This window comes from Coregonus clupeaformis, chromosome 9 (genome assembly GCF_020615455.1).
Source record: "Coregonus clupeaformis isolate EN_2021a chromosome 9, ASM2061545v1, whole genome shotgun sequence".
In the NCBI taxonomy this organism is placed as follows: Eukaryota; Metazoa; Chordata; class Actinopteri; order Salmoniformes; family Salmonidae; genus Coregonus; species Coregonus clupeaformis.
In genome coordinates, this window is record NC_059200.1 from 27,634,624 (window position 1) to 27,749,623 (window position 115,000).

Here is a 115,000-nt window from a genome sequence, read left to right on the forward strand (position 1 = left end):
CTGGGACAGAGAGGGCTGTCATTTACACATAGATGAGCAGATGAGTCCCTACAGCGAGGAGCAGAGGGAGGAGGTCTGGAGAGGAGAGCAAATCAGACCTGATTTAACCTTCCTGTTCAGAATCAGAGTAGCCTGGCTAGGAAAGAGCTAGAGAGAAGTAACATGAAGGAGGGGGTGGGGGGGAGTCACTGCTAAAGGAGAATGTTTCAGTCATTCGGATGTGGGAGGAGCTTATGAGATGTATGTGAAGTCATTTGTTCTCGTACCATATTTGTTCCTTACCATTATTACATCTGTATCCTAGTCACATATGTGGGTGGTTCCTTTTCCTGATTGATTAGACAGGGCCACCGCCCTGGTGGCCAGTGTGTGACAGACCTGTCATACGTGTGAAGGATAGCCAAGGATGAGGCTCTTTGAGATTGGGAGTGTGAGAGAGAGAAAGATAATTCAGGGGATATTTGCTCAGTGAATAAAAAATGAAGGGTCCCCCACACTCAGTCACTAACACACCCCATGCTCACACCACAGCCTCTACATACAGTCTCAACGTTATACTCTCTCTATGATCGTGTGAGCGTTTGTTTATTTGTCCATATCTGAAGGTGTGTGTTTTGAGTGGGCTGGATGATGATGATGTTGTATGCTGCTGTGAATAAGGATTCTCCAGTGTGGTTGATCAGTGAACATGCAGTTTAGTAGTGAGTCACCCATTTTAAATCCCTCTCTTCTCCTCCTTCACTGGCTAAGTTTATCCCCTCATTGGGTGGAGTGATTTTACACAACTCACTGCACTGGCTGGATGACTGAGGGTTTCCACTGAGAGAGAGAGAGAGCTCTAAACCTGACTCATATCTTGGTACATATGGGTCATGGTAGGCTGCAAAAAGGGCTAGAAGAAGGGGCCCAGCGACTATACTTTAATAAGAGATGAGAGCAAAATGAAATTGAAAAGAAATCCAAAATATACATTTTATTGGAATTTTAAGTGTTCCGATTTGTCATTCCAAATGTCACATTAGCAGTAGACGGTGACTTGCTGTTCTCTGCACTGTTAGTGTCCCTTGGTTCTTATGATATTATGATTGGCTGTGTTTAGGACAGGCTGTCCTCTGCCCCTGCTCTGGTTGGCTGAATGTGCTCTGTTTCCGTGTAGATTTCGCTGGATGTCCTGGCTGATATGGGCCACGAGGAGCTGAAGGAGATTGGGATCAACGCCTACGGTCACCGCCACAAACTCGTCAAAGGCGTGGAGAGACTCCTGGGAGGACAGCAAGGTCAGAGAGCCAGAGCTCAGCCAAGATACTGCCTGCTGGATCATATCCATATTACATTCATCTTATCCCTTATTGATTTCTTATAAAACGGCCTTATTGGCCACACTGGCTTATTGACAAGAGTTCAATGTTATTCAGGAGGACTGTTTAACCTCTTATGAAACAACAGATGACACTGCTGCTAACCCATACCTGATGTCTCTCAGTACAACCTCCTACTTATAGAACATCGCCTATAGCGCTGTTACTGTGGTTTCTCATTTGTTGTTGTTGTTGTGTTATTATCCCACTGCTCCAGGTGCTAACCCGTACCTGACGTTCCACTGTGCCAGTCAGGGTACGGTGCTCATAGACCTGGCCACTGACGATAAGGAGTTCCAGTCTGTAGAAGAGGAAGTATGTACTCTACATCATTATCTGGAATGGAAACATTGTTGATTCACTGATGGGGCCAGTAGATCTGTCTTCAGACTGATGATAGGTGCCCTGTGCAGTACTCTCCCCTTTCTGACCCTAGCTGTGTGTATCTGCTTGCAGTTGCAAAGTACGATCCGAGAGCACCGGGACGGAGGCAACGCAGGTGGGGTCTTCAGCAGGTACAACATTCTAAAGGTGAGTCGTAGGCACCTGGAGAGGAGACAACCTCCCCAAATCCCTTTTTTGTCCTCAATAAACACCTCTTTGTGGAAGATTTTAGCATGTGGGTAGTTCTGTTGTCTCTGTAGCTGTGTATGAGTCTGACTGTGTGTGCTCTGTCTGTCTGTAGATCCAGAAGGTGGTGAATAAGAAGTTGAGGGAGAGGTACTCACACAGACAGAAAGAGATTGCTGATGAAAACCACAACCATCACAACGAACGCATGCTTTTCCACGGTAAGTTACCAGTACCTCTGCAGGCTTTCCTGTCATTTCTGGTGAAGAAACACAATGGGTTCTCTGTTATAACGTCTATGCTGAATTAGTTGATTTTGACATCGATCTTTCCTCTCCTTCTCTTCCTCTCCTCTGTCAGGTTCTCCATTCATCAACGCTATCATACATAAGGGTTTTGACGAGCGGCATGCCTACATCGGAGGCATGTTCGGAGCGGGCATCTATTTTGCAGAGAACTCCTCCAAGAGTAACCAGTACGTGTATGGGATAGGAGGGGGCACGGGCTGCCCCACACACAAAGACCGCTCCTGCTACATCTGCCACAGGTCAGACTCACTCCAGACAATCCTTAATAATATGTGTGATGTGTAGTCTGTGTACTGCAGGCAGAGGCTGTTGTGTGTATGCTGGTATTATAATCCGTATGGTCTGTGTGGTGACGTGTATTGCAAGCCGTTGTATGTGGTGTTCTGATGTGTGTGTGTGTGTGTGTGTGTGTGTGTGTTATGAATGAATTCAAGTTGTGTGTAGTATTCTGATGTGTGTTAGGTTGTTTATTACAGGTGTTTGTGTGTTGGGTTGTTGTGTGTTGCAGGCAGATGTTGTTCTGCAGAGTGACCCTGGGCAAGTCCTTCCTCCAGTTCAGTGCCATGAAGATGGCCCATGCCCCCCCTGGACACCACTCGGTAATCGGCCGGCCAAGCGTCAACGGACTGGCATACGCAGAGTATGTCATCTACAGAGGAGAACAGGTCAGTCTAAAGGTGTCAGCATGCTTCAGTTCGGCTGGCGCTTAACCGAACTCAGCTAGGCGAACCGAACGAGTGTGCTTGCATACTCCCTTAAAATACTTTTGCTTGTAATACGAGAAAAAAAGCGGCAATAGAACTGTTTGTCCATATTGAGACGCTGTAGAATAGAATAGTCCGAATTAATCTAAAATAACTCAAGAAATCTGTCATTAATTATGTTTTTGCCGAGGAGATCTTAGTCACGCAATTTTACATCTAACTAAGATGTTTGGTGCAGTATTTCTCAAGTGAAAAAATGTGCATGAAAACGATTAGTTGAAGAATCCCTACTGTTGACCAATCACTGACGAAGGGGTGTAATAATAATAATCATAATTAGTGTAGACTTCGGCTTGCCTCAATCATTTTTTGGGTGTGCACGAACAGCTGGAAAAACCCTTGCCAAAGACCAAAACGAACAAAAACATCACAAAATGTCATCATAATATATACACAAACTGTTCCAAACTGTTTGGAATGGGAAGCATGTGGACGCCTACACACACCCATGACAATAACTTGTCTGTCCTGTCCCACTGTATTCCTCAGGCATACCCAGAGTACCTCATCACGTATCAGATCCTGAAGCCAGAGAGCACACCCTCCCCCACAGCCGGAGCAGAACAGAAGACCTAGTCCAGACTCAACCAGACCAACTCACACCCATCTTTACTGGGAGAGAACCAACCACAGAGACTGTTACCCAAAACACTACTTCGCACATTCTGGGCAGAGCCGGGACGAACTTCAGCCCCTTAAATTAACTCCACACCCCTGGAAAGATGTCTTTCCTCCTCTTTTTTTTTCTATTTCACTCACTATAAATGACTAGTTCCTCACAACCACAACCATTTATTTTCCCAAATGTTTTGTTTTGATTTTTTCCCTCGTCCTTCTTTAGTGTTTACTTGAAAATGTTGCCTTCACTGGGAATCGTCTCTAGAGTCATGTTGTCGCCTCCCTAGTGCCCATGCTCCCAGGTCTCTCTCATGGTTTCCCTTGGTGATTGTTGTCACTGGTTACGGCCAAATAGAGAGAACCAAGTGGATAAGGTTTATGTTAGGACAGACATGGGGACTCAAAGCTCATTGGTTAGTGGTTAAGGTTAGAGGTGGGGACTCAAAGCTTATTGGTTAGTGGTTATGGTTAGAAATAGGGGACTCAAAGCTCATTGGTTAGCGGTAAGGCTCAGAGATAAGGACTCTTGCCAGTCTGCCTTTACCTGAGTGATAGCTACCCCAGTGAAACATGGCAGAGACTCCTCTACCTATCCCTCAGACAGGGATTTGTAGGTAAAGATCAGGGTGGATGTACTAGTATGCAGTATACTAGCCTCAGTCCCAGTCCTGTGTCTTCAACAAGCCTGGCAAGGGAAGCTGCTGTACACAGACCCCAGACCCAGGTCATGTGACTGAAAAAACAACCAATAACCTCTCCCTTTCCGTTCCAGCACACACTTTTTTTTTTTTAGCTCATCAAAGCATTACACTTCATTTATCCTATTAGCTCTGTATTATTTTGTGATATTTCCATGATTGTTTTACTTAATTGTTTGGACTTTGTTTTTAAAGATGATGTGTAAAGTGTATAATGGGACCATGTCACAATGGGGACCAGACCTAGAGGTTTTTGACCCCTTTGTTTTTTAAAGTTGAGATGATATATGATATTCCTCTCTGGGACCATTAGGGGATTCCTCTCTGTTACTGGAATTGGGATATCCTCAGAAAGGTTTCAGATTGGGACAGAAATTGAGTTAAGTGAGAAAGTAAAGAAAGCTATGAGACATTTATTACTATTATTATAACATTACTTTGCACAAGAAAACACTGAACATCTGACTTTTCATGACCATTTCCCATCCAGTCAAACTCATCTTTTAATGGATTTGCACTTTTAAACGGGAATGATTTTTAAGTTATTGAAAATAACGTTGAAAAAAAGATGTCCGGTATTGTAGAGTGTGTAGCAGATGATGCCTTTGTTATAGCTCACCATGTTGTTAACAGATGAAGAGTGGGCTGTATTAGTACTGTAAATTAAGTGGGGGTTTTGTGGAACTTCTATGCTTAAAAAAAAAATGTGTGGGGATGTAAGGGATTTTTCAGTTGAGTAAGTTGCTCTTAAGACTAACTGTTTGCAGCTGTTTTTCCGATCTCTTTCTTGGTCAGTCTGCCACATTCATCCCTCTGCTCGGTGTCCTCTTTGAGAAGTAAACAATAACTTTTCTTTCTTCCTACTGGATTTGTTAACCATCCTCTGGGAAATAACAGTTTGAAGCGACAGAAGAAGCAATGGCTGGTTTGAATGCCACATCCTGTAGTCTGTATTGGAGGACAGTGTCTCTGTCCTTACTCTCACTAGCTGGGCTCTCTCTGCATCTTGCCGGTGTGGTGCTGTGCTTTCCCTGCTGTTTCAGATACCACCTCCAGAACTGCCTGCGCTTTGACCTGGATGTTAACCCATCCATTTCTTACAACCTGGAGTGATTCCCAAATGGCACCCTATTCCCTATATAGTGCACTACTTTTGACCAGTGCCCTACTTTTGACGAGTGCCCTACTGGCCCTGGTCAAAAGTAATTAACTATATAGGGAATAGGGTGCTATTTGGGACTGAACCCTGGTCTTAAAGGAAAATACCAGTCAAAAACTATATTTTGGTATTTGTTTCATTATTCTACTGTTGATAGTTCCTAAATGTTTTGCATGTCAGCAATCAAGTTTTCAAGATATAGAACTTTCAAAATACAGAACGTGGCCCAGTATGAAGCGTTTCGCAACAGTGGACTAAAGAAGCAAATACCAAAAGATAGTTTGACTGGAATTTTCCTTTAATCTCCACTCTTTTCTTCAGACCAACACCTGGAGAGAGCCTCGCTGCCTCTTACTTACTTCCTACTACAGTTCTTATCGTATTTTTTTCACAATTGTATTTTGTTTTCCTGGTGCTGAAAAGATCCTTCACTGACTATCATGTACCACAGCTGATCTGGAGACTAATGTAATACTCCACAGTGTTGTAAAGAAGTATTAATAAAGTACATAACTGTTCACATCCAACCAATGCCTCTTCCTTGCTACTTTTCTTACAATTAAAGTAGTTCACTGAAGATTGTTTTGTCAGAATTTTAGACTGAATGGCTTTTGTTGAAGTTGAATGTTCCGCTAGAGGAGTATGGCCTTGTATTGACTACAGCTTATTTTTCTTTAAACCCAACACTACATACTGATACTGTACAGGACATTAATGGAAATGTCCAGAGGAAAAATGTACTGCCACTGTGAAACAGTACTGGCTGTGCTATGCATTCCTATAGACAGGAATTTGTTTTCAGTGAAGTGTGGGAGATGAATAGCTGTGAGGACAGAGTTGACCATTACCTCAGCGATCACCTGCAGGAAAAGATGTCAAGCTTCTCATTCAGGAGGCCGATTAGAAATCAGTCGATCAAAACAAGCAATCTATCCATTCAAAACAAGCAATCTATCATTGTCAAACAGAGCTAAATTGTGTTCTCTGCTAGATGATGTGGATGGCACTAGAGCAGGGCTCGGTTTCCCGATAGCGATGGAATTTAGGCTTACGACTGTTTTAACGACAGATCTTTCCTACAATGGCCGAAGATGTAACATGCGTTTCCCAAAACAACGCGCTGGCAGCAGAGAAAATGGTCACTAAGTGTGTCGTTGGAGCATGTGTAGCTACTGATAGGATCGAAATAAAGTGAGCGCTGCTTTTAGATCAGCACTATCCATTCAAATCTTATATTAACATTCTAATTATGTCACAATACTGATGACGGATAAGCTCCTAGAGAGATACACCACATGACCGAAAGTATGTGGACACCTGCTTGTCGAACATCTCATTCCTAAATCATGGGCATTAATATGGGGTTGAGGTCAGGGCTCTGTGCAGGCCAGTCAAGTTCTTCCACACCGATCTCGACAAACCATTTCTGTATGGACCTCGCTTTGTGCACAGGGGCATTGTCATGCTGAAACAAGAAAGGGCCTTCCCCAAACTGTTGCCACAAAGTTGGAAGCACAGAATCATCTAGAATGTCATTGTATGCTGTAACGTTAAGATTTCCCTTCACTGGAACCAAGGGGCCTAGCCTGAACCATGAAAAAACAGCCCTAGACCATTATTCCTCCTCCACCAAACTTTACAGTTGGCACTATGCATTGGGGCAGGTAGCGTTCTCCTAGCATCCGCCAAATCCAGATTTGTCCGTCGGACTGCCAGATGGTGAAGAGTGATTCATCACTCCAGATAATGCGTTTCCACTGCTCCAGAGTCCAATGGCGGCAAGCTTTACACCACTCCAGCCGACGCTTGGCATTGCGCATGGTGATCTTAGGCTTGTGTGCTGCTGCTCAGTCATGGAAACCCATTTCATGAAGCTCCTGACGAACAGTTATTGTGCTGATGTTGCTTCCAGAGGCAGTTTGGAACTCTGTAGTGAGTGTTGCAACCGAGGCCAGACAATTTTTTTCTGTCGTTAGTTCGTAGCCTAAGCTTTACGTCCTAACTGTAGCCCTTCAGCACTCGGTGGTCCTGTTCTTTGAGCTTGTGTGGCCTACCACTTCGCGGCTGAGCCGTTGTTGCTCCTAGACATTTCCACTTCACAATAACAGTACTTACAGTTGACCGGGGCAGCTCTAGCAGGGCAGAAATTTGACGAACTGACTTGTTGGAAAGGTGGCATTCTATGACGGTGCCACGTTGAAAGTCACCAAGCGCTTCAGTAAGGCCATTCTACTGCCAATGTTTGTCTATGGAGATTGCATGGCTGTGTGCTCGATTTTATACACCTGTCAGCAAGGGGTGTGGCTGAAATGGCCTAATCCACTAATTTGAAGGGGTATCCACATACTTTTGTATATATAGTGTATTACCACCTACGCCTGCAAATATTGAGGCGGTTTATTCTAATGCTTATCCAATTTAAAATGCACTAAAAGTTTGGAGATTTAACGATATGCTCCTACGAAGGTTCTAATGATGAATTTAGCCTTAAAATGCTTTTGGAAAAACCGGTCCCTGGGCTGTTTAGCACAGATTATCCATTATATTGAACAGGGCCCGGTTTCCCAATAGTGATGGAATTTAGGTTTATGAGTGTTTTAGTCCAAAGATGTCACACATTTCCCAAAACACCCTGCAGTGCACTTGTTACAAAGTGAAACTTAACTGTGTCGTTACAGGAGCTGTCCCATGCTGAAAATTATTCCAGATTATAAACTGGGGGTTCGAGCCCTAAATGCTGATTGGCTGACAGCCGTGGTATATCAGACCGTATACCAGGGGTATGACAAAACATGTATTTTTACTGCTCTAATAACTTTGGTAACCAGTTTATAATAGCCGTGGTATATTGGCCATATACCACACCCCCTCGTGCCTTATTTCTTAAATATAAACTAGAGCTCACTGTAGCTCTTAAATGATTTATGACTATTCAAAGTAATATTTTTTTTTCAGATACAGTTTTCCCATAAAGAGATAAAAAATATTCTGTAGCCTTGTATGCATGTAAGTGTTTGTATTAAATGTTTGTCATTTGGTATGCTAACTGTTCTCGTGCTATTTTGAATGCAATGTTTGATTATGTAAATTCTGAATTTCTTCAGTTTGTAAACTGTGAGCAATAATAAATCATGCAAAAGTCAAAGTTGCTCGTTCTTTCGTTAGATATAGAAAATATCAATGTGACCTAAAAATAGGATATGATGACAATGGTTTTCGTAATTGCTCAACAAATCATTGTAGCCTAAAGGCTGGCAGGAATTGAGCTTCAAATAGGCCTACAGATATTCTGCAATTAAACAAATAAAATAGGCTAATTAACCATGAAGTAGCAAGTTAAGCGACGTTGCCATAGACCTAATATGTTGACCTTTAGATTATTGGTTCGGCTACAGTGAAATGCTTAAGCTTTTAGATAATATGGCCTGTAGGCCTAATAGATACGAATATTGAAGCGGCTCCGACATAATGATCTAACGGCTTAATAATACTAGGTAGGTCTATCGATTGCACATAAATCTAAGTAATGTTAATATTTTTGCCTAAATCTAGTTTTTTTTAAATGTATTCTTGCTTCACTTGTTTATAATAACATTGCAAACTTTATATTAAACTATGACGTTTTCGGCGGTCACAGAGAGACAGATAAACATCTTAATTCTATGTTTAGTGGATATTTTATGTGTGTAAAGTGACGCTGGAGGGCAAACGGTGATCTAACCACGTACTTAACTGTTCTTACTAGTGGTCTGAGGCTGGCGTTAGATTTAAAGTGCAACGTTAATAAAGTCGGTTTTGGGAAACGGCTCGGAAATGTCAAGATGCTCTTAGGTCCTCTTATGAGGTTCTAACGATTAATTTAGGATGATTTTGGAAAACCGGCCACAAATACTCCAGTGGCTGCCCTAACAATGAAAATAAATGTCTTCAAAAAATGGAAGGCAGTTGGGAGAAGGCAAGATCAGCTGGGACCATTATAGCCAATGAGAGGGCATATACGCGTGTGAAGAACAGGCACAACGGTTTCCACTAGTTACCACAAACACAGTCAAAATTGTCTTTATCTTAAAAATTCATGAAAACAAAATTTGGTTTTTGGTTTTAATTTAAGGTTAGTATTAGGCATAAGGTTAGCAGTGTGGTTAAGGTTGGGGTTAGGTTTAAAATCACATTTTAAGAAAATCAATAGTAGAAATAGGCGGGGTTTATGACTTTGTTGCTATGGTAACTAGTGACGACCAGGCGCAACTCCGATACAAATAGTTTTTTTCTCAAAGTTGCCGGTGTGTCACGTGTCACTTATAACAACCTAATAATTACGAAACTTCTATTTGATCAAATAAGCCACACGTAGCAAATAATCCATTACATTTTTTGTTATCCAAATTCAACACTTTCTCATTGACCTCCATACAAAAACACCTCGCCTGGCACCTTCTGGGGAAGATAGATTTTGGGACCAGTTATCACCTTTGCTTCGCGTCTTTCTCTCTGGCATTAGTCCCTTATTAGGAGGAGAGGATGAGAACCAGAAGTGTTTCGTCCCTCCAGGACCAACATGAACAGCCCTGCACTAGAGCTTGTTAGATGTGTGTATATTATGCATAGTGTATAGGCCTATATACTTATAGGGAGGGGATTTGCTCACGTCTGTGAAGTAGCATTTGATTAATACTTATAATCTGACAGAATGGAAAACAATAATGAAATCGATGTATTATAGCGTGTGTTTTTGTCATCTAAATGGCTAGGCTCCAGGTATAATCCCCATGGTATCATCATTATACCCAACACCTACAATGTGACTTCTATGGAGACATTTATGAGGATGTAGAATATTAAGATCGCCCACTAGGGGGTGCTATAACCCTACACTTATGTTAGGAAATGCAACACAGCTCCTCGAACGATTTTTACAGACAGGACCGGACCTAGACCAGGTGATGAACAGACCATCACAATCCATTACGCTTTGCCGCAAAGATTGCTGTATTGTCTAAGGCTGGCTAAATCTAAACACCAGCCTTTTATCTTTGTGAGATCGCTTAGTAGTAGGCCTTTGATTATTTTGACATCATTACCTGTGCTTGCATTTATGATCTTGTGATTAGAACAAACACATTTTTTAAAAACTCAAGGTTGTATTTAAATATGAGTCATCAGCCTGCTTGGTGTAATAAGATGTAGGCCTATTTAAATATAAAGAATAACCCCACTATGTACATTGTGTTGTGTTACAGCCTGAATTCAAAATGAAAAAATAAAAATACACCCATCTAAACACAATAACCCATAATGACAAAGTGAAAAAATGTTTTAGACATGTATTGGAAATGAAATAAAGAAATATCTCATTTACATAAGTATTAACACCCCTGAGTCAATACATATTAAGAATCACCTTTGGCAGCGATTACAGCTGTGAGTCTTTCTGGGTACATCTCTAAGAGCTTTGCACACCTGGATTGTACAGTATTTGCACAATATTATTTTTTAAATTCTTCAAGCTCTATCAAGTTGGTTATTGATCATTGCTAAACAGCCATGTTCATGTCTTGCCATAGATTTTCATGCCGCTTTAAGTAAAAGCTGTAATTAGGCCACTCAGGAACATTCAATGTCGTCTTGGTAAGCAACTCCAATGTAGATTTGGCCTTGTGTTTTAGGTTATTGTCCTGCTGGAAGGTGAATTTGTCTCCCAGTGTCGGATGGAAAATAGACTGAACCAGGTTTTCCTCTAGGATTTTGCCTGTGCTTAGATCTATTCAGTTTCTTTTTATCAAAAAAAAAAACTCCCTAGTCTTTAACGATGACAAGCATACCGATGACATGATGCAGCCACCACCATACTTGAAAATATGTTAGAGTGGTACTCCGTGATGTATTGGGTTAGCCCCAAACATAGCACTTTGTATTCAGGAATAAAGTTGATTTCTTTGCCACATTTTTTTGCAGTTTTACTTTTTTTATTTTATTTTATTTCACCTTTATTTAACCAGGTAAGCCAGTTGAGAACAAGTTCTCATTTACAACTGTGACCTGGCCAAGATTGTCAAGGTTGAGTGTAGATGTGGTGTGGAATCAAGCGCAGGACACACAGAGGCTTTGTACTAGCGTCTTTAGTGAAGACAAAAAAGAACAAGCCAAACACGGCTAAATACAACCTGGCAGGCAAGCGAACTTTACGCACACCGGTAAAGTACAAACAAAAGGCACACACTGTGCGGAACTCTCTTCAAAAACAACACAGAGAGAATAAACGAACTAGCATCCCAAAATGACACGAACAATTACACACAACACATGACAAAACCCAAGAGAACTTATAGGACGCATAATTAACACTAACAAGGAACAGGTGTAACAAAACAGACAAAACCAAACAAACATCGAAACATAGAACGGTGGCAGCTAGTACTCCGGAGACGACGACCGCCGAAGCCTGCCCGAACAAGGAGAAGGAGCAGCCTCGGCCGAAACCGTGACAAAGATAAAGCAAAGCAGTGCGATAAAAACAACAACACAGAGTTACATATGGGGTAAACAAAACATAAAGTCAAAAATACAACAGAAAATATATATACAGTGTGTGCGAATGTAGTAAGTTATGGAGGTAAGGCAATAAATAGGCCATAGTGCAAAAATAGTTACAATTTCGTAATTAACACTGGAATGATAGATGTACAAAAGATGATGTGCAAATAGAGATACTGGGGTGCAAATTAGCAAAATAAATAACAATATGGGGATGAGGTAGTTGGGTGGGCTAATTTCAGAATGGCTGTGTACAGGTGCAGTGATCGGTAAGCTGCTCTGACAACTGACGCTTAAAGTTAGTGAGGGAGATAAGAGTCTCCAGCTTCAGAGATTTTTGCAGTTCGTTCCAGTCATTGGCAGCAGAGAACTGGAAGGAATGGCGGCCAAAGGAGGTGTTGGCTTTGGAGATGACCAGTGAGATATACCTGCTGGAGCGCAGACTACGGGTGGGTGTTGCTATGGTGACCAGTGAGCTAAGATAAGAAGGGGATTTGCCTAGCAGTGATTTATAGATGACCTGGAGCCAGTGGGTTTGGCGACGAATATGTAGTGAGGGCCAGCCAACAAGAGCGTACAGGTCACAATGGTGGGTAGTATATGGGGCTTTGGTGACAAAACGGATGGCACTGTGATAGACTACATCCAATTTGCTGAGTAGAGTGTTGGAGGCTATTTTGTAAATGACATCGCCGAAGTCAAGGATTGGTAGGATAGTCAGTTTTACGAGGGCATGTTTGGCAGCATGAGTGAAGGAGGCTTTGTTGCGAAATAGGAAGCCGATTCTAGATCTAACTTTGGATTGGAGATGCTTAATGTGAGTCTGGAAGGAGAATTTACAGTCTAACCTGACACCTAGGTATTTGTAGTTGTCCACATACTCTAGGTCAGACCCGCCGAGAGTAGTGATTCTAGTCTGGTGGGCGTGTGCAAGCAGCGTTCGGTTGAAGAGCATGCATTTAGTTTTACTAGTGTTTAAGAGCAGTTGGAGGCTACGGAAGGAGTGTTGTATGGTGTTGAAGCTCGTTTGGAGGTTTGTTAACACAGTGTCCAATGAAGGGCCAGATGTATACAAAATGGTGTCGTCCGCATAGAGGTGGATCCGAGCATCACCAGCAGCAAGAGCGACATCATTGATATACACAGAGAATAGAGTCGGCTCGAGAATTGAACCCTGTGGCACCCCCATAGAGACGGCCAGAGATCCAGACAACAGGCCCTCCGATTTGACACATTGAACTCTATCTGAGAAGTAGTTGGTGAACCAGGCGAGGCAGTCATTAGAGAAACCAAGGCTATTTAGTCTGCCAATAAGAATGCGGTGGTTGACAGAGTCGAAAGCCTTGGCCAGGTCGATGAAGATGGCTGCGCAGTACTGTCTTTTATCGATCGCGGTTATAATATCGTTTAGGACCTTGAGCGTGGCTGAGGTGCACCCATGACCAGCTCGGAAACTGGATTGCATAGCGGAGAAGGTACGGTGGTATTCGAAATGGTCGGTGATCTGTTGGTTAACTTGGCTTTCAAATACTTTCGAAAGGCAGGGCAGGATGGATATAGGTCTGTAACAGTTTGGATCTAGAGTGTCACCCCCTTTGAAGAGGGGGATGACCGTGGCAGCTTTCCAATCTCTGGGGATCTCAGACGTTACGAAAGAGAGGTTGAACAGGCTAGTAATAGGGGTTGCGACAATTTCGCCGGCTAATTTTAGAAAGAAAGGGTACAGGTTGTCTAGCCCAGCTGATTTGTAGGGGTCCAGATTTTTCAGCTCTTTCAGAACATCAGCTGTCTGAATTTGTGTGAAGGAGAAGCAGGGGGGGTGGGGGTGCATGGGCATGTTGCAGCGGAGGGTGCAGAGCTGGTGGCCGGGGTAGTGGTAGCCAGGTGGAAAGCATGGCCAGCCGTAGCAAAATGCTTGTTGAAATTCTCGATTATTGGTGGTGACAGTGTTTCCTAGCCTCAGTGCAGTGGGCAGTTGGGAGGAGGTGCTCTTATTTTCCATGGACTTTACAGTGTCCCAAAACGTTTTGGAGTTAGTGCTACAGGATGCAAATTTCTGTTTGAAAAAGCTAGCCTTTGCTTTCCTATCTGATTGTGTATATTGGTTCCTGACTTCCCTGAAAAGTTGCATATCGCGGGGGCTGTTCGATGCTAATTCAGTACACCACAGGATGTTTTTGTGCTGGTCAAGGGCAGTCAAGTCTGAGGAGAACCAGGGGCTATATCTGTTCTTAGTTCTGAATTTTTTGAATGGGGCATGCTTATTTAAGATTGAGAGGAAAGCACTTTTAAAGAACAACCAGGCATCCTCTACTGACTGAATGAGGTCAATATCCATCCAGGATACCCAGGCCAGGTCAATTAGAAAGGCCTGCTCGCTAAAGTGTTTTAGGTAGCGTTTGACAGTGATGAGGGGTGGTCGTTTGACCGCGGACCCATTACGGACGCAGGCAGTGATCGCTGAGATCCTGGTTGAAGACAGCGGAGGTGTATTTAGAGGGTAAATTTGTCAGGATGATATCTATGAGGGTGCCCATGTTTACAGATTTAGGGTTGTACCTGGTAGGTTCGTTGATAATTATCTACAGTAGATTGCAACCCCACCCCCTTTGGCAGTTCTATCGAGATGGAAAATGTTGTAGTTGGGGATAGACATTTCTGAATTTTTGGTGGCCTTCCTAAGCCAGGATTCAGACACTGCTAGAACATCAGGGTTGGCGGAGTGTGCTAACGCAGTGAATAACTCAAACTTAGGGAGGAGGCTTCGGATGTTAACGTGCAAGAAACCAAGGCTTTTACGGTTACAGAAGTCAACAAATGATAACGCCTGGGGAGTAGGAGTGATACTGGGGGCTACAGGGCCTGGGTTAACCTCCACATAACCAGAGGAACAGAGGAGGAGTAGAATAAGGATACGGCTAAAGGCTTTAATTACTGGTCTTCTAGTGCATTGGGTACAGAGAAAAAAAGGGCCGATTTCCAGGCGTTGTAGAATAGATTCAGGGCATTATGTACAGACAAGGATATGGAAGGATATGAGTACAGTGGAGGTGCCTTATTGCAAACAGGATGCATGTTTTGGAATATTTTTATTCTGTATAGGGTTACTTATTTTCCCTCTGTCATTTTGGTTAGTATTGTGGAGTAACTACAATGTTGTTGATCCATCCTCAGTTTTCTCCTATCATAGCCATTAATCTCTGTAACTGTTTTAGTCACCATTGGCCTCATGGGGAAATCCCTGAGCGGTTTCCTTCCTCTCTGGCAACTGAGTTAGGAAGGACGCCTGTATCTGTAGTGACTGGGTGTACAGATCTACCATCTACCCTTCTTTGCGAGGCATTGGAAAACCTCCCTGGTCTTTGTGGTTGAATTTGTTTTTGAAATTCACTGCTTGATTGAGGAACCATACAGAGAATTGTATGTGTGGGGTACAGAGATGAGGTAGTCATCATTTAATGTTAAACACTATTATTGCACACAGAGTGGGTCCATGCAACCTATTATGTGACTTGTTAAGCAAATGTTTACTCCTGAACTTATTTAGGTTTGCCATAACAAAAGGGTTTAAATGCTTATTGACTCAAGACATTTCAGCTTTTCATTTTTAATTAATTTGTAAAACTTTCGAAAAACATAATTCCACTTTGACAGTGGCACAAAATCTCAGTTTAATCCATTTTAAATTCAGGCAGTAATACAACAAAATGTGGAAAAAATCTAAGGGTGGGAATCCTTTCTGAAGGCACTGTAGTCCCTCCCAGATACCATGTATGATATTTCATGCAAGTAAGACAGAGAGATTTCCTTTTTTTAAGAACATTGTTGTATTTCACAATGGAATTTTAGGAATAAATAAAGCATATACAATTCAACAAAAACATAGGGAAAAGTTTTTTAAAATGTCAACTGATATTGCCATGATGAGACAACAGCATTTCACTTGACACAGGTAGAAAGTATTGCATTGTTCAATGATTGTGGACCAGCGAACGCCTCTCATCTTCATATAATTTACATACATACCCTCGTTCAAGAACAAAAGCACATTATAGGTGTCATCAGTTACCACCTGGTCTCATAGTAATAATAATGTGCAAATTAATTCAAAGTTATAATACGATATTGCATCACTTAAAAGTGCTCTATAAAAGGTGCCAACATTCTTCAAAAAGAGGAGGGGAGTTAAATCCTGTTTTCCCAAAAGCCTTTGCTCTGGCTCTGATCATCGCCTGTGCCAGTGCTTCCAGGCAATATTTTCACTCAGAGAACGACATGAAAAGAAAAACAATGAACCATTTCACGAGTCAGTCCAGTGGCGGCACACACTAGCACTTTTCTCCCATCTCATGTATATTTTTTCCCAGTGATGTCGGATATTCCAGTGTGTCTGTTTTCTTAGGGGTGTTTGTGCGTGGCCGGGAAATTGTCCCTGTTGGTTATTGTGCATTTGGACAAGTTTAGAAAATAGACTGGATCTACTAGACATTGGTGGAGTAACAGTGATAAGACAAAGAAACAAGCCATAGGTCTGTTCCCAACTAACTCCCTCCTCCAACAAGCATTAAACCAATCAACATCCATGGTCTGAACAGAAATAGTACCTATGTAACAGACAACAATATGCCTCCATGCAGGAATGAAAAATGACAACATTCTTATCTTGAGAATTTGAAAAAAAACATTATTGGTAAGGCAAACAGCACTTCTCAAAGATCCGGTCTTTATCGATGAGCGAATACACACATATGAAGCTAAAAACATGATCAGAACTACACAATGTAGTACTTTGGTGGTAACTGGGAAGAGAGAGAAATGCATTATTGCTCTACTTGGGGGAGAGGAACAGATAGGATTACATTGTCTGTATTGCAGTGCTGACTTGAAATGGTTTGTTGTTGCCGTTTAGAGATTTGCCAGTTTATCTGCCTCAGTCTGTTTGAAAAGAAAAGGGGCACATCCAAAAGCGCTGGAAAGAAATATCCTATACCTTCTCTGAACAAGGCACTGAACAAAAAACTGAAAAAAATGACTAGACCCCCTTTCCCCTCAAAAGCATATCTGTCCTTCCGACCGAGCTTATTACATGGAACACCAAGGGCTATGTAGCAGGGGCTCAGACGTTCATTTGGCACTGTCTCAGAAAGCTAGTCTCTCCATCTCAGCGGCTTCTCCTCCTCCGCAGGGGGGACTCTTTTATTCAGTCATTCATCAGCAGTCCAGCTCCAGGAGAGGAGGGGGTGTGTGGGAGAGAGGATGGGGATGTCAGGGACAGGAAGCCGGACAGGACGCTAGCAGAGCACCTGTCACAACTGAAGAGCCTCCTGCGCTCCATCAGGAAGCCACTACATGACTGAGCACTCTCTTTCTCCCCCCTCCCCTCTTTGCTCTTTCATTTTCTCTGCATCTCTGCTCACGGCCATTCATCCCTCTCAACAGGACCGGAGAGGCTTTGGAAAACTCCACAGGAAATGAAAAAGATGGACTTCAACTTTAGAATTCTGCCACCCCGTCCTTCCTGTGTCCACCTTCACACTAAAACACAGGAACTGCATCTCTTCTTTAGCCTGTTTTACGAAAAAGTGTATTTATTAGTCACCATATAGTGATGAAGGTGTATGCGTGAGTGCCATATTCTATACAGTTTTTTGTGTCAGGCAGCAGGATAGGCACCCTCAGTTTTTGTTTGTCAATGGACTTTTGAGCTTATATCAGGTAGGAGAAGAGAACCTCTCTCTCTTTGCTCTGGATAGTGAGAGGAATGGGGCAGTGAGACTTTGTAGGGGCGGGGCATCAGCAGCTGGGCGAGGTTGTGATTGGACTCTGCAGGTAGGCCAGGCTGCTGGGCTGGCCATGTGCTACCACGGAGACGGGAAAGCTGAAGATGAAGGGCGACGTAGGGCTGGAGGAAGACTTGGGGCCCAGGCTGGTTGCAGAGGGGCTGGCAGCCTCCACCGCGCATGACGTGGCCAGCACCTGGGACTCGAACTGCAGCAGCTGACCCATAAAGCTGAAATTGGGGGAGATGATACTGCGGCGCTGCTTGACGAACTCAAAGGCTTCGTCCAGCCGAACACGCTTCTTCTTCATCAGGTACGCCAGGCAGATGGTGGCAGAGCGAGAGATGCCCGCCTGGCAGTGTACCAGCACACGCCCATTAGAGTCTTTCACAGAGTCTGAAGAGAGAGACACAGAGAGATAGGGGGGACAGAATTGACTCAGGACATACTGTAGATATGCACAGGATAGGTAATACATAGTGCTCAGGGTCATCTGTTGTCATGGTCTGTTGTCATGGTCTGTAAGCTTTGTTGATAGACACATATCACTTCACTGATTTGTTTTTCCTCATGGTTCTCATCCACACAGACGACCACAAAGGCACACGCCAGGCTCTTACACCTCAGTGTCTCATAAGCAATATATTAGTCTGTAGCCCTATAAAATAACAAACAGCAACACTATGCACCCCAGAACAAAGACATGCAAATGTAGATCCTGCACCCAAGACACCTACAGCCCTTACCATACATAAGCATTTCTCACCATGAGAAATAGCAACCACAGGGGAGTTGCCCTCATCACAGGGAGGCCATTATGAGTAGAGTCCACACAACAAAATGTGTGTCCTAATGCCCAAATATTTATATGTGAGTAGAATGTCATAAATACTAATTAAAACACAGAAATTGTGTGCAGTCGTGTTCTCTCGCGTGGACATACACAGATATTAAGGTAACTCCAACTAACGCGGCACCACACCCAAGAACAGTGGATGAGTCATACTCTGGTCCCTAAGCAGCTAACTCTGATGCATTCAAGCCCATAGACGCTTACAAACACACACACACCTCCAAACCTACTGAGGTCTCCACACACCAGTGCAGCAGGCTTCCATGTGGAGTATGACGCTAGGCCCTCCTATTCTCCCTCATGGTAATCTCTAACCATGGTAATCTCTAACCATGGTAATTACTATAATTCAGCTCTCCTCTACCTCCGTCATCCATATCAACTAAGCACACTGAGCATTGGTAAAACTCATACTGAGATTCTGCATAAGCACACTATTTATTGTCTATTTAATACCAATTATTTATTCTAAAATGTTCTCCTTTCACTTAGGCTAGTACCTGGCCGGGAATTAAAATGTTATCTTAAATACATTTTGCCACCGTGGTTTGAAAAATACTGCCACCCATTACTCATACACTAGGAGTAATTATCAAAGGAGCCATCTGTTTGAAATGTTCTTGAAGAGACATCAATTGAAGTGACACTCTTCCCTGCAAAATGAAGACCTTCAATCACATGACCAAATGAACATTGTACTGAGCTATGCTGCAGCTACAGGGACCATCATAGACCATGTCATTCTCCTCCTGCTCATGATGATGATGAAGATGTATTAGTCTAAGTCCCAAATGGCACCCTATTCCCTTTATAGTGCACTACAAGGTATAATTTGGGACAGATCCCATGTATTCTTCTAAGAAAATTAAACTTACCGATAAACTCAATGGCTTCTATGAACCAGGAGCTGATGTCCTCTTTGTGGTTGTCCTCCACAGGAATGCACTTGTACTGGTAGACCCCCTCGAAGTGGTTGGGACAGTTAGAGGACACGTTGAGTAAGGCAGAGATGCCCATGCCGTCCAGCATGTCCTTTTTGGAGGCATGGAAGGCACTGCCAAGGTACAGGAAGGGAAGAATCTCCACTGGACCAGCCTGGAACATAGAGAAGACAAAGTTGACATTAATACAGAGCCAAGAGAGAATAGAGGCACATTTACAGTCAGAATGTCTCTTTCAAACATTACAAAGTAACAAAATTAAGAAGACTGGAGAAAGGGCCTAATTACAATCGACAATCAATAAATAAAAAAAGGTTCTGATAAATAAAATTTACAGTATGCACTTTATTTGAATTATTTTAATATTAAGGTTGCAGCAATATGGTCTGAAATTGGGTCCTAAAATATAGGCCAATGACAACTCAAGAAGTTGATATACTGTATTTTCAGCCAGTTTATTGATTTGGGCCCTGTTATGGCATTGCTTCTATGGGCCCCGGCTTCAAACGGCAGAAATTATCGATAAGGCCTGCTTAAAACAGATAGTGAAGGAAGGCAGGGGCAATGTTGGTCACACATGCCTACCCTACCACCCCCTCCAGCAGTGAAAGAGATAAAAAAAAAAGGAGGCACAGCTGGTGCTCTTATCGAGACGAAAAAGCAACGTTAGGCCTAAACCTAGATGACTCCCGAGTGGCGCAGTGGTCTAAGGCACTGCATCGCAGTGCTAGCTGTGCCACTAGAGATCCTGGTTTGAATCCAGGCTCTGTCGTAGCGGCCGCGACCGGGAGACCCATGGGGCGGCGTGCAATTGGCCCAGCGTCGTCCAGGGTAGGGGAGGGAATGGCCGGCAGGGATGTAGCTCAGTTGATAGAGCATGGCGTTTGCAACGCCAGGGTTGTGGGTTCGATTCCCACAGGGGGTATGAAAAATAATAATGTATGCACTAACTGTAAGTCGCTCTGGATAAGAGCGTCTGCTAAATTACTAAAATGTAAATGTAATGACTGGAATTTACGAGTCCCCTGGTATTTCACTCAATGTCACACATTCCGTCAAACTCGGTCACCGATATAAACAGGTCCCCTTCTTTACCTGGTCATGGTGCGACGTCTGTGGAGTTCCACAGGAAGAACATGAGTCCAAACTGGACTGGGTAGAGAACGAGGATAACGTTTTGGTCTTCAAACAGAACTCGGGATACTCCGTGAAAAATCTGTCGTAGCCCCCTGTGAAAAAAATATGAACGTTAGACATCAGGATATTTTAATCAAAGGCCCTTCTCAAGTCAAAATAGCCTAATAGCTCACCTTGTGCGTATATAATTTACAAATTAGCCTACCTAGCATAATACATATAGGTCATTTTTCTCTATAAAAGCCTAATTAAATATCTCTGAATATGTACATAAAACATTATAGAACAGCAATTATAATTGGGATTTCCATTGAATAAAAAAGGCTTATAATTTGGGTATGCCTAGTGGTTTTCACCTAAATTAAATGTGAAAATGGAAAAACCTAGTCGAATTTATGAGAAAAAATTGCATTTCCCCATATACTTACAATAATTTATTGAGAAATAGGGTATACTCTTGGGATTATCTGGCAACACTTCATGTTTCAATGTTCAATGCGTGTTCGTCATTTTGATCTCATAATGAGCAATTTGCAACAATAACCATTCTAAAATATATATATTTTTTAATTAATACATTTGCTGATGTGAAATCTTGAAGATTATCCAATTTTTGGGGCTCACAAGACACTCGCTGCAGCACATCCTCGTGCACCCAGACTTGGCTCTCTTCGCATTACCTCATTGTTAGCGCCTAGTGCCTGCTTGTGGGTTGAATTGTGCAGCAATACAAAATGGCACTAGATGTACCATTTTAAGCTGGTTAAAAAATAATTTTAATAATTCTAATAATAACATTGTAATAACACATTTGTCAGATATAATGAAAATTCTGTGCTATTGAAGGATTATTTATGCTTTTTATGTTATTTATGCTTGTAAACAATGTCATTGGGCATGTTTTTATTCTGATAACCTATTAAGTGCATTGTGATCATTTACCTTTTAGTATAAATATTTCAGTTCCAAATGTGTCTCTGTACACTGCATTTAGCACCAGAGTGATTGTGCTATCGTCTTTAACCGTGTCTATGTCGGGCGTCCTCTCGTCGTAGAGGATCACAGCGGAGTACAGTCCTGATTTCAGCCGGGATTTGACCTCTTCATCACCCGATAGAATCTGGTCTAAACTCACCGAGCCCTTCGCTCGCCTTCTCACAATGGTGTTACAGCGGATATTCACAGCGCTCCGAATGTGTCCAGCACTAAACGCCAAGAATGATCTGCAGTCCAGCACCAGGCATTTCGCACTGTCGTCCTTCAACAACCTTTTCAAAACGTTGCAATCCATTTCGCAAAGTTCATCCATAATAACCATATTTTCCTCCATAATGAAGATAATTCTGTTTTTCGTGTTGAAGAACACGAAGAGAGTGCAGGATGTGTCTTAATGCTGAGCAGTTCCTGCGCAATGTTGTGCTCTTATTCTCCTGAGAGCATTACTATCACGAGCAGTCACCTCTTTCCGTTTTATGAATGGGGCCTCTGCCGCCAGCCCCCATAAAAAGGGTGGTGGCGTCACGCTGGAGGTGACGTCACCCGCTAGTAAAATTCTCTCCTCTCTTTTCATTCATAAAAAGTCAACGATCGATGCCAACAGAATAGGAGGTTGCCGCTGCCAAAGCTCGAAAATGATGTTGACTCTCTTCTTAATGACAAAGTCAAATGCAAAATGCCATATTTATTTTCCCAAGGCAAATCTTCTGTAACGATATTAGTAGGCTACCTTTTTAGTAGGCTACTATTTTATATTCCTCCATAGGAAGATCAATTTGTCAAATGTTATGAATGTGTCATATGCCTATGTCATTCTTGATTGTAGATTCTGAGTAATAAACCTTTGTGAATATGGTATGCTCCCCCTCCCCCACTCCCTTTCTCTCAATTGGGTGCCAGAGGGCCAGGATACCTCTCTTGTTTGCTCACATAGCCTTTACAGGATCCTGCAGGATATGGCCAATGATATTCCCTCCATACTGTCTTCATCCCATCAAACATCACAAACAAGCTATTTAATACCAGCAATTGATGGAATCATTTAAGCTTGGACAACTGTAGGCTACTGTTACTGTCCTCTGAGAATGTTTTAAAGAAATATAGGTGGCTTTATCCTTTCTTAGAATTTCTTAGAAAACTTGCATTATAGGCTTGCATCACTTATATGGATAAATTAACACATTTATTGTAGCCCACTGTAGAATAATATATTGCAGAGAATTTCTGAAACGTGTTTTTATCAACAGGATCAGAGTGTTGAAAGCAGGATATGCAGATTTCCCCAGTTTCAGGCAATCACTCGTTTCACTTTGCTGTTCCACGTCAGGCTTAACTGTCTTCTAGAACATTCACACATCATCAGTAGGCTATCCCTCACTTCCACTGTGAATTGTTAAGGTAATGCCAAGCTCCACAGAATGTTTTGAGATAATACAATGGTACCAATGTTTCACAGTTTATTTTTAGCTACAGTGGTTCATCATTGTTCATAACCTAAAACCCATTCTATATGAAGACCCTGCAATATGTAGGCTAATAATTCTAGTTCTTCGTAGACTGCTCCAGAGCCCACAAAATTGCAGCAAGCAAGTGTAGAGGATGTGCCTCAGTAATGGAGTGTTGTGCCAGAAACCCCATTGAGTGTTTTCAATTGGTTTTGTTTTGATAGCTTGCAGCATTGTTGCCCTCCCTATCAGTGAAAATCTCATTATAATCCAGCCAGATTTTTTTTTTTTACTGACACCATTATTAATGATGTTTCAGTTTATTGTCATGGTGGAAAATTGAATCCCTCTTTTCTCTCTTTTCTCTAAAAGTTATTTTTCTGTCAAACATCTACAGAGGTAGGATCTTAATTTGAGCCAGTTTGCTACAGCAGGACAATAATCCTGCAGCAACAGGACATTTTAATTATGGCGGATGTGGTGGATTGAGACACAGCCCATGCAAAAAAAACATATATCTATCTTAAACAGACAGATTTTGATGTGGATTTTTTTATTTGGTCATTCGATTTCTGCGGCAGCGCGGACATTGACTCTAGGGGGTTAATGGACATTTTTGTATTGGTTGATATATTTTCCATAAGGGAAAATCAAGTCTAAAATGTTAATGTGGAAATTACAAACTTCAGAAGCCTTTTTAAACCTCAATACACTACAAGTTTCACATGTCCTGCATTGCAGGAAAGTTCTCCTGCAACAGGATGGTCAAATTAAGATTCTACATCTGTATTGGAGATCTGTCCTCCATGTCCACTCTACTGTCTCTCTCGGAGTGATTTTGATCAAGCTTTAGTAGCCAAGGTATTCACAGAGGAAGTCACGACTTTAGAAGAAGGAATCATTTTAGATTTCCTCAGATATAGCTGAAGTAATAGATGAAGGAACCACATTGAGTATCAACAGAGTGATTTCCTGATTGTTTGTTGTGGTGTCATTGTCAATAAAGTCTGATTAATGTTCAATGTCTCTGGAGAGTTTCAGTTCCTAATGCCCCAATCTCACTCAACAGTGTCATCATTACTGAGTCCTCAAATATGTCCAAGGCCACAATAACACTTCCAATTCAGGGAACATGTCATGTCATTCATCTTACAGAGGTTAGTGGTTCTCTCTCTATATATAGTATCCTGTAAAGTGTCATTTTCCCTTATAGACCGTGAGCTGCATAGCTATGAATGAACCAGGGGGCATCTCTTTCTCTCTCTCTCTCTCTGCATCATTTGCATAGTATGACATAAGGCCATTCAGAGCGCTTAGTTATTTGCATGCTGATTTAATCTCCATGGCTTCGGCTAGGTAGGGAGGAGATAGGGGCGGATGTGTTCATATAAACACTGACAGATAGACAGACAGAGGGACGTCCTGGGTTGCAGGGCACATAGGAGACGGCCAGACTGACGGCACTCTGCTACTATACAAAAGTCTAGATGTAGGATCTTAATTTGATCACTCTTTAGTTGAAGATAATTTTCCAGATGAGCTTCATGATTTAAATAAATTCACTGAAAACCCGCACTAACACAGGGTTACATTAACAGAATTGCACTTTTCATGTAGCCTACTTTTGGCCAGCTAATACCCTAACCACCGATCAAGCTACATTGGGACTAAACGCTGCAGTATTATTTTGCTGTGACAATTTAGGTCAAATTAAGATTGTAGGTACAGTATCAGAAACGATGTCCATGTTACAGTAAGACAGCATACCTGAAGACAAATAGTAAATAAGAATGAATTCTGATAGCTTCAACATTATTCTGTGAATTTCCTGTGAGTATCCTGAAGTATTTCATTCAAAGGGACTTTTAATGTAGTGTGAAGGGAAAGTGTCAGGCGGACTGGCAGTGTTGCATTGCGGTACCAGTTGAATAATGGATGGGAGGCCTTGAATGTTTCAGAGCAGAGAGGAAGAGAGAGAAAGGTGACAGGTGTTATGTGTGAGTGTGTGTATGTGTGTGTGTAGTAAGATGACATTCAGTGACTGAACACCCAGACCAGTGTGACAGCATGTGCACAGTGGACAGCAGTGTCGGAATGGAATGACATGTGTCCTGCTGTCACCATGGCTCCCAGTGCCACCCATGCATGCAGCAAGACAAAGCTTCAGCTCGCAGGGAGCTGCAATGAATCTCAGCCGCCATGACAACAAGGGAGTGGTGTATGAGGAGGGTGTAGCGAGAGCACTGCATGCGGCTGTCATTGGATGTGTGTGTGTGGCCCTATTCTGTACTGAGTGCTTGACGTCATTATACCCCCCCAACCCGCCAGTCCCCATCACATCACACCCCTGGGGAGGCCGCCCAGGCAGGCACACAACATTGGCTGGGATCCCTCCCTCCACATCCTCCACATCCTCCCAAACACACACTACTCCCAAGTCAACCTTAATTTTACTCTTTCTCACACTCCTCGCTCCATCCCTCCCTCATTGGCATGATAAACATTCAGCCGTTTGCATGCCGGGTATGAGTCACTGGTTGAAGCCATGGGAATACATCCCACTCCGTTGCTCTCCTCTCCTCTCCTCTCCTCTCCTCTCCTCTCCTCTCCTCTCCTCTCCTCTCCTCTCCTCTCCTCTCCTCTCCTCTCCTCTCCTCTCCTCTCCTCTCCTCTCCTCTCCTCTCCTCTCCTCTCCTCTCCTCTCCTCTCCTCTCCTCTCTCCTCTGCTCTGCTCTCAGGGCAGCTGAATGTGTCTCCCTCCCTGACTCCTCCAGTATGTTTGTCTGCCTCAGTTCCTCCACTATCTCTCCTTCTCTCCCTCTCTCTTTTCTCTCTCTTTACCTCCTCCCTCTCTCAGGTTCATGGAATCCACCCTCATTTCCATTGCACAAATCTCACTTTACCCTGCACTCTAAATATTTTCTCCATAAACCCTTTTAATCCAGTATTTAAACTGAGAATGGTGTGTTTTTATGAATGCGTATGTGGTGTTTTGGTTTGTGTGTTTCTATATATCTCTATAGGACAGAAATAGAGATGGGTGGGCAGGTTGCAGACAGATGTCATTTGATCACCCTGTTGCAGGAGAACTTTCCTCTAATGCAGAAAATGTAAAACTTGTAGTGTGTTTGAGGTTTAAAAAGGCTTCTAAAGTTTGTAATTTCCACTTAGAAAGTTTAGACTCTATGTCCATTAAGCCCATAGAGTCGATGTCCGTGCTTCCGCATAAATCTAATTAGCATAATACAAAAATCCCCATCAAAATCCATCTGTTTAAATTAGAGATATGTTTTTTTTGCATGGGCTGTGTCTCAATCTACCGCATCCACCATCATTCACATTTCCTGTTGCTGCAGGATTATTGTCCTGCTGTAGCAAACTCCACTTTTCAATTTCAGACTTGATTTTCCCTTACGAAAAATGTATCAACCCCGAACAAAAATGTCCATTAATTATAATCCACATAATAATTCAAATTTCCTGTTGCTGCAGGATTATGTACCTGTTGTAGCAAACAGATCCTACATCTGTATGTGTACTGTATGTTTTTGTCACACAGTTTGCCATTTGTCCCAGGCTTTAGATTAGATTGAAACGCCAGACAGCCTAATTTCTCCTGGGATTGCTGCACTGGGCTGAGGGAGCAGGGAGGCAGGGGTTGACTCTATGTTTGGATCGAGAACCATTCAAAAAGGGCAGACGGTCAATTCAACTAATCATCCTCAAGTGGAAATACCCCAGGGTTTTGTTTGGGTCATAGAGGGTTGCCCTCTCATCATGGCCAGATCTGTATTAGCCAGGGTTTTGAATTAACATTATTCACTACATGAGGTTATGGGAAAGGAGATACCTAGTCAGTTGCACAACTGAATGCATTCAACCGAAATGTGTCCTCCGCATTTAACCCAACCCCTCTGAATCAGAGAGGTGCCAGGGGCTTCCTTAATCGACATCCACATCATAAGCGCCCAGGGAGCAGTTGTTGTTTGGGGTTAACTGCCTTGCTCAAGGGTAGAACAGCAGATTTTTCCACCTTGCCGACTCAGGTTTCAAATTAGCAACCTTTTAGTTACTGGCCCAATGCTCTTAACCGCTAGGCTACCTACTGCTATGAGATACATATGGTGTACCATAAGGAATTAGATTCCAATAAAGCTCAACATTTGGGAACATTGTACACATCTAGTGTATGACCTTTAACATCAATACACCACAGAGCAGCAAAATACTGTGTGTTTTTGTAAAGTCTGTGAGTTAATCAATGACAGTTACTGTGTCAATAACCCCAACCCGTCTGTTGACTTCTCATCCATTTGCTGGTGCTGGATCTGTAAAAGATCATATTGGTTGGGCAGCAGGCTTCAGTCCGGGCATGGAAAGTTCACTCTAGCCCCTGTGTTTGTTGACTTATTGAGGTTGTGACTTTGGAATCTACAGCTCCAGCTCCATTGTGGATGTTATGTGACTTGACAATTTCCATCTCTTTATGTACCATGCATTCGTACAGGTTTTGAATTGTTGAGGCACGTTCAATGCACAATAACAAGCAAAAATGGAATCTGCAACTCGCTGGTTTGAAAGAACATACTTTATGTGACTGAGACCTTGAGATGAGTGTAAGAACAGGATAGGAAGGCAGGCATTGTGCTTCTACATCCTGTAAAGGCAAGCCAGAGAACTCTCACTCTGGATGGAACCAGTTGTCACGACTTCCACCGAGGCTGCCTCCCCTCCTTGTTCGGGCAGGTTTCGGCGTTCGTCGTCACCGGCTTACTAGCCACTGCCGCTCCATATATCATCATTCCATTTGTCTTGTCTTGTCAATTACACACACCTGGTTCTTATCCCCTCATTAGTCCGTGTATAAGTGTTCCCTCTGCCCCCTTGTCCTTGTGGGTGATTGTAATTTGTGAAGCTCGGTTGAGCTACCAGTACCTTGTATTTCCGGGGATATTGTTCCCCGTGTGCCTGTATTTTGTTGACGCTATCCAGCGTAACTGTGTCCTACAGATTAAACTCTGTATTCAGTGATTTACCCTCCTGCGCCTGACTCCTTCAAATCACATTCTCACACCAGCGCAGACTCAGAGCAGAGGTCATTTCATTAGAATAGTGTATAAAGGGGGATCGGAGCCTGACAATTGAAGAGCTCATGCATTCACTACTCTGCTCAATGCAGAAAAAATGTTGAGTCCTCTAGTCTAGGGAGTCGGGACTATAGTCTTGTAAAGCTTTCCCCTATAGCCGTATTGCTCAGCCTCAGACATGCCAGTTGTGTTCTGCCCACAGATGCCAGGCAGTGTGGTAGAGACACAATGAGAAACCGCAGGCTCAGTTAAGGCTGAGTAATTTTTTCCTAATTAGTCATCTAGTCCTGAGGAACAGTCTCTCTTGTTCCCTTCTATCCTCTTCAGTTATTCCTGATGGCCTGCATGTTTCTGCTGGCTGTTACAACGGTTACTGACAACACAGATCATTTGTGCTCAGGCTATTTATTCAAACTGATGGTTTGAATAAATAAAACAGCCAATGCCTGTGTCCAGCCTTTGTCCCTAGCTTTCTCCCCACAGCCAAAGCCCGTGTCCAGCTTCTGTCCCTAGCTTTCTCCCCACAGCCAAAGCCCGTGTCCAGCTTCTGTCCCTAGCTTTCTCCCTACAGCCAAAGCCCATGTCCAGCTTCTGTCCCTAGCTTTCTCCCTACAGGCAAAGCCCGTGTCCAGCCTCTGTCCCTAGCTTTCTCCCTACAGGCAAAGCCTGTGTCCAGCCTCTGTCCCTAGCTTTCTCCCCACAGACAAAGACGTTCTGATAAATTAATCCTGGAATCGTTGCCATGTGCCTGCATTCATTGATAATGTCCAGACATGGTAAATATAAATGTTTTCACAATGTTGCATTGTATGATGGACCACAAAAAGTTCAAGCTCATCTAGGTAGAATAGGGAAGCTGGTGGTTTATGATGTGGTAGGTCACAGAACCACAGCCTCGCTGTATCCTCATTCAAACTCCCTGTTTTGAATAGTCAAATCTGTCAGAGCAGATGGGAGGACCTGTTCAGGTCAGGCCACTGACAACATATAATTGGATGATATTCTTGATAAAGCTCTTGGATAAAACACAAACCAATTCATTCTTCAGTGATCTGTAGCCATGGGAAATTGGAATGTTCACAGAGTGGATTGCAGAACCTCATACTTTAACCAACCAGTCTATACAGGGGCCATTTGAATGATGTATTAAAATAGACTCCAATCCCCAACAGAAATAGTGCTGTGTAGTTCAGGCAACTTTTCAAGACAGCCAAAGACTGTGTCCAGCCTCTGTCCCTAACTTTCTCCCCACAGCCAAAGCCTCTGTCCAGCCTCTGTCCCTAGCTTTCTCCCCACAGCCAAAGCCTCTGTCCAGCCTCTGACCCTAGCTTTCTACCCACAGCCAAAGCATGTGTCCAGCATCTGTCCCTTACTTTCTCCCCACAGCTAAAGCCTTTGTCCAGCCTCTGTCTCTAGCTTTCTCCCTACAGCCAAAGCTCCTGTCTAGGCTGAGCCTATCTCCCCTCCATCCCCAGTCTGTCCAGATTCAGGCTGTCTGCTCTGTTGTGCTGTGGGGGGGATGAACAGGGATTATCCCCGGCCCCGGCCAGCCCACCAGGTCAGCCAGAGTGGGAGGCATGGAGAGAAGCAGTGCTAAAGATTGGCTGTGGCACATGGCAGGCGAGCGAGGCGAACACTCAGGGATTAGGGAGTGAAAAAATACTTATATCAAACAGCATGTGTGAGAGCTGACCCCCCTGGATCCAGGAAGCTGTAGAGAGGCCCAGCACACGTGGGCTCCTCTGTCCCACACTGCTGCTGCTGCTCAGGTTTCTCCAAACGCCTATTGACTCACTCCTGTACAGAGTAGGGCTAAGCTATATCTGTCTCTCTCTTCATGCTTATCACATACCCCAACCTCGGGGCAAAAGGATGGTTGGATCAAGATGGTTATTTCAACTTGTTATGACCGCTATCATGTTGCATCAACATGGCCAGTTGGTTGAATTAGGTTTGGTTGGTTTTGTCTTATGGCTCTCTCAACTAACATGTGTTTCCATGGTTACCCTGCAATTGCGTTTACATACGTAGGCTACTAATGTATTGCTGACTTTTTGATACCTCTTTAATATAACATTTGACAAAATTATGCAGATTTCCTTTGAACAGTGGAGGCTGGTGGGAGTAGCTATAGGAGGACGGGCTCATTGTAATGGCTGGAATGGAATTATTGCAACTGAGTCAAACATGTGGTTTGATACCGTTCCATTTATTCCATTCCAGCCATTACAATGAGCCTGTCCTCCTATAGCTCCACCCACCAGCCTCCACTGCCTTTGAAGCAGGGAAAATTTGAGTGTGTGAGTATGTGTATGCAGTGTGCTTGTGTGCATGTACTGTGTGTCTCTCTTCAGATGTTTAGACTCATGTAGGCTATTTTACATCACCCAACAGCGATTTACGTTGATTTGTTTTGATGAGAAATAATTGCAGGTTTATCTTTATACTGTGAGGGATGGGATATTTCTAAGTACACGCAGTAAGCATAAGAGTATTTTCAATCCTGTCCTCCTGGAAGTAGTACACCTAATGTTGCATTTCCTGGGTAGAAGCTCTTAAGGGTGCTTAGCAACAATCTTTTATTCATACAGATATTTATTTTCATAGCCAGTGTATCTTAACAGGAAAGCAGGAAACTGACAATCGCAAATGAAATCAGCAGGAAGTGGGTTCTAACTAACGGCTCAGTACCTTGACCTTGTTTTCTCTCTCTCTCTCTCTCTCTCTCTCTCTCTCTCTCTCTCTCTCTCTCTCTCTCTCTCTCTCTCTCTCTCTCTCTCTCTCTCTCTCTCTCTCTCTCTCAGTGGATAAGGAGGTTACAGCGCAGCACCCCTTTCAGCCACGCTACAACCATTTTCTCCATAATAAGCAGGATATTGGAAACGAAGAAGTTTGATTTGTTGCTAAGCAACTGGAGATCTATGCACCAGACTCACCTATCTCTTATGGTAAGTCTCTTTAGAAGGGTGAGTCGTGAGTGGCGAAGTTGCAAAATGGCTCCAGCATCTCTACGGAAAAAATTAATCATACACGATAAATACTGATTCTGCTACAATACAATCTTTGGACGTGTCAAAAGATGTCCTTCCAAATACAGGAAATGGTATGTTTGGGACCCAAAGCCTCATAAAATTAGGTGGAATGTTTTGGACAGATGCAAATAGAAATGAAATCTCCACCCTTTAATGCTCTGGCTTGAATGTGTAGTACAGACACACACAGAACCAGCACCCAGAGATGTGTCATGAATCATATGCATTATACTGTCTGGCTGTTTTCTAACATTGACGCCCTTGCCTTCACCATGACCATGGACAGGATTCTATACGGCTTCTGGGAGGGGTTAAGACATCACAGCACCTGTCATGTTTTTTGTCTTTGTGTTTGAGACAGACTGAGAAATAGCTAGGAACACAGTAACCAAGGCGAAGCAGCCTGTCTGATGATGACACATCCACTCCTACAGAAAATATGGGCCTGTAGGATGTAGGATCTTAATTTAAGTCGGTTTTCCTGCTGTGTAGGAAAATTCTGAGTGACAAAAGAGTGATCAAATTAAGATCCTACATCTGTAGCTGGCATGCCTGCTGGCAAGGTTGGTGGACTTTAGAAAAGCAAGCAATAACTAAATATACTGACTAAGACTCACATTCCTTTCAATCTTTTACCCAGATTTTAGGAGAGATGCAGAGAAGCATATTTCATTTCTAGAACCACCATTCAGGAAGATACAGACAGCTCAAGAGGTATGCTTAGATAAAACATAGAATTAAGCTTAATGATTATGGCTAAAGATTGCAGGAAAAAGCAGGTACAGGTGTTTGAAAAATGCAAAATTCTCCAACAACCACCCCCCAGCCATTCTCACCTACTTTGTGCCCCCTCAGATTTTTGGGGTGCATGACGCCCCTGCTCAAGATCTTGGCACCTTCAGCACTACAGCACTAAGTCTTCATCTTTTTGAATTATGTCAAAGACAGATTATGCTCAGTATTCCCTTGTACTGATATGCACTAAGGTGTCCTCCCTTTTATGCTTTGCTAGACTACAAAGTGACAAAGGCCAGACACAGGAAGCCTCCCTCTCATGTCAGTGAACGTTAGAAGGGAGGAGGCAGACTTCAACGTGCAGTCTTTTGGCACCTGGTCCCCTTCCCCAGCAGGCACCTGGTCCCCTCACTAGCAAGCTGGGGGTGAGAAAGTGGACAGGAGGGGTGATAGAGAGGGAGGAAGCAAAGTCATCTTGCTAATGTGACAGTGGTACTTCCAAGTGATTCAATTTCCTTTCCTGACTGTTAATTGATATGTGGTCTACTTTCTTCCTAGACGGGCCAAGACATCTAAACACTTTGGAATGAATAATCAAACACCTGGGTGTGTACTATTGGCCAATAATCAAATTACTCTTCTACAGTCAGCTGACAGACATCAAAATATGTTGTAATGGATTCCAAGGGAATTAATTATCATTCAACACATTCTACAACGTGTATTTCTGCCCATATTAGCTCAGATACACCGGTAGGATTGTCAAACGTTTGCCTGCCGACAGTACTTAGCACCACTGAACAGTGTCGGCAGTCAATCTCTTTTGTGTTCACACAGCAAAGACCTTGAAGTCGTCAGCCACTCAGCCTTGTTAAAATACTCCAAACCAGAAGGTGGCAGCAGCGTTGTTTGGCAATGCATGTCTGTGTGTGTTGCTTAGTTTATGGTCTAGATTCCAATGTAAGCTAGCTAGCTGCACTAATGTTGCTATTTTGTAGAAAGCCCTTGTTGATATTATCCAAATGGCCACAGCTAGATAACTACCTAGCAAGATGACGGAGAAACAATTTAATTCACTCTCCATAATCCCATACTGCCAGTTAGCATATTCGCTAGCTAGCACAACATAGCTAGCTAGCTAGCTAAGGACACTGCACTAACTCTACAGCTAACAAAGGCAGCTGATTTACGATTTAATTATAATGTCAATACTAGCTACAGTGGTTAGCTAGCTTGGAGGAAGTATTTTGTTTTGTGCATTGTCTGTGCGCTTAGCTAACTACCATCCCATAGCCTACATTGCATATGAAGTGTGACTGGCTCATGACATTCAACCATGAATGTACGAGGAAAATGCCCTCTTTTTTTATTTTTAATTGTCACTCATGTTGGCTCTCCACGTGGGGGTTCGTGCTCTCTGATTGGCTCAAAGTCAAGTTGTTGGCCACTGACATGATTTGCGAATCTACAAGTAGAAATGTCAGGTTCGTTGCCATCGGGTCAGCATGCAGCAGGTGCCGCTTTTTTTTAGCAAGAGATGGAATGGCCTCCCACTGTGATAAGTACCTATTGGCAGTCAATGAAATGTATTTATAAAAACCTGTTCCATCCAGCCAACACCAAAATGGGGCTGAGCACAAAAGCTGGTAGCTGTGTGAGAGTGAGAAAAAAATTATGGTATTCTTTCTTATTTGTGAGCTATATTCCTCATTCTTGGGTTGTATCCACATAGCTGTGAATAGGGTGAATCATTCTCTGACCTTGTCGAGGTTTGACTTAACTAGCTAGGCCTGCAAATTTCCCACAGAGGGGATAATTTCATGGCTTATATTTACCATGTCGGGATGATCCCCACTCACCTAGAATGAGTCAGGCAACTGACGACTGAGGAGTAATGAAAATGGAAGGAGACGTGCATGTAAGGTGTGTGTGTGCGTGTGTGTGTGAGTGCGTGCGTGTCAGTGTGTATCTGTGAAGGGACTAGCTGTGACCTTGAGTGGCACTCTGTCTCACATGGGAAACGATAAGCTGCTAAAGCAAACACATCTGGCTCTGTTGGTCTAACTGCCACAGTGGGCTGATCCCGCTGTAAAAACGTGTGACAACTCTCTGACAACCATCTGACAACTCTCTGACAACCATCTGACAACCATCTGAGAACCTGGGAGTTGTTGTAGCAGGAAGGGAGGGCAGGGCTTCTGGCGGACTGACAGTGAGGCAGTAGGTATAGGTACGATGCGATGCGTGATGCAAACCCACTCACACAGGGGCAAGGTGATCATATAGACCAGGGATCATCAACTAGATTCAGCCGCGGGCCGTTTTTTCTTGAGCGGATGGTCGGGGGGCTGGAACATAATTACAAATAATTTGACTGCTAAATGACCGCAAGAATCCCAAACAGATATAATGTTAGATATAATTTCAAACCTTGCTTACATTTGTATACGATCACGTGTCTCTCTATTATGCGTGGGAATACTTGGGAACAGATTTTGCAAATGTAAATCACTTGGAGCTGATCTCCTGGTGTTTTTACAGTCTTTTATGTCAAAAAATAAATAAATACAAAAGTATTTTTTGGCTCAGAATACTTGGGGGACCAAATAAAACCACCCGCGGGCCAAATTTGGCTTCGGGCCGCCAGTTGGGGAACCCTGATATAGACACTTCCTCTACTGATGTGTGTATTGGGAAATAAAACTAAATTAAAACAAAAAGTAAAAGCAGCAAACCTTGGTGGTGGTGCCAATGTTCCTGTTCAAGCCCTATCTAGTCAGTACCATTCACTGCCTCTTATTCATATCAATTTTAGGCTGTACGCCCATGGTTGAATCCATTGACTGTTCGAAAGAAATTGAAATCTGTACAGACAAGTAGGCCCATAGGACAGTGGTGTGGGTTGGAGGGATTTTAGAGAGAAAAGAGAGGTGATGCATCAAAGATATGCATCAAAGAAGTCCGTTCCTGACAGGAAGACGAGTTGCTGTGGTAACGCCTCAGTGGAAATGTGAATGCCCTGGTAATATGCTTATAGGATAGACAAAATAAAGAATAAAAGGACAAGTGACGACAACAAATTCAGGTTACAATGTAGCCTTCAGAAGAGAGGTTATCTTCATGCTGTATAATGAAATTTTATTACTGTACATACCTGTAATCACAGTGAGAAACTGCCCCTGAATTAATGAGGACTTCTGTACAGAATCACCTTAATTCAGCCCTTTCATTTTCAGAAACTATTCCTGTCCAGCTTGTCTGAAAGATTATGATAGTTTGCAATATAATGTTTTTAGACTAATCTGGTTGGAATGAAGGGTAATCTGGAAGGAAATATGCAGAACAAGTGCAGTGATAATTTCAAGTGAAGAATAGTGAAGTTGTTTGAGTGGGCTGTTCATGACCACATGACCATCTCTGTGTGGATCTAGGCTATAATGGTACCCTGAGGGGAAATGACAGTTACTCACAGTTTTCCATGTAATATGCTTCCTGTTTATACTGTTGAGGAAGGAAGAATAGGCAATTGCCTAACAACGCCCCCAATATGTCTTCTACTCAGGTATCATCACCCACAAACTTCCCAGGAAAGGCTTAATTATGCAAACAGCTCAACGTGAATTCCTAATTCGCCCACACTACCAACTACTCGGATCGTACCATCAGGAAGCAAAATCCAAAATTCCCTGGTACTTTTTCAAACTCCTACTCGGCTATACTTCAATAAACATTGTAGGCCTATTGCAACAAGCTTTGGATAAAAGCGTCTGCTAAATGGCATATTATTATTATTATTAACAAACTGCCCTTGACATTACAAGGAAAATATGAATATCCAAGGAACCATGTGAATGTTGTACCACACAGTGTGAGTGGTATAGTCATGTTTGTAACAAGGCAACCAATAACATTAATAGTCAAAATAATCACAATTATTATTTTTGTTCATCTAACCTTATCACAAACGGATTTTATAAGAAGGAAAAATACTAGCTTGGCAGCTGACCTCCTTGATGTGAAACAAACATCAGAAACGTGTCCGACCCGTTGAACCGTGCCCTGGTCTGGTCTGGTCTGGTCTGCTGCAACGATAAAAGCAAGGCCACCAAAACAAGTGGCCTTTTGTTGGGTCTTTCTCAGTGAGTGTTTGTATACCCTGTTTCACAACCAGGATAAAGATGCTTATTTCCTGGGCCCTCTGACCCAATTAAAAGGTCATAATGAAGCTTTGGTCTAAATGCAGCAGAACACACAGTAGAACACACAGTAGAACACACAGCAGAACACACAGTAGAACACACAGCAGAACACATAGCAGAACACACAGTAGAACACACAGTAGAACACACAGCAGAACACACAGTAGAACACACAGCAGAACACATAGCAGAACACACAGTAGAACACACAGTAGAACACACAGCAGAACACACAGCAGAACACACAGTAGAACACACCTCCCGAGTGGCACAGTGTTCTAAGGCACTGCATCGCAGTGCTAGCTGTGCCACTAGAGATCCTGGTTCGAATCCAGGCTCTGCTGTAGCCGGCCGCAACCGGGAGACCAATGGGGCGGCGCACAATTGGTCCAGGGTAGGGGAGGGAATGGCCGGCAGGGAGGTAGCTCATTTGGTAGAGCATGGCGTTTGCAACGCCAGGGTTGTGGGTTTGATTCCCACGGGGGGCCAGTATGAAAATAAAAAAGAATAATGTATGCACTAACTGTAAGTCGCTCTGGATAAGAGCGTCTGCTAAATGACGTAAATGTAAAACACACAGTAGAACACACAGTAGAACGAACACACAGCAGAACACACAGCAGATCGCAGAACGAACACACGGCAGAACACACAGCAGAACCCACAGTAGTCTTCACCCTGATTATGAATGAGGCCAGCCATACGCTTTCTATTCTTGATTGGATAAGGCTGACGACTGTATAGTCAGCTCCAATTCAGATGAGGATGACCATTGTAATAGACTAGGCTTATGTTTGAAGTAGTACTATAATATATAATAATATACACTACCAGTCAAAAGTTTGGACACACCTACTCATTCAAGGGTTTTTCTTTATTGCTACTATTTTCTACATTGTAGAATAATAGTGAAGATATCAAAACTATGAAATAACACATATGGAATCATGTAGTAACCAAAAAAGTGTTAAACAAATCAAAATATATTTTATATTTGAGATTCTTCAAATAGCCACCCTTTGCCTTGATGACAGCTTTGCAACTCTTGGCATTCTCTCAACCAGCTTCATGAGGAATGCTTTTCCAACAGTCTTGAAGGAGTTCCCACATATGCTGAGCACTTGTTGGCTGCTTTTCCTTCACTCTGGGGTCAAACTCATCCCAAACCATCTCAATTGGGTTGAGGTCGGGTGATTGTGGAGGCCAGGTCATCTGATGTAGCACTCCATCACTCTCCTTGGTCAAATAGCCCTTACACAGCCTGGAGGTGTGTTTTGGGTAATTGTCCTGTTGAAAAACAAATGATAGTTCCACTAAGCCCAAACCAGATGGGATGGCGTATCGCTGCAGAATGCTGTGGTAGCCATGCTGGTTAAGTGTGCCTTGAATTCTAAATAAGTCACAGACAGTGTCACCCCCACACCATCACACCTCCTCCTCCATGCTTCACGTGGGAACCACACATGCAGAGATCATCCATTCACCTACTCTGCGTCTCACAAAGACACGGCGGTTGGAACCAAAAATCTCTCATTTGGACTTATCAGACCAAAGGTCAGCTTTCCACCGGTCTAATGTCCATTGTTCGTGTTTCTTGGCCCAAGCAAGTCTCTTCTTATTATTGGTGTCCTTTAGTAGTGGTTTCTTTGCAGCAATTCGACCATGAAGGCCTGATTCACGCAGTCTCCTCTGAAGAGTTGATGTTGAGATGTGTCAGTTACTGTAAAAATAAAGAAAAACCCTGGAATGAGTAGGTGTGTCCAAACCTTTGACTGGTACTGTATATATATTTTATTTTATTTTTTATATTGACTGAAAACCAACTGTAACCTTCAAAGAGCCCCCTACTGGATAAGAGTTATCACTTTTATATGCCATTTAGCAAATAAAGCTATTGGTAAACATAATGTGGACTACAGTAATACCATAGTAAATGAGTAGTATAAACATTGTGATGCAGATTTTCCAAAGACGGAAATGAAGGACATATTAGTATAAGCTGGAAGTAGAGGCCTAACAATTGTTGTTCACTAGTTTACTCCAATTAGGGAAGGGGTGGTGGGGTTGGAAAGTAATAAAAGGAAATATATATTTAAAAAAAAAGGATATGTATATATATGTATTTCTATGTATTTCTATGTATGTATGTATGTATGTATGTATGTATGTATGTATGTATGTATGTATGTATGTATGTATGTATGTATGTGTATGTATGTATGTATATATATATATATTTGCGAGAGAAAAAAACATATGGGGATGGAAGTTACAATCTATCTGCAATATTAAAGCTGATCTACCCCCTAAAAAAAACACCAAAAAACAACAACACCAATTACAATAAAAACAAATAGAGGACATTTTGTCCCTGTTAGATATAATCAGTTCAAACTGCATTTATCATAGGAGGAAGAAGATGAGTATCTCTGTCAACATCACATGGTCAGAGGCCAGTCATCCAGGTGTGTCTTGGCTCCTGCGAAAGGATGACGTGTTCTGTTTGATATGCTGCAGGGCTGTGGCCTGTCAGCTCACCAGTAGTGAGTCACCACAGTGACATAGTCTGCTCCTCACCGCCTGGTCGGCTGCCTGCCTGCCACCGGAGATAGAGCTGATCAAATCATTGGAGCAGAGGAGAGGCATGTGTCATGTAGATGTTGACACACTGCTCCTTACTTTAAAAAGCTGCTTTGAAAAGTTATCCAGGTTTTTGCTCTTTTTTGATAATACCCTCTAGTATATCGGCCATTTTTTTCCAAAAATATTTGCAGGTTTGAGTATGAATTGTCTCTTCAGGAAGTGTTTGTAACCTTGGTTCACCTTACCTACTTGTTTTCCTCTTTCAAGACATAGCTCAAGTGTTGTTCCATGGTGTTGCAATTAACGACTAGTGTTGATTGAGGAGACGAGAGAGCTGTGGCTCTTGGGATGAAAAATGACACACTTAAAGAGACCCCAGTGAGTAATAGCCCGTCTTCCTGCCAGCTCTGGAGGTCCATGCAGGCAAACACACAAAGCAGGGAGACAGGAGGTGTGTGTGTTTGTGTGTATGTGTGTGCGTCTGTACGTGCGTGCATGTGTGCGTGTGTACTTGAGCTGAGCTTGCCGGTGCAGAGAGAAACAGAGGATGTCAGTGCTGAGGGTCAATCAAGAGCAATCAGTAGAAGGAACTGAGCGAGCAGGTGGGTATGTATAGGTGTGTGTTTACTGGTCTTGAGTTTACATGGCATAGGAGAGGTGCTGGGTATGGAAATAGTAGTGTATCTCTCCATCTCCTCCTTACCTGCCTCTGTAATACAACACAGTTCATGTTTGCTTGAAGGCTTGAATAGATTATTGGTATGAATGCACTTGTGGGTGTCACACTTGGCCCTGAGTCTCTGTGAATCCTAATGTTCTGCTTTATCACCCTTCCCTTCCTGCCTAATGGAATGTGACAATAAAGCCAAGAAAATAAAACCAAATTATCTCATGTGTTCACTGAGGTGACAGTGAAAAATGTGTTGTTTCAGGCCGGTAATTGGTTTATTGCAGTTTCTGCCATAACATTAGTAGGCATGTAGTGCGCAAAACGATACATGGCCTCTGCATGAGCCTCCTAGTGGCTGTAAATAGAGTACATGACTCAGCTGTGGTGGTGAATGGACTTCTTGCAGTATTCATTACTGTTAGCATGAACAGTCCTATGGAAGGGTAGAGATGGTCCCAGCTACAGTATGAGGAGAGAGAGCATTTTACCCATTCCCAATATTTCAGCAAATGCACACAGACCGGATCAGCAATTTAACATGTGATTGCTTAAGTTATTGTAGCCATTTATCGCATGTTCAGACAGAGGAAGTAAGCCTATACTGCTTATTTGCTGGTTATATGACTATAAGATAGGAGCATACAATAATTAGGCCTAAGCATGCACACTTAAATCATCACAATGGCCCTGTTGTTTATGCTTCTCTTACAGTCTAAAGAGCCTTCCTTGTCTCAGACTCAGTCTCCCCACACCCTCCAGCCATTCCATTCCCTTACTCAAGGTTGTGATTCAGCTTGGAGCTGTGTGTGTGTGTGTGTGTATGTGTGTGTGTACGTGTGTGCGCTTTTGACTGCTATTACATCCCTTAGCCTCACAGGAAGCTGGGTGCGATGGTTATTACAGTCCCAGAGCTGCACAGGAAGCCAATTCAATCTGTGATAATGGAATTGACCTGACCCTGGGGGCTGTGCTCTGACATGGTTCCTCCTGGGCCCAGCCTCTCTGAGGGAGAAAGGGAGCAATGGAAGGAGAGTTGGACAGAAGGATGGCAGGGATGGACTTCTTCTCCCAGCGCACAGAGGGAGGTTACTTAATTTATTAAGTGCAACTGGAGCAGGTGAGTAAATAGAACATGGAATGGTGTGGCTAAGTAACCCCCCTCGTAGAAATCTACACGCTCACCACCCCTGATAAACAACATCCTGCACAATACAACAACATGAGGCCAGCTCAGGTCACTCTATGAATGTAAAACAAAAATAATATTTTCCCAATTTGGGATCAATAAAGGACTACTCTACTCTACTCTCTGAATGTAACCTGATTAATTTTGTATTGAAGTAATACAGTGTATTGACCATTGTTGTTATGTCCTATAAGGTTTATTGAACCGTTTAAATTACCTATATCTTCATCTAACAGCTCCATGTCAGGAGCACTATGCAGGACAGGACATGCTCAACATGTTAAAGTAAAATAAGGACAAAGCAGATCAATTAGAGCGCAGTGTCCGTCCGTATACTACCCAGTTCCAGACCATGCAGGGGCGTATCCTGTGGCCTCTTCCTCCTCTGATTACCATGTGAAAGGTCGTCCTGTGAGGCTGAATGGCACAGGGCTCCTTGTAGCCGCCATGCTCTAATTAGGCATGGTAATTAAAAGACGGTCTGTCTCTTTGTAGTGACATCTGGTTCCCCGTCCACCTCCTGTATCAGGGGTGGAGAAACAGGCCAAACAAAACCAGGGAGTGGGCTATGACTTCCTCCCCACCATGACAAGGCACGGGGTGAGAGGTCAGGGACAGGAAGAGCTACCACTGGATCTCGAGGTGCTAAAATGTGTGTGTGTGTGTGTGGTGTGGTGGTATGTGTGTGTTTTTCTCTCCAGTGTCCAGAAGTCTGTACATATGTAAACTGATCTTGAAGGGGTCCTCTGTATGTTTTCCGTTACAGACGGAAATGTGTATTTCTAGCCTAAGTGATATTATGTACGCATTCAAAGTCATCTTAGAACTCACATGCATGTGTTCTTTCTTTCTGTTGACAGTGCGGAGTGCTAATACATTACATGGGCCTTGGGCTCTTAGGCAGAATGTTTTGAGCTATGTGCCCTTACTGGAGGCAGACGGCCTGCTTTTGTGTTTCCTCTGTGTAGGAGTTAGAGAAGGAGATAGAAGCCTGCCCTACAGTGTGCATTGAAATACAGATGCTACATTAATGCAACAGGATCAATACAGCAGTCTGTGAGAAGGTAAATGGAATGGGTTTAATTATTCTGCACAAAACAGGGAAGAATACAGAACACACACAGACCAGAATGTCGATACTACAGATGTAGGATCTTAATTTGAGCCAGTTTGCTACAGCAGGACAATAATCCTGTATCAACAGGAAATGTGAATTATTATGTGGATTATAATTAATGGACATTTCTTTTAGGGATTAATACTTTTTTTGTTAGGGAAAATCAAGTCTGACATATTAAAGTGAATATTACGGACTTTAGAAGCCTTTTCAACATCGAATACACTACAAGTTCTCCTGCTGTGCAGGAAAATTCTCAGCAACAAAAGAGTGATCAAATTAAGATCCTATATCTATATTCCACATGAAATTCAAATGGAAAAAACAAGAGTGACTCATGCATTACTCCTATTGACACAAATCAGCTATTATTTACCTTTTGTCTCCAGCCTGTCTGTAATAGTGCAAGCAATGTCTAAAGTGTGTTCATGTGTGCTGACAACAGGTTTATGCAGTGTGCACATGGGATCTTAATTACATTTACATTTTAGTCATTTAGCAGACGCTCTTATCCAGAGCGACTTACAGTTAGTGAATACATATTTTTTTTATACTGGCCCCCCGTGGGAATCGAACCCACAACCCTGTGGTTGCAAACGCCATGCTCTATCAACTGAGCTACATCCCTGCCGGCCATTCCCTCCTCTACCCTGGACGACGCTGGGCCAATTGTGCGCCGCCCATGAGTCTCCCGGTCGCGGCCGGCGGCGACAGAGCCTGGATTCGAACCAGGATCTCTAGTGGCACAGTTAGCACTGCGATGCAGTGCCTTAGACCACTGCGCCACTCAGGAGTACATCACCCTGTTCCAGCAGAAATTTTCTGAAATGCAGGAAATGTAAAACTTGTAGTGTATTTGACGTTTAAAAAGGATTCTGATATGCATAATTTCCACTTAGAAATCTCAGACTAGATTTTCCCTTACTAAAAATGTATCAACCCCTACAAAAAATGACATTAATTATAATCCACAAAATAATAACATTTTCCTGCTGTAGCAAACTGGCTCAAATTAAGATCCTACATCTGTAGCAACGCTGGACAATAGTATTCTGTAGAATTTATAGGAACATTATCCAGGATAAGCAGCATATCTTACCGTTAATAGATTTGTTCACTAACTAGGACTGAGCTACTGTTGTGCTTGTGTTTTTCATAAGAAAGTGAGAGTTTCTACATTCAAATATCTTGCATTATCAGGGATTTACTACTTGTGATTGACAGAAAAACTGAGTGGAAACATTATTACCTACAAAATCATCAGTACATAGTAAATGCATAATAATATTTGACATAACTTTTTAAATGAACATTACATTTAAAAAATAAAGTATGACATCTGATGGAATTGTGTTTCCAGGTAATACAGAGTACATTACATGATATGGAGAAATAAGTAATGATTTATATAATCACAATCTGTCTACTGAAAAAATAGCTCAATTACTATCCTAATGATCAGATACATTATCATATTTTCAGTCTATCATAATCTTTAATAAATATGGATGAAAATATATTATACAGTACTAATAATTAACCTTTAAGAGTGCTCTAGCATTGCTATAATTTTAGAGTAAATATTGAACATATAAAAACATTTAAATAACATTTACATTATGAGATATCCATCGACATATTCACATTCACCTAAAACAGCTTGCACTTCATTGCCATTCATAAGATATATTTGTTCCCTCCACTATAATAAACAAAAGGTTTAATGTGAAGATGTCTGTCTGTGTGAGGGTGAGAGCTTCATGATAACAAGCAGCCAGACAATGGGCTAGGTACCTTTGAGTAGCTAGGACGAACCGTTGCTAAGCACTTCTGGTTGCTAAGTGAGAGTGAGAGGGGGAACATTTGAGGAGCCCTTGGTGCAATGCTGAAATCTGAGGGCATTCCTTGATGTCTGGTGCTGCTGCAGAACTGTTTCAACCCCCTGTCATATGACAGGCTAACGGTGCAGCAATAGAGACAGTCCTAAAGCATCCATCGGTTTTTTTCAAGGTTAAATAAACACACATATAAAACAACAACAACAATCTTAAAATAGGGCAACAATCTAATGTAGGCTGCAGTATGTAACTATATTGCAATCATTGACAGCAAATTGACAATAAAAAATCAGCAATTTATAATCAGCATAATAATGTATTTTATATAGTGCTTTTCATTACAAAGACAATCTCAAAGAATATGTAAAAACAAACAAAACAAATGTAGAGATCTGGCAGGTCTTGGGCGATGTTCTTCCACAGCTTCAGATGATAAGGTGTTGTTCAGCCAGGTAGTTCAGAAAGGCTGGGCAGTAGATTTAGCGGAGAAAGCTTCGGTGACACAGAGAGAGAGCAGCGTCAGTTACTTAGACAGGCCCGGAGCTCTTCATCAGGTAGGTAGGGCAGGATAGTCCACTACTGAAGTGTAGCACACACCTGGGTACAGGGACAGCTCTAGCCTTTTTTGGGGCCCTAAGCGAGATTAATCATGCAATTCTACTTATTTAGCCATGGGGCAGAGATACATTTTTGCAGTTTTAAAGCTAATATCATGCAATTCTACCCATTTTGCCATAGGGTGGAGAGACATTTTTGCAGTTTTTAAGCTACTTTCCTGCAATTCTACGCATTTTATCATGACTTAAGCAATGTTAACGGTATCAGAGTGAGAGTGACTAACAAAATCAATAGGGGCCCCCTGGAAGTCAGGGCCCCTGGGCACGTGCCCTGCGTTCCCAGTCGGTATTCGGCCATGATTAGCCTACTACTAGTTTAGATAACTGGCTAGACTAACTTACCAATGTAAAAATTGTTAGCTGACATAGCTAATTGAGGTTGAGGGCCCCCTAGTGGCCCTGCCTTGGTGATGTTTAGGCAGCTATAAGCGCCAGAAAGACCACCACACCTCGGCAGTAGTCAGGAAACAGTTCCCTTCGAGGCGGACTCAAGAACAGAGATATGACACGGTCACTGTTTTCAGTCCTGTTCTGGACAATATACAGTATCAAGATGTGAATATCAACATCATCTTTAAAAATCAGTACAGGAAGATCGAGTGACTGGTAATAACTAAGACCAGCACATACTGGGGTCCTCGAGGAACGTTAAGGGCCACTGCTACAGCAGGGCCTCTCCTGGTCCTATCCACTTGCCTCTCAGTGTCCATGCTTTGGTCTTTAGGGTGGACCATCAGGCAGGTCTGAGGCACTGCTCTCCAGCTCCAGCCCAGTGAAGCTCACCATTGGGGGGACAGTGGGCCGGGACACAGGCAGCCATTTGTACTGGAGGTCCTGTGAGTAGGGGCTCAAGTCCCAGTCATAGTGCGGGAGTAAGTACCCACACGCTGCCTGAAACACAAATACAGATGTCCTTCTGGTGGCAATAGAGATGTACCATTATGTCCCTTTAAGACGCAACACATTAGGCTACATATACAATAGAGATGTCCCTTTAAGACACAACACATTATGTCCCTTTAAGACACAACACATTATGTCCCTTTAAGACACAACACATGAAGTCCCTTTAAGACGCAACACATTAGGCTACATGTACAATAGAGATGTCCCTTTAAGACACAACACATTATGTCCCTTTAAGACGCAACACATTATGTCCCTTTAAGACGCAACACATTATGTCCCTTTAAGACGCAACACATTATGTCCCTTTAAGACGCAACACATTAGGCTACATGAATAATCACTCTGGCTATTCTGGCTAATGAGCGCCAAATAACAGCGCTGCTTGTGTCATAGTGTCCTGTTCGTCCACTGCAGAGTGGCCTTTTGGCAGGATCTCTGAAGTGACCAGTTTGATGCTAACAGTACATGAGTGACAGATCATCCTTGCCTCTCCTCTCTCTCCCGAGTGAGTGCCTTTGCCAGGGGCGGTAAGGGGAAGGGCATAAGGGGGAGGGAAGGGGATAAGGGAGAGGGAAGGGGAGGGAAGGGGGTAAGGGAGAGGGAAGGGGAGGGAAGAGGGTAAGGGGGAGAGAAGGGGGTAAGGGGGAGGGAAGGGAGGGGAGGGAAGAGGGTAAGGGGGAGAGAAGGGGGTAAGGGGGAGGGAAGGGGAGGGAGGGAAGAGGGTAAGGGGGAGGGAAGGGAATAAGGGGAGGGAAGGGGGTAAGGGGGAGGGAAGGAAGGGAAGGGAAGGGAAGGGGGTAAGGGGGAGAGAAGGGGGTTAGGGGGAGCGAAGGGAAGGGGGGAAGGGGGAGGGAAGGGGGTAAGGGGGAGGGAAGGTGGTGGGAAGGGGTCTCCTCTCTGGTCTCTGGTCACACCCATCCCATTCACTAGTCTGGCCAAGACTGCCAGCCACCTCTCTAGTGATGGTGCCTCAGTAATGACCACACTGCTGCAGTTGGGATGGGCCAGGTAATAAATCACAAGGATAAGGAGAGAGCATGTTTAGGACGGATTCCATCAGGCTATTATTCCAAAGCATGCGATTTAAAAAGCTAAAAAAAGGTTTTCGAAGCATGACACTAATTTACTGCTTTTGAAGGAAACCCCATTTCTCTTCTCTTAATATATTATTTTATGCTTAAATGGAAATATATGATTGGCTTTACTTAGATATAATATATATCAACCCTTAGAGTATATCCATGACTCTGAAACTCACATCTTGTCACCTCTCATACCACTCTTATACAGTAGTAGTGTTCTTGGTTTTGCTGTAGAGAGAACCCACTGGGCACAGACGTCAGTTCAAAACATGTCACCATCTCATTGGATTTAGGTTAAAAGTTGAAAAATACGAAATTCCCTTAGGTTGATGACCATTTGCAAATCCAATCAGTTTTCCACATTGACTCAACGTCATCACAAAATGACGTGGAAACAATGACGTGGAAACAACGCTGATTCAACCCGTTTTTGCCCAGAGAGAAAGCCCTGCTGATGTGTGTGGGTGTGGAGGCTGCCATGTGTAAAGGAGGATGACAAATGGACTGTCCCCTCAGGGATGGCCTGGGTTTGGGGGGCTGGCCACGCTGGATTTCACTAAGACAAACAGTGATGCCTCATCTCTTCCATGACATGAGCCCGCCCCCCGCCCCCCAGAATTGGTATGTCTGGGTGAAATATTAACGTCACTGCCCACTGCAGCTTGTTAGCAGCCTTGACATGACAAGACAGCATATCACTTTACAATGCAACATCACCTAGGATCTGAACTTAAGAGTTGTGAATGTGTCTCAAGTACCACAATGGACACTTAGGGGCCTATCCAGTATATACCATCAAAACCTGTTACTGGGTGTCTGTACACAACAGGGAGGAATTCCAGTCTAGTCAACATATGAGAGTAATGTGTTATTACTTTTAGAAAAACATCAACATTGCTTTTATGGCGTTGAGGTTTTGACCTGAGCTAGGTAAAGTGGCTGTTTTGATACAACAGACTCAGTACAGCTCATCCTCTCAAACCACCTTCTGTCTGTTGTCATGGTAACTGTCTCAAAGATATGCTTTCTGCTCTGGCTCTGTCATCAGTTATCAGTTACTCAGAGAGACACAATATCTCATATATGAGTTTGAGACCTATACAGTATTTTCACTATAGGCCTACTTACACCATAATTAAGTAATGGCACGATGGAGTGCATTCCATTGCTACAAACAAAACACCTAAGCCAGCTAACCAGTTCTTATAGCAGCCATATGGCAGCCTTTGTCAGTCAGCTCATCTGTATGGAGGAGGCAGTGTAAGTATACTTCAGCATCAGCTCTCCCATGATCAGATGATCAGGGTTGAGTCATCCCTCACAACAGCCCTGTCTGTCTGCATGCACTAAATCATTGAATAGGATAAGGGAGGGTGATTATTTTCTCTGAGAAAAAAAAAAGATCTAGGCCCCGTGTAGCTCAGTTGGTAGAGCATGGCGCTTGCAACGCCAGGGTTGTGGGTTTGATTCCCACGGGGGGCCAGTATGAAAAATGTATGCACTCACTAACTGTAGGTCGCTCTGGATAAGAGCGTCCGCTAAATGACTAAAATGTCAATGTAAAATGTATGGAAGTTGATGACGTCTGTAAGCACACACCAGCTCCTCCTGTTAAAATGCTGTGCCTTGGGAGTCTCTTACTACTGCATAGTTCTGAAGATCTGCAATTCCCAGGGTGAATGATGGGATGGATGAAGTACTGTGGTGGTACCTACCGTCTATATGACTGACAGTATCTGGTTCTCTTGGATGAAAAGCAATAGAGAGTGAGTCATACTCCCTGCTGAGTGGATGGTAATCTCCCAGAGCCTTGTCTATCAGTGGGCATTAGAGAGCTCAGCTCAGTACGTCAGAGGAAGCAGGCTGATCTGGCAGGATAAGGCGCCTCCCAAATGGCACCTTATTCCCTATATAGTGCACTACTTTTGACCAGAGCCCTAAAAGGGAATATGGTGCCATTTGGGACACAGCCAAGGTAGTAGGAACCCAGCCTCCCTCACCGCCCCACAGAGGTCTGATATGATCTGCCCGCCAGGCCAGGAGGACGTAGTGTGGTGTGTATGTGGGGGCTTAAGCAGCTGCTGTTGATAAAACAATCGTTGCTGTGTTGGTTTTCAGAGTGCAATTACTGGACATCACGTGTCACCACCACTGGCCGACCCTGACTGCGAACAGCAAACATGGGACATCAATATCCCTGTCAACAGGGCCTGTCTCTCTGTGCCATAGACAGATAAGCAGAGAGCGCTCTGGTGACCAGACGCTATGACTCCTGCCCATCTAAGCCACCGGATATAGACTACCAGTACACACCCATGCCCACCACGTTATCATAGCAACCGGCAACAGGAAGTGGATCCCCGCCCATCTTCCTGTCGTCATGGCCGCAGCACACCTGTCCCCTTTCTCACCTGCCTCCCACTGAGTGTTCCGGGTCTGGACAGACAGAAGTGTCTGCAACCCAAATGGCACCCTATTCCCTTTGTAGTGCACTACGTTTGACCAGGGCCCATATGGCTCTGATCAAACGTAGTGCACTATATAGGGAATAGGGTGCCATTTGGGACGCATTCAGACAGGTTCAGTCAGCGGTTGCTAGCCTGGTAATGACGCCACAGAGGGCCCTGCACAGCTGGCCTTTTCTTACAAGCAGCCAATAGAATATCCACAGCAACACTTACCACCGTAACAACATTACCCCTTTAGCCAAGAGGAATCCCTACTGAACATCCCAGTCTTTGTCTCCTGAGTGGTGCTCTACTTACTGGAGAAACTGGCTGTAGACTTCAGGCACTGCAGACAGACCATTCCTATCTAAATGGTTGGTAATGTTGGACTTTTTTATTAATTCTTTACATAGACCTAATAGTATTTACTAAAGGACATTGGTAGCGTCATCTTTAATCCATACTTGATGCAGTAAAAAATATAAACGATAACTTTGGTCGAGAAAAATAAAATAATAGCAGCGATGAGCGGAGAGAAAAGAGATTAGAGTAGAAAGATGAGGGAGGAGAGGGAAGAGAGATGAGGGAGGAGAGGGAAGAGAGATGAGGGAGGAGAGGGAAGAGAGATGAGGGAGGAGAGGGAAGAGAGATGAGGGAGGAGAGGGAAGAGAGATGAGGGAGGAGAGGGAAGAGAGATGAGGGAGGAGAGGGAAGAGAGATGAGGGAGGAGAGGGAAGAGAGATGAGGGAGGATATGGAAGAGAGATGAGGGAGGAGATGGAAGAGAGATGAGGGAGGAGAGGGAAGAGAGATGAGGGAGGAGAGGGAAGAGAGATGAGGGAGGAGATGGAAGAGAGATGAGGGAGGAGAGGGAAGAGAGATGAGGGAGGAGATGGAAGAGAGATGAGGGAGGAGATAGAAGAGAGATGAGGGAGGAGAGGAAAGAGAGATGAGGGAGGAGATGGAAGAGAGATGAGGGAGGAGAGGGAAGAGAGATGAGGGAGGAGAGGGAAGAGGGATGAGGGAGGAGATGGAAGAAAGATGAGGGAGGCAAGGGAAGAGAGATGAGGGAGGAGAGGGAAGAGAGATGAGGGAGGAGATGGAAGAGAGATGAGGGAGGAGAGGGAAGAGAGATGAGGGAGGAGATGGAAGAGAGATGAGGGAGGAGATGGAAGAACGATGAGGGAGGAGAGGGAAGAGAGATGAGGGAGGAGATGGAAGAGAGATGAGGGAGGAGATGGAAGAAAGATGAGGGAGGAGAGGGAAGAGAGATGAGGGAGGATAGGGAAGAGAGATGAGGGAGGAGATGGAAGAGAGATGAGGGAGGAGAGGGAAGAGAGATGAGGGAGGAGAGGGAAGAGAGATGAGGGAGGAGAGGGAAGAGAGATGAGGGAGGAGAGGGAAGAAAGATGAGGGAGGAGAGGGAAGAGAGATGAGGGAGGAGAGGGAAGAGAGATGAGGGAGGAGAGGGAAGAGAGATGAGGGAGGAGAGGGAAGAAAGATGAGGGAGGAGAGGGAAGAGAGATGAGGGAGGAGAGGGAAGAGAGATGATGGAGGAGAGGAGAGGGAAGAGAGATGAGAGAGGAGAGGGAAGAGAGATGAGGGAGGAGAGGGAAGAGAGATGAGGGATGAGAGGGAAGAAAGATGAGGGAGGAGAGGGAAGAGAGATGAGGGAGGAGAGGGAAGAGAGATGAGGGAGGAGAGGGAAGAGAGATGAGAGAGGAGAGGGAAGAGAGATGAGAGAGGAGAGGGAAGAGAGATGAGAGAGGAGAGGGAAGAGAGATGAGGGAGGAGAGGAAAGAGAGATGAGGGAGGAGAGGGAAGAGAGATGAGGGAGGAGAGGAAAGAGAGATGAGGGAGGAGAGGGAAGAGAGATGAGGGAGGAGAGGGAAGAGAGATGAGGGAGGAGAGGGAAGAGAGATGAGGGAGGAGAGGGAAGAGAGATGAGGGAGGAGAGGGAAGAGAGATGAGGGAGGAGAGGGAAGAGAGATGAGGGAGGAGATGGAAGAGAGATGAGGGAGGAGAGGGAAGAGAGATGAGGGAGGAGAGGGAAGAGAGATGAGGGAGGAGAGGGAAGGGAGATGAGAGAGGAGAGGGAAGAGAGATGATGGAGGAGAGGGAAGAGAGATGAGGGAGGAGAGGGAAGAGAGATGAGGGAGGAGAGGGAAGAGAGATGAGGGAGGAGATGGAAGAGAGATGAGGGAGGAGAGGGAAGAGAGATGAGGGAGGAGATGGAAGAGAGATGAGGGAGGAGATGGAAGAGAGATGAGGGAGGAGAGGAAAGAGAGATGAGGGAGGAGATGGAAGAGAGATGAGGGAGGAGAGGGAAGAGAGATGAGGGAGGAGAGGGAAGAGAGATGAGGGAGGAGAGGGAAGAAAGATGAGGGAGGAGAGGGAAGAGAGATGAGGGAGGAGAGGGAAGAGAGATGAGGGACGAGATGGAAGAGAGATGAGGGAGGAGAGGGAAGAGAGATGAGGGAGGAGATGGAAGAGAGATGAGGGAGGATATGGAAGAACGATGAGGGAGGAGAGGGAAGAGAGATGAGGGAGGAGATGGAAGAGAGATGAGGGAGGAGATGGAAGAAAGATGAGGGAGGAGAGGGAAGAGAGATGAGGGAGGATAGGGAAGAGAGATGAGGGAGGAAATGGAAGAGAGATGAGGGAGGAGAGGGAAGAGAGATGAGGGAGGAGAGGGAAGAGAGATGAGGGAGGAGAGGGAAGAGAGATGAGGGAGGAGAGGGAAGAAAGATGAGGGAGGAGAGGGAAGAGAGATGAGGGAGGAGAGGGAAGAGAGATGAGGGAGGAGAGGGAAGAGAGATGAGGGAGGAGAGGGAAGAAAGATGAGGGAGGAGAGGGAAGAGAGATGAGGGAGGAGAGGGAAGAGAGATGAGGGAGGAGAGGGAAGAGAGATGAGGGAGGAGAGGAGAGGGAAGAGAGATGAGAGAGGAGAGGGAAGAGAGATGAGGGAGGAGAGGGAAGAGAGATGAGGGCTGAGAGGGAAGAAAGATGAGGGAGGAGAGGGAAGAGAGATGAGGGAGGAGAGGGAAGAGAGATGAGGGAGGAGAGGGAAGAGAGATGAGAGAGGAGAGGGAAGAGAGATGAGAGAGGAGAGGGACGAGAGATGAGAGAGGAGAGGGAAGAGAGATGAGGGAGGAGAGGAAAGAGAGATGGGGGAGGAGAGGGAAGAGAGATTAGGGAGGAGAGAAAAGAGAGATGAGGGGGAGAGGGAATAGAGATGAGGGAGGAGAGGGAAGAGAGATGAGGGAGGAGAGGGAAGAGAGATGAGGGAGGAGAGGAAAGAGAGATGAGGGAGGAGAGGGAATAGAGATGAGGGAGGAGAGGAAAGAGAGATGAGGGAGGAGAGGGAAGAGAGATGAGGGAGGAGAGGAAAGAGAGATGAGGGAGGAGAGGGAATAGAGATGAGGGAGGAGAGGGAAGAGAGATGAGAGAGGAGAGGGAAGAGAGATGAGGGAGGAGAGGGAAGAGAGATGAGGGAGGAGAGGGAAGAGAGATGAGGGAGGAGAGGGAAGATGGATGAGGGAGGAGAGGGAAGAGAGATGAGGGAGGAGAGGGAAGAGAGATGAGGGAGGAGAGGGAAGAGAGATGATGGGGGAGAGGGAAGAGAGATGAGGGAGGAGAGGGAAGAGAGATGAGGGAGGAGAGGGAAGAGAGATGAGGGAGGAGAGGGAAGAGAGATGAGGGAGGAGAGGGAAGAGAGATGAGGGAGGAGATGGAAGAGAGATGAGGGAGGAGAGGGAAGAGAGATGAGGGAGGAGATGGAAGAGAGATGAGGGAGGAGAGGGAAGAGAGATGAGAGAGGAGAGGGAAGAGAGATGAGAGAGGAGAGGGAAGAGAGATGAGGGAGGAGAGGGAAGAGAGATGAGGGAGGATAGGGAAAAGAGATGAGGGAGGAGATGGAAGAGAGATGAGGGAGGAGAGGGAAGAGAGATGAGGGAGGAGAGGGAAGAGAGATGAGGGAGGAGAGGGAAGAGAGATGAGAGAGGAGAGGGAAGAGAGATGAGGGAGGAGAGGGAAGAGAGATGAGAGAGGAGAGGGAAGAGAGATGAGGGAGGAGAGGGAAGAGAGATGAGAGAGGAGAGGGAAGAGAGATGAGGGAGGAGAGGGAAGAGAGATGAGAGAGGAGAGGGAAGAGAGATGAGGGAGGAGAGGGAAGAGAGATGAGAGAGGAGAGGAAAGGAGAGGAGTCACCTTGAGAAAAACGTTGTTCAGCTGGACGCCGATGCAGTTCCTGGGGCCGTTGCCTAGGCTGCAGAGGAGGTGCTCCTGTCCTGCGTTTCTGAGACAGACAAGAAAGCACAGCATAACCAATCATTACATAACAGTCTTCTCTTCCCAGTCTGTTTCATTTCTCTGTCCTCATATGACTAGAGCTGAGACCTCGGGGTGCTGTGGCTTGTAGCTGTCACGTCCTGCCATGGTGCAGAGATGTGGGGTGATGACCCTGGTGATTAAGTCAGCAGCATCAGGGAGCCAACAGAACAGACAATGCTATCACTGCCTTTAGGACTATGCAAGTAGAGACTGCCTACCATGGATTTCTATGTAAAGCAGTGCTATATATTCATATCATACCGAACAATTACATTTAAGTCATTTAGCAGACGCTCTTATCCAGAGCGACTTACAGTTAGTGAGTGCATACATTTTTTAAATACATTTTTTCCATACTGGCCCCCTGTGGGAATCGAACACACAACCCTGGCGTTGCAAACGCCATGCTCTATCAACTGAGCTACATCCCTGGCGGCCATTCCCTCCCCTACCCTGGATGACGCTGGGCCAATTGTGCGCCGCCCCATGGGTCTCCCGGTCGCGGCCGGCTACGACAGAGCCTGGATTCGAACCAGGATCTTTAGTGGCACAGCTAGTACTGCGATGCAGTGCCTTAGACCACTGCGCCACTCGGGAGGCTGGTTCGAATCCAGGCTCCCGAGTGGCGAGTGAATATGTACAATGGTTTGTACATATTCACAAATCCATCTAATTGACATCATGTTATATTGTCAAAGTACAGTATATTTCCATATACACGTGCAGGATCTTAATTTGAGCCAGTTTGCTACAGCAAGAAAATAATCCTGCAGCAACATGACATTTGAATTATTATGTGGATTATAATTAATGGACATTTTTGTATGGGTAGATACATTTTTAAGTTTGAAATTACTAACCTCTGAAGCCTTTTAAACCTCAAATACATGATAAGTTTAAAATGTCGTGCATTGCAGGAAAGTTCTCCTCGAACAGGGTGATCAAATTAAGATCCTACATCTGTATCAGTGGGACTGACAGCAGGAACTCACTCGTCTCTGCACCACACACATTAACTAACATGTTTTTGATATACTTCAGCTCTCTTTCTCCACTTTCATTACAGGAAGGAATTAAGCAGTGTGAGAGAGAGAAGAAACATATTGGCTTGCTCTGAGACATGAGTGTGGAATAATGCATTATGTGGACAGAGAGGAAGTGCAGGTTCTGAGTGGCAGAGCTGTATTTCCGACCGGATCATCGGATCCTGTGGTCAGTTTCAACACTGTTATTCTAATGTGTGAAATGGTTTTCCACCCCCCTTGTTGTGCTTCCTGGGAGTAATGCAACTGTGATAATGTAAACCATATTGAACAAACATACTTGAAATATTAGATGCAACAGAGTGTAGGGAAATGTATACATTATGTTCATGTAGGCATTTTCTACACTCAACCTGACAAAGGTACCCAATAAATAAGTGTTGCCTCCCCCTCTCTATCATTGTGTACCAGTGAGTATGCATTCAGTCACTATAACGCAGGGAGGGGGTCCATCACTCTGCTATGAGTCACACCTGCAGATGACTGACATATCAATCACCTCAGGGGTCAAGCATATCACAGTCTCCAGATAGCAATATAGAAGAGGTTGAAAAAAAACCACACAAACCATAACTGAATGTATAAAACCGTCATTGTTCAGTCAGAATGACAGGCAGAATGACTACTGTTTAGAGTATCTGAGTCTTTAGAATGTATGGTTGTTCAACATGTCTGCATGTTCAGTTAGAGTAGAATGTCTGATTGTATAAATGTGTTTAGATCAGTATGTTTATCGTCGTTATTAAGGTCAGAGTAAAAAAGATGCTTCGGGAGGAGGACCTGTATACTGTACGTGGCCATTCATATATCTACGTAGACAGGCACATAATGTGATTCCTGCACCTGGTGATCAAGTCTCGTTACATAACGGTGACCAATGTTCAAAGCCACAGTAATATCAAAATTAAACAATGTCATGATTAATACATATCTGTAGCAGTGACCCGCTCTGTGACTCACTGTGTGCTCAGAGAAGAAGGGCAGCTTTTGAGTCCTCTGAGCTCTGAATGTTCAAATTGGTTTATTCGTACGTATGGTGTTCTGAATAACGTGCTGATTACGATGATATGATGAATAAAAAATATATAAATGCAGAATATTCTTTGTTAAATTATATATTGTCATATCTAATCTAATCAATATATATATATATATATATATATATATATACAGTGGGGAGAACAAGTATTTGATACACTGCCGATTTTGCAGGTTTTCCTACTTACAAAGCATGTAGAGGTCTGTAATTTTTATCATAGGTACACTTCAACTGTGAGAGACGGAATCTAAAACAAAAATCCAGAAAATCACATTGTATGATTTTTAAGTAATTAATTTGCATTTTATTGCATGACATAAGTATTTGATCACCTACCAACCAGTAAGAATTCTGGCTCTCACAGACCTGTTAGTTATTCTTTAAGAAGCCCTCCTGTTCTCCACTCATTACCTGTATTAACTGCACCTGTTTGAACTCGTTACCTGTATAAAAGACACCTGTCCACACACTCAATCAAACAGACTCCAACCTCTCCACAATTGCCAAGACCAGAGAGCTGTGTAAGGACATCAGGGATACAATTGTAGACCTGCACAAGGCTGGGATGGGCTACAGGACAATAGGCAAGCAGCTTGGTGAGAAGGCAACAACTGTTGGCGCAATTATTAGAAAATGGAAGAAGTTCAAGATGACGGTCAATCACCCTCGGTCTGGGGCTCCATGCAAGATCTCACCTCGTGGGGCATCAATGATCATGAGGAAGGTGAGGGATCAGCCCAGAACTACACGGCAGGACCTGGTCAATGACCTGAAGAGAGCTGGGACCACAGTCTCAAAGAAAACCATTAGTAACACACTACGCCGTCATTGACTAAAATCCTGCAGCGCACGCAAGGTCCCCTGCTCAAGCCAGCGCATGTCCAGGCCCGTCTGAAGTTTGCCAATGACCATCTGGATGATCCAGAGGAGGAATGGGAGAAGGTCATGTGGTCTGATGAGACAAAAATAGAGCTTTTTGTTCTAAACTCCACTCGCCGTGTTTGGAGGAAGAAGAAGGATGAGTACAACCCCAAGAACACCATCCCAACCGTGAAGCATGGAGGTGGAAACATCATTCTTTGGGGATGCTTTTCTGCAAAGGGGACAGAACGACTGCACCATATTGAGGGGAGGATGGATGGGGCCATGTATCACGAGATCTTGGCCAACAACCTCCTTCCCTCAGTAAGAGCATTGAAGATGGGTCGTGGCTGGGTCTTCCAGCATGACAACGACCCGAAACACACAGCCAGGGCAACTAAGGAGTGGCTCCGTAAGAAGCATGTCAAGGTCCTGGAGTGGCCTAGCCAGTCTCCAGACCTGAACCCAATAGAAAATCTTTGGAGGGAGCTGAAAGTCCGTATTGCCCAGCGACAGCCCCGAAACCTGAAGGATCTGGAGAAGGTCTGTATGGAGGAGTGGGCCAAAATCCCTGCTGCAGTGTGTGCAAACCTGGTCAAGACCTACAGGAAATGTATGATCTCTGTAATTGCAAACAAAGGTTTCTGTACCAAATATTAAGCTCTGCTTTTCTGATGTATCAAATACTTATGTCATGCAATAAAATGCAAATTAATTACTTAAAAATCATACAATGTGATTTTCTGGATTTTTGTTTTAGATTCCGTCTCTCACAGTTGAAGTGTACCTATGATAAAAATTACAAACCTCTACATGCTTTGTAAGTAGGAAAACCTGCAAAATCGGCAGTGTATCAAATACTTGTTTTCCCCACTGTATATATATATATACACATACACTACCAGTCAAAAGTTTGGACACACCTACTCATTCAAGGGTTTTTCTTTATTTTTACATTGTAGAATAATAGTGAAGACATCAAAACTATGAAATAACACATATGGAATCTTGTAGTAACCAAAAAGGTGTTAAACTAATCAAAATATATTTTATATTTGAGATTCTTCAAATAGCCACCCTTTGCCTTGATGACAGCTTTGCACACTCTTGGCATTCTCTCAACCAGCTTCATGAGGTAGTCACCTGGAATGCATTTCAATTAACAGGTGTGCCTTCTTAAAAGTTAATTTGTGGAATTTCTTTCCTTCTTAATGCATTTGAGCCAATCAGTTGTGTTGTGACAAGGTATACAGAAGATAGCCCTATTTGGTAAAAGACAAAGTCCATATTATGGCAAGAACAGCTCAAATAAGCAAAGAGAAACAACAGTGCATCATTACTTTAAGACATGAAGGTCAGTCAATCCGGAAAATTTCAAGAACTTTGAAAGTTTCTTCAAGTGCAGTGGCAAAAACCATCAAACACAATGATGAAACTGGCTCTCATGAGGACCGCCACAGGAATGGAAGACCCAGAGTTACCTCTGCTGCAGAGGATACGTTCATTAGAGTTCCCAGCCTCAGAAATTGCAGCCCAGATAAATGCTTCACAGAGTTCAAGTAACAGACACATCTCAACATCAACTGTTCAGAGGAGACTGCGTGAATCAGGCCTTCATGGTCGAATTGCTGCAAAGAAACCACTACTAAAGGACACCAATAAGAAGAAGAGACCTGCTTGGGCCAAGAAACACGAGCAATGGATATTAGACCGGTGGAAATGTGTCCTTTGGTCTGGAGTCCAAATTGGAGATTTTTGGTTCCAGCCGCCGTGTCTTTGTGAGACAGATGGGTGAACGGATGATCGCCGCATGTAGTTCCCACCATAAAGCATGAAGGAGGAGGTGCTATGGTGTGGGGGTGCTTTGCTGGTGACACTGTCTGTGATTTATTTAGAATTCAAGGCACACTTAACCAGCATGGCTACCACAGCATTCTGCAGCGATACACCATCCCATCTGGTTTGGACTTAGTGGGACTATCATTTGTTTTTCAACAGGACAATGACCCAACACACCTCCAGGCTGTGTAAGTGCTATTTTACCAAGAAGGAGAGTGATGGAGTGCTGCATCAGATGACCTGGTCTCCACAATCCTCCGACCTCAACCCAATTGAGATGGTTTGGGATGAGTCGGACGGTAGAGTGAAGGAAAAGCAGCCAACAAGTGCTCAGCATATGTGGGAACTCCTTCAAGACTGTTGGAAAAGCATTCCAGGTGAAGGTGGTTGAGAGAATGCAAAGAGTGTGCAAAGGTGTCATCAAGGCAAAGGGTGGCTATTTGAAGAATTTCAAATTTCAAATATAAAATATATTTTGATTTGTTTAACACTTTTTTGGTTACTACATGATTCCATATGTGTTATTTCATAGTTTTGATGTCTTCACTATTATTAAAAAAAAAAAAAAAAAAAAAAACCTTGAATGAGTAGGTGTGTCCAAACTTTTGACTGATACTGTACATCTAAACAAGGCTGAAAAGTGAATGGTAGCAGGAATATATAAATACTTATAGTAATATACTAATGATAATATATACATGGAAAAGGGAGTAATACTGACCAGTATCAGGATAAAGATAGATACTAATGGTAATGTTAATCAATAATTAATGAACAGCAGCGTAGTGGTAATAATAAATCTAATCAATAATCATTTTAGCAGCAGCGTAGGTGAGAGGGGGAGCAGTACTTATTAGCCATTTAACAGATTTACATAATGTAAGTGCCTATGGGTTAGGGGTTAAGGGTTGTTTGTCGACCGTGCCCTAGTCACGGACTCAAGTCCCCAACTTTGCTCACAGAGGAATTTCCTTTAAAATAGCATCATTTCATGCACTGCCACCAAAACAACTCTCTCTCTCTCTCTCTCTCTCAATTCAATTAAATTCAAAGGGCTTTATTGGCATGGGAAACATATGTTTACATTGCCAAAGCAAGTGAAATACAGTGGGGGAAAAAAGTATTTAGTCAGCCACCAATTGTGCAAGTTCTCCCACTTACAAAGATGAGAGAGGCCTGTAATTTTCATCATAGGTACACGTCAACTATGACAGACAAAATGAGAAAAAAAAATCCAGAAAATCACATTGTAGGATTTTTTATGAATTTATTTTCAAATTATGGTGGATAATAAGTATTTGGTCAATAACAAAGGTTTCTCAATACTTTGTTATATACCCTTTGTTGGCAATGACACAGGTCAAACGTTTTCTGTAAGTCTTCACAAGGTTTTCACACACTGTTGCTGGTATTTTGGCCCATTCCTCCATGCAGATCTCCTCTAGAGCAGTGATGTTTTGGGGCTGTCGCTGGGCAACACAGACTTTCAACTCCCTCCAAAGATTTTCTATGGGGTTGAGATCTGGAGACTGGCTAGAGCCACTCCAGGACCTTGAAATGCTTCTTACGAAGCCACTCCTTCGTTGCCAGGGCGGTGTGTTTGGGATCATTGTCATGCTGAAAGACCCAGCCACGTTTCATCTTCAATGCCCTTGCTGATGGAAGGAGGTTTTCACTCAAAATCTCACGATACATGGCCCCATTCATTCTTTCCTTTACACGGATCAGTCGTCCTGGTCCCTTTGCAGAAAAAACAGCCCCAAAGCATGATGTTTCCACCCCCATGCTTCACAGTAGGTATGGTGTTCTTTGGATGCAACTCAGCATTCTTTGTCCTCCAAACACGACGAGTTGAGTTCTTACCAAAAAGTTCTATTTTGGTTTCATCTGACCATATGACATTCTCCCAATCCTCTTCTGAATCATCCAAATGCACTCTAGCAAACTTCAGACGGGCCTGGACATGTACTGGCTTAAGCAGGGGGACACGTCTGGCACTGAAGGATTTGAGTCCCTGGCGGCGTAGTGTGTTACTGATGGTAGGCTTTGTTACTTTGGTCCCAGCTCTCTGCAGGTCATTCACTAGGTCCCCCCGTGTGGTTCTGGGATTTTTGCTCACCGTTCTTGTGATCATTTTGACCCCACGGGGTGAGATCTTGCGTGGCTAGTAAAGTTTTTCAATGGGATCTATCCATAGGGGGAGCCTGGGCAGCTGAAATGTCTGACCTTTTTCAACAGTCTGACCGTGAACATCTGTATGAAAACCAAATTAAGGGAGACATAGATATTATTAAAATACAACTGTTGATGCAATATGAAAAATAATGGGTGGAGGAGATTAATCATAAACCTAAATTGAGAACCTTTTGTTTGATTAAGGGTACATTCGTGCGTGAGAGATATATTATGTATAACCTACCTAAAAGCAAGAGATCGCTATGTGCACAGGTAAGATCAGGGATATTGCCTCTGCGTATTGAAACAGGTCGGTATTGTGGTGAAATGGAAGAGGAAAGACTATGTAACTCTTGTGACCTCGAAGAAATAGAGAATGAAACTCATTTTATCCTCTATTGCACTTTCTACCACGATATACGCTTGCTCTTATTCCAGAAAGCACCCCAGATATACCCTGGCATTATGTGGCTGAGCGATGAGGAGAAACTAAAATGTTTTTTTGTCCATTGTGTATTTCCGTTTGCGGAAATAAAAGAAATTGGGCTACCTATAATTAAATTATAAAAATATTTAGCTTCTGTGTGGTAAATGGTACGTGTGTATATACATTGTGTATATGCTTGTCTCCAATATGAATCTTCTCTTTGTGCCTGACTGGGTTCAATTGCCTTCTGTTTCTTTTGTTTTCTGTATTTATTTATCTGTATATGTTATGTATGTACAGTGTGTATGTATGTATGTATGTATGTATGTATATTATTTTACTGCTCTAGGGATATAATTATTGTTTGGATAACCTTATTTACTATTATGCATTGATTTTTACCTTCTTTTTTTTTCATTTTTTCACTCTTTATGCAATGCAGAGAACACCGGAAGAAGAATTCTCATTTAATTACCACAGTGAATTATTGTAATGTTTGTTTATGTGTCAATTAATCCCATAAGGGCTGGGTTGCCAATTGGCGATTTGACACAAAAATAAAATGTCATTAATTCATTCTGAAGGCACTGTATGTGTATTAATGGTGTGTATGGACAGTAAATGAATAGAACAGGTGTGTACAGCAGTAGTTATATAGGATGAGTCTTGACTAGAATACAGTATATACGGTCCATATGAAGTGGGTAAAACAGTATGTAAACATAATTCAAGTGACTAGTGTTCAATTACTATGTACAGTGAGGGAAAAAAGTATTTGATCCCCTGCTGATTTTGTATGTTTGCCCACTGACAAAGACATGATCAGTCTATCATTTTAATGGTAGGTTTATTTGAACAGTGAGAGACAGAATAACAACAAAAAAATCCTGAAAAACGCATGTCAAAAATGTTATAAATTGATTTTCATTTTAAATGAGGGAAATAAGTATTTGACCCCTCTGCAAAACATGACTTAGTACTTGGTGGCAAAACCCTTGTTGGCAATCACAGAGGTCAGACGTTTCTTGTAGTTGGCCACAGGGATTTTGTCCCACTCCTCTTTGCAGATCTTCTCCAAGTCATTAAGGTTTCGAGGCTGAAGTTTGGCAACTCAAACCTTCAGCTCCCTCCACAAATGTTCTATGGGATTAAGGTCTGGAGACTGGCTAGGCCACTCCAGGACCTTAATGTGCTTCTTCTTGAGCCACTCCTTTGTTGCCTTGGCCGTGTGTTTTGGGTCATTGTCATGCTGGAATACCCATCCACGACCCATTTTCAATGCCCTGGCTGAGGGAAGGAGGTTCTCACCCAAGATTTGACGGTACATGGCCCCGTCCATCGTCCCTTTGATGCGGTGAAGTTGTCCTGTCCCCTTAGCAGACAAATAAATACCCCCAAAGCATAATGTTTCCACCTCCATGTTTGACGGTGGGGATGGTGTTCTTGGGGTCATAGGCAGCATTCCTCCTCCTGCAAACAAGGCGAGTTGAGTTGATGCCAAAGAGCTCGATTTTGGTCTCATCTGACCACAACACTTTCACCCAGTTCTCCTCTGAATCATTCAGATGTTCATTGGCAAACTTCAGACCGCCCTGTATATGTGCTTTCTTGAGCAGGGGGACCTTGCGGGCGCTGCAGGATTTCAGTCCTTCACGGCATAGTGTGTTACCAATTGTTTTCTTGGTGACTATGGTCCCAGCTGTCTTGAGATCATTGACAAGATCCTCCCGTGTAGTTCTGGGCTGATTCCTCACCGTTCTCATTATCATTGCAACTCCACAAGGTGAGATCTTGCATGGAGCCCCAGGACGAGGGAGATTGACAGTTCTTTTGTGTTTCTTCCATTTGCGAATAATCTCACCAACTGTTGTCACCTTCTCACCAAGCTGCTTGGCGATGGTCTTGTAGCCCATTCCAGCCTTGTGTAGGTCTACAATCTTGTCCCTGACATCCTTGGAGAGCTCTTTGGTCTTGGCCATGGTGGAGAGTTTGGAATCTGATTGATTGATTGCTTCTGTGGACAGGTGTCTTTTATACAGGTAACAAGATGAGATTAGGAGCACTCCCTTTAAGAGTGTGCTCCTAATCTCAGCTCGTTACCTGTATAAAAGACACCTGGGAGCCAGAAATCTTTCTGATTGAGAGGGGGTCAAATACTTATTCACCTCATTAAAATGCAAATCAATTTATAACATTTTTGGCATGCATTTTTCTGGATTTTTTTGTTGTTATTCTGTCTCTCACTGTTCAAATAAACCTACCATTAAAATTATAGACTGATCATTTCTTTGTCAGTGGGCAAACGTACAAAATCAGCAGGGGATCAAATACTTTTTTCCCTCACTGTACATAGGGCAGCAGTCTCTAAGGTGCAGGGTAGAGTACCGGGTGGTAGCCGGCTAATAACAGTGACTAAGTTCAGGGCAGGGTAGTGGGCGGAGGCTGGCTAGTAGTGACTATTTAACAGTCTGATGGCCTTGAGATAGAAGCAGTTTCTTAGTCTCTCGGTCCCAGCTTTGCTGCACCTGTACTGTCTCCGCCTTCTAGATGGTAGCAGGGTGAACAGGCCGTGGCTTGGGTGGCTGAGGTCCTTGATGATCTTCTTGGCCTTCCTGTGACACCGGTGATGCGTTGGGCTGACCACACCACCTTCTGGAGAGCCCTGCAGTTGCGGGCGGTGCAATTGCCTTACCAGTTGGTGATACAGCCCGACAGGATGTTCTCAATGGTGCAGCTGTAGAAGTTCGTGAGGGACTTAGGGGCTAAGCTGAATTTCTTCAGCCTCCTGAGGTTGAAGAGGCACTGTTGTACTTTCTTCACCACACTGTCAGTGTGGGTGGACCATTTCAGGTTGTCAGTGATGTGCACGCCAAGGAACTTTATGCTTTTCACCATCTCCAATGCAGCCCTGTGGATGTGGATGGGGGTGTGCTCTCTCTGCTGTCTCCTGAAGTCTACGATCAGCTCCATAGTTTTGTTGACGTTGAGGGAGAGGTTATTTTCCTGACACCACTCTGCCAGGGCCCTTCCAGTAGTCTGTCTTGTCATTGTTGGTAATCAGGCCTACCACTGTTGTGTCGTCAGCTAACTTGATGATTGAGTTGGAGACGTGCGTGACCACGCAGTCATGGGTGAACAGGGAGTACAGCAGGGGGCTGATTAAGCATCCTTGTGGGGCCCCCGTGTCGAGGATCAGCATGGCGGAGTTGTTATTGCCTACCTTCACCACCTGGGGTTGGCCAGTCAGGAAGTCCAGGACCCAGTTGCACAGGGCGGGGTTCAGATCCAGGGCCCCGAGTTTAGTGATGAGCTTGGAGGGCACTATTGTATTGAACGTCATATCAAATGTTGTAAATATCATATTAAGAATACACAATGAATCACACCGCCCATATATCTTATTTTTTGGGAAGTTTGATGCTTCTGATACAACTCAATAGATTAAAGCAAAATTGTAAAGCGCAATAATTTTCTAATATGAAATACATACTAATAATATTATTATTTTAATTTCTATTTCCATGTGAAACGGTGGATGAGAGTAGGTAAGATTTCTCTCAAGGATGAAGGAAATTGCACTAACATTTGACTCATACTGAATGTCAAGGGTTTAGTGTTCTGTGGTTCCGCTCTTCTCTCTTCCTGCACAGCACATATTGTCAATGACTAGCCAGGTGTGAATGAGCTGCAGCAGGTCATCTCGCTGTCATCCTTCTTCAGGCCAATTTATTGTCATACTATTTTCACACTTGGGCAAGCATCTCCACTCAGACTTGTCCAGTCTCTACATCCCTCTGTATGGTATCACAGCTTATGTTTCCACAGCTGCAAGTTATATCTCTTTGTCTGTCCCAACAGGCAAGTTACAGGATTTAGTGGAAATGACCATCGAAAGCACATTTGAGGGGTTCCATATTCTAAGAAATTATAATTGATGACTCCAGTGAGATTTGAGCGCCCTGCCTGCCTGCCTGCTGAGATCAGGGTTGTGGTCCATGCATAACATCTCATAACAGGACTGGACAGTCATTAGTGCTGCTTAGAGGGCTGATCCAGCCTTAGAGCTGACTGAAACCCAGCACACTGCTTTGTCCATCTGATGTCCACTGAGGAGACAGGGACTAAGAGAGAAGAGACAGGGACTAAGAGAGAAGAGACAGGGACAGAGAGGAGAGACAGGGACAGAGAGGAGAGACAGGGACAGAGAGGAGAGACAGGGACAGAGAGGAGAGACAGGGACAGAGAGGAGAGACAGGGACAGAGAGGAGAGAAATGGACAGAGAGGAGAGACAGGGACAGAGAGGAGAGACAGGGACTAAGAGAGAAGAGACAGGGACTAATAGAGAAGAGACAGGGACAGAGAGGAGAGACAGGGACAGAGAGGAGAGACAGGGACAGAGAGGAGAGAAATGGACAGAGAGGAGAGACAGGGACAGAGAGGAGAGAAATGGACAGAGAGGAGAGACAGGGACAGAGAGGAGAGACAGGGACAGAGAGGAGAGACAGGGACAGAGAGGAGAGAAATGGACAGAGAGGAGAGCCAGGGACAGAGAGAAGAGACAGGGACAGAGAGGAGAGACATGGACAGAGAGGAGAGACAGGGACAGAGAGGAGAGACAGGGACAGAGAGGGGAGACAGGGACAGAGAGAAGAGACAGGGACAGAGAGAAGAGCCAGGGACAGAGAGAAGAGAAGAAAAATGGGAGAGAGACGAGACAGCAGAATATAGAAAGAGGAGAGGAACCCAATGATGGGAAGAGAGCAATGGATACCATTAAAATAGGTAGGGCATTACTCTTCCTTCTGCATTAATTGAGCACAACGAGGCCCAGAAGAGGAGTGCGACAACAACCAGGACAGGAGGGAGGGAACCCCAGCCTGGATTAAAGGTGTAAAGGCAGGGCCGGCTCCAGGCATAAGCAACATAAGCGGTTGCTTAGGGCCCCGGAAATTAGTCAGGGTCTCAACTTACTGTTGAGAGTTACAATAGTAGAATACACAAGGTGCAAGTTCGATATTTGGTTGTGCATCATCGGTTTTTCTCTTGTTTTGTCAGTCACTGACAGTCACTCAATTAGCAACATCAGCTAACAATTTTTAGATTCGTAAGTTAGTCTAGCCAGTAATCTAAACTTGTAGTAATCATGGCCGAATACCGACAGGGCACGCAGGGCACGTACCCAGGCGCCCTGACCTCCAGGGGGCCCCCATTGATTTTGTTAGTCACTCTCACTCAGATATCATTAACATGGCATAAGTCATTGCAAAATGTGTAGAATTGCAGGAAATTAGCTTTAAAACTGCAAATATTTATCTACACCCCATGGCAAAATAGGTAGAATTGCAGGAAATGTGCTTTAAAACTGCACAAATCTCTCTCTGCCCATGGCAAAATTAGTAGAAGTGCAGAAAACGAACTTTAAAACGTATATTTTTCTCTCCGCCGTCAATAGGGGGGCCACTAAAACATTTTGCCAGCTTGGTGGGGGGGCCCCCCAACCAAATCTTGCTTAGGGCCCACAAAAGGCTACAGACGGCCCTGTGTAAAGGGTTATTGTACTCTGTATGCTGATGAAAAACACTACAGTCTCAGAGGGTTTATGCAGATGAAGAGGATCTAAGAAGGATGTTGGTCCTCGAAGAACGAGTGGATTGTGGATTGTTTTGAAGAGGCAGTTGATAAGGAGAGTAGGAGAAGGTCTGTCGACCTCCCAAATGAAGCACTAGTGCACTACTTTTGACCAGGCACGATATAGGGAATAGGGTGTCATTTGGGACAGTCTCTGAAATATTAATCACGCAGAGAAAAACAGAAGCTTGGCTTGTGGCCAGCGTATTGTCTGACTTGATCCTGTGTCTCTCCCCCAAATATTATGGGTGTTACTTTCTGCTCTGAAATATTAATCACGCAGAGAAAAACAGAAGCTTGGCTTGTAGCCAGCGTATTGACTGACTTGATCCTGTGTCTCTCCCCCAAATATTATGGGTGTTACTTTCTAGGAAGGAAAAAAAAAACAACTCAGGGGTCATCAGTCTGTGTGATGATGAGGAGTCCCTGTGTCTCTGTGTCCTTCACCTCACCGCAGACAGAGCAGCTGTAGAGAGGAGAGGAGCCTCATCCATCCCCCTTCTTTTGCTAAGGCAGGGTGGCAGGGGGATGCTCTGCTCTGCTCTGACTCACTTCTGAATCATCCCCCTCCCCAGGGCTTCATGCAAGAGAGCAGCATCCCTCTCTCTCAACTCACAAACACACACTTGGACGCTAACACACACAGAGACACAGTTTTCACACAAACAAACACACAAGTGCACACACACAGACATATACCAATGGACATTGCATGGATGCAAACGCATGAATCGATAAACAGACATGCAAGAAACATGTAGACTCACATTCTTACTTCATAAGGCTAATACAACATAAGAATGGAGGCACAGCCATAAGCCTAGGGGAATCCCCATTGGTAAAGACACTGTCAGGTGACCAGGGGCAGAGAGAGAGACAGAGAGAGAGAGAGAGAGAGAGAGAGAGAGGAGAGAGAGAGAAGAGAGAGAGAGATGCCCCTGGTTCATTCTTAGATCTGCAGCTCAAAGTATATAAGGGAGGGCTCAATGGCATAGAACCAGCATGAATGAAGATGAATGGGAGAGAGAGAGAGAGTGTGAGCGAGAGAGAGAGACACTCACATTTGATATGGATAAGGTACAAAAAGTGGCGCAGTGGTCTAAGGCACTGCATCGCAGTGCTAACTGTGCCACTAGAGATCCTGGTTCGAATCCAGGCTCTGTCGCAGCCGGCCGCGACCGGGAGACTCATGGGCGGCGCACAATTGGCCCAGCGTCGTCCAGGGTAGGGGAGGGAATGGCCGGCAGGGATGTAGCTCAGTTGATAGAGAATGGCGTTTGCAACGCCAGGGTTGTGGGTTCGATTCCCACAGGGGGCCAGTATAAAAAAAATATATATATATATATGTATTCACTAACTGTAAGTCGCTCTGGATAAGAGCGTCTGCTAAATGACTAAAATGTAAATGTAATAAAGGAAAACAATTCACCCTTTTAAAGATTAAGATCATTTACAATAACCTATAGCCACTACAATACATGAATATTGATGGAAGGCAGATAGTGATTAAATATATTCAATTATATGAATAAATGACAGAAGCCTTATGTAGTCATTATCACATCCCATATCCATTAACCCCTCTATCATCATAATTCGAGAGCACCTTGAGAAATGACATAATCATTATTATTGATGGACTTGAGGATGGAGAATGGACCTAATGTGCTACAATAACGATCAACAGCAGCATTAAAGCATTTAACCTACACATCTAGCACAGTATGAATTTGAGTGGATTTTCCTTATTATGTGGAGTGAGCCGGTGTCACAGGAGGGCTCGTAAATCTAATTCATGACTGCATGACGCACTCAGAGAATAATAAAGCAGCGGGCTAAACCAGCAGGACCTGCCATCAGCCTCTCTTTACCTGCTTCTGATCAGGACCTACTGCCTACTGAGAACCACCCATGCTAGTAAGAGCCATACATATCATTCATATCAGGGAGGAGGAGTGTTTTCTTCCTTTAAATGCATGTTAACAAGACTATTCATTTCCATGAATTATCTTGTGATGTGGGAGATGTTATAGACTATAGCCTAAATAGCCTTTGGAATGGTGACAAGTTTATCCTCTTTTGTTTTTACTCCCTTACAATGCCATCACAGTCAATGTGTATGTACTGAGCTATCATTGAAACAGAAGCTGTCCTTGAGTACCTTAGTGAAATAAAAACCCAGACATACGTCTGAGACTAACCTAAACCACTTGATGTCTTGATGTGGCCTCCTTCAACAATGGCTATAATGGATGTGTCCAAATGTCTTCAGGCTGCTATCTAGGGTTTCAGTTACACTGGGGCTGTCTGCTGAAGACAAACTAAGCTTACTGCCCTGCCCAACACACATTCACACGCACGCACACAGCTGCACACAACATCTGTTGCACAGCTGCATTGAAACCACAGCAACCGCAGCCAAAAGGACCATCCTGTCTCGTCCGGGAGGAAATTATTATTATGATTTATTAAATGGCAGAGTAGCAGATACAGCAGTTACCCTCCGTTACCCCAGATCAACATCCTGCCTAGATGGAGAGATGGAATCTATGGGGCTCTAATAATGCTGGATGTCTGGCAAAACAAGAATAGTCAAGTAAAAGTAAAACGAACACATAGATAGGTTGTTTATTAGCTTGCATCTATTCTGGGAGAGGTGCTAGAGAAAGCAGTACTAAGCAGTTTCTGTATTGTTGATAACCCCCTCTCTCCCTCACTGTCCTCCCTACAACCATCACATCCCAGTCTGCCAGTCCTGATAATGGTGCAGTGCTACAGTGCAAAATGGGAACTAGATGGTAATTTTCCATGAATAAAAAGTATGTGACTTGCTTCAACTTTTTGAAAGTATTTTTGTGGCAGTGGATAGTATAGCCTGAACATGTGAAAGTTGGTTTGGTGTCTCTATCTTGAACGGTACAAGAGTTACTGTTGATGGGTTATCTTATGCTACTGTATGCTAATTTATAACATTATAGTTTATACAAGTTGTCGCAAATTTATATAGTTATATTTGATAAAAATATTTTAAGAATTTGAAGTTAGATTAGCCTGAGTTACTGTTGGTGAGTTATTTTATATAATCAGACCGAAACATGATCAAAAGTGATCGGGTGAAATATGAAGGAAGCCGATATGCTGTTGCCTTGGCTGCCTCCTTGTATCTGCTTTCTTGGTGTTCACAATTCTTCATTCTTTTTGTCACTCTAAACTCCAAAAAACAGCTGTAACCTTTGATTGGTGGCAGATAATTATTTTCTGATTCCAGATTTGAATAGCAGAGAAGTATACCAATATGTCATACACTCTAAGTTTTTGTCTAAAGTGCTGGAAAAGCGGTAAAATATTATGTTGTTTGGAAAAAGTAAGAGAACATTTTGTTGATGGGGAAACTTAAACAGGTGTAATGTCTGATCGATACCAGATGAATTGCAGGGCAGTAGACCAAGATGTCATACCCTCTAACTTTTTGTCTAACATTTTGGGAAAGTGGTCAAAGTAGCTGATTTGTGTCAAATGTTGCATTGTTGCATTCACAGTGAATGAAATGTTGGAAGTGATTATGTCACAATGGAAGATTTAGAATGTTGAAGAAATCCCATGAAAGTGGATCCCATGAAATCCCATTAAAGTTTAATAAGTTTAATAAACATTTTATAGTTTAAAAAGTATAAATAGTATCAACAAGTTGTATACAAGCACATTGTCCCAGACCAGTCTGAACATTTTTAAAGTTTGAATGGCGTTTCTAGCTTAAATGGTGTAAGAGGAGTAGCGTTGTAAAGAATAATAATAATAACTAGATGGTAACTTTACAAGTAAAGTTGTGGGGCTTGCTCTTTAAAATGATATTTGTGGTAATGGAAGAAGTTAAAAGTTTTACTTTACTATTTAAAGCAAAGCAGTTACATATAGTCAAAGTTACATTTCATAAAATAATTGGTCTGATTACTTTGATACATTACTATATCAACCTTACTTTGAATTATGGGTCAGTTAGATTAAAAAAATGTTTAAACTACAGTTATTGCATGTGAAAACTGAAATAAGAAAGACATAGGACAAGAACATGGGAATAAAAGGCAGGATCATGTGGACAACACTCTTAGGAAAGCAAAGCAACTCTGAATCATTCATGCTGTGGGTTTCAGATAAATAGATGTATGATTTACTTTTGTAAAACGTTCAGTGTAAATTAAGTTTGATTTTAATTGAATGATGATGTAATGATTGGAAAGTTTTAGGCTATTATTTGGGGAGATAAATATGATGGTGCATCTAGTGATGACAGCTCTTTAAAAGTATTTGTGTGGTAGTTGAAGAACTACTGATAGCTAGCTTTAGTTCTATCTAATAAATACACAATTTAGGTTAACAGTGATTACTGAAAAGTACATTTTCTGAAGAAAATGTGGTGTGCTTGTTTTAAAGTATGGTTTTGAAATAAGTTATAGTAGTGGTAGTGTCTGCAGTAGTAATGGTGGTGACTGGTTATAGTTGAAAAAGTAGGTAGATGAAAAGATTGATTGATTGATTGGTTGGAGGATAGGATAGCGTGAACAAGTTGGTTTGGTGTCTCTAGCTGTTCAAGAGTTACAGTTATTGTTGGTGGGTATCATATGCTAATTTATGCACATTTAAGTAGTTATAATTTATAGTGCAGACCACAGCTAGACCAGAGCTAGTGCGAACCAGAGCTAGCTAGCTACGCCCAGGACCAGAGCTGGACCAGAGCTAGTGCAGACCAGAGCAGTAGTTGTGGTCAGTAGTTGTGGTCAATAGTTAAGATCAGTAGTTGTGTAGTGTTGGTCAGCAGTTGTGGTAAGTAGTTGTGTGGTCAGTAGTTGAGGTCAGTAGTTGTGGTCAGCAGTTGTGTGGTTGTGGTCAGTAGTTGTGTGGTTGTGGTCAGTAGTTGTGGTCAGTAGTTGTGTGGTTCAGTAGTTTTGTGGTCAGTAGTTGTGTGGTTGTGGTCAGTAGCTTTGGTCAGTAGTTGATTGATTGATTGGTTATGCGGTTACTTAAACAGCTGTATCGTTAGATTGGTAAAATATATTTTTGTTCGGACTTCATATTGTAATAGCAAGGAAGTAAACCAAGATGTCATACCCTCTAACATTTTGTCTAAGTTGTTAGCAAAGTGGTCAAAAGTTGCATTGTTGCATTTACAGTGAATGGAATGTTGGAAGTGATGATGTTACAATGGGGCCTTTGGAATGCTGAGGAAATACCATGAAAGTGGATGGTATACATAAGTATAAAATAGATCAAAAAGTTGTATACAACCAACTCAATCCAGACCAGTCTGCACGTTTTAAAGTTTAAACAGTGTAAGAGGAGTAGCATGCTAAAGAAGAAGAATAATAATAAGTCAGAAGTATGTCCAAGACTTAAATTGGGGACTCTTGCTTTGCAAGCCCCATGAACTATAAGTCAGAAATAAGTGATGCAATATTTAAAGTGTAGCTGCTTTCGCAAGCCACGTTAATGAATGGCTGAATCACTGCCTACAGTATTTCTGCTTTACTATCAAACTGTATGAAAAGCAGACAGCACAACAGACATTTTTAACTTGTAGTGCAGTTGAGGTTTAAAAAGGCTTCTGAAGTTTGTAATTTCCACTTAAAATGTCAGACTTGATTTTCCCTTACGAAACATATATCAACCCCCCTACAAAATAATAATTCACATTTCCTGTTACTGTATGATTATTTTCCTGATGTAGCGAACTGGCTCAAATTAAGATCCTACATCTGTAGCTCTGACCTCATCCAAATTAATCCCAGACAGTCACTGTTCGTCACACATAAACACAGCCCTGCGCCTCTGTTGATGCAGTGCTTTTAAAAATAGTAAAAAATGATGGACACAAGTCCATTTATGAAAAATGTATTCTTGTTTTTTCCCCCTAGTTTTTATGAAAATGGGGTTTTCTAATGCATACCCCCCTGATTGCCTCCTCTATTCTTAATGTGACACAGACAGTACTGAAAGCTTCAACTCACTTAAACATTTTGTGTGTGTGTGTGTGTGTGTGTGTGTGTGTGTGTGTGTGTGGGTGTGTGCGCGTGCGCGTGCGTGCGTGCGGGCTGGGCTGCTGGGAGAGCTATAGAGGATTACAGCGGCCATTCATCCTGTTGATGATTACTGATTGATGACTACTTGATGACTTTCAATTGGTGCATATCCATACAACATTCTCTATCTCTCTACTTTTTCCTCCACATATTGTGCTATGTCTCATTTTGACTCAAATAATAGCAGAACACTGTCCTTCATTTGCTTTAGACTTATCAGAAGCACTACGGGGGAGGGAGATATGAGTCAACATAATAAAAAGAGCAACACTGAGCTTCAACTGCCTAGGTGAGTGAGTCTCTAGACTAGTCTAAGTCACATTTTCCATCCTGCTTCCATAGAGCATAGAGCAGCATGGCTAATCACCAGAGCAGCGTGTAAAAACTCTCTCTTCCTGTTCACTTTCCCTACCGGCAGATGGGGGCTTTATTTTCCCTGGGGGGGTTGACCACTACCCATCCCCATCCCCATACCCAGGCCTCTCTCCTCTCACTGAGCTCTGCTACCCCCCACCCCCACCCCTGCCATCCCCAGGCCTCTCTCTTCTCACTGAGCTCTGCTACCCCCCACCCTCACCCCCTGCCATACTCAGGCCTCTCTCCTCTCACTGAGCTCTGCTACCCCCCACCCCCACCCCCTGCCATCACCAGGCCTCTCTCCTCTCACTGAGCTCTGCTACCCCCCACCCCCACCCCCTGCCATCCTCAGGCCTCTCTCCTCTCACTGAGCTCTGCTACCCCCCACCCCCACCCCCTGCCATCCCCAGGACTCTCCCTCCTCTCACTGAGCTCTGCTACCACCCACCCCCACCCTGGCCTCTCTCCTCTCACTGAGCTCTGCTACCCCCCCTCTCCCAGTAGTCTGAAGTCCCGCCCCCAGCAGAGGCAGTCCCAGCTGGTGAGACAGGAACAGGAAGTGAACCACCACTCACTGTGACCTCATACAGGGCGGCCAAGCCAGGTCCCATCATGCATCATGCCCTGCAGCAGTGGGCAGCATCTGTGTGCATCCGACTGACAATGAGGCCAGTTTGATTCACTATCTCCACCTTTCTAACCTTCTTACTATTTTTCTCTCTATCTCAGTGACCCCCCCCATCATCATCCTCATCATCATCATCAGAGCACCTACCCTGAACATTGTTTATTGATTCATCAGTCATGGTATGAATTTTACACATTGTTATCATGCGCTTATCAGACATTATCACAGTCTTACCACAGAATTTCACTTTAACTCTATAACTGTATGACTCATTTTATCTATTGCCAGATCTTTGGGCGCTAAGCATTGACAGCCTTAGCAACAGTATCTCTGATACTCAGTTGTTCTCATGATCAGCCTCTCCCATAAAATAGAGATAAAGATAAATCCCATAGATATTAATGTATCTATTTCTATGGTAAATCCTTCAGAACAGGACAAGATGAGCTCACAATATAGAAGATCCTCCTTTAGAACCACAGGCAACACCAAATGGTAACTCCATTGAATAGTTTAATCATCAGCATAATTAACATCATCCAATAATGGCAAAAATATCAAATCCTTACACTACAAGGGCTATATTCTAAAGGTACTACAGAAAATACAGTACATTAGAGAACAAAATAGAGTACATTTGTGGATATGTTATTGGAAATGTGAGAGTATAATTGCCTGTTTTTCCAGCCTGGACACCATGATGCACTCAGAGGACACACTCTCTAATGACTCAAGGGAACTCATGAATACTGGAGTAAAGAGTTCAACTTAATGGACACACACACACACACAGAAAGCTTCAAAGCAAAAGAGAGCAAGTAAGAAAGAGAGGGAGGGAGGACGAGAGAGAGAATACATAACATGTTCTCAGCACAGAGGGTGTTATTTTTAAACCGGAGCCCCAGGTGTCTGTGAAGTGAACCGGAGAATGCAAGGGGTCACCGAGGTCACGGTAAAGAAAAGAGGGAGAATAATAGTATAATAAAACCCTGCAGAGAGAGAGAGAGAGAGAGAGAGAGAGAGAGAGAGAGAGAGAGAGAGAGAGAGAGAGAGAGAGAGAGAGAGAGAGAGAGAGAGAGAGAGAGAGAGAGAGAGAGAGAGAGAGAGAGAGAGAGGGCGAGAGAGAGAGAGAGAGAGAGAGAGAGAGAGAGAGAGGCGAGAGAGAGAGAGGAAGAGAGAGAGGCGAGAGAGAGAGAGAGAGCGAGAGAGAGAGAGGAGCGAGAGAGAGAGAGAGAGAGAGAGAGAGAGAGAGAGAGAGAGAGAGAGAGAGAGAGAGAGAGAGAGAGAGAGAGAGAGAGAGAGAGAGAGAGAGAGCGAGAGAGAGAGAGAGAAGCGAGAGAGAGAGAGCGAGAGAGAGAGAGAGAGAGAGAGAGAGAGAGCGAGAGAGAGAGAGAGAGAGAGAGAGAGGATACTGAGAAAACTGCTTAACTCCAGCTGCAGCCTGGCTAGCGGCACGGACAGACGCACACACACACAGAGACAGGACAAGGTCAGAACAAGACACTCCTTTTGTTGTGGTAAACTGTTTTACCCTGAGGCACAGCCATGTGCTCAGACAGAAGATCTTAGTGTAGGTGGAGGTTGGCCTGTTTGAGCGGAGAAGTGAACGATGCTACTGTAAAAGCAAAAAGAGAAGGGTTTCTGTGTAAAGGCCTCACCTTCCACCCCACCTCTCTGGCAGGAAGTCCTCTGGCTGGTGGAACACTTCCGGGTCGCGGTGGATGGCATGGCTGATGTACATGGCAGCGTAACCCTTGGGAACGTGGAAGCCTCCCAGAGTAGTGTCCTTTGGAGAGAATAAAACAGTAGGAGACTGGCATTGAGTTGTGAGGGCAGTCATTTGACAATAACTCAACGTGGTATAAATACTATAGTACTTTAGTGTTTTTGCAGACTTTCCTGTACAGTATTTACTGTAGTATACTGTAGTATTTACAGTTAACGATAGTATAAATACTGTAGTAAATATTAAGTTCTGCTTTTCTGATGTATCAAATACTTATGTCATGCAATAAAATGCAAATTAATTACTTAAAAATCATACAATGTGATTTTCTGGATCTTTGTTTTAGATTCCATCTCTCACAGTTGAAGTGTACCTATGATAAAAATTACAGACCTCTACATGCTTTGTAAGTAGGAAAACCTGCAAAATCGGCAGTGTATCAAATACTTGTTCTCCCCACTGTAGGTTTCTCACTTATGGGAGGCATAAATTGGGATATGGGGAAGAGGAATTACTGTAGTTCAAAAAGTGTAGTGTTTCTGCTGACTGTGTTTTCACATAATGCTGTAGTAAATACTGTAGTATTCTATAGTAAACTGTAGTATTTTTTCATGTGGGAATGGTTGCTTTTCCTAGAAATCCTAGAGTCACATACAGTACTGCTATGAATATGGCAAACAACCTGAGGTTTATTATTATAGCACCATACATTTTGTATATAATCAGTAATCACTATTTACTTACTGACTATTGTTCAACTGGCAAAATACGTAGAGAGAGAATTCATTCTTCCTCTCCTCTCCCCCCCTCTCTCTGTCTGATTGTTAAAGCATTAACTCAATTAGAGGCAGTGGGGTGTTTGTTAAAACATTAACTCAATTAGAGGCAGTGGGTTGTTTGTTAAAACAATAACTCAATCAGAGGCAGTGGGGTGTTTGTTAAGGCATTAAGTCCATCACAGAGAGGCACTGAGGTGTCATTATTGAGAAGCTGCTTCCTGTTTACCAAGGGGGAGAGAGAGAGAGCCTCCTCTCAGAGCAGAGCAGAGAGCACTTCTATGGATCACTCTCACTCACGCATGCACGCACACACACAGTATTCTCAGAATACTGATCATTGTTTTCGAAAAGGAACACTGATCATTGTACAGTAGCAGAGATTGTGGGAAAATACGATTCTATGAAAACTATTTAAAAACTGGGAAAAGAGATATCACATATTTAGGATGTCTGTATTCATGATCCCTGGCTTTACTGTATCACAGGTCCCCAGTAGACTACAGCCCCTCATCAGGCCTTGTCCTTATTCCCAGTGACATGCACATCCTGCTATCAGGAAGCCAGTCAGGCAGCCAGCCAGATGCGGATGTTTTATGTATAACCCCATTAGCAGGCAGCATTTGGGCCCACCTGACCGGGGCTGGGGCTGGCTGGGGCTCTGGGTTCTGAGGGAAATAAATAAACACAACATAGGCAGAGATGGGTCTGGATTTCAAGAGTTGCTGTCTGGACCATCTCTGATCATAGGCTGGCACAAAGGGGATGCAGCGACTGACGTGGAATATAAAGCCTTTCATGAGCTCCAGAATAAAGTGTGTGAGTCCAAGAGTGATTGTTGCAGAGGACTTTACAGAGGCAAAGTGTGATGATGTCTAAGAGTCCAGGGCTAAGTCAATGAATGCAATGGCCTAGCTAGAGTAGGAAAGACAGAGTCTCGAAGAGGCGATAGTCTGTCAGTGTTACCTGATTATTTCTGACAGTCCAGAGTGGAAACTAGCTCAGCAACATCATCCCCAGTCAGTCCATTGTAGAGAACAGTGAGACTCACTGACCTCATAGAGTTAATATTCCACCAGCAAGCAACAACAGGACATGCTCAAAATGCCACTGCACACTCCCCCGTTCCATTTGAGAGGATTACTCACGTCTTTCCGAAAGCTCAGGAATCTTAATCCGCCACCTTAATGATGCCATGTGAGGCCTGGCGCCTCTGATGACTGTTGAATAGCTAATCAATGGCTACCCGGATTATCTGTATGGACTATCTGCAGGGACACTACCTGCACTGGCTATATGCACACTCACAGGTCTCTATCCACACACTCACACACACACGCACGCACACACACACACACACACACACACACACACACACACACACACACACACACACACACACACACACACACACACACACACACACACACACACACACACACACACACACACACACACACACACACACACACACACACACACACACACACACACACACACACACACACACACACACACACACACACACACACACACAGTGCCTTCAGAAAGTATTAATTCCCCTTGACCCCTTGACATTCACACTCCCCAGTCCTTAACAATTACAAGCATACCCATAACATGATGCCCCAAACATAACACTTTGTATTCAGGACAAAAAGTTAATTGCTTTGACACATTTTTTGCAGTATTACTTTAGTGCCTTGATGCAAACAGGATGCATGTTTTAGAATATTTGTATTCTATACAGGCTTCCTTCTTTTCATTCTGTCAATTCGGTTAGTATTGTGGAGTAACTATAATGTTGTTGATCCATCCTCAGTTTTCTCCTATCGCAGCCATTAAACTCTGTAATTGTTTTAAAGTCACCACTGGCCTCATGGTGAAATCCCTGAGCGGTTTCCTTCCTCTCCGGTAACTGATTTAGGAGGACCCCTGTATCTTTGTAGTGACTGGGTGTATTGATACACCACCCAAAGTGTAATTAATAGCTTCAACATGTTCAAAGTGATATTCAATGTCTGTTTTTTTTTTTGTTTGTTTTTTTACAAAACCTCCCTGGTCTTTGTGGTTGAATCTGTGTTTGAAATTCACTGCTCGACTGAGGGACCTTACAGATAATTTTATGTGTTGGGTACAGAGATGAGGTAGTCATTAAAAAATCATGTTAAACACTATTATTGCACACAGAGTGAGTCCATGGGGTTTTGTGTGTAGGCCAGTGTCACAAAATGTCCATGCAACTTATTTTGTGACTTGTTAAGCAAATTTGTACTCCTGAAACTTATTTAGGCTTACCATAACAAAAGTGTTTAAATACTTACTGACTCAAGACATTTCAGCTTTTCATTTTCTATTCATGTGTAAAACTTTCGAAAAACATAACTCCACTTTGACATTATGGGGAATTGTGTGTAGGCCAGTGACAAAAAATCCCAATTTAATCAATTTTAAATCCAGGCTGTAACACATCAAAATGTGGAAAAAGTCAAGGGGTGTGAATACTTTCTGAAGGCACTGTACATGATTAACATATCATCATGGTGTGATTGTGGTAACGTACAGGAACGCAAGTCCTTTTGTTCTCCCGATCTGGAATACCTCACCATCAAATGCAGACCACATTATGTCCCAAGATAATTTTCTTCGCTCATCATCACTGCCGTGTACATTCCCCCCCAAGCCGACACCACAATGGCTCTCAAGGAACTACACTGGACTATGTACAAACTGGAAACCGCATATCCTGAGGCCGCATTTTTTGTAGCTAGGGACTTTAACACATCTCCTGTGCTACAAGCGCATCACAAACTCTTGATCATTGCTACTCTCCCTTCCGGGACGGCTACAAGGTCCTTCCCCGCACCTTCCTTTGGCAAATCAGATCACGCGCCATTCTGCTCCTCCCCACCTATAGGCAGAAACTTAAACAGGAAGCACATGTGGTAAGGACTGTTCAACGTTGGTCTAACCAATCGGAATCTAAGATTGTTTTGATCACGTGGACTGGGAAATGTTCTGGTTCGTCTCTGAGAATATTATTGACGTATACACTGACTCGATTCATCAGGAAGGGCACTGTGATGATTAGAACTTATCCAAACCAAAGATCGTGGATCGTTGGCAGCATTTGCGCTAAACTGAAAGCGCAAACTACCGCATTTATGGACGTGTACAAACAGACCAGCTATGATCTCTGTAAGGCAATCAAAGAGGCAAAACAGACAGTACAGGGACAAAGTGGAGTCGCAATTCAACAGCTCAGACACGAGACATATGTGGCAAGGACTCCAGACAATTAAGGAATATAAAGGGAAAGCCAGCCAGCCACCTCTGTTGCCGACGTAAGTAATTTAAGCGTGTTAACCCTCGCAAAGTTGCCAGTCCAGACAGCATCCCAAGCTGCGTCGTCAGAGCATGTGCAGACCAGCTAGCTGGAGTGTTTACGGACATATTCCATATACCAGTCTGTTGTGGGGGTCGTAAAGCAAAATGGAGAACACCATCATGTTCGTGAGAGTCTCATCTTTCCATAGAGTGGTCATATTAGTTAGTAGGCCAAACCTTTCGGACACTACAGACGTCTTTGTGAGAAGACCGATTTTCGGGATGTCTCCTAGTCTGACAAACAGCGCTGTAGCTCTGCCACTTTCCACCACAGATGCGGAAGGCAGACACAGACAGATGTGGTGGATCGAGACACAGCCCATGCAAAAAACAGATATCTCTAGCTCAAACTGGCGGATTTTGATGGGGATTTTTGTAAGGTCTGTACCTGTGGTTTTCCACGCATGTGAAAAATACAATTTGATTTGCCTGGCTGGCTTCGTAGGTATGGGTTAAAGTACTCTCTCTTTCTCTAACTCTCTCTCGCTTACCCACTTCTGCCTTCTCTCTGTCTCCCTCTCTTGCTTGGTGTTATCTCTCTCTCTCTCCCAGGGGTGGACTGGGACAAGAATTCGGCCCTGGCATTTTATCCACACCAGCCCGCATCACTGCGCACACTTTCTCTCGGGCGCATGGGGGGAGAGGAGAGTGGCTTGCTCGTCACAGCAGCAGGCCCCAGCGAGGGCAAAGGCACAGGGCAGACACTTTCATTACAGGAATCATGAGGATAATGCACTTTACTATTTGACCAAATCATGGTTTTAGCCACCCAAAAAATAGGACGTTTTGAGTGAGCTGACAATGTAGAATGTGCTCTTTCTACGTTTATTGGCACCTTTTCCGTTTTTTATGATCCGTGATCTTGGCTGTCTAACTGATGACAGTCGGAGCAGCTCTCTTTGCTGATGCCGTGTTTGACTTTGAACATGAGTTTGCATAACCTCAGCTCAGCCTATCAGAAAACAGGCCCGGCCCATCTTGGTAGTGGGGCCGGCCATTACCCACTGATAAGCCAAAGGCTTATTATAGATTATTATAACATCTTAACAGGCCCATGGGGATCGCAGACCATGTCACCTTTTTTATTGTTTTATTTCTATAGAAAAACATATCTATATTTGTGTGTGTCAATTTCGACCAGCCCACCCAACAAAATAATTGTCCAGCCCATCTGGCACTTGCCAGAAGGCCAATCACCAATCTGGCATTTGCCAGGCCAATCGCCAATCATTTCTCTCTCTCACACTCTCTTACACTCTCCTGGTGTTGTTATTGTTGTGGAGGAGCTGCTTTGCCTCAGGTGAGGGGAGGGCGTGACGAACCCCACTCCACCCATGACGAACACCCTCCTCCTCCCTCCCTCCCCCTCCGCTCCTCCACCCAACTCCAGCACTGTAACATCAGTGTTTACTGCCTCAATCAATTACCCATCATAACCTGGGCGTATGGGTATGCATTATTCATCCACCTGCCGGGAGAGAGGGAGGGAGGGAGGGAGGGAGAAAGGAAGGGAGGGATGGAAGGAGGGAAGGAAGGAAAGGAAGGAAGGAAGGAAGGAAGGAAGGAAGGAAGGAAGGAAGGAAGGAAGGAAGGAAGGAAGGAAGGAAGGAAGGAAGGAAGGAAGGAAGGAAGGAAGGAAGGAAGGAAGGAAGGAAGGAAGGAAGGAAGGAAGGAAGGAAGGAAGGAAGGAAGGAAGGAAGGAAGGAGGGGGAGCCGTGAGAGCACACAACAAGGAATGCGTCACAAGTGGCCCCTCCTCCCACCTTCATCATGAATATGACTTAACACTCACAGGCAAACAAGAACCTGAAACATCCCAAACATCCCAATCTACATGTGAGACCGTGGGCATAACCACAGTTCACTGACCACCACCGCTGGAGTCGGAGGAGGGTGAGTCAGAAAATGTTCTTCTCCGACAACCCTGGAGAAAATGAAATGTACAGTACAGAGTGTAGTGCAATGTTAATTAATTCAGAGACCGACTATAAATATTCTGATATGAGAATTTGTGTGAGTGACTTTCTGTGTGTGTTGCTATGTCCAAAAAGCAGAAGAGGCCCAGCTGTGCTTCCCTGTGACTGCTAGGTCTACTGGGAGCTGGGGCCCAGCTGTGCTTCCCTGTGGCTGCTAGGTCTACTGGGAGCTGGGGCCCAGCTGTGCTTCCCTGTGGCTGCTAGGTCTACTAGGAGCTGGGCTCTGAAGCAGGACGACCAGGAACTCAGGGCTCCTCTCCTCCCCCGCCTCTCCCTTCCTCCTTCTCCATCCCTCCCTCCTTCTCGATCCTCCCCTCTATCTCCAGCCTATCCCTCTCTCCATCCTTTCTCCCATCTCACTCTCTATCCTCCTCTCCCTCTCCATCCTCCCTCTCTCCCTCTCCATCCTCCCCTTCCCCAACACTCTGTCACCCTGACAGTTCACTCTGCACGACAGATTCATATTCATCAGATATTTTGATTAAATATGCATCTATGACCACCTGTTTGGGCCTGATTAATCTAACACTTGTTTTTTCTGCTCCTAGTTGTGTCGGCACCTCACCAGCTGGTTGAAATCCCATGTCACTTGTTATTAACAACCTCTCCAGGTCAGGACTCACACAGAGAGATATCTCTACATCAGACCAATTGAGGAATTTTCAAGTACAAAAATGATGCTAACTATACTCACTCAGTGTTACAAAAGGTGAAAAAGAAATTACACAACATACTAGCTAGTACACAATTGAAGCCATTGCAAATACAAGCTATTACTTTTTCCACTCATACAGCAAACACAGCCCTTGGGTAAGAGGGTCAATCAATTTGAGCCCAATCAATTCCCCTCATGGGCTGTTGTTTTTGCGTGACGCGGCATGAGGTCACACTATTTATGGACGTCATCAACTGGACCATTTTCATTATAAAGCCAGCCAGTGAACAATGAAGAGATGGCGACCACAGTTAGCCAATAATCTATTGGCTGACAGCTCTATTACTAAAAACACCCATAATACACTATTAAATAACTTATCTTTTGTCACACAATGCATTCATTTCAGCATCTGCATCATAAACATTGACTGGGATGTAGGAGGCCTATTTTGATTAATCGCCTTCCTGTTATCAGATATACAATACAATGACATGGGGAAAAAATACATAGAGTCGATAGCTTGGGCTGCTCATGCAATATTTCAGAAATATAATAATTCATAGAGGATATCAACTGGGGAACATGTGAACATACTTGTCATTCATCATTGTAAACAACTTAGAAAGAAGTTCATTGTCATTGCGTGCCGCCGGGAGATCACAGTTGTCTATCATAAGTATAGGAAAATACATAATGTTCCCTTTTACATTCAGACTTCTTTAAAGATCTATTTATGGGCATGCTACTCCCCCTAGAGCTCAGATCATGAATGCACAGAGAGAGCTGAGATATCAAATAAAATGTTATTGATTACAAGCAATGTAGTGGACTCACTTGATTGGCTATTCTCCTTCCACCAATGAACGGAGGCCAAAGTCTCTGTACTTCCAGGAGGACGTAGTAAAGGTAATCAGGGTCTGCCCTCGCACGATTCCTAATTTCCTCCTGACAAAAGAATGAAGCGTTAGTGTTAGTACAGGGTTCCTGCAGTACTACACTGATTCAAAGCAAGGCATTTCCAAAAGCTGTGTAGTTGTTACTACAATGTAAGGTCAACATCATTTAAAGTGCGTTCCCGTGCTCTGAAGTTTCAGTAAGAGAACCAGGCCGTCTCACCTTGCCTGCTCCACTCAGAACCAGAGTGAAGGAGGTGAGTAGGGATGCCAGGGCTTTGGGGATCAGAGCAGAGATGAACAACAGCAAATGCTGGGAGGCACAACTGGCATCAGGTAGAGGGAGATCGCGGAGAGAACCTACAAACCTACAGAGCGAGAGAGAGAGAAAGAGAGAGTAAGTGAGAGAGCATTAAGACAAAGTGACAATGAAAGTGAGGCGAGAAGGCCCACTACATGTGACCACAAGGTGTGTGTCTATGACAACATATTTATGGACTTACCCCTGTCTCTGACACTCCAGCTTGTCTTTAATGATGTCCATGAGCTTGTCTTTAGCCTCCAGCGCTGTGCAAAAGCCAGAGGACCACAGAGGAACCTTCACACTGACTGGAGCTGAGATGATCCCTGTAAGGGAAGGACAGGGGGTTGAAAGGTCAAAGGTCACATTCTGACAAAACAATATATGTATCCATCCCTATGCTTACATCAACCTGAAAGGGGCCTACGCCTACCTATAGAAGAGAAACCACCACAGTTTCATTTGCCTAATATCCCCTTTTGAAAAGTATATTGGCTCACAATTACCACATTAACATGCTGTGTTAATGTAATAGTCATTGACACCTGCTGGGATTCACCGAGATGCCTGAGGCAGTGTTGTCAATAGAGGTGTTGAGATCTAACTACCACTGTAGCTCAGCTAATGCACAGATCTGTGTGTCTATTCCACTCCCTTTGAAAACAGGGCTCCTTGAATGCAGTGCAGTCTGTTTTGTCAGACATCTATCTGGCTATACGTATATATTCACCATCATCAGGGGACAGGAAGTTCTTTGAAAGAAAGTGAGACTAAAGTGTTTCTTCAATTGTTGATATGCTGAAATTGTAGTGGTGTTTGTTCAATGAGGCCCAGTGTGGGCAGCATGCCTCCCATTGTAAGAGGGGAAAACCTACGAGTGGCAGAGGCTGATCTCACCGTGCCAGTGTAGGGTACATCATCTCACCGTGCCAGTGTAGGGTACAGAGTGCTGTAATGTCCTGGAAAAGCTCTGGCGTCTCCTCTGGGTTCACATTCAGGAACAGCCCCAACACCAGTTCTGTTCCCAACCGTTTAAACAGGGGGTACACGGACACGGGCTCCCCACTACACAAGAAGAATCAGAGAAGTGAACAGAACATACTGTGCCTTCAGAAAGTATTCACACCCCTTGACTTTTTCCACATTTTGTTGTGTTACAGCCTAAATTTAAAATGGATTAAATTGACATTTTGTGACACTGGCCTACACACAATACCCCATGGACTCACTCTGTGTGCAATAATAGTGTTTAACATGATTTTTGAATGACTACCTCATCTCTGCAACCCACACACACAATTATCTATAAGGTTCCTCAGTTGAATTTCAAACACAGATTCAATCACAAAGACCAGGGAGGTTTTCCAATGCCTTGCAAAGAAGGGCACCTATTGGTAGATGGGTAAAAAAAAGCAGACATTGAATATCACTTTGAGCATGGTGAAGTTATTCATTACACTTTGGAAGGTGTATCAATACACCCAGTCATAGCCACAGGAAGTAGGGGTACTGAGGGTGCTGCATCACACCCTGATAAATCAGAATTTAAAGAAATATATAAATATAAAAAAAAAAAATAAGGAAACATTTCCTTTGGGGCAAATCCAACACAACACATCACTGAGTACCACAATTCCTATTTTCAATCAGTGGAGGCTGGTGGGAGGAGTTATAGGAGGATGAGCTCATTGTAATGGCTGGAATGGAATAAATGTGATCCCGTACTCCTATAGCTCCTCCCACCAGCCTCCACTGTTTTCAATCATGGTGGTGGCTGCATCATGTTATGGGTATGCTTGTCATCGACAAGGAGTAGGGATTTTTTTTTTTTGGGGGGGGGGTAAAAATAAATGGATAGAGCTAAGCATAGGCAAAATCCTAGAGGAAGCCCTGGTTCAGTCTGCTTTCCAGCAGACACTGGGAGACAAATTCACCTTTCAGCAGGTCAATAAACTAAAACACAAGGCCAAATATACACTGGAGTTGCTTACCAAGATGACATTGAATGTTCCTGAGTGGCTTAGTTACAGTTTTGACTTAAATCGGCTTGGAAATCTATGGCAAGACTTGAAAATGGCGGTCTAGCAATGATCAACAACCAACTTGACAGAGCTTGAAGAATTTTGTGCAAATATTGTACAATCCAGGTGTGCAAAGCTCTTAGAGACTTACCCAGAAAGACTCACAGCTGTAATCGCTGCCAACGGTGATTCTAACATGTATTGACTCAGGGGTGTGAATGAGAAATGTCTGTATTTCATTTTAAATACATTTGCAAAAATGTCTCAAAACATGTTTTCACTTTGTCATTATGGGGTATTGTGTGTAGATACTGTAGGAGAGAAACAAATTAATTTAATTAATTTTGAATTCAGGCTGTAACACAACAACATGTGGAATAAGTCAAGGGTTATGAATACTTTCTGAAGGCACTGTAGGTCATACATTTCTGGTATGGTCCTGCTAGTGTATTTTGAGTAAGACAGAAGTGCATGAAGGAATGTGAGTGGGGGTTTCAAGGGTTCTTACGTTGCAGAAAGATCCTTCAAGCACCGTTCAGAAACACTGTGTAGGAAAGAAAAACAGAGAAACAAGCATTGTTATCCTTAATTAAGATATATTTATAATGACATTTGGTCAACCCTGTCATACCCAATAAATGAAACTAGTCTTTACCTGTTAATGAGGTCAGAGCCTGAGGCCAGACACTTTCCTGTGAAAAGGTTGGTGAGAGACAGACGCAGCAAGCAGGCTTCCTCGCCTGGATGAACAATACAGAATACAATAGATAACATTATGGAGTTGCTCATAGCATAGGAGAATTAAAGAAACTGTGCAATGACTCCATCTATTGATCTAAATAATGAATATTCTATTTTTTTTTTCAACTTCTGATAAATTAATTAAACAAGCAAATAGTGTGAAGGCCTAAAGCAGCTTTACCCTGTGAACATGTACAATCAAAGATGTCTTTGTAAAGGCCAGATGAGGTGTAGGCTCTCTAATATAACCCCTATCCCATGATAAACAAATTGCATGTAAGTTGCACCCTATGGACCTATTGGGACATCAACTCACCATTAGCAGTCACTATGTTGTCTCCATACATGTTGTGCATTACATCAGTGGGGTCTTTCAGGAACACAGATGACTTCTCTGAAATACAGTCATGATCACATCTGCTGCAATTTCCTCTTTCAATGGGGAAACACACAATTCTCACCCCTACCCCCCAGGCAAAGTCACGGGTGCATCACATGACATGGTCAGTTATCAAGCCCTGTCTAATCTATGGATGAATTATCATTAATGAAATCCTATCACATCCTGCTAATGCGTTAAAAATAGAAATGAACTTTAAACTGATATGTAGACTCATTCATGATTCATGAAAAGCAAAAACTATTAATGTATAAAAATGTTGGCCTATTAGGCAAAAATGTGACAGTTGAACTGATTAGGTTATTGCGACACACACACACACATGCACACACACACACACACACACACACACACACACACATGCATACATACACACACACACACACACACACACACACACACACACGAATAAGTGGCTATACCGCAAAGTAATTCTTTCATCCCTTCCACCGAACAGACGAAGGAAGTTGGTTTGTTCAGAAGTCTTGATTGAAATATCCGTGTCCCATGCTTTTCAATACGTTGTTCACAAAAAGCCACCGGATCTCGGTAAAACTCCAAAGACTTGTCGCCCAACACAGAGACCCCCGCAGAGCCCAGTAGTTTCGACATTATTTAAAATTAGCTTACTCTGCAGGGGTTAGCTCAGCGGTAAATGAAACCACAGTCGTTGGATTAGACGGCAGATGGTCTAGTTTGTTTGGGTGATAAAAAACCGCTTATTCTGCATCTATTCTGCATCTATTATTGATCCATTCTGCAACAAGGTTGAGGATCAATATGGCTATTTGTCTAACTATGCCATGAAAACGCAGGCTTAAAGTCACCAAATGTGTTTTGTTTATTCTGAAAGCTGGCATATTGTATTACACAGACCTATCACATTACTTCTATCTCATCGTTATATCTCGATGGTAACTGAAAGCATTCAGAAAAGCGCTTCCTGGATGGACTTCAGATAGTCCCACCCCCAACACTTCGTTTGGCGTGCCTGCAGTTCGAGCCTACTGTAGCAGATTGGCACGCGTTTGTCTTCTTCTTCGATGAGGTTTAACAGCGGTTGGCATCCAATACATTTTGCATTACTGCCACCTACTAGACTGGAGTATAACTCCCTTATACTTTGCTTGAAAAAAATAATAAAATAAACAAATACCCTACCATCTAACACTACACTCACCAAAAAATAAAATTAAAATAAACACCACCCTACTCCACTATTTAAATCTATTTAATCCTACCTCAGACCAACAGCGTGAAAGGATGGGACACCACCACTTAACACACCCTGTAACTCTTCTGACATCAAGTCTCGCACACCCAAATACTTCTCTGCAGCTGCCACCACAACCTACATTTTGTGTGACTTACGTTCCATCCCTGCACTACAGTTGATAACCATTGGTATAAATGCTAAAAATCCAATCTTACTGAAACATACACTACCGTTCAAAAGTTTGGGGTCACTTAGAAATGTCCTTGTTTTTGAAAGAAAAGCATTTTTTTTGTCCATTAAAATAACATTGTAGACATTGTTAATGTTGTAAATGGCTATTGTATCTGGAAACGGCGGATTTTTAATGGAATATTTACATAGGCGTACAGAGGCCCATTGTCAGCAACCATCAGTCCTGTGTTCCAATGGCACGTTGTGTTTGCTAATCCAAGTTTATCATTTTAAAAGGCTAATTGATCATTAGAAAACCCTTTTGCAATTATGTTAGCACAGCTGAAAACTGTTGTGCTGATTAAAGAAGCAATAAAACTGGCCTTCTTGAGGCTAGTTGAGTATCTGGAGCATCAGCAATTGTGGGTTTGATTACAGGCTCAAAATGGCCAGAAACAAATAACTTTCTTCTGAAACTCGTCAGTCTATTCTTGTTCTGAGAAATGAAGGCTATTCCATGCGAGAAATTGCCAAGAAACTGAAGATCTCGTACAAAGCTGTGTACTACTTCCTTCACAGAACAGCGCAAACTGTCTCTAACCAGAATAGAAAGAGGAGTGGGAGGCCCCGGTGCACAACTGAGCAAGTGGACAAATACATTAGAGTGTCTAGTTTGAGAAACAGGTGCCTCACAGGTCCTCAACTGGCAGCTTCATTAAATAGTACCAGTCTCAACGTCAACAGTGAAGAGGCGACTCCGGGATGCTGACCTTCTAGGCAGAGTTGCAAAGAAAAAGCCATAACACAAACAATAAACTTGGATTAGCAAACACAACGTGCCATTGGAACACAGGACTGATGGTTGCTGATAATGGGCCTCTGTACACCTTTGTAAATATTCCATTAAAAATCAGCCGTTTCCAGCTACAATAGCCATTTACAACATTAACAATGTCTACACTGTATATCTGATCAATTTGATGTTATTTTAATGGACCAAAAAATGGCTTTTCTTTCGAAAAACAAGGACATTTCTAAGTGACCTCAAACTTTTGAACGGTAGTGTATATCACTTGTTGGCCTATCCCTCTGTACTAGTACAGATCTACTACTCACACCATTCCTCTCAGGATCCCTCCCCCTTGACCCATCTTCCTCTACTTTCTTCACTGCCTCAGCATATGACAACTTCTGCACTACTCTAACCCTGGAAACCTCAACCTGCCTCTCTCACACAGGATATTCTGATTCCCAGTCCCATGGGCACCCCTACAATTAACACATTCCACTACTTTCCCCAATGCTACACATTCCTTTATCTCATGCCCTTCTGCACACTTCTCACACCTAGAAACCATCCTCCTACACACTGCTGCCACGTGCCCATAAGCTTGACACGTGTAACAACGTAATGTATTCGGCACAAAAGCTTGTACAGGATAACTTATATATCCTAACATCCCTTTGTCGGGCAAAGACTCAACATCAAAACTCAAAAGAACAGACAACGACTCTTCTGTTTCACTACTCACGCCACACTGTCTGCATTGCACCAAATGACGAGCATCACAAACAGCGGGAATCTTCCCCTTCAGTTGGTCAACGTTCACATTTACCGCTACCCCAGTAATCATTCCTTTCAATGGCACCCTTTTCTTGAGAGCAAAACAATTCATATATCTTGGCCCCATTCATTTAACGCAGAGCGCCTGCTCCCTCTGACCAGCAGAAACACAAACAATTATCACCAGACCACTTCTGGTTACCCTCACCGATTCCACAGCACCCAACTCTGTTTTCACCCACCCTGAAACCACAAATGGATCAGCCAAAATGCAAGGGTCCACTTTTTCCAAAAACAGTCACAGAATCATCTTTATCCTGACCCTTGGTGCAAGCCTCGGGCTCCGAGAACTTCACCACACCTATCACCTCCTATCCTTCGCCCTCATTCAGTTCCATTTCTCCTCCTGTCTTCAGCTCACTCTGCTTACGCTTTCTACCATTCTTCTTTAACAAACCATCTCCCTTTTTCCCACAATTTTTAACCGACTCAAGCTCACCCTCTTCCTCCCTCTCTCTCTTAGACCTCCTCTGCCTCTCTTTTCCCCTCCATTCCTCCTCCGTATTCCAAGTACACATCTCCTTATGATAATACTGCACTTCTCCTGACATACATCCTGTTCTTGCCTTCTCAAGGGACGCCATTTAACCGGCTGTCACAATCTCCGTACAATCAGCACACAAAAAAGAAAGGCATACGTTTGTTGTAAGCAAGCGTCATTGTGTATTGGTTCAACATAATCCTCTCTCGCTATGTCTTGGATTAATACTGTTTGAACATCTACTTTGTTTTCATATGGCATTTTATTTGAAGTTGCAGACCAATGCACATTCTGAGGCAACTATAATGTCAGTGTTGGCCATCAAAGTAACAGTTGTCCTGCCAAACAAAAATGAAACAAAGTATTTATCTAGCATTTGACACAATAAAAGGTGGTCCAGACAGAGGGATAGAGATGGAGAGATGTAGTCTCTGGTGTCTCCCTATTGGAACCCCAAGGGGGCGTCCTAGTCAACCCTTTCTCTCATCTGGGAGAAGCGGGCTTTGAAAGCGGGTTGCCCATCTACAGCCCAACTCGCCAATTTAGTTCGTTTGCAAACTGTGATCGCGGCTCAATCATCTGTTCTCCTGCACATCGCCTTGCGCACCATGGTATCTCATTTACCCGCACCTATGGCACTCAATGGTCATTGCTTGATGTGTTTAATCTGTGACAAAATACCAATGGAATATGAGAGTCCATAGCAACACAGGGCGCTGCTCGAACCCGAAAACCGAAGCGCCGAGCCCACAGGTGAGAAAAACTTGAAGTTCGGAATCTCTCAGCAGCATTGTGGTTTGTTATGTAGCTATTCAGACATTGAAAATGAATTGTTTACATCGAAAATAATAATATAGCTTAATTCAATTGAAGAGTTTGTAGTAGTAGTGCAGTCTGGGGATATTCTGCATGGACGATATAGTTGTGCCTAACACAATTACGTACGAGAATTGAGCACATTTACTGTTATACCCTACTATGATTGACGTACGCATTATCAGAATTATGTTATAGACATACAAAGCCCACATACAAACCCTGAATTGTATATGCTAATGATTTTTTTAAATGACTTATTAATGCATGTTATAATCGAGATAACACTTATCTAGCTGTTATTATTATGTGTCCATGGTTAAGAGATGGTAGCTAATTTGATTGTGCACAGAGCAGTGTTGGGTAGTAGTGAAATCGGTGGTGGGAAAAGATACCTTAATAGAACATGACTCAAGTAAAAGTGAAAGTCACCCAGTAAATACTACTTGAGTAAAATACTAAAAGTATTTCGTTTTAAAGATACTTAAGTATCAAAAGTAAATGTAATTGCTAAAATATACTTAAGAATCAAAAGTACAAGTATACATAATTTTAAATTCCTTATATAAAACAAACCAGATGGCATCATTTTCTGGTATTTTTAATTTACGGATAGCCAGGGGCATGCTCCAACACTCAGACATCGTTTACAAACAAAGCATGTGTTTAGTGAGTCCACCAGATCAGAGGCAGTAAGGATGACCAGAGATGTTCTCTTGATAAGTGTGTGAATTAGAAAATGTTCCTGTCCTGCTAAGCATTCAAAATGTAACGAGTACTTTTGGGTGTCAGGGAAAATGTATGGAGTAAAAAAGTACATAATTTTCTTTTGGAAAGTAGTGAAGTAAAAGTAAAAGTTGTCAAAAATATAAATAGTCAAGTAAATTACAGAGACCCCAAAAAACTACTTAAGTAGTACTTTAAAGTATTTTTTACTTAAGTACTTTACATCACTGAGTGAAATAGATGTAGTTCAACTAGTAATTTAACTACATTTTGCAGTAGCTTGGTGATAGTTGAACTAAATTCAAATCTTGGTAGTGTTTCCAGTGGTGAACTACCTTTTTGCCATGTAGCGGTGTAGCTTACTATTGGAACTACACACTACTTTTTTTGTACAAATAAAATAAAATATGGTGAAGTAGGCAAGAATTTCCTTTCTTTTTCGCCATCAGACCTGCCTAATTCTCCCTTAAAACATCGTTTTCGCCATCAGACCTGCCTAATTCTCCCTTAAAACATCGTTTTCGCCATCAGACCTGCCTAATTCTCCCTTAAAACATCGTTTTCGCCATCAGACCTGCCTAATTCTCCCTTAAAACATCGTTTTCGCCATCAGACCTGCCTAATTCTCCCTTAAAACATCGTTTTCGCCATCAGACCTGCCTAATTCTCCCTTAAAACATAGTTTTCGCCATCAGACCTGCCTAATTCTCCCTTAAAACATAGTTTTCGCCATCAGACCTGCCTAATTCTCCCCTTAAAACATCGTTTTCGCCATCAGACCTGCCTAATTCTCCCTTAAAACATAGTTTTCGCCATCAGACCTGCCTAATTCTCCCTTAAAACATAGTTTTCGCCATCAGACCTGCCTAATTCTCCCTTAAAACATCAGTTTTCGCCATCAGACCTGCCTAATTCTCCCTTAAAACATAGTTTTCGCCATCAGACCTGCCTAATTCTCCCTTAAAACATCGTTTTTGTCACAGTTCCCTCAGCCAGAACCCAAAAGCAGACCAGGACAAGGAGAGTTGAACGAAAGTGAGGGTTTATTCGGATACAAACAAAAGGTGCAGTATAATCCAGGGACAGAGCGGGCGGCGTGGTTGAGTAGTTGGGGGTGCAGTACTGGGTCCAGTGATGGCTCGGGCAGCCGCCGACCATCAGGCAGAGGTGGGGTGAAGGTTCCGGACGTGTGACTGCAGGTGGAACAAAAACGGAGGTAAGAACACAAAAAACTCAACAAAGTACAAAATAACAAAACTCACGCTAGAACGCTCTAACTGATACACAGAACACCTACTGTTCATGGCTAACGATCCGGCAGGAACTGGATGTTGGGCCAGAGCCTAAGAAAGGTGCTGATTAGGCCCAGGTGTGCAGATTGCTAATGGGAAGCAGGTGCGGAAACCAGAGCGCTCCCCGGAGCGTTCCCGAACCCTCGGGAAACTGGAGATTACGACCAGGACCCGACTCAGACAGCCGGGATCGTTACAGTACCCCCCCTCCGACGAACGCCACCGGGCGGACTCCCGGAGCGCCAGGATGGAGGCGGTAAAAGTCCCTGATGAGATCCGCATCTAGGACCTGTCGCCGCGGAATCCAACTCCTCTCTTCAGGACCATACCCCTCCCAGTCCACGAGATACTGGAAACCCCGGCCCCGCCCGTCTGGAATCCATAATGCGACGCACCGTGTAGGCAGGACCACCTCCGATCATCCGAGGAGGAGGAGGAGGAGGCGGAGGAGGCAACAGAGGACTGAGGAAGACAGGCTTGAGGCAGGAGACATGAGAGGTGGGATGGACTCTGAGCGTCCTCGGTAGTTTGAGTCGCACTGCCACTGGATTGATCACCTTCTCCACCACAAACGGACCAATAAACTTCGGTAACAACTTCCTAGACTCAGTCCGTAACGGAAGATCCCGTGTGGCCAACCAAACCCTATCTCCGATGGTATAGGTGGGAGCGGGGATCCGGCGACGATTCGCCTGGAGCTGATACCGGTCCGAACCTCTAAGGAGTGCCTTTCTGGCCCGATGCCAGGTCCGGTGGCAACGCCGAATATGGGCCTGAACAGAAGGCACTGAGAGCTCCTTCTCCTGAGAAGGGAACAGGGGAGGTTGGTAGCCATACAGGCACTGGAAGGGAGACATCCCAGTGGCAGATGTAGGGAGAGTATTGTGGGCATACTCAACCCAAGGCAACTGAGAGGCCCAGGAGGTGGGGTTGGAAGAGACCAGACAGCGTAGCGTGGATTCCATCTTCTGGTTGGCTCTCTCCGCCTGACCATTGGATTGGGGGTGAAAACCAGATGTGAGACTGACTGTAGCTCCAATGGCCAAACAGAAGGACTTCCAGACAGCAGAGGTAAACTGAGGGCCACGGTCGGAAACGATATCACTGGGCAAACCGTGGACCCTGAAAACCTCCCCTAACCAGGATCTCGGACGTCTCCGAGGCAGAGGGAAGCTTGGCAATAGGCACAAAGTGGGCGAACTTGCTGAATCTGTCCACGATAGTCAGAACGACCGTGTTCCCCTCAGAAGCGGGCAACCCCGTGACGAAGTCCAGGGCCAGATGCGACCATGGACGCCGGGGAATAGGAAGGGGGTGAAGTAGTCCAGAGCTGGGCCGATTGGTACTCTTATTCTGCGCACACACTGGACAGGCAGCAACAAAACCCCCGAGTATCCTCGGCCATGGCAGGCCACCAAAAACGTCTGCGAAGAAACGCCATAGTCCGAGCCACGCCGGGGTGACAAGCCATCTTGCTGGCGTGGGACCATTTGAGGACAGCAGAACGAACCGACTCAGGCACAAACAACCGACCGGGTGGACCGTTACCGGGACCGGGCTGAGTCCGAAGGGCCGCCAGCACCTCCTCCTCAATCTTCCACATCACTGCCCCCACGACGCAGTTCCGGGGGAGAATAGTCTCGGTCTTGGACCCACTCTCCTCCGTCTTGGAGAACATCCGGGACAAGGCGTCCGCCTTGCCGTTCTTAGATCCAGGTCGGAACGTCAGGGCAAACTTGAATCGTCCGAAAAACAACGCCCACCTGGCCTGACGGGAGTTGAGACGTTTAGCCGATTGCACGTAAGCAAGATTCTTGTGGTCAGTCCAGACAATAAACGGTTGCTCCGCCCCCTCCAACCAGTGGCGCCACTCCTCCAAGGCAAGTTTCACCGCGAGAAGCTCCCGGTTACCCACATCGTAATTCCTCTCTGCAGGCGAAAGGCGACGAGTAGTAGGCGCAGGGATGGAGTTTACTGTCCGTGGAGCATCGCTGCGACAGGATGGCGCCAACTCCCACATCAGACGCGTCCACTTCAACGACGAACTGACGGGCCGTGTCCGGTTGAGAGAGAATCGGTGCGTTGGTGAATCGCCTCTTCAAATCCAGAAACGCTCGATCCGCCTCCGGATTCCACTTGAAGGTCCTGATACTGGAAGTCAAGGCAGTTAACGGAGCGGCCACACGGCTGTAATCCCCGGATGAATCTGCGGTAGAAATTCGCAAACCCCAAAAATCTCTGGAGTTGCAATCTCGTACCGGGCTGGACCCATTCCAGAACCGCTCTAACCTTCTCCTGATCCATCCTAATCTCACCCCTGGAGATGATGTACCCGAGAAAGGATGTAGTGTGGGCGTGAAACTCGCACTTCTCGGCCTTCACGAACAGTCGATTCTCCAACAATCGCTGCAGAACCTGCCGGACATGCTGGACGTGGTCGGAAGGTTCCTTCGAGAAGATCAGAATGTCATCCAGGTAAACAAACACGAAGAGACCGATCATATCTCTCAGGACGTCGTTCACCATACTCTGGAATACCGCTGGAGCATTGGTCAGTCCAAACGGCATCACCTGATACTCGAAGTGACCCATCGGTGTATTGAAACCCGTCAACCACTCGTCCCCCTCTCTGATCCGGACCAGGTGATACGCATTGCGTAGGTCTAGCTTGGTGAACACCGTAGCACCCTGTAAGGAGTCGAAGGCAGAACTCATCAAGGGCAGGGGATACTTGTTCTTGACCGTGATGTCATTCAACCCCCGATAATCAATACACGGTCGAAGAGAGCCATCCTTCTTTCCCACAAAGAAGAATCCTGCCCCCAGGGGTGATGACGAGGGACGAACGAGACCAGCAGCTAGGGACTCCTTGATGTAGGTCTCCAACGCCTCACGTTCAGGTCGGGAGATACTGTATAACCTTCCCTTGGGGTAGACAGCTCCAGGAACCAGGTTGATGGCACAATCATATGGTCGGTGGGGAGGAAGTGACAGAGCCTTCTGCTTACTGAAAACTTCCCCAAATCGTGATATGTCTCGGGAACCAGGGACAAATCTGGGGGGTTTAGCCTCAATCACCTGACTGGGAACCGAATGGGGGCAGGCAGTCTTGAGACAGTTAGCATGACAATCAAGGCTCCAACTCGTTACCTTGCCCGTCGCCCAATCGAACGTGGGATTGTGTTCCTTCAGCCAGGGGTATCCAAGGACCAGAGGAACATGGGAAGACGGCAGAATGAAAAATGAAATCATCTCCGAATGATTCCCCGACAACCGCATCTTAACCGGTTCAGTCCTCATCGTGATACGTGCCAGACTACTGCCGTTCAGAGTGGTCGCTTCAATGGCTTCCGGCAATTGCTCCTTGGAAAGCCCCAGCTGTTCCACCAACTCGGCATCAAGAAAGCTTCCATCGGCACCTGAATCGATAAAAGCGTTAAGCGCTAAGCTCTGATTCCTGTTCACAAGGGTAGCCGGGAAGCGGGGTCTGACAGAGGTACTGAGAGGTTGAAACTGGCTCGCTAAAAGTCCTCCCAACTTTAGCGAGCCGGGCAGTTTGACGACCGCCGGGAACGAGTGGAGATGTAATGTCCCGAGCGACCACAGTAGAGGCAGCAGTTGGTCTTACGTCTATGTTGACGCTCCTCCTTGGTTAACCCGTGCCGCCCCACTTGCATGGGTTCAGAATCGGGAGAGAGGTCCTCTCCACTAATCCTTAGTGGTGGAGAATGATCGACGTGTTCTGGTCCACCACCCGATCCGACTGGGAACTGAGAAGCTGATCGATTGGACGGACCCCATTGCTTCTCCCTCCTTCGCTCTCGGACTCGATTATCCACCCGAATAGACAAGGCTACCAAGCTGTCCAGGTCACTAGGCTCCGGATAGGAGATCAACTCATCCTTGAGCTGCTCCGACAGGCCCTGGTAAAAGGCCGCTTGCAAAGACTCCTCGTTCCAACCACTCTCCACAGCCAACGTCTTGAACTCGATCACGAAGTCGGCCACGCTGCGAAGTTCCTTGGTGAAGAGAAAACAGACGCCTAGCTGCGTCCCTCCCTCGGACGGAATGGTCGAAGAGCTTCCTCATCTCGGCCGTGAACCCCTGGTATGAAGCCATGCAGGGATCCTGTCGTTCCCAAACGGCTGAAGCCCACTCCAGCGCTCGACCACGCAGCAACTCAATCAAAAAGGCTATCCTAGCCTTGTCAGTGGCATAAGAGTAGGGCTGTAGATCGAACACTAATCCACACTGCATAAGGAAGGAACGGCATCTTCCCAGCTCCCCCTCATACTTATCCGGCGTCGGAACCTTGGGCTCACGGAGGGACACAACTTCAGAAGCGGCAGGCGAGATGGGTGAAACCGGTAGTGAGTCCTCCACCGGACACTGGCGTTGGTTCTGGACCTCCATCAGGCCGGTAGAAAGGTTCCGAACTGACAACGCGATCTCCTGTAGTACCGTGCTATGATGGCCCAACATCTTCTCCTGCTGGGTAATGGCATGGCGAACGGAGTCCAGGTCCGCTGGGTTCATAATTGGCCGGATCGTTCTGTCACAGTTCCCTCAGCCAGAACCCAAAAGCAGACCAGGACAAGGAGAGTTGAACGAAAGTGAGGGTTTATTCGGATACAAACAAAAGGTGCAGTATAATCCAGGGACAGAGCGGGCGGCGTGGTTGAGTAGTTGGGGGTGCAGTACTGGGTCCAGTGATGGCTCGGCAGCCGCCGACCATCAGGCAGAGGTGGGGTGAAGGTTCCGGACGTGTGACTGCAGGTGGAACAAAAACGGAGGTAAGAACACAAAAACTCAACAAAGTACAAAATAACAAAACTCACGCTAGAACGCTCTAACTGATACACAGAACACCTACTGTTCATGGCTAACGATCCGGCAGGAACTGGATGTTGGGCCAGAGCCTAAGAAAGGTGCTGATTAGGCCCAGGTGTGCAGATTGCTAATGGGAAGCAGGTGCGGAAACCAGAGCGCTCCCCGGAGCGTTCCCGAACCCTCGGGAAACTGGAGATTACGACCAGGACCCGACTCAGACAGCCGGGATCGTTACAGTTTTCGCCATCAGACCTGCCTAATTCTCCCTTAAAACATCGTTTTCGCCATCAGACCTGCCTAATTCTCCCTTAAAACATCGTTTTCGCCATCAGACCTGCCTAATTCTCCCTTAAAACATCGTTTTTGTGTTTAGGCTAAATTACACATCTAGGCTAAATTACACATTCTGTTAACATCTAACTCCAGAGTGATCTGCTCTTGCAATTTGTATTTTATGACATTTAAAATTTAGATATGATAATGTATCACAAATTAGTTTTTAAAAGTAGCTTTAGTTAAGTAAACTATATTTTTCTTAAGGGTAGCTTTAGTGTAGCTTAACTTCTTCCAGTGTTAAAGAATTGGTAGCTTGGTAAACTATATTTTCAGAGTAGCTTCCCCAACACTGGAACAGAGATGTATCATATTTCACTTGCTCTATTGCACTATGCACTATTTTAACCCAGTTTTCATACTAAACTGCTTGATGATGATATGTCATTGGCAAATCCAAGTGTTTGTAGGCTATATCAAAATAATAGTAGGCTTAAATATTGTAATAATATTAATAGAAGTCTTTCAGAACCAAAGAGCACTTTTTAGTTTAAACAATGTGTCGAAATGAATATGCCATTAACATCAGATATATAAGGAGGCTCATGATCTGCAGGCTACTGTAAGCTCATAGTCTGTAAGCTCATTTCATCTATGTGCTCAATGAATTCTTCCTTATTTGTTACTTTATCACCCTTTAGTAAACAGTAGCCTATCGCACACTGGGTTGGTTTATAGTCTAACACCTTGTTGGGTTTTATAGTGTAACACCTTGTGGATTTCATTAGAGCAGAGATCAGGTTGGCTGTCCGCAGCTCAACTAACACCCCTGTTCTAAATGGAGGTAAAAAAGAGCCTAGAAAGTCCTGAACATCCATTTAACAGCACAGAGTACACACGCTCTCTCTCACACACATTTTTTACATTTTAGTCATTTTGCAGACGCTCTTATCCAGAGTGACTTACAGAAATAATTAGGGTTAAGTGCCTTGCACATCGGCCGATTTTTCACCTTGCAGGCTTGAGGATTCGAACCAGTGACCTTTCGGTTACTTTGCTCTGGCCCAACACTCTAACCGCTAGGCTACCTGCCACCCCTACACACGCAGGCACATGCACATGCACACACACCCATTCCACTGCTCTCTTTGGGGTCAGATGATCATCTCCTGCCCCTTTGAAATATATTACCAAAACAGAGGTCAGCTGCTACCAGGTCTGCAGTATATTTAGGAGCGCTCCAGTGATTATGTAACGTTACCCCCCAGGAAGAATGCTTATCCTGTGATCAATCCTGTTTCATTTCATTCATTTCCAAGGCATCATGTATAGCCTTGCTGAAATACCCTCAAGAGGATGTTTGCATGTGTAGGTACAGTTTTATGATTAGGAACTTTGTCCTTTCTCTTAATTAAGGCACCAACGGACATAATCGGGACGATGGTAACTATGCTATAGATATAGCGCTGTGCCTTCCAGGTGGCTGCACACAGTGTTATGAGTCTCTGTCTCTGCTAGTGCTCCAGTGTAGCCTACCACACCCGTAAGATTCTGCTACGACTTTCCTTTTGTTTCCTTCTGTTTCAGGTTGTTTTGACTTCCAAGCTCCACTTTTGACAAAGTGAAATTATCCTATCTCCCTTACAGGAAAAACCACATGATTTCACATGTGGAAAATCACATGATTTCACGTGAAATTTCACATGTGAAATCATGTGAAAACTAGTTTTTGGAACACTTTACATAGCTTTAGTCACAGTCAATAGCCCACGCATCTAGGAATCATTGATCTTGACAGTGCTGCCATATGGTGCCATGAGAGAATGGAGATTCAGTCAGTTCCCACCAAATAAAGGGAAAAGCACATCCACAGCTGCCTGATGGTAGCAAATAGCTGTTTTATTCCATGGTGCCTGGTGTGTCTATGTTCATTCTCTGTTTACCCCCATCACAGGCTGTCACAACTCCTCTGAGTGACCCTGCATAATCAATTACTCCTTCAGAGATCATTACGGTCATCTAAGTAGCTCAATTCATTAAATATGTTTCTTTGCATGGAACAAATGTCCGGGTTTGCATCTTGTCCCTGTCGTTGGTGTGCATCGCGTGTGAAATTGTCTCCCATGAGCACATGGCAAAGTTAAAGTCGTCTTTATAGTGTTGTTTATGGAGAAATTGAGAGCCTTTGAAATGCTCGTCATGTGAAATAGAAAAGATGGGTTACTGTAGAGAAGCACAATTAGTCAACCATTAGAAGAACTGTCCCAAAACATACATAGAACATACGGTACATAGAACATGCTGTCCAACCAACTGGTACAGTTACTATCAACCTACTGTTATAGTTACTATCAACCTACTGTTATAGTTACTATCAACCTACTGTTATAGTTACTATCAACCTACTGTTATAGTTACTATCAACCTACTGTTATAGTTACTATCAACCTACTGTTACAGTTACTATCAACCTACTGTTACAGTTACTATCAACCTACTGTTATAGTTACTATCAACCTACTGTTATAGTTACTATCAACCTACTGTTATAGTTACTATCAACCTACTGTTATAGTTACTATCAACCTACTGTTATAGTTATTATCAACCTACTGTTACAGTTACTATCAACCTACTGTTATAGTTACTATCAACCTACTGTTATAGTTACTATCAACCTACTGTTACAGTTACTATCAACCTACTGTTATAGTTACTATCAACCTACTGTTACAGTTACTATCAACCTACTGTTATAGTTATTATCAACCTACTGTTATAGTTACTATCAACCTACTGTTATAGTTACTATCAACCTACTGTTATAGTTACTATCAACCTACTGTTATAGTTACTATCAACCTACTGTTATAGTTACTATCAACCTACTGTTACAGTTACTATCAACCTACTGTTATAGTTACTATCAACCTACTGTTACAGTTACTATCAACCTACTGTTATAGTTACTATCAACCTACTGTTATAGTTACTATCAACCTACTGTTACAGTTACTATCAACCTACTGTTATAGTTATTATCAACCTACTGTTACAGTTACTATCAACCTACTGTTATAGTTACTATCAACCTACTGTTATAGTTACTATCAACCTACTGTTATAGTTACTATCAACCTACTGTTATAGTTACTATCAACCTACTGTTATAGTTACTATCAACCTACTGTTATAGTTACTATCAACCTACTGTTACAGTTACTATCAACCTACTGTTATAGTTGCTATCAACCTACTGTTACAGTTACTATCAACCTACTGTTATAGTTACTATCAACCTACTGTTATAGTTACTATCAACCTACTGTTACAGTTACTATCAACCTACTGTTATAGTAACTATCAGCTTAATGTTACAGTTACTATCAACCTACTGTTATAGTTACTATCAACCTACTGTTACAGTTACTATCAACCTACTGTTACAGTTACTATCAACCTACTGTTATAGTTACTATCAACCTACTGTTATAGTTACTATCAACCTACTGTTATAGTTACTATCAACCTACTGTTATAGTAACTATCAACCTACTGTTATAGTTACTATCAACCTACTGTTATAGTTACTATCAACCTACTGTTATAGTTACTATCAACCTACTGTTATAGTTACTATCAACCTACTGTTATAGTTACTATCAACCTACTGTTATAGTTACTATCAACCTACTGTTACAGTTACTATCAACCTACTGTTATAGTTACTATCAACCTACTGTTACAGTTACTATCAACCTACTGTTATAGTTACTATCAACCTACTGTTATAGTTACTATCAACCTACTGTTATAGTTACTATCAACCTACTGTTACAGTTACTATCAACCTACTGTTATAGTTACTATCAACCTACTGTTACAGTTACTATCAACCTACTGTTATAGTTACTATCAACCTACTGTTACAGTTACTATCAACCTACTGTTACAGTTACTATCAACCTACTGTTATAGTTACTATCAACCTACTGTTATAGTTACTATCAACCTACTGTTATAGTTACTATCAACCTACTGTTACAGTTACTATCAACCTACTGTTACAGTTACTATCAACCTACTGTTACAGTTACTATCAACCTACTGTTACAGTTACTATCAACCTACTGTTATAGTAACTATCAACCTACTGTTATAGTTACTATCAACCTACTGTTATAGTTACTATCAATCTACTGTTATAGTTAAAAATAAATGAAACAAATTGTGGCATGTGGTCAGTGGAGGTGCAAATAATATGAATCAGTTTGCCTGTTGAAGAGCCACACGGTAAAGACAGTTAGTGTGGGAAGGTGTCAGATCTGATTGTGCGAGCAGCATTTGCAGAACTGTTTGTTATTCCTCCACTAATGTTATGTAATGTACTGTACTGTAATTCAATTAATCTGTTTTGGTCCTTTAAATAATTCCGGATTGTGATGGTGGCAGGTGTTTAACATATCAGGGATCTCTGATTTAGTTATTTTGATTATCTGACTTTGTAACAAGTGAATGTTGGACAGAAGTTTGACAAGGAGCCCATATATATTGGTTCTTGAACAAACTTTACAAGTATGCTAATTCTCAAATTCACTTCATTTTCCCTTCAGGCATGTCTGTCTGAGTTAAACTCGGCTCCTTGGCTGAATGTGTTGGGACAGAAGTATGGCCTGAACACACTGGAAAGTGATATATTCTGGGACCATGGATGAAAATTAACTAAATAGATTTCATCCAGTACCAGTTGAACTACACTGAGTGTACTAAACATTAATAACATCTGCTCTTTCCATGACATAGACTAACCAGGTGAATCCAGGTGAATGTTATGATCCCTTATTGATGTCACTTGTTAAATCCACTTCAATCAGTGTAGATGAAGGGGAGGAGACAGGTTAAAGAAGGATTGTTAAGCTTTGAGACAATGGATTGTGTAAGTGTGCCATTCAGAGGGTGAAGGGGCAAGACAAAATATTTAAGTGCCCTTGAACGGGGTATGGTAGTAGGTGCCAGGCATACTGGTTTGTGTCAAGAACTGCAACGCTGCTGGGTTTTTCACGCTCAACAGTTTTTCATGTGTATCAAGAATGGTCCACCACTCAAAGGACATCCAGCCCAACTTGACACAACTATGGGAAGCATTGTAGTCCTCTGTAGCTCAGTTGGTAGAGCATGGCGCTTGCAACGCCAGGGTTGTGGGTTTGTTTCCCACGGGGGGCCAGTATGAAAATGTATGCACTAACTGTAAGTCGCTCTGGATAAGAGCATCTGCTAAATGACTAAAATGTAAATGTCAACATGGGCCAGCATCCCTGTGGAACGCTTTAGACACTGTGTAGAGTCCATTCCCCGAAGAATTATACTCAGTGTATATTACTATTTTCAAAGACATGCACTTCTAAGCCTTTCAATAAAATGTCTGTTAGTGTTTTCTGTAATGTATTGGTTGTGGATATGATAGGAGGAACCTCACCCATTGATCGAGATGTAGTTGTCCCTGATTGCACTGACTTTGCTCACAGGTGCTTGTTTGAAGAAGTGTACTTACTGTGATCAAGATGTGGTTGTCCCACTGGCTATCCTAAGTTGAATGCACCAATTTGTAAGTCGCTCTGGATAAGAGCATCTGCTAAATGACTTAAATGTAAATGTAAATGTAATGGAGGAGTCCAAGCCGCCAGTGGCCAGATTTTACCCTCCTCCACCTCGCATGTAAATCCACAGCATGCCAGACCTCTTAAAGCAAGATTTGTGAAATTATGGTTGAAGATGTTTTGGAGTATTTACTTGCAAATTATTTATATGGAGGCGCTGGTAAATGGTTTGGGATTCATTCAAGGCTTTTACAGTAAGTTTTAGTTGTATTCATGGCATGATCATCTGCAAATACCTTGGTTCTTGTCATTGCAAGGATGGTCATTATTTCACAGGATTGCAGTGCTTTGGATACATTCTGCTTGACATTCCTGTTCTAAACTGTTGTAGTGCAATGCTGAGGACTTTTGACTCTCCGACAAGCTATTAATTTGAATGGCTTCAGACAGTTTCTATGCTCGAACATGACTGTGTTTCTTTGCCTCAAAGCCTTGGAATGAGAAGTTAATATTCTTCTCTGAGGTATTTGAACACAAAAGAAATGCCTTACATGAAAGATATTCCCAGAGAGAGTGTTTCGAGGACTCAATGTGAGCATTGTGATATAGACTGTGATGCCATCGCCAAGTCAAGTGTTTATGTTCCTGGAATGCGTCTTCTCTTTGTAAAATGTGTACTTTATGTTCCAGTTTAGGATTAAGGATAACTGGACATCAAACTGTGATTTGTGAAGACAGTGCCAAACGATTGTATATTTATTTACCTTTTTTTTTTTTTATACAACTCTTGTTTGATGTTTTGTATTTCATGGAATGCTATAGAATGACAGTCATTCCACTGTGATTACATGCTTATAAATGTATCTTGTGAGGATATAATTGCTCTGGAATGGTCCATCATTCCATCAGAAGCTGTCGGACTGTCATCCCACTCTGAGGCTGCTGAGTTCATGGAGTACTGAAGCCTGGCAGATTATGGAGAAATCCAATATGGGAGGCATGCCTTTATTTTGAAGAGCTGTGCTTAGAGTGTGATCTCCATTGGAATGAGGAGTCTTCTAGAATGGCAAACACCTCAGTCCTCTCATGTATTTACCCACTTGGATCTCAGCATACTCTCACCTCACTTTCACTCTTCGTATATATTTATCCAGCAGGGGCTCCAGGCAGAGCACTCCTGTGTGATTTGGACCCACTGCTCCCTCTCCGGAGGCTGAGGTGTGATTTGGCCACAGAGGACTCCATGTTAATAATTATGTGCCAAAACTCTTCTCCCTTCCTCATGTTGTGTAGGGAAATCTTCCTGTTCAACTCAACTCCCTGTCTAACAGATGACACATTTATGGTCGGAAAATCTAGAGAAATACTGGGTCAAAGAAAATAGTGGCTTTGTCTGAACTTTCTCTGCTCTCTTTTATGCCGTTGACATACAGATAGGGCAAATATTGTCTCATTCCATTGGCTGTGTGGGTTGTGTTTGTTCTGTAAGGTGTGTGTGTGGGTGCACAGTGCGCACGTGTGCTTGTGTGTCTGTGTGTGCTGTCATGCCCCTAAGCTTTGTGTGGAGGGGAGATTTGTGGGTCATAAGCACGCTGTGCAGACACATGCAACCACTGCCCTCTGTTTGCTCTTTCACTATTGTTTTGTTAAAGTCTGAGGGATCCAGACCAGGGATTCAAGCCCTTCTCAGACTGTACTGGTTATCTATTGTAGCTGTCCTATCTCAAGTCTGCTTCAAGGAAGTTTACTTGTGGGAAGAAAAACCTTGGCCAAACGTTGACCATAGACAGGGATTCTCAACTTTGTTGACATAGGGACCATGATACTGTAACATGAGGTAAACCTCACACACTTTAGATATGGTGGGTTATGACAGGAACTTTATAACTGTTTGCTATAAGACAACACCACTTTCCTGGACTTTTGAGTTAATAATATTCACAACTGATAAAGAAGTCCACTAAACAGCCATTGTTACATGCGTACCAGACAGGTTCAGAGTGGGTAACATACAGGATTAGAGCTGTAGACTTGAATAATTCCAAGTGTTAGTATTGGAGCTGTGACGAATGGGCCTGGTTGTGTTTGTCCTCAGGGCCACAGCATCGTGTGTAGAGGACTCTCCTCTAGCAAACTCCATGCAGATGAACAGTGATGGCCACAGAATCACACCCACCTGAACAGTAAGAACACACAGTGGAACATATGATGATCTACATTAAACATCTAAAGGCCACTCAGAAAATTATGCTTTTTTTATGAAAGGTCTTCATTTATACATGTGTTATGATTGAGTTGTGCTTGTATCTAATGCAAATGCATTACTGTATTCATTAGTCATATTTGAAATGATGTGATGATAATTAACTTAATAACCATCATTGTTTGATTGTGTAGTTCAGTCGATGAAGTGGTAAACACGGAGCAAGTGCTGAACTCCCTGGAGAGGATCATTCTCACCATCTTCCTCACCATCATCATCATCATGACTGTTCTGGGGAACCTGCTGGTGATGGTGGCGCTCTGCAAGGACAGACAACTACGGTAAGAAAACTTCCTGTTTACATGTAGGTCCCATCCTGTCAAATCAAAGTGGTCAGAGGAGAAAATGTGACCCCTTTAGAGTGTGGTTTTTACCACAGAAGCTAGGTTTCCATCCAATTGGCAACAGATTTTCATGCAAATATTCTAAAATCAGGATAAAAACATACGCATTTTCCCACCAGAGATGTGTTTCCATCAGGCTGTGCGTGATGATGTAATGCACATACAAATATTTCCATGTACCGAATAAAAAATACAAGTTAAATTGGTTTCCATCGCATTTCCAACTCTATATGCTTTATATAGCGAGTGTGCCCACTCTGGTATTGGCACGTGTATTCTAGCCAACAGCGCGCAGGGCGCAGATTGTGCGCTGTTGGCTAGAGCGCACGTATAGTTTACATGCTGAGATTATTATGGATAAAATAATGAGATTTTATTTGTCAAACGGCAGCCAAGCATCGATGATCATGTCACCAGAATAAGACCCTCGCTATTTAATGGAAAGGAGCATCAAGCTCATCACCTTGCACTTTCACCACCCTGTGAAGTTCATCATAATTTATTTCATCTGTAGCCTAATAAATTGCATGCTTTCCCGACAAGTCGTAATGGGAGGACCACACAACATATCATCGAGTGACTCCAAGTTTACTTCAAAGGTTATTATATCCTATTTGCACATAAAAGCGTTTCCACCTACATTTCTCGCATAATTCATTTTACCGAAACCTTGTCTAGTGTATTTTGTTTTGTCAACATTTGGAAAAATGTCTGTTTCCATCAGACCTGTCATGACATTTTTTATCCAACATCTACTTTACTCGCATAAAAAGGTTGGATGGAAAGCTGGTTAGAGATAGATACTGTACTTTATAATGGTGTTTACATCCTGTGTCCCACCATCTCTAGAGGACATTACCTTGCCGCTGTCTGTCACAACGTCTGTACATTTGCTTCTAGGGGATTCTCCCATGGTCCTTTTGTTAATAAGCGCACTGCTTTATATAAAATGACTTATATGAAATGATGTAAAAAATAATATTGAACAGAATCCAATTGAAGTAGGACGTGTGATGGACAGACTGGTAAATAGGCCACTTCCTGGCTATTGGGCAACGAACTTAGTAGCTGTTCTCACATCAGGCACTGGCATCCTTTCTGTCATGTTTTACGTTTAGCGATATGGTATTAAAGGGTAATTAGAGAGAAAAAAGGTTTGTTCTGTCTAGTGCAGATCAGTTGATAATTCTAACAGATAACACAAATATAATTCTCTTTGAATTCAACTCGTGCCTTTCTGGAAATAAATCAAAATGTTTTTGTTCCTCTTCTCCCTTTAGGAAAAAGAAGACCAATTACTTCATAGTGTCTTTGGCGTTTGCAGACCTCCTGGTTGCTGTGGTTGTCATGCCGTTTGCAGCCATTGAGTTGACCACAAGTCAGTGGAGGTACGGGGAGATATTCTGTCTGGTCAGGACCTCATTGGACGTCCTGCTGACCACTGCATCTATCCTACACCTGTGCTGCATAGCACTGGACAGGTGAGCAATGAACATAGTGAAAAACATCCCTTTTACTCATGGAAACATTTGTAAATATGTCAGCCAGCTATTGCAAACTTTTTCCACGTGCCTATCCCAGTCACCTTGATGCATCCGTTCAGCCTAATAGCCCTACACCTCTGTTAGCACCCAACTGTGTTAGAATTAGCATGTGTCTTGGATGGCCCTTCTCTAGCACCTCTTTGTCCTCTGTCCATAGCATATGGAAGCCTGTCATGGCTGACAGATGAGCAGCTATGTTGTCCTGTCCTGCACCTGCCCCATACGGTGAAAAGCCACTGTAGTGAGTCACCTGCTAGCTCAGTCCCTCACTCCAAACACAAATATGATTTATGCTTTTCCACAGGACCAATCATTCTTTTAGCTTCCCTGGGTGGAAATATGAGACATGAGTCATGACGAGAGGCCTGATTGGTCGTTAGAAGGATACTTATCGGGCCTCCCGAGTGGCGCAGCGGTGCTTGAGGCGTCACTACAGACCCAGGTTCGATCCCAGGCTGTATCACAGCTGGCCGTGAGTCCCATAGGGGTTTGGCGGGGGCGGGGGGGGGGGCTTTACTTGGCTCATTGCGTTCTAGCGACTCCTTGTAGCGGGCCGGGGCACCTGCAGGCTGACTTCGGTCATCAGTTGAACAGTGTTTCCTCCGACACATTGGTGCTTCCGGGTTAAGGAGCACGGTTTGGGGGGTCATGTTTCGGAGGACGCATGATTCGACCTTCGCCTCTCCCGATGAGGTGAAATTGGGAGAAAAAAGGGGTTAACAGAAAAAATAAGGATACTTATCTTTTTTTAAGTAGCCTATGAAGGGATGAGTCACTGCTTGTCTTTCTTACCCACCTACACTGAGTGTACAAAACATTAGGAACACCTGCTCTTTCCATGACATAGACTGACCAGGTGAAAGCTATGATCTCTTATTGATGTCACCTGTTAAATCCACTTCAATCAGTGTCGATGAAGGGGAGGAGACAGGAAAAAAAAAAAAGATTGAGACAATTGAGACATGGATTGTGTATGTGTGTGGGCAAGACAAAATATTTAAGTGCCTTTGAACGGGGTATGGTAGTAGGTGCCAGCCACACCGGGTTGAGTGTGTCAAGAACCGCAACGCTTTTCACACTCAACAGTTTCCCGTGTGTATCAAGAATGGTCCACCACCTGAAGGACATCCAGCAAACTTGACACAACTATGGGAAGCGTTGTAGTCAACATGGGCCAGCATCCCTGTGGAACGCTTTCGACACCTTGTAGAGTCCATGCCCCGACGAATTGAGGCTGTTCTGAGGGCAAAAGTGGGTGCAACTCAATATTAGGACGGTGTTCCTAATGTTTTTTACACTATAGGCCACAAGTAAATACCTAATATGTACATACCAAAATATGTACTAAGGGCTAAAGTCACCATACATGGTGAATTCAATAGAGGATGCCAATTTAGTTCATTATTTGTTTATGCAAGTCATGAGATTATTTTAGTGAATACGGAATTAGGAATGAGTCACCATTGGTAATATTTTGGTATGTACAGTTGAAGTCGGAAGTTTACATACACTTAGGTTGGAGTCATTAAAACTTGTTTTTCAACCACTACACAAATGTATTGTTAACAAACTATAGTTTTGACACAAGTAATTTTTCCAACAATTGTTTACAGACAGATTATTTCACTTATAATTCACCTTATCACAATTCCAGTGGGTCAGAAGTTTACATACACTAAGTTGACTGTGCCTTTAAAGAGCTTGGAAAATTCCAGAAAATGATGTCATGGTTTTATAAGCTTCTGATAGACTAATTGACATCATTTGAGTCAATTGGAGGTGTACCTCTGGATGTATTTCAAGGCCTACTTTCAAACACAGTGCCTCTTTGCTTGACATAATGGGAAAATCAAAAGAAATCAGCCAAGACCTCAGAAAAAAATGGTAGACCTCCACAAGTCTGGTTCATCCTTGGGAGCAATTTCCAAACGCCTGAAGGTACCACGTTCATCTGTACAAACAATAGTACGCAAGTATAAACACCATGGGACCACGCAGCCATCATACCGCTCAGGAAGGAGACGCGTTCTGTCTCCTAGAGGTGAACATACTTTGGTGTGAAAAGTGCTAATCAATCCCAGAACAACAGCAAAGGACCCTGTGAAGATGCTGGAGGAAACAGGTACAAAATAATCTATATCCACAGTAAAACGAGTCCTATATCGACATAACCTGAAAGGCCGCTCAGCAAGGAAGAAGCAACTGCTCCAAAACCGCCATAAAAAAGCCAGACTACGGTTTGCAACTGCACATGGGGACAAAGATCTTACTTTTTGGAGAAATGTCCTCTGGTCTGATGAAACAAAAATAGAGCTGTTTGGCCATAATGACCATCGTTATGTTTGGAGGAAAAAGGGAGATGCTTGCAAGCCAAAGAACACCATCCCAACCGTGAAGCACAGGGTGGCAGCATCATGCTGTGGGGGTGCTTTGCTGCAGGAGGGACTGGTGCACTTCACAAAATAGATGGCATCATGAGGAAGGAAAATTATGTGGATATATTGAAGCAACATCTCAAGACATCAGTCAGGAGGTTAAAGCTTGGTCGCAAATGGGTCTTCCAAATGGACAATGACCCCAAGCATACTTCCAAAGTTGTGACAAAATGGCTTAAGGACAACAAAGTCACGGTATTGGAGTGGCCATCACAAAGCCCTGACCTCAATCCTATAGAACATTTGTGGGCAGATCTGAAAAGGTGTGTGCGAGCAAGGAGGCCTACAATCCTGACTCAGTTACACCAGCTCTGTCAGGAGGAATGGGCCAAAATTCACCCAACTTATTGTGGAAAGCTTGTGGAAGGCTACCCGAAACGTTTGACCCAAGTTAAACAATTTAAAGGCAATGCTACCAAATACTAATTGAGTGTATGTAAACTTCTGACCCACTAGGAATGTGATGAAAGAAATAAAAGCTGAAATAACTCATTCTCTCTACTATTATTCTGACATTTCACATTCTTAAAATAAAGTGGTGATCCTAACTGACTTAAAACAGGGAATTTTTACCAGGATTAAATGTCAGGAATTGTGAAAAACTGAGTTTAAATGTATTTGGCTAAGGTGTATGTAAACTTCCGACTTCAACTGTATATATTAGGTAGATATTTGTGGCCTGTAGATAGAATTCAGAAAAACACTATCAATAGATGATGGGGTTTTTCCTCAGGTGAATATATGATGTTGTGATAATGTTGTGATATTCTATTGATAGGTACTATGCGATCTGCTGCCAGCCACTGGTGTACAGGAATAAGATGACGCCCTTGAGAGTGGCCCTGATGCTGGGAGGATGCTGGGTCATCCCCTCCTTCATCTCCTTCCTTCCCATCATGCAAAGCTGGCATGCCATCGGCATAGAGGACATTGTAAGTCTATAAGCAGCTGTGGTCAGCCTGTCTGTCTGATGGTTCTACTACAGACAGAGGCTTGCTCTGTAGTCTTATTCATTACATCTACAGTTGGAGTCGGAAGTTTACATACATTTAGGTTGGAGTCATTAAAATTAGTTTTTCAACCACTCCACAAATTTCTTGTTAACAAACTATAGTTTTGGCAAGTCGGTTAGGACATCTACTTTGTGCATGACACAAGTAATTTATCCAACAATTGTTTACAGACAGATTATTTCACTTATATAATTCACTGTATCACAATTCCAGTGGGTCAGAAGTTTACATACACTAAATTGACTGTGCCTTTAAACAGCTTGGAATATTCCAGAAAATGATGTCATGGCTTTAGAAGCTTCTGATAGGCTAATTGACATCATTTGAGTCAATTGGAGGTGTACCTGTGGATGTATTTCAAGGTCTACCTTCAAATTCAGTGCCTCTTTGCTTGACATCATGGGAAAATCAAAAGAAATCAGCCAAGACCTCAGAAAAACAATTGTAGACCTCCACAAGTCTGGTTCATCCTTGGGAGCAATTTCCAAATGCCTGAAGGTACCACGTTCATCTGTACAAACAATAGTACGCAAGTATAAACACCATGGGACCACGCAGCCGTCATACCGCTCAGGAAGGAGACGCGTTCTGTCTCCTAGAGATGAACATACGTTGGTGCGAAAAGTGCAAATCAATCCCAGAACAACAGCAAAGGACCTTGTGAAGATGCTGGAGGAAACAGGTACAAAAGTTTCTATATCCACAGTAAAACGAGTTCTATATCAACATAACCTGAAAGGCCGCTCAGCAAGGAAGAAGCAACTTCTCCAAAACCGCCATAAAAAAGCCAGACTATGGTTTGCAACTGCACATGGGGACAAAGATCGTACTTAGAACTGTTTGGCCATAATGACCATCGTTATGTTTGGAGGAAAAAGGGGGTACTTGCAAGCCGAAGAACACCATCCCAACCGTGAAGCACTGGGGTGGCAGCATCATGCTGTGGTGGTGCTTTGCTGCAGGAGGGACTGGTCCACTTCACAAAATAGATGGCATCATGAGGAAGGAAAATTATGTGGATATACAGTGGGGAGAATAAGTATTTGATACACTGCCGATTTTGCAGGTTTTCCTACTTACAAAGCATGTAGAGGTCTGTAATATTTTATCATAGGTACACTTCAACTGTGAGAGACGGCATCTAAAACAAAAATCCAGAAAATCACATTGTATGATTTTTAAGTAATTAGTTTGCATTTTATTGCATGACATAAGTATTTGATCACCTACCAACCAGTAAGAATTCCGGCTCTCACAGACCTGTTAGTTTTTCTTTAAGAAGCCCTCCTGTTCTCCACTCATTACCTGTATTAACTGCACCTGTTTGAACTCGTTACCTGTATAAAAGACACCTGTCCACACACTCAATCAAACAGACTCCAACCTCTCCACAATGGCCAAGACCAGAGAGCTGTGTAAGGACATCAGGGATAAAATTGTAGACCTGCACACGGCTGGGATGGGCTACAGGACAATAGGCAAGCAGCTTGGTGAGAAGGCAACAACTATTATTATTATAATTATTCTAAATTATTAGAAAATGGAAGAAGTTCAAGATGACGGTCAATCACCCTCGGTCTGGGGCTCCATGCAAGATCTCACCTCGTGGGGCATCAATGATCATGAGGAAGGTGAGGGATCAGCCCAGAACTACACGGCAGGACCTGGTCAATGACCTGAAGAGAGCTGGGACCACAGTCTCAAAGAAAACCATTAGTAACACACTACGCCGTCATGGATAAAAATCCTGCAGCGCACGCAAGGTCCCCCTGCTCAAGCCAGCGCATGTCCAGGCCTGTCTGAAGTTTCCTCCCGAGTGGCGCAGTGGTCTAAGGCACTGCATCGCAGTGCTAGCTGTGCCACTAGAGATCCTGGTTTGAATCCAGGCTCTGTCGTAGCCGGCCGCGACCTGGAGACCCATGGGGCGGCGCACAATTGGCCCAGCATCGTCCAGGGTAGGGGAGGAAATGGCCGGCAGGGATGTAGCTCAGTTGGTAGAGCGTGGTGTTTGCAACGCCAGGGTTGTGGGTTCGATTCCCATGGGGGGTATGAAAAAAATTAAAAGAACTGTAAGTCGCTCTGGATAAGAGCGTCTGCTAAATGACTAAAATGTAAAGTTTGCCAATGACCATATGGATGATCCAGAGGAGGAATGGGAGAAGGTCATGTGGTCTGATGAGACAAAAATATAGCTTTTTGGTCTAAACTCCACTCGCCGTGTTTGGAGGAAGAAGAAGGATGAGTACAACCCCAAGAACACCATCCCAACCGTGAAGCATGGAGGTGGAAACATCATTCTTTGGGGATGCTTTTCTGCAAAGGGGACAGGACGACTGCAACGTATTGAGGGGAGGATGGATGGGGCCATGTATCGCGAGATCTTGGCCAACAACCTCCTTCCCTCAGTAAGAGCATTGAAGATGGGTCGTGGCTGGGTCTTCCAGCATGACAACGACCCGAAACACACAGCCAGGGCAACTAAGGAGTGGCTCCGTAAGAAGCATCTCAAGGTCCTGGAGTGGCCTAGCCAGTCTCCAGACCTGATCCCAATAGAAAATCTTTGGAGGGAGCTGAAAGTCCGTATTTCCCAGCGACAGCCCCCGAAACCTGAAGGATCTGGAGAAGGTCTGTATGGAGGAGTGGGCCAAAATCCCTGCTGCAGTGTGTGCAAACCTGGTCAAGACCTACAGGAAACTTATGATCTCTGTAATTGCAAACAAAGGTTTCTGTACCAAATATTAAGTTCTGCTTTTCTGATGTATCAAATACTTATGTCATGCAATAAAATGCAAATTAATTACTTAAAAATCATACAATGTGATTTTCTGGATTTTTTTTAGATTCCGTCTCTCACAGTTGAAGTGTACCTCTGATAAAAATTACAGACCTCTACATGCTTTGTAAGTAGGAAAATCTGCAAAATCGGCAGTGTATCAAATACTTGTTCTCCCCACTGTATTGAAGCAACATCTCAAGACATTAGTCAGGAAGTTAAAGCTTGGTCGCAAATGGGTCTTCCAAATGGACAATGACCCCAAGAATACTTCCAAAGTTGTGGCAAAATGGCTTAAGGACAACAAAGTCAAGATATTGGAGTGGCCATCACAAAGCCCTGACCTCAATCCTATAGAAAATGTGTGGGCACAACTGAAAAAGTGTGTGCGAGCAAGGAGGCCTACAAACCTGACTCAGTTACACCAGCTCTGTCAGGAGGAATGGGCCAAAATTCACCCAACTTATTGTGGAAAGCTTGTGGAAGGCTACCCGAAACGTTTGACTCAAGTTAAACAATTTAAAGGCAATGCTACCAAATACTAATTGAGTGTATGTAAACTTCTGACCCACTGGGAATAAATCATTCTCTCTACTATTATTCTGATATTTCACATTCTTAAAATAAAGTGGTGATCCTAACTGACCTAAAACAGGGAATTCTTACTAGGATTAAATGTCAGGAATTGTGAAAAACAGAGTTTAAATGTATTTGGCTAAGGTGTATGTAAACTTCCGACTTCAACTTTAAATTGTTTATTTGCTGAATGTTTTCTACTAAATTGTTTTGTTGGTCCTTGAAAATGTGAACAGGACAGATGTTAAGTGAAGGACACATGGTTAAACCAACAAGCATAACATCTTTCTATTTGAATAACATTTCAAGTTCATTGGATGGGGATGTAGTAGTCAGTTCAATCATCATGTTCTTTGGGGAGAGCAAACTTACACAAGCCCTCTTCTAGTTCTAAAAACAGTACTATGACTCATTGTTTCACCTTTGACACCTGAAAAAACTTCCCTCTCTCAAATGGAGGCACTGATGGTTGTTTACAAATGTCAAATTACCCATACCACATATACGTGTCCTCTTAGTGCACTCAACCATCGTAAGACTAAAGCTACTACTACCATTTACATAGACAGACATAAACACCCAAGAGAATTCCAGGCACACAGCCTCTTGCTCTGAGACCTAAACACTGGAGTCAGTGCTGAGCACAATCCACAGCTACCAGTTTATAAACACAAATAATATGTCAACGTCTACCCGTTCAAAGTTTTTTGTAAGAGAGTCAGGAAACGGGCATTAGGCAGTCAGTCGTTGCACTCTCTCTGTTTACATACTGTTGGTTGAATGAGAAACAAGTACGTAACTATTGCATATGTGGATGTGGATACTACATAACGTGCCTCTTCCTGTATGTGGATCTGCTTGTTAATTGATTGTTTTCTCTCTGCATGCTGACTTCAGATAGAGCAGAGGAAGTTTAGCGGCAGCAGCAACGAGACCAACTGTGTGTTCGTGGTGAACCGTCCGTATGCTCTCATCTGCTCCGCTGTGGCCTTCTACGTTCCCCTGGGCCTCATGGTCCTGGCCTACCAGCGCATCTACGTCACCGCCATGGGCCACGTGCGGCAGATCGGCACGCTGCAGC

General features: G+C 43.6%; 4 protein-coding genes across 6 annotated transcripts in view; 2 read left to right on the top strand and 2 right to left on the bottom strand.

The window, feature by feature from the left end:
* LOC121573895 (poly [ADP-ribose] polymerase tankyrase-1) overlaps positions 1 to 6,002 on the top strand; it is a 128,268-nt gene extending 122,266 nt beyond the window's left edge. For both annotated transcript variants that reach the window (XM_041886278.2, XM_041886279.2), the window contains 7 exons: positions 1,157 to 1,277; positions 1,576 to 1,673; positions 1,815 to 1,889; positions 2,044 to 2,149; positions 2,289 to 2,475; positions 2,745 to 2,901; positions 3,490 to 6,002. In XM_041886278.2, coding sequence (XP_041742212.2) covers positions 1,157 to 1,277; positions 1,576 to 1,673; positions 1,815 to 1,889; positions 2,044 to 2,149; positions 2,289 to 2,475; positions 2,745 to 2,901; positions 3,490 to 3,576 — 831 coding nt within the window. In that variant the 3' untranslated portion in view covers positions 3,577 to 6,002. The remainder of the gene's footprint in view (positions 1 to 1,156; positions 1,278 to 1,575; positions 1,674 to 1,814; positions 1,890 to 2,043; positions 2,150 to 2,288; positions 2,476 to 2,744; positions 2,902 to 3,489) is intronic.
* A 9,689-nt stretch (positions 6,003 to 15,691) lies between these two features.
* On the bottom strand, positions 15,692 to 22,166 carry dusp4 (dual specificity phosphatase 4). Its single transcript, XM_041886280.2, has 4 exons — positions 21,663 to 22,166; positions 20,679 to 20,812; positions 19,518 to 19,737; positions 15,692 to 18,185 (listed from the first exon to the last, which is right to left on the bottom strand). Exons 1-4 carry the CDS (start codon positions 22,048 to 22,050, stop codon positions 17,803 to 17,805), a joined length of 1,125 nt encoding a protein of 374 aa, XP_041742214.2. The 5' UTR covers positions 22,051 to 22,166; the 3' UTR covers positions 15,692 to 17,802.
* A 20,565-nt stretch (positions 22,167 to 42,731) lies between these two features.
* On the bottom strand, positions 42,732 to 86,912 carry LOC121573897 (beta-amyrin 28-monooxygenase). 2 transcript variants are annotated; one of them, XM_041886282.2, is made up of 12 exons: positions 86,368 to 86,910; positions 85,862 to 85,939; positions 85,460 to 85,544; positions 85,313 to 85,348; positions 83,709 to 83,848; positions 82,986 to 83,109; positions 82,706 to 82,850; positions 82,424 to 82,534; positions 74,725 to 74,852; positions 52,872 to 52,959; positions 44,922 to 45,116; positions 42,732 to 44,100 (listed from the first exon to the last, which is right to left on the bottom strand). In XM_041886282.2, the coding sequence occupies exons 1-11, from the start codon at positions 86,555 to 86,557 to the stop codon at positions 44,946 to 44,948; spliced, it is 1,296 nt and encodes a 431-aa protein (XP_041742216.1). In that variant the 5' UTR covers positions 86,558 to 86,910; the 3' UTR covers positions 42,732 to 44,100; positions 44,922 to 44,945. The 2 variants fall into 2 exon arrangements, with proteins under 2 accessions (XP_041742216.1, XP_041742217.1); XM_041886283.2 differs by lacking the exon at positions 44,922 to 45,116 and having other exon boundaries at positions 86,368 to 86,912.
* Positions 86,913 to 105,063: 18,151 nt separating this feature from the next.
* Positions 105,064 to 115,000, top strand: part of si:dkey-247m21.3 (5-hydroxytryptamine receptor 4) — a 10,335-nt gene continuing 398 nt past the window's right edge. Inside the window, exons 1-5 of the mRNA XM_041886852.2 lie at positions 105,064 to 105,154; positions 105,369 to 105,515; positions 106,859 to 107,059; positions 110,336 to 110,489; positions 114,817 to 115,000. The exon at positions 114,817 to 115,000 is cut by the window's right edge and continues 398 nt beyond it. Of these exons, the coding sequence (XP_041742786.1) occupies positions 105,126 to 105,154; positions 105,369 to 105,515; positions 106,859 to 107,059; positions 110,336 to 110,489; positions 114,817 to 115,000 (715 nt within the window). The 5' untranslated portion in view covers positions 105,064 to 105,125. The remainder of the gene's footprint in view (positions 105,155 to 105,368; positions 105,516 to 106,858; positions 107,060 to 110,335; positions 110,490 to 114,816) is intronic.

Bases quoted from the DNA above. Each gene is read 5' to 3' on its own strand.
- dusp4 (XM_041886280.2), bottom strand. From the start codon at position 22,050: ATGGAGGAAAATATGGTTATTATGGATGAACTTTGCGAAATGGATTGC. The intron at 20,813-21,662 runs GTAAATGATCAC...TTTTTTTCACAG, and splicing joins TGAAATATTTATACTAAAAG to GGGGCTACGACAGATTTTTC. The intron at 19,738-20,678 runs GTAAAGAAGGGG...TCTATGTTCCAG, and splicing joins AGACGTCGCACCATGACCAG to GCTGGTCCAGTGGAGATTCT.
- LOC121573897 (XM_041886282.2), bottom strand. From the start codon at position 86,557: ATGTCGAAACTACTGGGCTCTGCGGGGGTCTCTGTGTTGGGCGACAAG. The intron at 85,545-85,861 runs GTGAGTTGATGT...TTGTTCATCCAG, and splicing joins CAACATAGTGACTGCTAATG to GCGAGGAAGCCTGCTTGCTG. The intron at 74,853-82,423 runs GTGAGTCCACTA...TTCTCTCCAAAG, and splicing joins GAAGGAGAATAGCCAATCAA to GACACTACTCTGGGAGGCTT.